The following is a 144,179-nucleotide window of genomic DNA, read 5'->3' as shown; positions in this document are numbered from 1 at the left end:
TAACACTTTTAACTGATATACTCCAGAATCAAATGTCCCCTGTTGAGTGCTTGTATTTAGTCAGCTATGTTTTGTATTAAAGGTTTTTTGAAATGTTTATATATGCCACTGGGGCATTACCTTCTGCTAACTTTTGGTCACAAGTACTGTATAGATAAACACCTAAATGGGTATTTGGGATGTGTGTATTCCCTCTAGCCTAAAAGCAAAGAATGCCTATTATCTAAAAATGTACCAGCAGATGAAAAAAGCTGTCTGCCAAAACACAATTTTTAGTAACACGTGTCTCTTTACATGGATGAGAGTAAGGTGTAAAACACAAGAAATTAGACATTTTACATAAAACACAGACATTGAAACGTATTTTAAGATGTATGAATAAATCAAAAATAATGATTAAATGAAAATTAAGAAATAGTCAAATCCAGTTCCGTTTTTATAGAACTAGATGAGTCTCAGTTTGTTGGTTGATTGGTTCGTAACCTGTGATTTTCGTTAAACCATCTCAGTGTTTTCTGCAAACTGGAGAATTTTGGGCAGGAGTTGCAACCGTTTCAATATTAATCAGCCTATATTTACCAACTGACAAATGTATTTTCTTTGAAAATATTTAGAACATTTCCAAAAATCCAACTGATATAATTATTTCAATGCAATGTAAAACAATGTAAAACATTAGATTTACAACGTTGACACAAGCTCATCATTAAAGACATTTGAAAAGGTTTTGGGAAGAAATATTAACTTATTGGTAAAGCATGTGGTCATATGTTGTTGTTTTTGAAAACAGCACAGGAAAGCGATGATTTTTCTTATTTCCAGGAAGGAAGCCCCCTATTAGTTCTGAGAACTGTAGTGTTTTATTAAGTGCAACACATTCCTCCTTAAGGTATCAAAAGTCAATATGTGTTCTACCAAACGGTTAAAAAACACCATCAAATGGTATCCAGAGTCATCTGTCAAACTAAAAATACCAGATCCAGCTTTCCTAAATCTGTTTGTTGTCACTTTGAAATGGGAAATCTTCGGATTATGAAACAAATTGGCATTTGACATGCCAAGAAGGAGAAACACAGGTGTAACTAATGCAGTGAGTGATGATGGATAAGCTCCATTATATTCTAGGACACTTAGAACAGAGGCAATGCAAATGTTATAGATAAAACCTGACATTTTAATACACTCAACAATTAATAGCAAAAATACATAAAATATATGATGTTAAAGCCCTATTCTCAAAGTCAAATGTTGCTGTTGCAAGATAATCACGATAACACAAACACTGGTTTTACAGACCTTTCACCAAACGAGCCTTGCAGATTTGTGCTTATTGTTAGTGAGAAAATCAAAGTCTGAATTTAAAAAGGACTTCTCAGCCTGTACAGCCTGTTCAGGCCGACTGGCAGCATCGTCATGCAGGGTGTATCAGCTCGATCTGTTTCAAGTGTCTTTTACTCACAGTTTTATCAGGTTATCAGGATTACAGTACACTCTTCCCTCTCTTCCCTGTCTAGCCTTCATTAAAAAGACCTGCTCTATAAGTAAACCTGTTTTATTTTAGAGCTGTGGACTGACAATGTAATTTTTATTTCAGTGACAGAGGCTGCCAGTGCCTCCAGCAGTAGGTAATGAAGTGGGACGTAACAGTATTCTTTCTGGTGTCAAGATATTGTAAAATACTGACTCAGCATATTCAGCCCTGTCACAAAAGAAAAGGAGAGAGAGAAATTAAAGTGTGATTGAACATGAGGAAGATATCTACGGAAGACTAATAGGGCCACAATTAAAAATATTTGCAAATTCTCATCTTGTTTTTTTTGTTCTGTCTTTGTACTAATACTGTAATTTCGACCTCATTCCAAACTTGTTCTCTACATTTTCAATTTATTTTGACATATAAACTTATTTTGAAGTGCAAAACATTTTTTTTCTGTCTAATTTTCTTCCTGTTTGCATGCCCAAAATCCTCCTCCAAATATCTCTGTCTGTCAGAAGGAAAAACATTCATACATAATTTTACTCAGAACACATAATGTAATTTAACATAACAACATCATGTTTCATTATGATTTCCTGGGGTCATTAATAAAATAAATGTTTGTGCGGCTAACTTTATTTACCTCCCTAGAGATCTTAATCTCACGTCTTTGCAGCAGAGAGTCTCCCTGTCAAACAGCATGTCCATCTCTGAATTGTGTGAAGATGAATCAGCCTTCTGTATCAATCACTCATTCAATCTGTCTGTCTCTCTTTGCCCCCCCAGCACACAGATAACAGTGATACAAGCTCACGAGCAGAACATCATTCCACCATTTGACATTGTTGTTCTCCAATCTCACTCAGATGCATCGCAGCTAATTACACTTTGCACACTTAAGTACACAAATGCGTGTGTGCGTTCATTTGTAAACGAGTTATTGTTTAATTATAACTTCACATGAACTTTGCTGATCAGCGGGGCGAATCGTGTCTCCTCTTCAGCGCGTAATTATTCAGGCTTTAATTGCTCGGCCTGTTTGTGAAACATGCTCGTCTCTCAGCAAGGCCATCACACATACATAGCTTCTGTGCTACATCCTTTTTGACAACAACCATGAGCAGCTCGATGGCTCTGTCTAAGAACAGGAAGCTAGGTGTAGAGCACACAAGGTATTAAGTACGTACAGGTATTTTTGTAAAAACAGTTTTAGCCTTTATTGTTCATAATAAAAATCTAGTCCATACAAGGCCGGTTAAAAAAATAATAATCTCTGTCCAGATGAAAACAAATTTGAACCCCTGTCAAAACCACACACAAAAACAAAAACACCATTGTTGTAGGCGTGTTGTATAATGTAGCAGTGACCACGGAGCACATTCTTAATATAACTGTGCTTTTATGGGAAAACAAGTTAAAGTCCTGACTTTTACAGCGCCATAAATGAATCAGGGATGTATTTATGGCGCTGTTACATGACTTGTCGCCTCAAATTATTGGAGTCTCGCAAAGGAGATATCGGCGCCTTCCCTGATGACACAAAACTGTCCATCCTGGCCGGTGTTTAACTAAAGTTTTCAGCAACATAAAAAGCCTTTTTGGTGTCAACAAAGGTCACAGTAAAAGCTATGTTTACAAAAAACAGTGTACGTGTGGCCAAGGCCTTAGGCTACAACCGCACAAGTATGTTTTTCATTTAAAAATGATCACTAATTGTATGTGTAGCGTCGACACCACTCCTCCCATGATGTTTGAAAACTGACAGGTTACTTTTTAGTCTGCAACATCTTTGACCTTTGAAACGATACACCCACGAGCACGTCTTGATTGGGTCATGAGTTATTTTCTGACTCGTTACCCCCCTATCAGTTGACTATTCTTTCTGAAAGCAAACAAAGCTATTTCATTTAAAATGGACAAAAGATTACAAGTGTTGCAAATGTTGTTGTTTCTGCAAGCATCTTTTGTGTAGTTAAATGATGTAGTGCTTACAGTATGTAGTTACTGCTGAAATGCGCAGGAGGCAAGCTAAGTTTGAGCAGTTTGTGAGTGGCGAGTCCACTCCAGCCAGGTACCCAAAGTTGGCAACCCTGGGTAAAATATGTTCATTTTGTTGTAGTTGCCAGCGATTCTCTCACTAGTTTAGCATACTCAGCCCGGTTGTTGGCCCGGAAAGAACCTCGATTTTGGAGAGCCAGAAAAACTGTGAAAAAGTACCCGCTAGCCGGAACTACGCCTAGTGGAAACGCAACCAAAAACGGGCCGGGCGCGGCACGGCACGCTTAAACCGCGCTGTAGTGGAAATGCGCCATAAGTGTCCTTGAGGAGGGCTATGGACATTAAATGGAGTACTTTCTCTTTGTCTTTACTTGTATATAGTTCTGCACAACTATTGTGAAGTACATACAGTAAAAACTGAAAAACTGAAACAAAGCCTAAATGCTGCTTTCCAACAGACAACAACGAAACAGGGAGAAACGACTGAGACGCTGGTGACCACATTTCTTGAGCAACAATGTAAATACATTTCTTTGATAAATGTTCTCTTTTTCAGACAAAATTCGCCTCTGTTTCACTGAGAGTGTGTGTGTGGGAACGGTGGATGTTGATCATTAGTATAAAAACAGACTTTTTATTATAAAGTATTATTTTACTTCTGCAACTAAGCAATGAAATGTAGACAATCTGCCTCCCGTTTAACATGCACACACATGTTCAGTGTATGTGAATGGTCATGATTTCAGGCCTTTTAGTAGAGTTTAATTCTTTAAAACTGCATCTTATGTTCTTCATGATCAAATATTATTTTTATTATTTCTGTTCTTTTGGCTGATGAAAACAGTGTGAGGAGGAGGTAGACCTTCAGTCAAGATTACAATTCTGATATATAATGCTGCGTTCACACCGGACGCGATGCGACTATTCGCTTCGCTCTAATCGCTCCTATCGCATCGCTCTAAACGCTGGAGGTTCACCGCGGCTGCCAGCTGTGTTTACTCGCATCATTCAAACAAGACGCGCTGGCTCGGGAGCTACAACTACAACAAATGAACATATTTTACCGTGATTAAATTGTAATACACGTTTCTAAATGATGCCGAAGTAACAACATACTGATACCGGTTAGTAACAACCATGAATTAATGCTTTGACAAGTCTGCAGACAAGACGGCTGGCAAAACACCTTTTAAAATGCTTGTTTTCTGAATGAAGATCGGGTCAACCAGGCTAAGCTAACGTTGTATATGCTCATTCCACACTCATAACAACGGCCTACAGACATAAATAAGCAGCGACTGTATTCACCATAAGCCTTTATAACAGGGGTGTTATTCAAACAATTCAAAAAGTATAATGGAATATGAAACAAATGAAACTTGTGCTTGTCTTATATTTCTTAAATATAAAGGTAAAAATACATGACACAGTAGTATTCATGAGTTAAAGGTGGGGTAGGTAAGTTTGAGAAACCGGCTCGAGATACACTTTTTGTTATATTCCATGGAATGCTCTTAACATCCCGATAGCAATGAATATCTTAAGTGCTTTGACAAAAAATCCATAAAAAAATGTCATCTGTGGAAGCCGTAGCGCTGTAAAAAGCACGACCAATCATTTTAGCCGGCCCGGCTAAAATAACTGGATGGCCTACCTGCCTGTCAGCCTTCCATCTGTGCACAAACTTATCTCGTGCCCTCATTGGTCATGTGCGCGTTCGTGTGTGTTGGAGGAGGGGCTCTGTAAGGAAGTGGCAGATTTTTTCCGGCTGTGTATTTTCAAATTCTAGCACACTCGAGCTGGTTTCTCCAAAATTACCTACCCCACCTTTAATAAGAACACTTTTCAAATAAATTCAGTCAATTAAAGTTGGAAACATTTTCTAACATATCTTAGTTGATAAGAAAAAAGCCCAATGACTTATTTACATAACAAGCTTGTAATACACCCTTCCTATTTCTCCTTATTATAATCAATCGGAGGCTTCTGTTTTAAGGGATGAGCTGCCAACACTCACAAGCATAATTTACCTACATTTGATTGATTTTGCTAACTTATAACTGAACTTATGAGGCAGTATACCTCTAGTGAGTGGCCCAGCCCTTCGTATATTTTCTGTACTGTATGTGGCCCTCGGTGAAAAAAGTTTGGACACCCCTGCTTTATAACAATAATATGACACTTATCTTGTATCTAAGTGGGTCTGTTACACTGAGGTAGAGCTTTTGAAAGATTGCATTATGGAACAAAACAAGAAAAGGATGTTGTTCTGTTCCAGTGGTTACAAACCTGCGGGTTGAGACCCCTAAAGGGGCCCTATAGGATAAAGCTTGTGGGGACACAGGATGATTATTTCTTGTGTATCATGGGAAACTTTCTCCTTCCTCTCTTTTGACTTAAAAAAACCACAGCATAGCTTTGAGCAAAAAGGACGAGCAAAGACTTGCTGAAACTCGCTGAGTTTTATGAGACATCCAATCTTAATTTATAGAAACACGAGCACCACTAGCATTAGATCGTGGTTACGTATTGTCTGTGGTGTCGCTTATTTACAGTTATTACACTCAGGTATCACAAAGTTTACAAATGAAAAACCGTCATGGATTGCAACTATGCTAAAAGAACATCGTCCATCTCTGCGGCAACTTAAAGTTTAAGGGACTCAACGCTGACAAAAAATAAATAATAAGCTTTACAGACACCCAGCAGTGCGACGACTGACAGGGATGTCTTCATTATTGGAGTCGAAGTGGAGAAACTGGAGAAGTACACCAAGCCACATAATGATGGGTATCAGATTGAGGCCTCCCTCAGGCAGGTCTGAGGCCTGTCGAGTCCCAGTCTGAGGACGGCTCACAGGAGGCAGACCACAGCACGGGTCTCTCTGCACAGGACACTTTAAATGCACTGGTTGCCATATTTGTCAAGGTATGTCCTTGTGGCACTTGTGGTTTTTAGATAGAGAGGGAAAGAACGAAAAATATAGCAACCTTGTGCCGAATCCCTTAACCCTTCCCATGTTAACATGTTTTATTCTTCAGATATATTTCCATCCATATATTCCCCCCACAGATTCATCAGTAATCTCTTGAAAGACAAATAAAAAGCTGAACTAATTGCTGTGGATCCCCCCCCCGGATATATCAGAGTGTGACAGCGAGGAATCAAGCAGTTGTGCAGAGCGGAAAGCCTCCATGAATCACGTTTGTATCCACACTCACACGCACACAGCAGTGGCGTTGTTGGTGAGGAATAATCATTGGGGAAGCAGTCCAAATTAATACTTCAGCCGAGGCCGCCTCGTTCTCCGTCATTAGGGCACATTACAGGGCCACAATATACATCATTAAACTAGGCATAAACAATTCATTAAAAGGCCGTTAAGAAGACAAGCTAATGTCACTTCTCTCTGTGGTATTAATAGACTGTAAAATGGCAGAGGGTTAAGGCAAAAAAGGATCATTCCGCCACGACTATCCAGTCACTCATCCTGAGTAATGGCTTCTCTGGTTGGTGTGGATTTAACAGACGACTCTACTTTTCCCCCAATCACAATGACACGATTCCACTTATGAAGCCTCAGCGTGGCACAGTGGCACATTTTCTTTTGTTTTGTCAGTGATGGTCTACTGTTCACTGAAAGGGAAAAGGGAATAAGTTATTAGCATGTTAATTCCAGATATGTAGACACTTTGTTGTACTGTCACATTTCTCATTACAGGGCTCCTACACATTTCCATTTCCAAATTCTATACTTTTCCAGAATCTAATTTCCAGACATCTGGTTGGTTGTGTTTGCTTTTTGCTTTTATTTCATTTCATTCTCGTTGTGGTTTAAATGTGTAATTTGTAAAGCACTTTATAACTGTATTTTGAAATCTGTTATATACATACAAGTTATTATAACTAGTATAATAGAAATGAAATTAATAATACAAAGGAAAATAAATAAATAAAATATCTGATAAAACGAAATAAGTCGAAAATACTATATTATGTTGATTTATAAGTCAAAATATAGTACTTCTAAAATATCTTTAAAAACAACATACTGTAGTATAGTATGTCAAAAAAAACAAAAAAAACGACATAGTATGTCTAAAATATCCGAATAAAGGACTTATAGTATAGTATGTCGAAAATATAATACAAATCAACATAGTATGTTGAAGATTTAGAAAGAAAAACAACATAGTATGGTCTGTCGAAATTATCAGAAAATACGACATTCTATAGAATGCCGTAGATATGAGTAACAATACATTCTATAGTTTTTCAAAAATATGCCAAAAAAAAGGACATAGTATAGAATGTCGAAAATTGCAAAGAACTAAAAAGTATAGTATGTTGAAAAAAGGAACAAAAAAAAGACAGTTTAGTATGTGGACAAATATGCGCTTTTTTCATATTTTGGATATACTGTAGTGTCTTTTTTTCTGCTATTTTCAGGACACTAAACTTGACGTATTTGTCATTTTTCTGATATTTGAGAGTAAGATTATTAAGATGAACCTTTATTGATCCCCCAAGGGGGAAATTCAGTTTTCTACTATGTTCATATATTTTAAACACACACATGCATTGGAATAGAGATAGGTGCACACATGCACGTGCATTATGAGGTGCCAGAGCCAAGAGGATTACAATCTATGACTATACTATGTCGTCTTTTTCCATGTTTTTGATTTACTATTCTATGTCGTTATTTTCATATGTTCGACATATACTCTGTCAATTTTTTGCATATTTTCGACATACTTAACTATGTTGTTTTTTTGCATGTGGGAATTAAAAAGAGCCACACTTTATCAGTCATCATTCTTTTAGTTTATTTAAAATCTGGTGAAAGTCAAGCACCCAGTTTCATCATGACAGAGGCACAATCTTTTCACACAACAGTGTCTTCCACAATGCAGCACATTGAGCTTCGCTGTCCGTCAAACCAATGGCACAAAGGAACATCACACTACCAGTGGGAGAAGAGAGATGCATATTCATCACAGAAAATCAGGGCCATCCCACTACTAAGAAGGGAGTATTAGAACCATAGTTCTTCATTGGTCAAACAGTGGCCATCTGAGAGTGAAAAAAGAGTCTGTATGCACTAATAAATGCTGCTGCTGAAAGTGGCTGTACACTAAACACTGTCAGGACTCCTAATGCTATAGGTGAAGGAAAGATCATTAAATATTGTTGAGATTGAATATAATTGCAATGGATTTTGTAAGGACAGGCAAATGTGTAATGTTCGGCTTTCCACTCAACCAGCCATAATATGAAACATGCTTCCATCTTCATCTTCGTGATTTCTTCTTACCGAAACGATATAAGCATGAATAGAATGGGAGGGCTGGTGTGTCGTCATTATCATCCCCATTTTGTTCATACACAACTCAGACTGAAAAATATATACATTTCAACATAAATGCAAGCGACATTTCGGCATGTTTGGGTTGCACAGCTAAGCCATAATTAAAGTAGGTAAATTGATATTAATACGAATGATCAATCTGGAGGATGGTTAGCCTAGCTTAGCGAAAAAACGTCTCTCTACTGGTTAGAAACAATACATTTATTGATGCCTCTTTGACCTAATTTGTGCGGCTGGATACAGACATCCAAAGTTATTAACTTAAAAAATATCTTAATTAGCCTTTAAAACCCTGTTTTATGTAAAATGCTTAAAGTTCAGGTTTATCAAATTCCCTGCCACCCCCCCAAAATAAGATGCATTTGGTACAGCCCTCGTCACTAACATATCTTTGTGTTTTGATTACTGTAGAATTCTGTGTTCTCGGGCCCAATATTAAGAAAAATAGTTCTGTGATGCCGTCACTTCCACAGTACTTTGAGAAATAATGCTCTTAGGCTAACCATTCATAACTTTTAGCATTTCTCTGTAAACAGGATAAAAGACCACTTTGGTCTTGTTGAAAAGCCTTTTTTGACGGTGCTAGGCTAACAATTTGGTTGCCTCCGCTTCCAATGTTTGAGTGTTCATGCTAAGCTAGGCTAATGGGGTACAACTGATTTTTGTAAGCTTGACTATAGGAAAAACGAAAAAAAGCACTGTATTTTTGTATACAGGGATAACATGTTTAAATTACCTTTTATAATACAGGAAAGTATAAATAAACATTATTTTGCATATTAATAACCATGACAGTATATGGCATTCAAACTGGTCATATATACAGTAGTGGGATTAAAGACCAGCTTTCTGCGCATTACTTTGGTTGAAGGGCATAAGAGCAAAGCGTTTCATTACAATGTAACCATAGGGACACCACACCACATTCAAACAGGAGCATAAGGCACACATATTGACTAGAAGCATGTGCTTAAAAGAAAACTCCAACTTAAAAAGTAAATAATAAATTGCTTTTCAAGCACGCCTGCCACATTGCAACTGTGGCTTCATATATTACAAAAATGAAATACTCAGGGACAGCAGTATATCTCACAATCATACAATTACTGTGACATTCCAAACCCAAAATAAGATATCATGTTACTCAGTTACATCATGTGTGTTTGTTGTTTAAGAGAAACACTGATGACTAACTCTGGCGTTACGGTCTGTTAAGATGTCTGTTGTGCTGGTTTTCAGAGAAAAATGTGTGTAAAACAAATTAAAACCAAATAAAATATTATAACCCCTGAGTTTCAGGAAAAATACTGGAGTGCTTTCACTGTTTAACATAAAATCCTCAACTTAGTCTACAGTGCTCCTTCCATCCTGGAGCTTCATTTTGGTTGGTCGATACATCAGCAGTCAGACAGCAGTGAGTGTGAGAGACGACAGGAAGCTAGCGGCATCATGACAGCATTGGGAATCCAGTGAATTAGTGAAATATCAGAAGATAAAACTAACTCTTTATTCCCCTAAAAATGGCAAAATGATGACCTAACACAAAGCATGATCTGTTCGACCTAAGCATAAACAATTATTAATCCAATAACTTTGGCCTGGTCGGATCTTTGTTCTTACTCAGCTAGTTTTATTTCGTTTATTTTATATTTGATATCCTTGTAAGCATATATCTTTTGGTTTTGGACTGTGAATTTGTGTTCAATGCTTTTGTCACTCTGTCTTTTCCTGCAAAGGGTGTTTTCTTTTTCTTCTGCGTGTGTTTAAAATAAAATAAATATTTAGCTGACTGCTTTTTTTCAAGTTCTCATGCATGTTTTTGATTAATCATGTTGTCGGTGACGGTGTGTTACTTTTCAACATGAGATATTTGTGATTCTGCAGCAACAAAAATAACTTGTGATACTTGCATTAAGGTTTCCACCATTCAAACGATGTGAAATAAGGCTGCGTTTCACCTGTAAAGCTCCTGATACCTTAGAACCAACAGCATCACGTCTAATAGAATTAAATCAAAGTGGCTTGACAGATGCCTGCAGAATGATGCATTAAAGCAAACAGCATGATTACTGCACATTATAAAGCCCTGATCTTAAAGTAGGTTACCATCTAACACTAAGACTGCTAAATCTTACTGCAGCCTTTCCAACTGTTTCCAATAAGGGTTTGTTTCACACTTTTTGTTTATTGTCCCTTGTTGTTGTCTTAACAACATGTTCAAGGGACGACACATGTTTTGAATCCGGTAGCAAGGCATATTTCCTTGCCTTCTGTTGCTTGGCAAGTGGTGATTCAGATTCTGGGAAGAAGAAGCAGCTTTACTGCAACAACCCTGATTTCAAGTGTCCAAAAAAAATAACAACTAAAAAGCCTCACGTTGGGTGAGAAGTCGTTTCCGTACAGCCAGTTAATCTGAAGGACCTCCTCACCCGGTACAACTGCTCTGTTTACCGAGCGCTAACAGAAGATCTTGTCAGACGCAGAGAGGTCAGTCATCTCTGACAGCATCTGACCTGCCTCTTATTCACTTTGGGGCAGTGTTTGCTTCAGAGAACGCTCCTCCTTTACTTCCTCTGGATTGTGGAGAATGAGGCGCGGCGTGGGTCACTGAGTGAAGCTCTTCTTGATGGCCACGTTGGGGAAGAGGCCGGAGAGCTCCTGGACCACCCGCATGTCTATCTGCGAACAGAAGGAGACGTCCAGCAGGAGGAGCCGAGGACAAGCCTGGAGGAGCTTCTTCAGCGAGGCGGGACTCACCAACCGCGTGCCTGTATTTGAAACCAGTCATATTAGAAGAACATAACAAAAACATGTATTGAGCAGAGAATTACATTCAAGAGATAAAGCAAGTAAATACTAAATAAATGCTCAATATGTACAGAATCTCTGACAAGCACGTGAGAAATCTGGTGATCCATCTTCTAAATCAGATTTTTAAGTCTGTTTTCTCTCCTGTGCTTTTATGAAGGTGAATCGTTTTTTGTTTTTTTCCAGGTGTACACACCTTTGTTTAGAGTGTGTGTATATTTGTTAACTAATCTGGAGGAAAACATGAACGCAAACAAACACATTCACCTGGGAAATGTTTTTTTCCCCACCTGTTTTCACAGATGAAAATAAGAAGTCTTTATGTTCTTGGTATGATCTTTCTTCCAGCTGTTCTTAAGTCATAAACACAGAAGAGAAAACAATAAAGATCAGACTTTAGAATAAAAAACTGAGTTTTTGTTTTTTTTATTCTCACTCAGCCGTAACATTAGCATAGCTAGCCTAACTGTGCTGCCGAGCCCATCCCTTTATGAAACTGGAATGTGAGCAGTATTTCATTAGTATTAATAATAAGCAGATTATTTTGGGGGACTCCGTTTGCAATTAACACTTTTTCAAAGATTCTCAAGTACAAAATATACCACAGACATGTCCAACGTAAAGTGATGCTTTTATTATGACCGTGCAAAAAACTAATGAATGCGGTCAACAACAACTCAAGGCAAGGGGGAAACAAATCCAGTAACATTTACGTATGAAGTGCTATTGCAAAAATAGTTCTGTGCCCCTTTGACACGTTCAAAGTCATGATGAAGTCCACGTGTTAAAAAATAGCAACAATGTTAACATGAGGTCATTACACCACATCCCACACTTAATATTCCTCTGCTTCAAATTAAGTTTACAAGAAAAAATTAGCTTAAATTAAAGTGGACCTATCATGCTATATTTAAATGATATATTGTAGGGCCATACCTATATAAGGTATATTTATACATTTCTGTTTTCAAAATACCAAACAGATCATGCATTTTAGCCATGCCTCATTTCGCTCTATTTGCTTTTTGCTGTCTACGGGGCTGATTCTGTGAGCTGCAGCTGACCACGCCCCCCTGCAGGAGAGGGGAGACGTGCTCTGATCAGCTGCTGGGCTGTCAGAAGAGGGGGAGAAAAAAAGATCTCCGTCCTCCGTGTTTTATTATATAGAGTCGATATTCATTTGTTTTAAAGCTCAATAAATAACAAAGAAGACCTTTGACCGGCACTTTTCTAATTTTGTCCGGAAGATTTAAACTTTAACGGACATCTTGACCGGCGAAAGAAACTGAAACTGAAACTCTGCCGCACGGTCCCCTCGTTCCTTGGAAGAGGCGGAGAGGTGGGTGTTTGTCATCTGCTGGTGGACTAACCGGAGAGAATTACAGTGCTTGCCTCGACGGGGAGGGATTGCATTGAATTAAAGCAGCGGGAGCAAACGCTTGCCTCGGGGAGGGAGAAAAAAAGCCACAGCGGAGAATAAACAGAAGGGTAACCATGGTAACTATGGGCGGGAAGTCTTCTTCGCTGCTTTTGTGGCAGACTACAGCGCCACTTACAGGCCTGGCATATGTACTACAGCGTCTCCAGCGCTTTCGAGCGGCAATGGCCAGCCATGGCCCAACCCCACATTCCCCTGATAGGTGGAGAGTTGCCCCAATAGCCGTAGCGCCACCGTCCTGACGTCAGGACAGTGTTCAAATCTGGATCAGTTTTTATCAGATCCGTTGCAGCCCCGTTTTTAGAGATTTGGGTATGGAGGAAAATAGAGAGGGTTGTGTTTTCTGACACTTGGTGAGTTCCCTGGAACACCGGGGACACATATTCATGTATAAAAGACAAAAGTGCATTTTGCATGATAGGTCCCCTTTAAATGAAAAGATATGTGAGTCAAGAGCTTACCCAGTATGTCAAGGTGCTGCAGGGAGGGGCAGCTGGCCGCCAGCTCCTCTACGTCTGAGTCGCAGACGGTGCGGTTGGCGGTGAGGAAGAGTTTGCGCAGGCGGGGCAAGTTGCGGGCGAGGTGCTGGAAACATCCGGTGCTGCTCTGCAGGGTGGGACACCAGCCCAGGTCCAGCTCCTCCAGCATCCTGAGGGAGCAGGACAGCACTGGGGTGACTCGGCACACACATTCAGACGTTCACTGAATACAGGTCCTAATTTCTTTCTTTTTGCTCAGTTTGGACAAGAAGACATTCGTTGTTTACAGCACTGAAACAGTGTGTAATGCTTACCTGCAGCCGGTCACGAGCTCGGCCAGGCCTCGGTCCGTCAGGTTCCTGCAGCGCCACAGGTCCAGAGAGCGGAGTGAATAGCAGCGGGCAGCCAGCATGCTCGCCACAACGTCATAGTCATCGATCTGCAGGAGCAACAGGCAGCCGTTAACAACTATAAACGCTCTCTACAGCGTGCAATATTTGAATTAGAACCGGAGGATGAAACCCTCTTTATTTGTGTCACATGCACACAGCACAGCACACACAGTGATATTTGACCTCTGCATTTACCAAACCTATTACTATGAGCAGCCCAGGAGGGGAACTGGGACCTCTCCAAGTAGTCCACACTCCATATTTTAGGTCTGGTCGGGGACCCTACGATTCCCAGTTCAAGCCCCTACTGACTGCCGTTTGCAGGGCAACTCTCTGATGCGTAAAAACGGACCCTCAAAATATGGAACTCTGCAGCAACCTCCTCAAATGTTGTAATTGATTCAGAGGATATGATTCGTGAACTAGGGCCGTAACAGTTTATGCATTTGTGTAGATTGATACACCCAATGCTGAACCAAAGTTACGAAAAAATTAGTTCCACCTGGAAACCTTCAGTCATATGCCGTTAGCAAGTATTCCTGAAGTTAGCATTCCAAAATGATTGGCATGAGAGACAGTCACACAATGACAAGCGCGAATGAAACAGCTAAGACACGCCTGCTGGATCCCTGTCAGCTACAACAGAGAGAGAGTTGGGTACAGGACAAGAACATTGTGTCACTAAGGATGTTGGACAGAAGTGAGAAATGGGATGGAGTTATGATTGAGTCAGTATCTTCCAGTTGTCTTTTACATTTTGAGCAAACGTTGAAAACCATTAAAAAAAAAACGGATTAGCTGCATATGCTGTTTTAAAGAAAACAATCAGATGTTCTCAAGAGAGAACAAAGGACTAACAGAGAACACCTTGCCCAGAAAGAAGAACTGATTTGTGTTGGCAAAGCTATTATTGTTATCTTTGTTGTCAGTTAATGTTGGTCATATTTCATCCTTTCATCACAAGATGAAAGCAAAGATATGCAATTGAACTGCCAGTGCAGGAACTTTACCCATAGTCATGACAGCCTGCAAGTGGAGAGAGATTTCAACTTTTGGCTAAAAGAGTTGCTTTCATTTTGTATTTTCATTGCCAAAAGTTGCAAAGCTTATTCACTAATGATGACACGTTAGCGTTAAGGTATATCACAAGTAGAAACTGTACTCAAAATGTGACATTCCGTTCACCTTTTCTCATTTGCTTTATCATAATTGTTCTTTAGTATGCAGAACTTGGATGACAAATCAGCTGTTTACAAAGTAGATGCGTGAGTCAGTCAAATGTCAGGTGAGTTGGTAAATAAGTCTGTCAGTAAATACGGAAAATATGTTTTATAAGCATGATAAACGGAACATTTACTAAAATGTCTTACCCATTAATCTTATGAATATATGAAACAAAAAAAATGCAGTATATTAGTGTCAACATACACATATGTATGAATACCGCATCGTGTGTGCCGGTGGACGTCTTCATAACATAATTTAAGAAATAGTTTTGCAATATTAGCTTTCTGGCAAAGAATAAGATGAGAAGACTACTCTCATACAGTACTCGTCTTGGAAAACATAAGGCCACAGCCACCAGCCTATAAACTTAGCTTAGCATATAGGCTGTAATCAGCTAGCCTGTCTATGTCCCAGAAGAACAAAATATTACCAACAAAACACCTACCAGCGCCCCTAAAATTCTAACAATCCAGTTTGTTTAATTTTACAACCATAGAAGAGTAAACACTGCAAATTGATGTTTGTCTTACACTTCAGTTTTTTTGGAGCTTATACATATATTTTGCTTAGTGAGCTTCAGAGGAGCTGGTAGGCAGATGTTGTCATCTTTGGAGAGGTTCAGGCTAATTTATTCCCAGATTGCAGTCTTTAGGCTAAGCTAACCAATTGATGGTTGTCGCCTTCGACAAATTGCTATTGATTTAGCTACATTATTTCTGTACATTTCTGTAAATAATAACTGGTATTGTTTTCCAGTATGTGGGTACATTTAACTAATGTTTGAATTTAATTAGTTAAGCAATTACTTTAATAAGTTATGTTTAATTAGTAAACATTTAAGGGAGGTCTAAGTAAAATTTCCAGTCAAGGATGGACTGAAGGCTGCACTTAAATAGTGTTAATTGCCATTGCTTTGTCTATTTTGCACCCAACCAAAATTGTTAGCATCTCAATTATTGCTCAGTACTGATGTGTCTGCCATCTTTTGGACAAGCTGCTATCCAACGAGGCCACATGGTGTGTTGTGTAATTAACAGACTGCTTTATTTGGACTTCTCCCTGTGGGTTTCTGAGTGTGTGTACATTCTTACCCTCACACAGCTCCCTAGGTTGAGGTGTCTCAGCTCTATGCAGAAAGTCAGGACGCTCAGAATAGCCGTTTGCTGCAAAGAGAAAGATGTTACTGATGTAGAGTTGTTATTTTATTAGCAATATTACGTACATAACAAAATTAATCCATTCCAGTTTGGTACACATCTCAGAACCTATAGCTTGCAATCAGGAATTCACAACACATCAGGAAGCAATAGAACAACACAGAACAAACTGGCAACACATTCTCCATTACAACTTCTCATACAAGGATACTTGGTCAGAACACTTTTACACCCTTTGTTCCTCTTAAATCAAAAATGTTTCACTGCAGGTATGTCGTCCAAGACTCATGGCTAACGTTACACAACTTAAAGGGGCCCTATTATGCACAGTTTCAGGTTCATATTTGTATTTAGTGCCTCGACTGTGACATGTCTCCATGCTTTAATGTTCAAAAAGCTCTTTATTGTTCTCATACTGCCTGTGCTGCAGCACCTCTTTTCACCCTCTGTCTGAAACCAGAGCCCAGTCTGCTCTGATTGGTTAGCTGACCAGCTCTGTGTTGATTGGTTAACTGCTTAGAGATGTCCCACCCCTTAGCAAATCACGTACGTAATATGTTTGATTGCTAGCCAATAGAAGCGGTAGTGAAACATAGTGATGCCACTATGTTACGGAAGTAAACATAAGAGTCGAATGGAGGCCTTTCAGGCGATTTTACACAAAAACCTATATAACACACTACAGGAAAGGGAAACCCACAAAAAGCACAATAGGGCCCCTTTAAGTAACATATTTTAAGTAGATTACAAATGCTATGCAGGTTAAGTGTGATTTTTTTGGGTTAGTTTCAGGGAACAAATCACTTGTTTAAGTGTTGGAAAAGATAATTGTTAAGTTTGTTACGTAACTTAAGTTAAGAAGTTAGTTAGTAACTAAGCTAGTTAAGAGGGCTACGTTATGTACAGTATGTGACATATTCAAGCACGTAAATACGTTAAGCAAAGTTAAAATAAGTCAACGTTGAGTTTTACTTTCACTCCGGACAGTAACAGCGGCCTCCTGTAAGAAGGTGCTGTGTTTGATTGACCCATCCATCATAATCCATCTTGGAAAAAAGTCATTAGTTATTAAAAAGGCCCACAAGTCAAAGCCTTAAAATAAAAAAAACAGATGCGAGAGAGGTATGTGGAGCGTCATAGTTTGACGCACAAGGCCACTGAGCGAGCTGCTGTATTTGACGAGCTGGGAGTGATAACGGAACAGTATTGGAGTCACATGTTCATCATCAAACTAAACCCCAAACTTACCCCAGTCTAAATCTACAAGGTATACATTAAAAATAACAATATACCTTTAATTTACACTACCATGTCTAGTCATGTCACCAAAAGTTCCTCCTAAGTGATTTCCTGTCTGCTGCCGCGGGCACTCAGGCAACGCTTATTGTATCTAAGGGAATTTAATAGGACGCAACAGCTAGTTTTCACCTCACAAAGTCAAGCACAGTGAGGACACAGACCTCTCCAGTGGCGCTGCAGCTTGGATAGAGATATGGGAATTCAACACTGCAACTGCCAACACTGTGTACCTCAGGGCAGGAGAAGGTGTCAGACATGGAAGTGAAAGCCTTTTGTGTGTGTGTGTGTTTGGTGCGTGTGCTGCAGCCTGTCGCTGGCTTCTTTATAAACGCCTCTCTCCGCCGAGCTAGCCATTTAATTAGAGCAGTGACAGGGTAATGACAGCTGAGATGTCAGGCCCTCAAACAGACACACAGCCTGCTCTGTCTGCCCGCTGGGTGAAAACAACCTGCAGCACGCTGCCTGGCTCCACCGCAGGAACTCTACACTGCCTACTGCCCACAATCTGAAACATGACAAACACTGGAGAAAACGCTGAGGGGGAACACAATACAGCCGTTTTACACGTCAGACAGGCCTGAACCTGACATGCAGTACGTGTCTGCAACACCCCCTGAGCTCAGACTTTACTTAGTTCATCTCAAAAGATAATAATACAAAATGAGCTACGCAAAATGTAAAGCATGTGCCACCAAATAAACAGCTTGTCCAACATTAGGACATTGTGAAAGTCTTCTAAAAGTCTTGTGAAAGTCTAACATTTACTTAAACTTAAGGATGGAATAATATAGGATTTTATTGAAAAAAAGTTAGAAACACTGACAATAAGTTGATATTAGTGAATTTCTAATATCATGATAAACAAGAATATTCTAACTTCAGAAAGCTGTCTAGCTCGCTGTTATTGTAGAGAAGTGAATACTAGAGCCTGGTTTAAAGAATGAGCTTTTAAAATTAAATCTTGGTTTGTTTTTTAAATCTTCAGGCCCTTCAGAAATGATCAAAACGAGACAATCTGAAAAAGGGAATTATCATAATTTAGGTTAAACAGTTCAGAGCTCATAGACCAACAGTATACAACCTGTGAGTAGCTAGGTCTTGGCTGTAAATGGCTACAAGCTTAAAAGGTTAGAGACTAGTCAGTTAAGACTAGTTAATACTTCTGTTTTGTACTGTGGTCATACAACACTTTTCTCATACATTGGAAATACGGCAAGATACCCAACAGAAACGGCTAAACTTATATACTGATTTGTTTCCAACAGTCACAGATGAAGACACAATCATCTTTTCAAGCAATTCTAGAAAGATTTGCTTTGTAGATGTCTGCAGAAAAGGACGATGATGATTAATACTGCAGCAAACCCTTTTTGTTGACAATAAAAAAGCTAAGATGCTCATGTTACTGTCAAGCAGACATGTTGACGTCCAAGCATGTCAGTGTTTTCGCTGTTGGTAATGTGAGTATTCAACTTGTTCTGCCTTATAATTAGCATACCAATGTGATGTTTCTATCTGTATGCTAATTTGCCTAGCATCCAATCTTTAATACTGACTTTTGTTGCTTTTGGCTCCTTGTGATCTTGCCACTTAAATAGTGGTGACAGAACACCTGGAAACGTACTGTATGAACATAAATTGCTACATTAGAAAAAGAGATTGTAAAATACAACATTAAAAACTTTCAATCTAGTGCTTTCAACCAAACGGCATCCGCAAAGGAGGTCTGCCTATTTTCATAAAACAACGTATGTCAGTTACTCTTTCCATGCTCAAGAATAAACGGTGAACTGCTTCATTTTAAGACAATGCGGATGAGATATTATGTTATAATGTTCGCAAAATTCCGAAAATTCTACAAGTTTCCCAGAACATTCAACGATTTTCTTGACCTCTCATTAATCTTCCTAGCGTGATATCTTCTCTATATTAGGCAATACTGGAAAATGACTAACAAAATAAGAAACGGTAACCAAGCAACCTGCATATTACAAACAGGGAAACCATTTAGAATACAAACATATCATTAACTATCCTACAGTCTACCTGCTGTATTTGGATAATGATGTTAAAATGTCACTTTGATAGAGGTTTCCCAGATACATTGTTGACCGTGCCTACCTCTATCTTGGTCCGGTAGAGCACCAGCCTGCGGAGGCGTGTCAGTTTGGAGATGTGTGTGAAGGCCTGCGGGTGGAGGCGGTCGCAGGAGGACAGGTTGAGCTCCTGCAGCCCAGGACACGTCTGAGAGATGACCTCCAGGCAGGGCTCGTTCAGGAAGTGGCAGCACGACAGCTCCAGGGAGCCCAGGCTCTGACCACAGGCCTTCATGAAGCTGAGGGGGGGAATAGATGTACAGGGGAAATCAGGAGATGAATACATTCATTAGCAACATACTAGTCCACATGTCCCTACTTTAGACAATATGACTTTTACATAATATCTTATTTTCTTTTTGTCATTATTGCTTGGTAAAACTTTCTATGATGCACATGTCTATAAGTCATTGTAAGAATACTAATAATGTGCTATAATCTGTATAATTATAGTTATAACACATTAGAAAGCAATTTATATTTACGCATAAGGTCAAGCATTATAATACTCTATATATGCTGGTGACTCACATATCTTTTTGTTGCCAGGATGTAGTATAACCCTTTTTTCACTTTTCAGTCACTTTTGATTAATGTTCACATAAAAGTGAAATGTATAACTACAGTTAAGTTTAAATAGTTTCAGGTTTCATCAAATGTTGAGTCAATGGAGTATTTTTTGAGTGAGTATTTTTTGGGAAACATTACATTAGTGAAATGTAAATGTGCGTGCATCATTCAGTTGTTCATCATTAAAAGGTTGTGTACATTTGAAGTACTACATTTCTGTTATGACTTGTAGATATTAAACTAGTTTGACTTTGTGTGCTGCTCTTGCAAAGATTGAATACAATGTATTTCTTTATTTATTAAAAGCAAAAAAAGGACCAAATAAACAAGCGAGACTTCAACCCGCTTGTAATGTATTATTTCCGCCTATATCTCAATAATTGTAGTACTTCTCTCACTTTATAATGCATTGTAATGTGATTATAAGTAGTAGTATTATAACAGTAATCAAAGTGCATATGAAACAATGATTATGTATTACAATCTATGGGAACTATAGCACAATTTGATCCGTGTAATTAAATTAGGCCTAAAAGTCATTCAATGTTTGATAATGTTTTATGATCATTGTCACAAAACATTATTGTATCATTAGACAGTTTTATAAGCAGATAACCCATTAGAAGGATGTGTATACCCCATCATTTATAGACATAGAAACTAACTTTCAATCCATTGTCTTTGTCTCAGCATGTCCCTCCCTCAGAAAAAAAACACTTGAGTATTTGTTAGTTTCCCAAGGTCATCTGCCTGTTTTTTAACATGTGCGGTGTGCTGACAGTCTGACCTGCTGAAGCCGGTCAGGGTGAGAGCTCCGCGGTTGCCGATCCAGGACAGGTTGAGCCTCTGGAGGAGAGTGCAGCGGCTCTGCAGGTGTCCCAGGGAGGCGTCACTCAGCCGGCCCCAGTAGGGCTGCAGGCTCAGCTGGGTGTACTGCAGTGGGTCGCAGCAGTGCTGGTGCAGCAGCTTACAGCTCTGGGCCAGACGGCAGAGGTCCGGCAGGGTCAGGTGGCTCAGAATCAGCTGGATGAGCTGTGGATGGAAGATGGGGAGAAAGAGGATAAGGTTATGGAAAGAAAAGGCAAAAAAAAAGAGACAGGAGAGACAAAACATAAGACTGTTATGTCTGTTAGGAGAACACAGCACAAACCAAAGAGTGGTAGAACCTAGTAGAGAATAACAGAGAAGTCTAGAGAATGTCAAATAGTGTTTATCTGGGTCACAAAGCACTGATAGCAGGATCAGTGGAGAGGTGAGCCGGTTTGTTTTGCACCGTGTTCGTGTTCCCTCTCAAAGAGAAAGAAGGATTGTGCGAGTGTGTGTTGCAGTGATTTAACAATACACGGTGTTCAAGCGAGTATCAGCTGACAGATAATAGCTATATTGTGTTTCTGAAACAAACACACGGCGGTTGTGAAGACTGCTGTTAATGGCAGCGGTTTGGAGAGGAGATAAGAGAAGGAATATCAAGAGAGCTGCCGGTGTTTTGAAGCTCGTTTGAGACAACATGATATGTGTGCCTGGCATGGAAATGACTGAGTCCATGATTGCTTACGATATCAAGTTTCAACAGGTCCGAGCTACAAAATCCACGTGTTCTCTTGGAATACTGGTTATTATGGTGTACATGTGCACTCCGGCGCAGGTATAATGATTGTAGGGCTTGCTGTTGCTAATGATCTTGGGTTTTATGGCTGAAACTAACGCCGTGCAGGTAATGTTATACAGTACCCTGCCATCGTTTGACACTATTCCTTTGATCCATAGGTGGCAGTAACATGCAAAGAAATGCTGCAAGGCACCAACAAAGGATGTAAAGAAGAAGATTGCAATCTGGTCAACATGGATGTATACAATGCAGAGCCAAAAGCTGCTTTGCAAACGATTTATGAGGAAGGATAAGCATTGAACACGTTCGTTCCAGCTCAAGGAAACTGATGTTTGACACAACACTCCAAAGGGCACTTTTAATGACAACCACTATTATTAATGTGGGTGACAGTAGAATGGTTTGACATCAATTAAAGCAAAATTATCTATGGAGGCACATCATAACCGAATATTTATTGGTAAAAAAAACCTAAATAAGCCTTTTGTGAAGAAAAAAAACCCATTACTAATCCCTTACACGAGCTTGAGAATCTATTCGGAACTGCAACTTCAAAAAATGATATACTTCTGATGTTAATATAATTTTTTTTATTCAATTTTATTTCATGTTTAATTGGACATTTTACTTTATTTTATAATGTGTATATACATATTTTTATTTCACTTTATGTTATCTTTTGATTGCACATTCTTACCTTTACTTCCTATGTTTATATTAATATTTAGTATTTTATTTTTCATTTTACTCATTCTAAATGGAATGGCACAAAACCTAATTTCCAAAGGGAAAAGTAAAGTATTGTCTGAGTCTGATACTATATCTGTAAAGTCTGGGATCACCTCATAAGGCAGTTTGTCAAAGTAGCCGTTGCCTGTCCTATTGGCCTCCCCTCCTTGTCTGAATGGACCTCCCAGCTCCTCCTCGCTGTCACTCAGGTCGTTAATATCGATGATGGGCATCTTATAGCGGGCCAGCATGGGCCTCTCTTTCACCCCCCGCAGGATGACAGCGTCCAGCTCCGTGTAGTAGTCCAGCAGAGAGCTGTTGACCTCTATTCGCAGCAGGTTGGTGGGGAAGTTGATGTGCTTGATGCTGGGGGAAAACTGGCGGGCCTGGGGGGTCAGCACCTTGGTGGGCTCCCCTGACCACAGCACCTCCCATCTGGAAAAAGAGAGTTGTACTGTAAAGCCAAGTGGATTAAATGTTTCCCCCCCTGAAAATTAGCATGTCACTCTAGTCTGAGATTTTGCCAATCTGCTTCCTAGTATCCAGTCTTCTCTTGGTCCCTTAAGAATGAATATTGAAACAAATGTCAGGAACCTGGAAGTGCTTTTAGACACCAACCTCACCTTTTAAGAGAGCCACTCACAGGTTTATCCAGTCATGAATACCATCTCATAAATCAGCTGTGTTTTAATGACGATCAAACCATCATTCATGCTTCTATTTCCTCACAGTTGGAGTATTGTAATGGTCTTTTAACGAGTACAACAATCAGAAACCAATTAATAGACTTAAAAGACAATGTGTGCAAAATGCGGCAGCAAGCCTCCTCACATTACTCCAATTGTAATGACCGTACACTGGCTGTCTATTTGTTTTAGTATTGATTTTAAGATTTAACTTAATTATTTAAAGCCCTTTCTGGCTTAGCCCTAAAATATAAATCAGTGATTGCTGTTGGGTACCTGGCTGTCGATGTACTCCTGCTGCTACAGCTCGATCTTCCTTTAAATAACTCCATTCTTTCCAGATTGTTTTACTAATTGTTTTTTTTTTTGTGTTATTTTATCTCCCATTGTAAAGCGTCCTTGGGTTTCTCGAAAGGCGCTATAAAAATCGAAATTATTATTATTATTATTATACTCTATGTTGATGATAAAGAACAATTCAAAAAAATAAATTCATTGCTTTCTTTCTTTTTCCAGTATTATTGTGTCTTTGATTGTGTTTTTTGTGTTAGTTGTAAGACTGGTTTTGATAGGTGTAATACAAATAAAAAGTATTATCATAATTACTATTATTCATAAAAGCTTCACGGATTGCCGGTTTCCGACTGGTAAAGGGAAATCAATGGTCAGTGTTGAACTACTGTAGCTCTCTAAAAAAACGTCTATGTCGGAGAATGACCTTGTAATTCTACTCAGTGCTCCAAATGCTGTCATGGTGCTACAATCAGGAGCAATGTTTCAAAAATACATTTATCAAAAATGATTATCGTATGCTGAATGCTAAAAAGAGAGAAGAGTTTAGAGACAATTCATTTAATACATGTTCAAAAAACATATTAAAATATAAATAAATCTTTCTCTACCTTGACAAAATTTGCTTGGAAAAAATATAGCTAAAATGTATATAACTTAGTCACTTAAACCCATTATTAGATGTGGATTGTGGAATACAGAGATGTGGTATAATTCAACAAATAACAAATAAAGAAATGGGAATGAATTTATCATTCAACTGCTGTGCCAGAATACACACCTCAAGGCAGTGCGTCTCTGCCAATGTAATAAAAGTTGGCTTCTAAATGTCGCTGCTGGTTTGTAGCCAATACTGATTTGATGAGGTTGGTTGCACAAAAGTTACTACTTTCTTTACCTGGTAATTTTTCCACAGAACCTCAGAGGGTCACCAAAAACCAAATTCATATGCATCTAATTATTGATTTAATAATTGAAAAGAAACCCCGGTCAAATAATACAGTTTTTACTGAAACTTCAGGCTTACAATTGTGCCTCTTGGTTTCACTGTCAGATAGACACTGCTAGAGGTGAACCAAATTCCTAAGGTAGCCATAAACATTATTTAAAGAGCACTTTCCATAACAACACAATGTCCTATAACAAACAAAGGAAAATAATGAAGTAAAGCTAATTTGATAAAGAATACAAATGTCAGGTATCAATGTGTACGAGCATAACAATGCAAGTAATAAATAATTATTATTATTCAAATAAGGCTAGAAATGTCTCCATTGTAAATTCATGAAACGAGAAGACTAGCTCTCACTTCAAAGTTGTGCTTACCTGCTGGAATGTCTTTTTTAGAAGTGTTAATCAACTACAGACTACTTCATTTCATTGTGCAACTGTGTGTTGTAGAATAGCAATACATGAACTTTGATTTAACATGTTATTGCAGCACTGATACTGATGGTTTCCTCTTTACCTGACATCAGTAGGTGGATTCTGGGAGAAGGGGTTGTGAGAGCAGGCCATAATTTGGACGATGGCTCCAGGGTAATAAGTCTCAAGCACATCCACTGCTGTAGGGTAGACAGGCTCCTCGAAGCCCAGTTCAATATAATCCTGGCTGTGGAAACCTTTGGGTGTGCGGCGAAAAGGTGGTGGAGCACTGGCACATTGTTCCCACCACTTCCCATAGGCTCTGAATACAGCCGTCTGAGTGAAGTCCCCTGAGCTGGGGTAGACGTTGGGGACCCCGGCCAGGTTCCACATGGTGTACGACATGCTATTCTCACTGCCATAGTGGGAGCTGAAGTCCAGAACCTCCTTGGCATACTGATCCACCTCAACACTGACCGGCAACACCGCCCGCTGGCCCGACTCCACGGCCCGCCGACTGGTCAGAGCCTCCCCTCGAGTCCCACTCCTGGAGCGGCGCCGCAGACAAATATAGTAAAACATGCTCATGAGGGTTAACATAGGGAACTCTGGGGTTGAAGGGGGCCGTGAGTAGAAACGGAGCCTAGGGGAGGAAGAGCCTCCACCTACTGGAAGGACACTGGCTCAAGGGGGTGTACAAAGCGCAGGCTAGGGGTCCGGCTGCATGCATGACCTGTGGGTTAGGCAGAAACAAACACAAGTTAGAAGAACACAAAGACAACAGGTCCTAGGTACCACAGAGCACAATGCTTATTGATTCTGAATGCTTATTCCTAACTTTTTTTACAAAATAGAAGAATAGAACAATGGAAGAATGTTTGCCACACCTAAGGCTAAAACCCCTAAATAGCTAACCATTAATGGAAGCATTACAAAACATAGAACAACCTCAAACTAATGTAAACCAACAGACCCATTTTGGGCTTTGGGCACTTACAGATAACAATTTCAGAGGATAAAAGCTCATGGAGAGTGAAAGTAAAGCTTATTCATCGACAGGCACATTGCGTCCTACTGTCATGTCAAACGCCTGGCAATAGTGCAATAAATGGTGACACTCCCTCTCTACAGCTGCCACAGCAACCATGTCATCAAAAGTAAGCTCCAGCTAAAATAATGCCTATTTTATTTATCAATGACCTGTCCTCATGATAGGCAGGGATGTCTGCTTAAAAGGACATGAGAGCACATTTATCAGGTCAAACTGGAAACTCGAGGTATTGAGTCGGACACCCATGCTATAAATGTGTTTAGTATCGCTTCAGTTACATTTGGAAAGCAGTTATCCCTACTTCAAAAGGAATCAGAACTGAACAAAAGTGGATAGACTGTTCTTAAAAATACTGAGCCAACACTTTCTACATAATAAATGTTTGCAAATAAGTTATATCTTTAGCATGAATGCTTTTATGAGCATTGAAATTAAAACAGTTCTAATGTTACACCAAGTATTTTGGGTTGGTCGATATTAAGTTTGCTTAATCAATACTACTGAGAAATGGCTTTGTTGTTCACCATTTACCGTCAGGTACGGCTTAAAAATGTAATTTATTCTTCTTGTGAACCACTTAACTAGCTAAAACTACCTACCGCCAACTGTGCACATTTAGAAATGTTTATCCAAATTGTCCTTAAGCCTTGGTAACTCTAAAGACATTTCCTATTTGAGGTACAATACAGTATGAGGAACTATCGTTACCACGTATAAACTGTTGCTTTCTGAAGCACATCATTCAGAAAAAACACTGAAATGAATATCCCTAAGGTAACATTAGAAGGAGAGATGAGCTGCTTCCCACAGTTTGAGTTGTTATTTTTAAACTGCTGGTATTAGTTAGCTAGCTAGCTAGGAAACGTTAGCTAGCTAGCTAGCCTACAGACAAGCTGAGCTGTCAAAACACAAACATTAGATTACGTAGCTAGCTTAGCCAAACCGTGCAGTCAAGAGCACGGGAAAACACAATTAAATTACGGTAAACGTAGGTCGATATATCCATTCATGAGGAAGGTTTAATCCTCTTCTTTCTTTAACAGGACATTTCAACAACACAACAACATTCCTGCCGTTTACCTTGTGATGCCTTCCAGGACAGTCGGACAATGCATTTACTTACTGAGCGCACGTCATAATAAACCATATAACTGGAATATAATGGTGGATTTATCGAAGTATGTATGGTATCTAGTTTTTGACAGCTTATGTTTACTGAATAAGGAGCATGTCGGCAACGGCTGTGTCGTCAGCTGAGGTTAAAACGGATTATTAATGCGGAACTGCCATTGTATCAACTAAATTACATCCTGTCGCGTTAAATAGCTGAATGTCAAACAGATTGTAACATGTCTATTTTGGCAATTTTGTTCAAATTGAGCGACTACATTCATGGATTTTATATTAAGGCAATACATTACTTGGAGCTACGTAGAACAGTAAAAGCCGCATCACTTCCGTATAACATACATACACTATCAACATCCGGTCAAAGGCAAGGCAAGGCAAGTTTATTTATAGGCTATAGCACCTTTCAACACAATTCAAAGTGCTTCAAAGTGCTTTACAAAAATGAAAACATTAAGAGCATTAAGAAATCATTTGCTTTCACACATTCATGCAGCTTGCTACTCTTGGACCCCATCTGTAGTCACTTGAGTCAACAACAAAAGGTATTTTAGTATTTCTACCATCACTTATACAAAGATAGTCATACGTATGATTGATAGATAGATATCAATACTACTCACGTCAAATGTCTTAATCTCGATATAAGCACTAGCATTCATACAGTAGTCATTCAACTCAAATTGTAAAATATATGATTTATACAAAAACAAAAGGTCATTTCTGTAGGCTAACTAGTATTCCAAATGAACCTAACAGGTTAAAAATAAGGAATGTGTAAGTTAATAATGTTACTTGAGAAGTTAAAATGAATTTAAGTTTAATTTGAATGGTTTAACAAAAATCCAAAAAAGGCCAAGTCACTGCCTCCTCTCCCTCTTTGCGAGTTGTACTTTTTTAAAGATTAAGAGTTATATCTTAAAATGTTCTATGCTAAATCAGGTCCATACTTATTCCACATGAAGTACATAACGTGTTCTTTAAAGAATACATATTTATAGCCTAGGCATACATTCTTTATGTACAGATATATGTTTCCCGTGTTTTACCCAGAACTCTTATTTGACAGTTGATACTTTCATTTTAATACTAGGCCTACTTGTTTTCAACCCTGAAGAATAAAGTTGACATGGAAGACAAAGCCAAATTTGAATTCCTTATTAAGCTCTGCAGAGCAAACCACAGGGTGAGAGAAAATGCCAGACTCAGACAGAGCCTGTGTCATTTTGAAGCTGACAAGTTGTCAGGAATTCATATTAAACAAACATCCAAATGTCACTGTTGGTTTACTGAAGGTTGTTAAAACAACAACAAAATTCCATATTACCACAACTTGGTGTAAAAGGGCTCTCTAGGAACATGTTGTGCCGGTTATATTAAAGCATGTGAGTTACTCTGCTTTCTTGAGGAGTTTGAGTAAAGCAAGTGATGTTCTTTTGCTAATAATTCCTACACACACACAACTTAAAGAGTTTGAAACACTATCGACTGTACAAAGTCGATTTGGATAAAAGCATCAGTGGCATGACATGTAATGTAATGTTGTATATATGTACATGGAAATTAATTAATTTTCTTTTTTGTTCAATAAATCTATTTATTATTAAACGTATTACCCAATTTAATAAATACATACATGTTCTCTTACCTGGATTGCTTTACTGTATATCAATCTAGGTGTTTTGAGATAAAGACTGTAGAGGTGTGGCCTTCTTCCTGATATAATGGAACTAATTGGTGCACAAAGTGGCAACAAAATAAATTTGAAAACTCAACAGCAATGTGTCTTTCCAGAAATAATGCCCTTGTTACTCAAGATAGTCCACAAACATTGTTCTAAGCATTTTCATGTAGGACATCTTTTCTTTCACCTAAACTTCATCTGCTTAGCTAGCTAGCATTACTGCTAAGCCAAGCAGGAAGTCCTTCATGTTTACATCTTACAGTGTCATGAGCAAAACCCTATCGTCCATGAGTAGATGCATGTGTTCCTGATTTTAGGGTGAACTGTCCATTTCATAATTTTGACTGGAGGGCAAAGGGATGTATTCAAATAAAAACATTTTGACCTGACCAACAGGAAAAATACCCAAAGGTACACAGTTAAAGTATGAAGAGTATGAAAGCAATAAATAATACATTTCACATTTGGAAATCTCTAGCAGCCTTATTTGCCAAAACTTGATTTATTTCTAAAGGATAGAAAAACATTTCTTACTTGCCAAATAATCCATTAAATATTTCTGCCAATGTTCACAGCACTCTGCATTCGTCATGATGCCACTTTAATTATAACAGATAGCTTAAAATGCAGATACAGGCTAATTAAATCAATAAATAATGCTAATTTGATCTGAATATGCATGCTGTCGTGTTGTTTCTAGTGGTGCATTAACTTTAATGGTTGTAACATTAACATTTTCCAGATATTTTGGAAAGTATTTTTGTTTTGTTGCTAGCAGTCTAATTGAAAGTTTTCTGTGTTAAAAGCCTCTTCTCTGCAGCCTCTGACCTCCCCTGTGACTTCATCCTACCCAAACCCTCCACCCACAGACCAGGACGACACCATGTGATACAAGATTGTGAACGTCAGCTCTACACTGTAGATTCAAGCAGAAATACCAATCTGTGCTTGCAAAATGTCTCTAAATGCAGGTATTTGAGGTTACTGTAGTTGGGAACCATGGCTTGTTTGTACAGTTCAGTTGGAGCTAATCAAATATTTGATCATTAAGAAAAACTCATCTCTCGAGAAAAAAACCTATAGAAGATAGAGCTAGAGATGATGGAGGCTCTCTCCAATGCCAATAAATACAAAGAGCCAAAGTTATTGGTGATTTTAGAAGTAACTTGTTCTCCTGGGATACTACTGTAACACAAGGGCAGCAATCCCATGTCATCGGTTTAACAAAGCACACACAGATCTTAGCTTTCATTGAATCCAGCCAGCTGTTGTACCTATGAAGTATTGCAACAGATTCTTTTCTGGAGACACAAAGAGAACTACCTCTTCCACAACTTCTGTCACCGATTAAATCGGGATAAGCAAAAGTGAAATAAACGTGGACAAATATGGCTGTTCCTAAGTCCACCATTGAACTCTACTTCGTTAAATACAGTAGACAGTTAAATCATTGCTTTTGTCCAAAATAAATCAAGAACAAAATTATATTGGGTTTCATTTTAGGCCTCAAGGCAGTAACAACAGGCAAAGTAAAAAAAAAGGTGTCTTTGTAGAGTTCTACTTGAGTTAGCTTAATGTCAAAGCTGCTAATAGGATACAACTTTGAAAATCATACTCATTATTTTTCTTTCTTTCTTTCTACTATTACCTCTATTGAAAGTATTTGAAAATAAATGCATACAAGAGACATATATACACAATCTCAATCAAACACATACACACACACACACACACACACACACACACACACACACGCACACACACACACACACACACACACCATATCGGTGATGGTCCCATTTTGGCTGACATTTGCATAGATTGAGGCTCTGCTGTCAAAACCAAAAGAGCCGAGCGTCTCCGCAGACCTGCGGGCAACCAATCACGTGTCCAGATCTCATTAGCAGGCATCCATTGTGGGTGACAGGAGGAGATAATTACCTTTGACTACAAGAGCTCTTGGTCTCTTCATCCCAATGGCAAAAATGCCTGTCATAGAGACTGTGGTACGCTTTGAAGATAAAAAATACACCCAAGGAAATGTGTCTTTTTTTGATTGGAGATATGTCTATGACTTGCAAGATGTGATAGCTGAAGTAAGAAATATTTAGATTCTTCAATTTGTTAAAGGTAGTTAACACACTGGGACGCATTGCAAGTCAAGATTCTACACTTAAGTAAAATATGTGTAAAAAAGTAAAATGTTATAAAAAAATTAATTCTCATCATGCAGAGAAAGATTCTGTGTTTTAATTTTATGTATGATATTTTTGTATTAATATAACTGCTGCAGATGTTAATGGCTGAGCTAATTAAACTAATTTAAATAGTATATATTATATATTATACTATATTTTTTAAGTTTCTGAAAAAAAGCTTTAATGTTCAACCAGTGCTTTTATTTTTAGTCAATCCAAGATCATTTTTAACAATATTATAATATAATAATAACATGTTAATTTAGCTAAGAAGGAGAATTTTCGCAATTCATAAGGAAAGATTTTAATCTTTTATTTTTATCATAAACATTAAAAATCAACACATCTGGAGATACATGGATTTCAAAATAAATTGAGCTGTTGAGTTTTACCAAAAAATAATATTCATAGGCCTAAAAAGTTGCATACAAAAGAAATACTTGAGTAAAGTACAACTATGTGAAATTTGAATTTAGGTACAGTATTTGAGTAAATGTTCAATACATTATTTGTATAATACTTTATAGTTCTTAAATATTCTGAATAACCAGTTATACCCTTTGACAACAATGTACTTAATCAATTCATTGGACTTGTGTCTACTAAAAAAGGACTAACTCACAGAATGGCACGTTTCATAGCAATCCCTGTAGCAGTTTTTCATCACTTTTTCTTGATTGATCACTGTCTGAAACAGACCCATGCAGCTAAGACCATAACACAGAAACACATCAGAGAAAAGGATGCAACGAACCAAACACACACACACACACACACACACACACACACACACACACACACACACACACACACACACACACACACACACACACACACACACACACACACACACACACACACACACACACACACACACACACACACACACACACACACACACACACACACATATACACACACACACAGACATGAAGTGCATAAACAGTGCCCAGCCAGATTTAGAGTTAACAAGATAGGATGATGTGGATAGAGAGCTAGTGGGCACGTCTGTGATTGACAGGCCGGGCCGCTGTCAGCTCCTCCAGGCAGGCATCAGCGAGCAGCAGTGCTGCTACTGTCAGAGCTCTGTTCTGGTCCACTGTGCCACACATACATATGCACATGGCCGAGCACACACAAATGCAAATGAGGATGGACACATATATTAAAGCACACGCACACTTACATGTGTACGCACACACACAGAAAAAGACACACCCTCTTTCTTTTTTCTTTTGTGTCACACACACATTCGGGCACACACTTTCTGTCCCTTTGCTTTGCCCCAGCTGTCAAAAGCCAGTAAAATAACGAGGCTGCCGCTCTCTTTCCTTTTTGCATAGAGGCTGAGGAGCTGGTTATTGCTTCTATAGAACAGTACGGTACGTGTGCTTCTCTCCCAGCTGCAGCACACTCAGCCCACATGGGAAAAACGTCTCATCTGGCTCTGAGAATATCCAGGAATGCCTGCCCATTTCAGTTTAGATTGAGGCAGTGATAGGCAGCCTTGCACTGTAGCTAACCTCCCTACTTTAATGCACTTCCCCAGAGAAACAAAAAGGTTAGATGTGGCAGTGCATCATATTGTCCCAGTTTATGAGAAGGGTCTAGCTGCAGACCTCCTGGCTGGGACTCACCTACTGCCAGAAGGTATGGCCATCGGAAGATGTGTACACCAGAGATGATCATTAGGATAAATGAGCATGCGTTCATTATTTTTAAAAAGCCACATAACTTTGAACAATGATGAGAAGGTAAATAATAAAACGTAAGTATTTCGATATAAAGTGGTGGAGTTACAACATACTTTTGTAGGTCAAATCTAGTTAGCATCGCAAAGGCACCCTCGACTAAAAGCAATGGGATTTTCCCATTGGATTTTGAATTATTGCAGAAATAAGGGTTTTGCAGAAGCAAAAAAAATGTAATATAAAGATAATGTTTGTTAATCCCTGAGGGGAAATATAGTTTTTCACTATATGATAGTAACAACTTTTGTAAGTATAACAAACTATAGAACAGTCGCAAAACTCTTAAGTCACCACCGCTTAGCTAAAAGCCAACTCTTGTTCCGCGTTAAGTAATTTAGAAGTCTCATTTAGCCACTTGATAGCAACTGAAAGCCTTACAAGCACGTAAAAGCTTCAGACGTTCACCAGTGGGGTGTTTACTGATGTATTTCTGTTGTAGAAGAAAACTTGCAAATCTTGTAACCTTGTTTCAGAATCTAACCCAAAACGAAAATGCTAATATGCTAACTCCTTTCCGGGATGAGGACACATTCCTGCACAACTCTAAAGCTGTTATATAAGCAGCATTTAATTACTTATACAAAGATTATCGGTTCATGGTGTTAGCGTTTCTAATGTTGATAGCTTTTTTTACTTCATTTCCTGTTATTGTTCTGCTTACATTACGTTTGCGAACAACACTGGCACAGCTAGTTTTAGCAAACTCCCAAGGTATGAAAATAACAGTGGCATGTAAAAGTTATTTATCGATAGGTAGTGCGATAAACACATGACATCACACATCACTAGCGACGGAGATGGATCCCAGCGGTAATGCACTGTGGGACTTTGGAGTAGTTGTAGAAGCTTGTGATTCATAAGTGGATCGTCCAAAGTTATAGCACTGCATAATTCACCTCAGACAGGTCTGTGGTCAGTGCCATTATAAACATGACTTCCAGGTGGCAGGACATTTATTATTCACATACATTTAAATATATCTGAGAGTCCAACATGTTTTATGCATTTGGAAATGTCAGCAGTGCTAACTGTGAGGGCAGTGAAAGTGTGAAGTATCTGGGGCTGAGAGGGTTGCATGTGATTGACAACAGAAAGTGGAGCTGGCCGTTGTTCTCAGGTAAAGATGGGTCAAGGAAGAAACCACTAAATCTGAATACTGGGGCAGATAACAAGATTGTTGTACCTTTGTTACGTCTGCGCTCTTCAATTGCCTTTCTAGTTGTGTCTATGAAAATATGACTACCTATAGAAAATGTAAATGTCTTCTAATACTATATTTTCACCCCTCCTATATAGCATCTATGTCAGGCATCTGTAACTTGTAACAGTTGTTGTTGACACAGTTACAGTATAATCACTTTAAATATTAAGTCGTCGTAAAGTTATACATAATTGTTGCATTTATTGATAAAGTATTGATCTATTAAACAATACTTTTCTCTCTCCGTGACAATAGAGCTTATTAAGTTCAAAGGTTATAAAATGTGACCTGAAGTACTAAAAATATTCATCTGCAATAAATAAAAATACAATTATATTAACATTTTGACCATAATAATAAATCGTTTTAAAACCAAATGATGTGTATATGTTGGCCTGTGAACAATAAATATATGCTTTATAACAGGCGGTAGGGATTTTTACATTTGATCGAGGACGATGACCCTACAGCAGGGGTGTCAAACTCAAGGCCCGGGGGCCAAATCCGGCCCGTGACTTCATTTTCTGTGGCCCCACAAGAGCTTGCAAAGAATATTATATGTTTATGATACGGTTACATGATGATTTACAGAAGCACGTTGCCCATAAACTACATGTCCCACAATGCATCTCAAATTAGACTTTTTTTCTCAGAATTTGACTTTTTTTCTTAGAATGTTACTTTTTTTTCAAAATGTTACTTTTTTTTTAAATGTCACTTCTTTTTTTTGATTTAGACTTCTTTTCCAGAATGTGGCTTTTCTTTTGAAATCATTTTGTGACATTCTCACTGAAGAGACTTGCAATTATTTGCCCCAGACTTCTGCTTTCAGACGTAGTTAATTATAAAGTTATTACCCTATCTGATAATAATCCAATGCAGAGGCAATAATAGTCTAAAAGTTACAACCGGCCCTTTGAGTGCAGCCCTAATGCTGATGTGGCCCGCGATTAAATTGAGTTTGACACCCCTGCCCTACAGCATGTTGCGCTGTGTTTATAGATGCTTCATGTTTCCTTAAAAACATTTGCGTTTCATAAAGCCCACTTCGTTGATTCACCATTGCAGATCACATCTCTTCATCATTTGAGTCTTCACTCAGGTCGTTTCAAATTCATCTGACTGATTGCAAAACTTCTCCGGCTTTTTAGTCTTAATGACAGAATCTGCAAATATAATTACTGCTGCAAGAAAAGCAGCCAGAGATAGCGGAGAGAAGCTGTCATCTGCTATTGTTTTCCACTCGGTGTCCTCCAACTGAACTTCACCGACCGACAGTTTAATTGGTTTCAGGGAATCGGGTGTGAAGAGGAGTCATGACCTTGATCTTTCTCCCTGATAAATGTTATTTTTTAACCAGTTATACATGCAAATATGCAAAGTGTGTGTGTATGTGTGTGAGAGAGTTGAGAGGGAGGTAAACAGATACAGATTGTCTCATTTTATTGTATGTTTAGTGGCTGATTAGAGGCCTAATTAAATACAGTGTTAGTGAGTTCAGAGGCAAACAGAGGAGACGCTGACCCTGCGACTTCTAATGCACCCCGGGGATCATCTGAACAAAGTGAGTAGATGCAAACAGGCTGATAGAGTACATGCATTCAGAGACTTTGAACAAACAAGCATCATCCGACCTTTATCACCACAACCTGTCCTTAATTCACTCTTCCCGTTGCATGATACATATTAATAGGAGGACAGGGGGGAAATTAAGCAAAACTAAACATCAACTTATGATGAAGTTGGCTTCAGATCAGGCCTAAAGGGGAAAAAAGCAAAGCATCGCAAAAAAAACCCCAGATATATTAACACAAGTGGAAAAAGTCAGTTTAGCCAAATGTCCAAGACTAACTATGATTGATGTTGAAACTACAATCTAAAAGCCATAAGCCATTTGTTCTTGCAAAACGTCTGCAAATATACTGTATGTTTCTCATGATTTGTCCATCTAAAATATGCTATTTTAGATTCAAAATGTTCACAAGACATGTAGCTTGCAAATAAAATGGGTCCAATATTTACTTTAGTGACCATGGTTTATCATAATCGGTGCTTACAGAGGCTTTGATTGACCACAAAAGGGAAGGAATCCTTCCAATGAAAAGGTCACTTTGTTAAGCAACTTAAATAGCGACTAAAATAGTCTGCTTTTTAGTTATTCTGTAAACAGTTAGATTGTGGCAATCCTACATGCAATCACTGATATGTCCAAATGTCCTCTTTGATAATCTTTTAATGGTTATGAAAATCCCAGTCCCAGGTGTTGTTACCCATTTCACAGTTACCTGAGGGTGCCTTTGCAGAGTTAAATCGAGAAGAGGATACAGCAAACAAATATGGCAGAATATATTAACATTATGATATATAGTTTTATATCAGTGTAAAGAGGTTTAATTAGAAATATGGAGATGCAACTTTGAGAAAAGGGGTGTTTTAGGGTTATTAAAAAAGTAATTTAGGAATTAAGAAGCACAGTGTTTATTACATTGACTTATATCAAATATATGTTTGATCTTAAAACAAATTGTAATCAATGACACAGGATGTGAAAACAACATATTGCAACAAGTATATGGTATGACAAAAGCAGAAAACATACTTGCCTATGTCAGTGTCATTATGAGCAATCTAAACCAAAGGAAGAAAATTGTTAAAAATGAAAATTCACTGTAGTGTCCAAGCCTTTGATTTCCATTTAGCTCTTGTTCCTCCTCGGGCTTGAGAAGGCTATTTTACATGCAAACCCCCTCTGCTACCCCCCACAACCCCACCTTTTTATTCCCCCAACCCTCTCATCCCCTCTCCACCCCATTTGCGCCAACAATACCCCTCTCACCGCACCGCCCCACTCTCAACAGGCTTCTGTGGAATTTATTCAAATATTTTGACATTTCGCCTCCCCTCACTTCCCGAGCAGAAATGATTTGTGACAGCTGGAGATGGGCTCGGTCGGAGGAGCATCCTCCAACAGCCTGCCTTCTTTTTTCTCCTGTCCTAAAGGCTGATTTTTATCTTTCGACTCTTTTCCCCCTCCTCTTTTATTCACCGCTGCTCCTCCTGTCAGTTGGCGTAGGCCTTGATAGCTCTTCTCCTCGTTTGTATTTTTTTCATGTGACTCCACAGTGTGATAGACAAACTGGGTGATATTTCTCTATTTGTTGACATTTTGTTTTGGCTGCCTTTTTTTTGTGTATTTTTGCTCAGTGCCCACCTACTGTCTGATCCCGCGCTGACATCATGTATCGGCAGCACGGAGGGTAATCCTCTTATGAAACAGCTTTCATCCGAATCCTCTGGCGATACGGAGCAACAAAATATCTCCTTTGGTCGTTGATACAATATGAGAATGGTAATATCATACAGTATGATCACCTGCAGTACAATAAGGGAAATCTGCACAAACCAACTGTTTCAGGGTGTCTTATTTCCACACGTGCATTTCAAAAGGAGATAGAACATCAAATTGAGGAAGCGGTGCATGAGGCGACAGCAGTGTGCGGACTACAGCGCAGTGCACTGACAACAAAGACTCCATTTGAATAATGCTGCTCATTAGTTGGAGGACAGGGCCTTTTTCTGTTGGCGCCTGTCCCTGGTCACTTTGCACCGCTGCGATAGACAAACACACACACTCAACGCCAAGGTTGTCATCCATCACCGCACTGAGAGAAAGGTACGAGCTGGCCAAGACAAATGCGTCGTTCTGTTTTTTATTTCCTTCCGCAATGATTAGACATTTCCTCTGGTGGAGGATCACAGCATCCACACAAAGAGAATAAAGTGACGCCAGCTCTCTCTCTGATACTGTACGTGGTGCCATCTGAAAAGAGCTATTGAAGAAAGATCTGAAAATCCAGCTGCTGGAAATCCTTCATCAACTCTGGTATCAGCACACTGAACAATAATGAACCTCCTGGCTCAGCAGACACAAAAGCCTCAGTACAATCCAAACAACATTGTTCTAATATTCCTTTGAGTTAGTCAGATAATCTGTTTAGATCTATCTATTCTGCCATAAGAATGGTTTCGACATTTTTGGGAAATCCACTTATTGGGTTTCTTGCCGAAAGTTACATACAGTAAGAAGATTGATAGCACTGTGTAATCTACCGTGATCTCGACCCTACTGTTCATATTTCTACTTGGGCCGAATATCCTGGTCTTTATGTGTCATACATTTTTTTGCGGAAGGTTTGTATAGAGTTAATGTTGTTGAACGATGGTTAACATTGTGAAAAGGTTGTGGTAAAGTTTAGTGAGCAAAACTACTTTTTAGGGTTTGAATAAGATCATAGTTTGGCTGAAAATAAGTAGTTTCGTTAAGCTACGGACGTTATTTCACGTGGCGCAATGTTACTCAGTCAGATGGAGTTTACTGACTTATTGCCTCTGAGGGAAAAGTCCTGTGTTTGTTTGACCAATTCACCTTCACCACCAGTGGACTTTCATGCTCTTAATACTTTTTATTTAGCTCTGAATCCAATTATTGGTTTATGTTGAAGTTACTACATTTCATACAGATGCTCAGGGTGCCTTGTACATTTTAATCACAAATCGACAGCCACTACGCAAGCATTATTATTTGAGACCAGCTTGTAAACCTGTGTTATTTTCAAAACTGAACATTAACAAATACAGGCTTAGCTGTTTAATTCAACAGACCTACTAGGTACTAAAGTAAGCACAAGCGCAAGCTAGACAATAACAAAACGTAGCAGCACCAAATGTCCAGCAAAAGAGAGAGGGAGAGCGATTCTGCATCGGGGCTTTTAACCCCGGGTGCACATCGACCAGGTGCTCGCAATCAGTGTTACCTTCAATGACATAAGGAAGCATTGTTAAAGGTAACTACAGGGAGGAGTAAAGCAGGGGTCGTCACACTATTTGTTTAATACACAAAAGAAATGTGTTTTGTCGTTACCCGTTAGACTATCTGAGACTGGGATTTGCAAATAAATACTCGTCATCCAAACTATTTAAAATCATTTTTAAACTTTGTCTTTTGTGAGGATTAAACAAAAAACATATTACCTGTTCATTAGGTCAGATAGCTGGTCAGGAAATGTGTTTCTTTTGGACAGAACCAGGTTAGCCAATTCGCTGTTTCCAGTCCTTGTGCTAAGCTAAGCTAACACCTGCTGGTGGTATTTTTATACCAATATGGTTTATTTACTTCAAGCAGCAAAGCAAGTGAGCAAATGTCCCAATATTTTTGAACTGCTGTTTTAAACGTTGTACCAGTGGGGATATAAAGGTTTAAAACCCATATAAGCAACAACTGTCAGTATCAGGAAAATCCTTCTGCAAGAACGTGCATAAGCTAGCACATCTCTAAAATAATGTAATTAAACCACAGCTAATCCTTTATGCAAATGAAAATCCTGAAAACGAGATCATTTGATTTTAAAAAAGAATACAGGGACATTGTGACTGTTTGAACAGACCTGAGGAAAATCCAACTGTAGCTCTATAAAAGGAAAGGATCAGTCATCTGCCAAGGACAGCCGGAGCTAATAAGTGTGTAACATGATAGAAAAGAAAATTAGTTCATAGCTGTCATCTTCTTGATGAAGAGGCAATCAGAATCAAAGTGAATCATTCCGTGAGGAGGATTGTGTTTTGGAATTCAAACGGGCAATGCTTCAATATGACAAATCAGCCAGTGTGGTGCATGTTGATTGATTCCATCCATGAAAACCTAATAGATTTAGCCCTCTGTGAGTTTGGCTCTCATTAACCTCGCAGCGTTTTCATATGAGAATGTATTGGAGCCATTTTATCCACCACTCAAAGGCAATTCACTGGGTGATAAATCCTTTGGCTTATCTGGCTGCAGGTGACAGCACAGCAGAGTACGGAGGCTGACTGGGGCACAAACACACCAAAACACACACAACAATGCATGCACACACATATTCACAGCCCACATAAACACGTTCTGCAGCTCACGTTTTCTTGAAGGGGTCGCCATGGTGACCTGTGAGCTGGAAAACCTTGTGATCGGACCGGAACCGAAGACTTGCTCCTCGACCTGAGCGACCAGCCGCAACAGAAAACTCTTCCTCTTGGCTCCCCGACAAAGAAAAGGAAGAAGATGAGGGGGAAAAAAACTGAATTCAATTACACAGTCGAAACCCACTCCTTGCCCTCCGGGAGTGATATCAGCACCATTTAAAAGTCTGATTACTCACAAAACCAATAACATTTTGACTCCCTGGTAATGGACCAGTAGATTAGAAAATTTAGATTACATTTAACTGCCTGTAGATTCTCATTAAAACGCCACCAACTAGTTAGAAACAATAGGTAATTAAGAGTGTAATGAAGCGCAGTAGCGTTAGCGCGCGTCGGTTGCCTGCTACTCTTGTGGGACCCAGCCTTACTTTGCACTTATCCTGCAGCAAAGCCATACGCCGTCTCATTTGGGCAATACGACATATTTAATTAGATTAATGAATTTCGGTGGCGTCTCCGCAGGGTTGGCTGTGCTCCTCGTGGTGACAGTGTAACAACAGATTATATATTAGGGGAGGCCGCGAGCTGCAGGCAAGCCGGCTGCAGGTTGGTCCCTCGACAGAGGCGCGACCACGTGTGACAGTTTGGGTGGAACCTGTCTCAAGTTCACTCCTGCTAAATTGTCAAATGCAAATAATCGTGAGCAAATGTGCTGCACGGATAAACATAAACTCGTATCCAAAACTCCAGATTTGATTTAGCAAAGTGAGGCCTATTGAATTAAACATGATTGATTGTAACACGGGGAGAGCACAAACAGAGGCAAGAAAAGCTCAGGGTGATAAATGGGTTAGCGTCAGTGTTTGGCTTTAAGCTAATCTCTGTGGCTCTGGCCGGACACAAGTAAATGCTTCCACACAAAGTAAAGACTAAAGGAAACGGTGAATGAGTCCCTCAGGTGGAAACAAAATGGTTTGAAATACTTAAATGTTGTGAAATATGGATGGGAAGACATTTTCTAAGCACTTGATTCACTTCATCTAGTGGGTAATTTCCGTACTGGCGCTAATGTCGTATCTATTGTGCTCTTAAGTGTTGGATTTTATCTTTTGTTACCTACTTCTTGTGCTTGTAGGTGTTTTTAATAGGTATTCATATGCATTGTTTTATACTTACTGATATACTGTTTTATATGTATTAAATTATTACATTTATAAGTAAGCGTTTTTACTATTTTTGTCCTCAAAAAAGTTAACGCGATCAACCATGTGGATATGGCAATAAAGATGTGAAATGGATTGATGTAAACGCTGGCCATCAGGGTTGTGTAATAGGTCACCATTGTCAGTAAGTGTGTCTTTGGATATGTAATGTGTTAATATGTTAATGTTTTTATTGTGTACTATGTAGTAGGTATAACTTTTATCTTCTGCGGCGTGCAGGACGGAGTACCTAACAAATTTCCAAACGGGGACCATAAAGGATATTATTTAAAAAATATATAATAGTAAAAAATAAATAAAATGTTGAATCTTTAAATCAGATTAGATGACACAGAATAATATAAAATATTCTTCAAACGACATGAATGATGATTTGATGGTGTTGTTATGTCTGTTACATTGCAACCAGCTAGATAACAGTTTCTATACAGTGAGTGAGACTACTTAGATAGCTTTCTCTAATAATTAATATTAGGAAACCTTTTGTAGAAAGTCTGCTGCGTATCGGAGAAGGAAAGATATTACGCTTTCATTTTATTTTTTGTTTAAGCAGTTTTGTGTTTGTGATTTAATATTATATTAAGATGTTTATAACAGTACGATTTGACATGAAGTTTACATAATAGTTATGTTTGAGCTTTAGAGTTAGCTTTTACTTGAATTTTTGAGTAGTGCAGCTAGAATTCAGCTTTTGCATTGTTTAACGTTAAAGGTAGGGTAGGTAACTTTGAGAAACCGGCTCGAGATACACTTTTTGTTATATTCCATGGAATGCTCTTAACATCCCGATAGCAATGAATATCTTAAGTGCTTTGACAAAAAATCCATAAAAAAATGTCATCTGTGGAAGCCATAATACTGTAAAAAGTACGACCAATCATTTTAGCCGGCCCGGCTAAAATAACTGGATGGCCTACCTGCCTGTCAGCCTTCCATCTCGTGCACAAACGTATCTCGTGCCCTCATTGGTCATGTGCGCGTTCGTGTGTGTTGGAGGAGGGGCTCTATAAGGAAGTGGCAGATTTTCTCCGGTTGTGTATTTTCAAATTCTAGCGATCTCGAGCCGGTTTCTCAAACTTACCTACCCTACCTTTAAGCTATGTAATCACATCTACATTTCATATGAAATCTACATTACACTTGTGGTTTATCTATTTCTGTTCTTGTTTAGCTTGATTTAGAATTGAAACATAATTTGGCTATTGCACCTATGGCTAAACATTGAAACCACACTTGACATCTGACGAGCAACATTACTTGAATGTGTAGCCTCCTCAACCTAACATGAACCAACTTTCTTTAACTGCCTGCTACTATCTAAAGCTGACGTCAAGAGCAACTAGAAAAGGTTTCTGTAGTTCCAGTGCTCCATGTTCTCTTTAAAAACATGATGTATGGACATGGTGTCTTTTGTAGTATCACACTGCCCCCTATAGGGATGGATCCTAACTGCGCTTCATTGATCCTTAACACAGAGATGTGTATTTCAGTGATATACCCTGCTCAGCTATTTTCACACGCTCTACATTTTAAACACAGCTACAGTATAAGCTAGAAATGTTTCCTCTTTCCACTGTAAACATTGTGTTTTAATATAACTTTTGCACACATTTTTTGTGGCAGATGTTGCACTGCTAATATGTATACACAGCCTGAATCACAAGAGGAATATGTCTAGAAAACACACTCTGGCTGAGTGATTTAGCTTGTAAACACTTCAAGATTCAAAGAGCTGGATTCAAACACACCTTCTCTCCAAAAGGAGTCATAGAGGAGGAGGAAGAGGAAGAGGAGGAAGAGGGAGAAACAGAGCAGATGGCCCAGTGCAGATATTCTAGGAGACTGGGAGCAAGGAGTGTTCTCTGAAGGACGAGGTCTTGTATTGTTTTGGCTGCGAGGGCCGCTCTGTTATAGGCGTACCAGGGGTCCCTGAAGAGCCAGGGTCTTATGGTGTCAGTGTCCCCCCAGCCCTCATCCCCAGCCCCGGCCTATTGTCATTCCTGTTTTTTAATTTCTCAAACGCAATGAAGTGTGACACAAACTGTTTACCTAGCGTGTCTGCCACAACCAGGAAGAGAAAGGATCGGAGGGGGAAAAAACAGACACACAAGCCAGGATCTCAGCACAAAATAATCCTCCATAATACCAGAGAGTTTAAAGAGGCTTTGCCAATACCTTCCCTAACCCCCCCCCGACCTGCCCCTCCACGTCTCTTTGCTCTTATGAAAAAGGGAAGGGGAGATAAAGAGGAAAAAAGAGGGTGGGGGGGTAACACATCAGAAGAAAGCTGTTAAATTCGCCCCTCAGTCTCGTTTGGGATTGCTAATTATTGTTTTTACAGTACAACAATTGGGGTATTAGGGCATACGCGGCTGGAGATAACATCCAAAGGAAGGCAAGGGGAGAAAGGGGAAGAGGAGCATGGGGGAGAAAGATAATGGGTTGACAGAAGGGGAGCTATGATAGGGTCTGGTACAGGGCGGTGTCTGTCTCTCTGCTACAACACACCACAGTATCAGGAGACTCGCTGTCTCACTCTGTCTCTAAGGGTCTAAAAGTGGAGAGGGAAAGTTTGGAATCTTCAACAATTTATGGATCGACAAATATCTGGGAAAGTGAAAGAGAACTGAAGTTTTGGGAGAATTCAACTTCTCTTCACACTTTACTAGATTACAAAGAATACATAGATCCTTCACAGCTTAAAGATCTCACATGAACACATACAGGCAGAATCCCAAACATACAGGTCAAAAGGTGAATATACCAACAAAATGTAAGTCAAGTTAAGAACTACAAGTTAACAAAATAAGCTAATATAAAAAATATTCAGAGGTGGAAGAATTACTCAGATCTTGTTGAAGTACAAGGACAAGAGTGTAGGAATACTCTGTTACTGTAAGTTAAACTCCTGCAATCAAAATGTTACTCAAGTCAAATTACAAAAGTATTGGCAAAAAATATACTTCAAACACCGAAAGTAAAAATACTTATTATGCAGATTGGCCCATTTCAGTTAGGTATATATTATATGTTTTGATTATCATTATTGATACATTTAAGTGATCTCAAAGCTGGTAAAGGTGCAGCTAATATTAATTACTTTGTATACTGCAGGGTAGCTTGTGAATGAGGTATTAAACAAATGTAGTAACAGTAAAAGTACAATATTTACCTCTGAATTGTAGTGGGGTAAAAGTACAAAGTAAAAAAAAATGAAATACTCAAGTAAATTACAAGTCCCTCAAAAATGTACTTTTACAGTATTTGAGTAAATGTACTTAGGTACTTTACACCATTGTCATTATTTGTATATCTACATTATCACATGACTCTTGTGAACCCATAAAGATATTTCTCACATAGCTATGTAATGTTCCTCAGTCGAATATTTAACTAATTGAATTGTTTTCTGGGTTTGGCTTTTCAGTATTTTTATGCTAGCTTTTAAGCTTAGAACCTAAAACAGATACAATTAGCAAATAGCTACAGACGACAGGAAGCCCAGCTCCAAATGAATGCTAATGTTCTGTATCTGCTGGGTTTAAATGGGCAACTGTTTGCTCATGTTAAAGTGGACCTATCATGCTATATTATAATAATATAGTGTAGAACCATACCTATATAAGGCATATTTATACTTTTTTTTTTTCAAAATACCAAACAGATCATGCATTTTAGCCATGCCTCATTTCGCTCAGTTTGCACTTTTTTAGCCCTGTTTTTGCAAGGGCTGATTCTGTGAGAACAGCACCACCTACAGGCCTGGCATATGTACTACAGCGTCTCCAGCGCTTTCGAACGGCAATGGCCGTGGCTGTCTCCTCCTGATTGGTGGAGTTGGCCCAATAGCCGTAGCGGCCACCGTCCTGACGTCAGGACAGTGTTCAAATCTGGATCAGTTTTTATCAGATCCGTTGCAGCCCCTTTTTTAGAGATTTGGGTATGGAGGAAAATAGAAAGGGTTGTGTTTTCTGACACTTGGTGAGTTCCCTTGAACTCCGGGGGCACATATTCATGTATAAAAGACGTACAAAAGTGCATTTTGCATGATAGGTCCCCTTTAAGTTAGAGCTGGTTACTTCTTAGTGTTAACAATAAACATGTGTTAACTGAATTAAAACTACTTTTGGGACGTAAAAATAGCATAGCACGAGGTCAGTGCCATCAGGATAACTTGAGTCTACTTTATTGTACTTCTCCACAGTGGGACATCTGAACACTGACAACACACGTGACAACATTATCATATCACTCCGCCAACCTCAAATATTACTAAAATGATAGCCTAGGTCAGGGATGGGCAATTTGGATGGTGGTGGGGGCCACATAATGTATGTACTGGCCACCAGGGGGCCACAGATTCACTTGGAACACACACACACACACACAAATTCCATGTATTGTATGTAATCATTAACAAATATACTAAGTCTGACATCTTCATTGACATTTTACAATCTTTCAGGGAACATCCTCTAATAAGCTCACTAAACAAATATCAGTTCACAGACATTTTATTACATTTTTACAAGTGGCATGTTTGTATTGAACAGGTTATTTAACAGTGGAATAAAACTATTTTTAAACTATTGGAAAGCACGGAAAATGTGTGTGCATTGAGATTAACCATTAAGATGACATAACATGAAGATGAACACTAACCCAGACATTAGTTGTCTAACTTGAACCTAAGACACTTGTAGCCTGTCTCTGCATTCCCCTTATTCCACAATGAGGGGAATGTCGACACCTGTCAACCCGCACTCTGCTGTTCCTCAGCGCCGTTCCCCCTCACTCCCGCTGAAATTATGAATGAAAAGCGTATAGTAATCATAGATAACACGGCAGGGTCCGTGACAGTTTGTTTTCATCTGATTTCAAATAAACAAAGTCTTGGTTTTTAGAATATTAAACTTGTTTCGCCAAATTCAGATGATAAATACAACTTTGAAGCTTGTAAAGGCATAATTACTACAAGCGGTGGGAAACAAACACAATACACACAAACGCGTCACAGATTATTTCGCAGTATTTGGCTGCGGAACGAAATCATGTACGCAGCTCGCGACGTAACAATGAGTCTAGTGGACGGTATCAGTACTACAAGTAAAAATAAATAAAAGAGGAGGTGTTTGCCATTCCTGGCCTAGCTAGGTGCAACATGTTTCATAGTTGCTATAAGGAACACAATTAATACAAATCAAAATTATTTCAATTGACATGAGACAATAGTACACTTAATTACAAGTCGTGTTTATCAACTTAGAATTTGAAAAGCTGTGTCTCTAGGTTCCCATCCAAATCAGTGTCAGCCAAATATTCAGAAAATTGTCAAAAGACAATGCTTTGCTGGACGTTTAGGTGACATTCTTCAGGTAAATCATGATTCATTCGCTAAGCCTGTTTCCATTGCACTTTGTTGAATTTTGTTCGTATCCTTAAAGTTCCCAAAGTTTTTCACCTCAACCATGGTAAAGATTGTTTTGCAATATTTGCAAAACTCAGATTTATTTGGCACAGATGGGGTATTAGATGGGTATCATTTCATTTGCAGGACTTTATTCCTCTATTATTGAGTCAGAGTGAAGATTTTGAAAGTCAGCTCTGGTTTGAATTGATTGCCAAAGCAAAAACACCAGGTGAGGTCTTCACCATTAAATTATGTAAGGACTATGCTACGGCAACTGCATTTTGGACCAAATAAAGTTGCTGTTGCTGTCGAAGGTAAGCCAGAAGAAAACTGCAAATCATATCATAATCAGAGTATGAGATGCTCAGGGAGACTACCCAATAGTGCACTGTTACATCCTCAAAGCTCCAAAGATTGAGACTGCTAGTATGTTGGCATTATTAAACACATACAGTATAGGCTAACATTATAACATTATTACTTTTGTTCCAGTACAATAAAACGCTCACAGGAACACGTACTGCAAGGTTTATTGTGAGTACTAAAAGGCAGGTGATGCTGTGCTCCATGGGAGAAAATAAAGCCTCATGGAGCCCACACACATACACATTGGCTTTTATCCTATGAATGAGTAGGCCAGCCAAAGTCATTTGGAAGCTTCCACATGCCAATGAATAAATAAAGCTATAATTAGTAAAGAAAACAGCGCCACCTGTTGGTGTTCCACCTCTGTGAACCCAGACCATTATAGAGTGCTGTGGGAAACACCTGAGCTTGCAAAGGCTGTATGTTAAAGTGTTGGCACGGTGTGTGTGTGTGTGTGTGTGTGTGTGTGTGTGTGTGTGTGTGTGTGTGTGTGTGTGTGTGTGTGTCTGTGTGTGTGTGTGAGGACGTTTTTTCCTGTGGGCCACCCGTGTAACCATGTGTGTTGTATGGCTTCCATTTGTAAAGAGGCTTACCGAGCATATGTGTTGGTATTGTGAGAGTGTGTGTGCTCCTCTGTGTACATGTGTGTGTACTTGAAGAGGTCCAACTGCATGTCCTGGGGCCCACCTGGCAGCCCTGTGCAGATTCTGGGGCCTGAGCAGCTGGCCTGGGGGCTGGTGAGGGTGTTCGGCGGGGGGAGGTCTGACAGGGGTGCGGGGGGTCTTCCATGGCCCCTGTCCCACCAGACCCAGACAGTAGGAGGCAGATGGACAGGCCAAAGCTACTGCCAGAGGGGCCACAGGGCCGAGGGAGAGGGCCAGCCAACACCAACTGAGCTCACTCACACACAGACATTGAATTTATAATGTTTTTTAGATACTAACTATATACTTCAGATTTTCTTAATTTCTAAATGTTACACTGAGAGATACTTCGAGAATAGAGAACAGCACAAGAGAAGAACTAGTCCCGGTACTGGAATATGTCGTTGTGTTCTTCCACTAACCGTTAATATTAGTTTTTTTATTTCAAGTTGGATTGCAAGTAGCAGGTAATTGCTGGGATCTGGAAACACAGCATCATTGCTAAAAAGGAGTTTAACCAGGAAAGAAACACAAACCACCAGCTTAGCCAAACTTTTTTTGGTAGAGAAAATCAAAGCTTAGAACAAATGATAACCCATATCTGACTTCCTGGTTCAGCTTCGATCTATGGTAGCTGCGGTTGTGTGTGCAGAGAGTTCTTATGCAGTAAGGCGTTGGAGACATTTTTGTAATACTCACACTTCCGTTTTCACTTCCAAACAAAGTAGCTCATTGGTTGATTGATTGATTGGTTCTCGGGTCGCCCTTGGTTGTCTTTTTTGTCTTTATTGTCCATTCTTTTAACCCTCCTGTCATGTTGGGGTCAAATCTGACCAATTTACCACCAATCATAAATAATGTGTTTAACATTTGATTGCTTCAATGCTTTATGATATCCTCCGCAGAAGGCATTTGAACAAATAACATTGCTGATCACCTCTTTCACTGAATTTTGAGTAGTCAACTAGTCAACTTTCACTGCAGTTCTTCATGTAAACCGTTAGTCTGAGACATTGTGTACAGCTTAAAAGGGTGTTCAAAATAATCTGGTGATGATTAGTGGTTTTTGTGTTAATGTAAGAGCAGTTAAAACAGACAGGTCAAATTTGACCAGGAACACCAAAGTAACGGGGAGACATAAACACAACAGGAGGGTTAAGCATGCTTCTGTGATCCCAGATCTAAGCAATGATTTTTGATGTGTACAATGTTATTATAAATTAAAGAAATGATGGCCCAACCTATACAAATACATCCAAGCATCAAATTAGAATAATCTTTTAACACAACTCAAGCCAAGTCTCACAAGTCCTAAATCATAAACATTGAGTTTTGAGTCCTAAACAAATCATAAGTTACTCTTCGCACAAAAACGACCGCCATTTTAAACCCACATGTTGCTCATAAACATAACCATTAAGCCTCTTATAACCTTCAAACACTGATTTTAAACATGCAATAGAAAACTTGACCCAGAACAACACCATATGGAGGACGAATGTGATAAGACAGTCACAGTGATTTGACAAGAATACACTAAAAGTGTTTAGGATTGACACAGAGTTTATTATGAACATGTATCTAGGTGGTGGTGGTGGTGGTGGTGGTGGTGGTGGTGTGGGAGGTAGCCACCGGCTCCAGCAGTCCAGAGAGCCACAGATGCTCCACTGTTTGTGTGTTGACTCTGTAATTTGTTTGCTCTAATTTGTTTTGCAGTGCCAGGGGAGTTCCGATTTTAATTTCGCTCTGTGTGTGTTTACCCCTCTTTGTGGATCGCTGATCTGTTAAGCATAGAGAGAGGCAGAGAGACAGTCAGAGTGGAGGGTGGGCTGTTCACAGAGCCAAATTAAAAAAGGAGCAGTGCAGATTGTTTTAAGCTCTGGCAGCCCCTTCAGGCCCAAAGGCCTCGCTCGCAGCCTGCACCTGCTCCGTCCCCCGGGAGCATGGTTCCTGATCCGTGGCCCTCGCTTCTCCTCCCCGGGCCCCCTATCCGAACCGCCTCCTCCTCTCCTCTCCTCTAACTCCTATTTTCCTTGTTTGCTTCATCTCCTCCCCATTGACATCTCTCCTTCCCTTCTGCTGCCTCCTTTCTCCTCACGTCTCCCCTCCAAAAACTCATGGTGCTCCTTCTCTCCTCCCTGATGACTTCCCTCACTCCTCAGCTCTGGCCTCTTCACCCCTTCTCTCCTCTCCACCAGCTGCTCCTCCTCTGTATCCCTCCTTCTCCTCTTGCCCTGGCTCAACTTCCTCCTATCCTCCCCTCATTTATTCTCCTGTAACTTTTCTTCATGCTGCTCCTCTCTCCTCCTCTTGTCTCGCCTCCAGCAGCTGGCAGAGTCTTAATCAGCAACCCTCCGCATCTCGATGATTGCAACGTGTTAGCCTGATTGAGAACACACAACCACACACACATAAGATACAGTCAGATATGACAATATAACACGATCTGTGGGCTATCACGATTATTAAACTACAGTGCAGAGCTCAATAAAGCGGCGTCAAAGCTGACATCAACACATTTTATTAACCCGAGACACATAATAAGAATGCAAATTAAACTCTTGTTTAAAATTGTCACAGCTATTCTTTATTGAAATCACCCAGTCGCTCTGTCCTTTATGACTGCACAGCCAGTTTGATCAGTCAGTCAGCTCTACACACAGTATGGTACACTTTGTCACACATACAATATGTACATTAACCCAGCAGTAATGCTATGACATGTTCCAATAACAAGACAGTTACTTTTAATATGGCTTGATTAAAGTGGTCAAACTGTATATGATGACCCAACTAGATGAGGCGAGTGCAAATCGCACAGTCCGGAGGGGGTGGGTCGACCCAATGGAAGAAGGTTGTCTCAGGAATCTAAGTATCAAGCTCTGGCCTTCTGTCACTAACTCACCTATCAGGCTTTTCATTTGCAGTTCACCCAAACTGCTAAAAGCTATCCCAAGTGGTATAGCCATGCAGACAGTCTTATTTTGAAATTCACATGAAGAACTTGTTAGCAAACAGTTACATCTAGCAGACACAGAGCAACATTAGCATTCATTCGAATGCGTGTTTCTTGCCACCTGATGATATTGTATTATCTATATACTTCTATTTTTTTGCTATTGCTTTTTGCCCTCCACCGGCTCCTGAGGAGTCTCCCTTTTTTGCAGATAAATGATCCATTATGGTCACTAACTAGTCATCAGTAATGTAGGAAGTATTCAGATTTGATTAGTTTAAGTACAAAAACCACACAGAAGTCCTCCATTGAAACTGTTACGTAAGAGGGCCCTATTATTGTCATTTTCAGGTTCATATTTTGACGTGTTTCCATGCTTTAATGTTCAAAAAGGTATTTTCATCCTCGGTCTGAAACCAGAGCCCACTCTGCTCTGATTGGTTAGCTGGCCGACTCAGTTGTGATTGGTCAACCGCTAAGAGATGTCCCGCCCCTAGGCAAATCACATGAAAAAAGCGCGAGAGGGGGGCTTGTGTGGGGGAGATACTCCCTCTGAACTTTGAGAGTTTAGCCTTTGCAGACTATTTACTTGCACACAAACCTATATACCACACACCAGGAAGGGAAGCCCCCCCAAAAGCATAATAGGGCCTCTTTAATGTTATGAAATTGAGAATGAAATCCTCAAATTAGAAGGGCTGCAAGACTAACACAATAAATACAATAGTTATTAATCAACTAAATTGTACAGGCTGCACTTGTAAAAACTGTTGAGGCAGCAATCCTATAGACACATACAGTACATCTTAAAACATGTACAAATAAAAACAAAACTATCTGCATGGCATGGATGCTTAAAGTAAGGACGTTTTTCTTTATTTGGGTGAACTGACTCTTTTAAACATTAGTTGCATCTACTCTAAACGCACCACATTCTTTTTACAGCAATCATATTGCCATTACGAGCACTTTACAGACAAAAGTAAATGCTTCCCGAGACATTTTGGTCCATTAAATACCCAGTTTTGCTCGTTTTTAGACTAGCAATGTTCAGTTGATTTGGTATTCTGACTTTATCACCTGACATTCACACACAGTAAATCTCACATACACAATCATGATCCAGACACCCAGCGTCCTGTACTGCTGATATACACATTTCCCATTCAATTGTCTTACACTGTCCTCTGCCTTCCTCCAGATTGCTCCCATTAACATAAGGTGAAAATACATTTCCACTAGTGCAAAATAAAGTCTCTCTTTGAGAGCAATAAGAAAACAAAGTTTAACAAAAAATATATACATTTGACACATTGGATCATATAGAAATAATAAAGTGGCACTGATAATAAATTATATCACAAGAAAAAACTGCTGCAGACTATATTCCCCCATTTCTTTAGTCTGAAAGAACTAAGGCTGATTTGTAAGTATGCATACATATTTAACTTGCAGGCTGACAAGTTTTTATGAATGAAACATTAAAGTTTTGGACTGTAGGAGGAATTCCTGCTGTGTTATTGGCAGGTTGGAATGACCTTGTTGTTCCAGAATAAACACAGGCTGACTACTGACTCCATCTAGTGGTGAAATATACCAACTACAGCGTTTTGCTGAAATCAAGAAGATTTTAAAATCAATAATCGGATTTCCTCCAACAACAAAGTGCAAGCAAATAATAACTAAATCGGGAGAAATAAGGATAATACCCATTAAATCACAGGCACAAAACTGCTTCTTTTTCATTCTTGTTTCTATTCCATTGGACTACTACTAAGGTTGTGGTTTGATGGAGGTCATGTTTTCTTCCCACATACAGTAGCACAAAGGGAATGACACGAGGATCAATCTACAGCACAGACTCATCTGTGTTTCCTCTCTCGCACACAGATGGTTAACGGCAGCTGTTCCTGTCAGTCACATGATCGATCTCCACCTGTTTCAGTGGGTTTGTGCGTTAGGACACGTGGCGGAGTGGTGATTAGTTGCATCGTTTCATAGCAAGTGAGGTGCCGCCTGTCATGAATACACCGCTCCTTGGTCGACATCACATTTTTCACTCGATGAGACATTTCTTCCGTGTTAACCTTTCGCACCAGCTTCTGCGTCTTAGGATGAGACAAATAAGGCAAAGAGGAACTGCCGCGGGGACAGTTCTGATGTTACAGGAAGGGGCAAAGCATACAGTATTAGTGTTATGGGGTTCAGTTTGTATGCACTGCATATTAATACCCAGGGGGTCCATCAGGAAGGTTAATTATTTTGGGTATCAGAGGTTGAGGAGTCATTTCTTCAGCCGTGAGAGTCTGGCAACCTGTCCAGATTTTTAAAACTAACTATGCATCGTCTCCTGTCAGCCAATCACGACCATCCTCAGGTCAAACCTCAAGGTCGGGAATTAACTCCTCCTTAAGCTGAATGTCATTTTCGGATCCCGTGCCCACGTCCGAGTCAAAGAGTGAGTGGTCAGATTTGGGCGAGTGCGTGTGTGAGTGTCCGCCTGAGTGGCTGCTGGCGTCGCTGTCGTCAAGAGTGTTAGTCCTGGAGAAGAGGCCAAAGTCCAGCAGGCCTGTAGGGGAGCCACTGCTCTCACTCTCTCCTTCAAAATAAAAATCTTCCACCTCCACAAACCACTCGGGCCAGAACCTCCTCCGCATCCGCTCGCAGAACATGGCCAGGTTGATCAACTCTCCTGTAAAGACAAAAGACACAGCAGGTTTATAAGAACAAGCTTTTACAGATACAGCTAAACCATCAGGAGGTATCACTGCATGGTGCTTACTGACATTTTGAGTCTGATAAAGAGGAAGACAATACATCTGGGATACTTTCAGAGACATAATTATGTGCTATCTTTTTATGATAAGTGCTTTCAGAAAGTATGTATCAAAGCAACAGCGAGGAACCCTCATTTGTGACATTACAAGCTCTGATTTTGCTCTCGGAAAAGATAAGAGACCCAAGTGTTCCCTACTCAGTGCAACAATCAAAGCCTATCAGCATCACTGCATTACAGTATAATATCACTGCCATCTACTGGCTGAACATACAAATACATCTATGACAAACCACTTAGGAAATATGCAAGTGACATGTTTATCTTGAAGTCAAGCTTATATACTGCAAAACAGGGTAATAGTGAAGCTCAAACTAAAGCAACAGTATTTACAGTTAATATGCAGAGCACTCCACAGATCCACTGACCTTTGATGAGTTGTTCTGGTCGTGTCCCAGGAAGAGTCCACATAGCCTGGGCTAGATGCCCAAACACTGTAGCATCTAATGTGGACATCTTAGAGCCCATGAAGTATTTTTTATCTCCTGTGGGACAGAGACATTTGAAATGATGGAGCATAATAATTAGTAGTGTTTGAAATAAAAGAAACATTGCTTTAAACTTTTTGGATTCAAAATAAAAAAATATATAGAAAAGCTAAAGGTGTTTGATTGGCACCAGCCGGTTAAGTAACAAAAAAAACATTGTTGATTTTCTAACAATTTAATTTCTTACTACTAGCTCTTGGAGTAGCAGAAGCTAGATCTTTCAACCTTTTATCCATGACTTTTAGCTAACTCAACTGTTTTTACTTTTAGCTTGCTATTTCTGTTTATCCATTTCTTTTTGGTATTTATATCAATGGTATGCATTACTGTTTAGCTTATAATTTCAAAAGTTTATCCATTACTTTTTCGCTAGCCGTTTCTGTTCTTTAGCTAACTAGCAACTGTTGCTCAAGCATTATTTTTAGCTAGCTAACCAGCTTGTTCATCCATTTATTTTAGGTACATATTTCAGTAGGTTACATTATACATTTTTGCTAATTATTTAAAAAGATCATTCTCCCTTAGCTAACTATTAATCCTATCCATTACTTTTAGCTAGCTATTTTAACCTTTCTTCTAGCTAGCTAACTTAAATTAGCTAGGGTGTTACAACACAGTAGGTTAGTGGTAAGCATAAACATTTAAGAAGGTTTTATCTTCATAGTAGTTCCTTCCTAAACACCAATGCGGATTGTTCATTCAAATATAGCCTACTGTATATTTCTTTATATTAGTTGAGCTGCTTAACAATAGTTCTAAGTATACAAATGTAAAAAGAGAGATATTAGGCTAACCCTGGTTGGGCATCACCTTCCAAGACATTACCCCTCCACCCCCCCAACACTGAAATATATCATACATTTTGTTAAAATAAACGTGTAAAGAATGTTAACAAGACAGAGACAGAACAGTATGGCCAGTTATACATATTTGATATTAAGTTTGTGTGGCCTTAGATACGGTTTATGCTAAATCTATTAGCTTCTCCTTCCCTGTTCGGGAGAATACACACTTTAAAATAAACTAATTTCATCATGAAACTGGAAGAGCTACACTTTTGGCAGCAGCAAAACATTTTATACTCACACTCATGAGTCAGGAAAGCAAAACAGAAGCTAAGTGTACTGATGATTTCACAGAATAACTTTCCGTTTTACAACAAATGGTCTTCTGTTGAAATGGTACAAACAGATCGATGTAAATCACTTTTCTTTCAAGCATCTGGCTCTTTGTTTCCATCTGAGCACTGATATCTTATCCCTGTGGCTGACATCCAGAACTTTCCTGTTTTCATTTATCTCTGCTATACCTCACTAAGTAGCCTACAAACACAGAGATGTTCTGTTTAGATAAAGTGAAAATGATATTGGTATTTTGTCTACAAGGAAAGTAAATGCATTATTTCCAGGACATACAGCTCTGTAAAAAATTAAGAGACCACTCCAAATGTTTCTTAAATCTCAATCTCTACATGTATGGCAGCCATTCCCTTACAGTATCTGTTTAATTCCAACACAGAGAAAAGTAGTCAGTAGTTTACCCAAACACATACCTATAAAAAGTAAAACCAGAGAAACTGATCATTTTGCAGTGGTCTCTCTTCTTCCATAGCTGTATATGTTTATGTTTATGTTATATGTTATTTAGTTATTCACATTATAAAATGTGCCTTTTCATTGTATAATATTTCATTGTGCATATATATTTGAAATAACTTGTGAGGGTCCATGAATCATCAAGACTAATTCTGCATTAGGCCCCATTAGACTTCGATAATGATCCGACAATTTTCATTTGGTCATTATGACTTGGCAATGCAGTAATACATTAGCTCGACATAGATGTCTACTTTACATACAACTTCCTGTGACTAAATTAGCTTTCCGCTGTCACTTTTATTTAATTCTGATTACCTGAATGTAACATAACAATCACATAACTGTTCTGGAAAGGTTGACACATTTCACAACAACTATCCAATGGACTGAGTTTCTGAATACATATGACCATCCAGTCCTATTATAAAGAGAACTGTACCAACGGCTACAGATGTGTACTGTACTATAATTCTGTTATCCCAGATTTTAAAAAACAGCCGCTCTTTTATCAAATTACATAACAGAGTTGGGGTAATCCCTTCTCATACAGTTGATGACTTAAGGGGTAAAAGCCATAGAGAATGCTAATCAAAACACACGGTCCTCTTCCTACCTAACAGTGTGGCCAGCGTCCTCATGTCCTTCTCCATCAGTGTGTAGACCTCCTCCTTAGAGAAGCGTCCGATGCCATGGCCGTACATCTCCCTGCGCACCATGCTGCCGTTCATGTGGCTCAGCAGCCACTTCAGGGTGTCGCTCAGGGGGCCGGTCATCGACAGAAGCTTCTGCGTTTCATCTACGTTGTCCACCCACTGACAGTAGGCTATCGTCCTGACAGAACACAAAGCACACAACATGGTGTTTACATCACATTGCGAAACGGTGTCAGAAAATGGATGAGTCTAGCATCAAACTTCTTTATATCACAGATCATATATATACCATTTTTTTTATGGAGATGTGATATGGATGTAGAGAGCAATCCATCCAACATTATTTGTAATAAAGTGGATGAGTTGCTATGTGATTCCTTTCCTCAATTATGCAAAAGAGGAAATTCCATTCTTTACGCCAAACACGTCCTAATAAATTGTGGTTCGGAAAAAAAGGAAGTGACGTATTTAGAGGTTTATCCCATGCCCTACTACCAACAAAGCTTTATGTCTATTGACAATAACCTCGTCCTAATCAATAAAGTACACTACCACTTCCCGTTTATCAGCATCATATCCAGCCCTTTAAACTGTCAGGCTGCATGTAAGAGAGGAAACGGTGACTGTGAAAGCATCCCAGGAACTCCATTACAGATTTGAACTGGAAAAACTCAAGCTGCATTGCTTTGTGGAGTCAGTCAGAGTCAGTTTTGCTTGTGTTCAAATCTAAAAATAGGAAACAGAAGGAAGAGATTTGTCTCGCAGCAGCCGACAGACAGATCCAGTCTCTGTGTGCAAACAAGCCCAACTCAAATCCTTAAAATCCCTCTTTAGCTCTGCTTTTCATTAACCACTTTGTCTCATTTGTGACCATTGAAAATGTAAAAAAGGAAACCTAGGAGACAGTTGTTTTATCTTAATTATACACATAAGCCTGTGAAGTGTATTCACCTACTTAAGTAAGGAAAATATATGTTTACAGTTTCTGCATTTCTTTTGCACCATTCTCTTGCACTATTTGTATGTTTTTAAGTAGATTGTATGATGTATTTATTGTTGGAGGAGCCTGAGACTTAATTACTACCTTTCCTGTAGTGTGTTATAAAGGGTTTTTTTTGCATGTAAATGGTCTGCAAAGGCTAAAATCCCTCCAGGGGGAGTTTCTCTCCCACACACTCCCCCCCCTGCCTGAAACGCCTCCATTGGACTCCTTTGTTTACTTCTGTAACACAGTGACATCACTATGTAACACTTGCGCTTCTATTGGCAAGCACTCCAACACATTGGGTGTTTCTCAATGTCGAGGACGCTTGCTTGGTAGCACATGTCTTCCGAGTCACTTGCTTCAGAAGCGCGAGGCAAGAATCCTTCCTAGCCTCGGAAAACGAAGAATTGTGGAACAGGCTAACAGGTGTGCAGGTGTGCGTCATATGAGAGGCCCCGCCTAAAATTGAGCGCGATTTCTGCCAAAGATTTGGAAATTGGTTCGTGCGCAAAGCATTGTGGGGATTTTAAGACCGCAGAGTCTACACATGTGCAGCCTCGAAATTTCTCGCTACGAAGTACGCCGGCCTCGGTAGAATTCCAAGTATGCTGGAGATTGGACAGTCCTTCGGCGGGACTCGATGACGTAGTATGCTTGAAATAGTGGCTCTGGAGCAGCCTTCCTCGACATTGAGAAACACCCATTGTATGTGAAAGGCTCAGAGGCGGGACATCTCTAACAGAGCCTGCCAGCTAACCAATCAGAGCAGACTGGGCTCTGGTTTCAGACAGAGGGTGAAAAGAGCTGCTGCAGCAGCAAATAAAGACCTTTTTGAACATTAAAGCATGGAAACATGTCAAAGTAAAGGAACAAAATACAAATATGAAACCTGGAAATAAGCATAATAGGGCCCCTTTAAGATTTTCATTGCCAAAACTACGCTGTAACAAATCATTTGAATGTTGAATCTACTGATAGTGCAAGTGTCTCTGATGTGTGGTACACATGTGTTGTTTTTCCAGCCGAGCTGCCTGTGCGTGTAAACACTAATAAGATTAAGATGCTATATCCTTACACACTCTCTCCCATTACTTCGTAGGAAATGCAGACTGATCTTCTCTCACAGATCGTCTGTACGCCTGGAAGCTTTATGTTGTAATTCTGCCGGCAGTGGCTGACCCCTGCGCCATGATGCGACTGCAGAGCAGCGTCTGCCTCTGGCCTGCACTCTTCTCCATCAGTCTGGTAGACAAGGCGCTCAATGCAAATTGAATTTAAGCATCTGACCTACATTACATCTGGGAGTGGTGACCGTCCATGGGCCATACATTACTTCCTGTTACATTATCTGATCTGTTGTCCCAAGAGGATATACAGTCCTTTGTTTCAAGATTAGAAAAAAAGCCCTTCTTAGCAGATTCAAATATCTAATTAAGATGAGGTCAGTCAGTTTTGAGGGGGTAGACAATGGAAGCATGAAATCATTGTTTTGGCCTTTCTGCACTTTTCATTTCCAGTCAGTATGTGTTTCCCACTTAAGGTTGTGACTCACAAGTTGATGATAAAGAGCATTAGTAGTATTCTTACTGTTATAACAATTTGTTCTAAAAGTCATAAGCTGATTTTAAAGACAAGATGAATCATTTCACTGACTCATCAGAAGTGCATTGCAGTCTTGCATTTTTTAGTGTTCAAATAATAAAAGGCTTGAAAAAAGCTAATTGATTGTGTTTTTATTGAATTATTGGGGATAAAAATTGTTCTATTTAGTCCTCTGTTGAATTGCATGACCATTTTGGCCACTGTGATAGTGGAAGCTGTAAAACTAGTACCTCATAATGTTGTAGATGAACATGTTAGCAAACATTTGCATGTTTATTTAAACATCCGGCAGAAACAACATGAAAATAAGCTGTATATTTGAAATATTTCTACCAATTTAAAGCCCCACCAGAATTCATTGACAAAAAACAGTGATTTTACCTTGCAGAGCCCAGAAGCTGCTGGTCTTACGCTGCCTCAAACAGAACATTTGTTTGTGTTATTGTGTGACTTCTGTATTTTGAACTTACCATTATAAATACCAACATCACACAATAACACAAACAAACAAACTGATCGAGACAGGGGTAGACCAGCAGCTCCTTTGTTTTGTGAAGTAAAATTACTGTTTTTGTCAATGGAGTCTGGTGCCGTTGAAAAGAGCATAGATAATATCTCGAAAAGGGCTGTCTGACGGGGGTTAAGTGGTGAAAATATTCTAAAAATAGCATACATTTAAACTGATATTGACTTTTTTTAGGAAGACTTTTTGCTGCTGCACCGATACCTCATATAACCCCACTTCAAAAAATCCATACCACCCTTTAGACAGCAAAGCTGAACAGAGTATAAAGCACAGAGGCTGCTTGTTCTTCAGTTTCCTGTTATCTTGTTTTTATAGCAGCATCGATCAGAAGTGCTGGAGGAAAACAGAGTGTGTACTGTATGACGTAACACTCGGTTAGTGCCGCTGGCCAGAAGCTAGCCCTTCAGAGAGCAACCAAGCTGCCAGATTGCCCTTTCCTGACATAAATAATTCAATCAATAGGTCTATAAGTGGGTCTAAACATGGGCACACAGGGTGGGTGGAGGAGCAGAGAAAAGAGCGAGGAGGTGACACAAAGAGGGAGGATGTATGCATGACCTCTAAAGCTTGGGAGAAAGAAATAATTGTTTACATCACGCAAAAGTTGCAATTTCACATCTATAGGCTATTTTACACATTAAATAGCGAGGTTTCACATGTCACAATGTGTGTGTGTGTGTGTGTGTGTGTGTGTGTGTGTGTGTGTGTGTGTGTGTGTGTGTGTGTGTGTGTGTGTGTGTGTGTGTGTGTGTGTGTGTGTGTGTGTGTGTGTGTGGGGCAAAGATGGATGGAGCTTTTAGGTAATGGAAAACAGAGCCTGTGTGGGGAAGGAGGGGTGGTGAATGATTTCCTAGCAGCAGCTTCTCACCCAGAGGCTCAGGAGTGACTCACCACGGCAGGCATGGCTGACAACACACTGCTGATGTTGAGGGTAGAGACAGCTTGAGCTGAGGCTGCATGAATAATGTTTAAAAAGTAAATAACACTGAATCTAAGCTTTAAATCTCCTTATATGCAATCTGAAGAGCTACAGTCATTAGATTTGGTCACACCATGTCGATCAGTATTTTCATATTGAAAACTAAAGTTATTTTTAAACATACTTTTCCTTATTTTTTTATATATTAATTTAGTTGTGTGTTCTTTATTTTTTTTAATCCTATTCATTATTATTTATTTTTGCTCTTTTGTTTGTCAAACATAACATAGTTTTATTAGGGTTTGCCTCTGTCAAATTGAACACCAATAATTAAAATAATTATTCAAATGAATATATAAAAATAAATATTTTATATTTATTTAAAAAATAATTGTAATTAAATTAAAAGCCAAACAATTATTTAAATCAATATTCCATTGTTCTTTTTCAGTGAGATCTGTGTGGGTGGTTCCTGATACTGTTTAACATTGGGCTTAGGTGTTAAAATATGCATTCGATAACTAATATGTAAATATAAATATATAGGTTCAATTCAGCCAATGCATTATTTGTGCCTTCAAGTAAAACTGTTGCATCAAATTACCGAAATGTCCCCGTATTCCGAATTAGATGTCCCCTTTGAATCATATTTTATTAAACGTTTCCAAACACCCAGTTTTAACTTGTCCATAATGACATAGGGTGCGTCTCACTTCTCTTATTTTTCATTTCCTCGCTCCTCGGGCTCGGTATCACCGGAAGTTGATTTGTCTGCGCCATCTTGAGTACCGTCCCAGTGGCCTTATTTTTGCTGGAGGACCGAGGATCGAGGATCGAGGAGTGATAACGGAGGAGCGATAATCGAGGAACTACCAGACCATCCTCCGGTGAAATCCTCAGACACTCGCCCCGCCCCCTTACTGTGTATCGCTCACTGATTGGACGATGCAGCGCATGCACTGATCTGGCTGCTGTCAGACGATCAGCTGTGCGGCGTCATCACAAACGGACTTCGCTTCACGTGACGCTCCGGAGGAAACAACGTCCCATTGCTCTTAAAACTCATTTCCCTGCTTCTCATGGTTTCCTTGCGTCTCTCCATGCTTCCCTGGTGGGAGGGACTAGTCGCAGAGAAACGACGCAAGTGAGGGACGCAAGGAATCCATTTAACCAAAGTGAGATGCACCTATAGTCCCCTACCAGTACAGGTGATCCTCCACCATGGTGGTGATAGCTCGGGACACGGCTCTCTCCTCAGGGGTGAGGTTTACGTTGAGGTTAACTCCCAGCATCTCCTCCAGGAAGTCCACGATGAACTCTGAACCTGACGCCTGCTGGTGGTTGTACTCGATCCACGGCATCTTACCCTGCGGCGACAGCTTCCCATCAAAGTAGTTCTGCAGAGAGACACAGATTCAGATTAGAATATCAAAGATTTGACAATCTGGACAAAATTAGCTTATTATTTATGGAAGCCATGAGAGACCAAAGAAAACTTGAAAACGCCCAAAAGAGTATTACAATAACAAATGATTATCGTGGGGGAAAGGGTCACGGAGAAAAGTTGTTTGATTAGTTGGCGATCTCTGGGAAATGTCTCCCCCTTTTATAATGTATTCTGCTGAGCCTCACCTGGTAGGGCAGGTCCACCATGCGCAGGTACGTCTCCAGTTTGAGGCAGAAGGGTGAGAGGCTGGGCACGCCGTTCTTTGGCCTGGAGAACTGATGGAGGATGATGGCGTCTTTAGAGTCCAACTCCTGCTCTTTCCTACAGAAGAAGAAAACAATACATTTAATATGTAAACAGTCTATTTAAGATGATGTTCTCAGTTCAGATTGCAATGCCCACTGTATAAGAAGACTTCATATAATTTGTTCTTGTAACCCCTGACATGAAGGTCATTTATCCAGGTCTGTCGAAAGCATGATTGCTGAAAAAATACTGGCCCGATTTACATGAAACTAAATCGAAGGGTGAAGCACGGGCAAAAGAACAACCTATAATATTTTGGAGAGAATCCAAATCATGAGGAGGAAACATGAACTTGGAAGTGAACATTGTGAGATAGGACCTTTGTACTGCACTCGTGAGGTGTTGGAATAGTTGTGAAAATGTGTTTCCAAGTGGGAAATCAAGTAGGCCAAACTTTTGCTACACATTTCATGGCTCCTTGTTGTCCCAAAAATACTGGACAAACGTAATAAAATAGCCCTACGACGCATCGTCTTTGAAGTGTCCATGCTGTTCTCACTTTCAACCCAAAGCTCTTGACCACAACACGACAGAAGAACGGCTTCCCAACTCAGGAAATGGGACCATCCAAAGACCATGTGAATGCCTCAGTCTATTCAATTTAACATCAACTGAAAAACCATGTTGTCAAACCAATGAGGCAATAATATTTGCTGTTGAGGAATGATTTGATTGACAGCAAGTATAATTCAAAAGCACTTCCCTCAGAAAGCTGTGTTTGATGCTCTGATGGATTTCCCCCTCTGGTTCTGTTGTGTTTCCTGCTTTCATTGATTGTTTTTAGCAGGAAAAGGCTGATGCTCCAGGGAGGAATACACTATCTGTTTGATATTGTAAACCCTACTGACTATGTGTAAACACCCAGAGGAACATGAGGAGTGATACAAACTTAAAAGCCAGTGAAAGTATCCTTTGATTCAAATGCTAACTTCTCAGAGCTGTCACTTTTAGATTAGATTACACTGAAATGAACTGTAGTGTATTTGTTCTGAGTACAGGTACAGTGCGTGTAGGGAGGAGAGGAGGAGAGGGTCACCTCTGTAGTTTATTATAGCGTGATGACACAGCAGTAAGTCCCAGAGTCCCTGAGCAACCGCCCGGCAACACCTTTCTTTATTTTCAGAGACTGCAGAGGCTTAACTTCATTCACTTTCAAACAGTAGCTTTGAGCAGCAGACCTACATTGTGTTGTCCTGGAGGAACATATATAAAATAAATCCAAAATGCTAATCCGAAATGCTCAGCCATTAGGATTTCAGCCAATGCTGCACATGTATCCCTCATATTGTCATCTAAAATCTAAATGGTTACATGCTTATATTAATGTAACCAGAAATGAAAGATATTATATTAACAAAAGTTGAGCTCCAAAGATTCACCAGTTAGTTGTTGAATTGAATGATGAATGTTGGAGATTCATTAAATTAATCTCCTACTATATTGATAACCTATTGATCGTGTGAGTTATTATTTAAGAAAATAAAGTCAACATTCTCTTAATCCAGCTCCTTAAATGCGAATATTTTCAGATTTCTGTACTCCTTTATGACAATAAGCTAAATATAATTGAGTTGTTGACAAAATATGACATTTTTGTCAACAACTCAACCCACTTGTTGGGTTTTGGGAAACATTTGAACAATTTTCTGACATTTTATAGATCCCTCATGCCTGCTGTTTGAACACAAACCATAATAAACTCTTCTACTGATGTTCTTTGTTTCTCTCTGGCTGTGTTCCCTGTGGTCCCTGGAGCAACTGTGCCAACATGCACGTGGTTGTCACTGTATCCCTGTACTATTATCACCCAGCCAAAAATACATTTGGTAGGTGATGTTTGATCAAAAGGAAATTGTTTGTTTGATATGAAAAAAAGATGATTTGATCAAAGATGAACAACTACACTGATCACGAACACGTTTTCCGTTTTCCTGTTTGTTGCATTTCATGTTTGTGTGTTGGAATTACCATCAAGAGACATAAAAAGGGCCTGAGCACAACATGGACACTTTATTTATGTGTCTATTACCAACACTTAAATATGACCCGCCAAAGCTTTGTAAGCATTTGAACATCATGAGGGGGAAAAAAGATTATATATATATAATAACAAGGAGGCTGTGGCTCAGTGGATAGTATAATGGACTTCGAATCAGGGGATAGCAAGTTCGAGTCCCACTGCAGTCAGCATGTCGTTGTGTCCCTGGGCAAGACACTTCACCCCAAATTGCTCCTGTGGGGATTGTCCACAGTACTGAATGTATGTAAGTCGCTTTGGATAAAAGCGTCTAACAAATGACATGTAATGTAATAATTTCCACCCTATGGCTTCCTGTTCCTCTCCAGATGTTATGTATGCAGCACAGAGGAAAGGGTAAAAGGAGACTTTACATCCTGGCATTAGCATCATTGTGCAGGCAGACAAAGCATGTCCGGTCTGTTTAGCATATCTTTTATCACTGGCCAAAGCTCTTCTTTGTGGGAATTTTTTTCTTATAACTGTATAAAATAACTCCAATCTTTTATGGGATTTTATTGTATGAAAAATGCAGTCAGTTGCCAGCTTAAGTAAAAATCAAATAAACAATAAAACGTGCTTTTCTGATAATTCAGAGGGTTAAACATATTTCTAATATTTAGACTACCATCAGTGAAACGGATTGGTAAAAACACTATGCGACTCAGTATAGCAACACTCTAAACGACAGCCTCTAAAATGACCACAAAGTTCAATCCATGCCTCTCTGAACTCTAACATGATAAGCTAACATCCAACTCAATGCTCCAAAGGCTTTTAAAAGATGAAAGAAAATCCATGGAAACACCAACTAACTACCCCTTTACTGCTGTGCCCTATTTAACCGATCAAACATAATTACACTCATTGATGCTTTGAATAAAAAACGTATCCTGCAATGCTTACAATTTGTATGCATTAACATAACAATATAAAACATGTTTTGTGCCCCTTGATGCTGTTTTTATGGAGCAGATACCTTGACAACGTTATTTCTGACACACGATATATTTTCTCTTTGGTGTTATAAAATTGCTTTATGGGCATTTCCATATTTGAGGGAAGGGTTACCAATAATTCTAGAGTTCATTTTGGTAGATGTAGCTTTACTTGTGATGCTGTGCAATTCTAAAGTGTTATACTTGCAGGTGTCCACAACTTATATAAAACCGTTTTTAACTCAATCTGAACATTATAACATGTACTGCATTTGCTTGAGTTACTTAATAAACTGGTAACTGAACACATTATTAATACATGTTGCACAAGCTTTACACACTGTGTTGAGGTGCTGAAACTGATCCAAGTATTCAAAGTCGCTGTCCACTGACACATGGTGCTGAAACCATTCCAATCCACTCTATCACGACTCATTTTAATCGTTTATTTGAACAGGGACAATGCACATTAATGAACACTTGAGACACATAATGCTTCAAGTGTAAATATGCCGGATTTGAGCTTTGAGCTCATTTCCATCCGTAGTCCCTGACATACAACATATAAGAACATGACATTTATAAACATAGCAAAAAATAAATACATGATGTGCAAAAAGAGCATGAGCAGCATATACAAGTATTTATGACATGGCAGTACACTATAGCAGCAACGACATATTAAGTGCAAGAGAAGATACAAGAGATGCATAAAGTGCAAGAGGAGATACCCCTGTATTAAAGTGCATTTAGCAGTGATTGCACGTCTGTTTGTTTCTCAACCATTCTTTGAGTTGACCTTTAAAACTATTGAGAGTGGGACAATCCCGTAACTCAGTTGGGAGGCTATTCCAGAGTGAGCTGCCTTTAATGGAGAGGACATTTTGACCAAAAGTGGCCCGTCTACATCTGTCCTACTTGTATGTTCTGTCAATATAAATATGGTGCTGAAAGCTCCTTGAAGGGCCACTTAAAGAACATAAAGTCTCTCTCGTGGGGGGGACATTCGATGTGTCTGTGCCTGTGCCAACAGCACATCACATGTTAGGAGCAGATGATGCTGCCAGGCTGTACACGAAATACAAGGTTACACAGGTTATCACGGGGGGGAGTGAAAGCAGAGACACAACCAGGCCACTGTGACAGGATGTACTTACTCCCAAAGTAATCCCCCCATTGACAGGCAAGCATTCCCTGAAAGGAGATAATCACTTTCTCCATCCCTCATATCATTAGTATAAGGATGTGGATGTAGGTGTTTAAAAAAAATGTTTATGTAAATCTCACGCAGAGTTCACGCTCAGGTGCTCGTGGCACATGAGCCGACGCGTGACTAATTTTTTATTTATTTGATTTGGTCTCTCTCCATCTAGTGTCGTGTCCTTGGGAGGAGGAAACAGGTCTGAAACCTCAGCAACCACCGCGAGATCTGCAGACTTAGCATCCTATGGAAGGATTCACATAATATCCACTCAGAGTATATATCTAAACCCATTCCAATGACACCGATAAGTCACTGTGAGCAGGTTAAATAAAAGGAAGTGATGGCGGTGCTTACCTGATGGCGAGCAGCTCATGCAGTAGGTAGGCTGCAGCAGCCAGCAGGGCCCCCCCGGTGATGTACAGGGTCTTCTTCCACCAGGAGTCCGACCCCAGAACCGACATAATGCCCCCGTAGTCCTGTAAGGGGAAGGCGATGATACAGCCATATAAAGACTGCTGCTGCTCGAAGCCGCACAGCCCGAGCGGCAGGCTGTGATTCCGCCCGAGTTCAACCACACACGGCCGGGAAGAGGCGAAGCCAGCAGCCCAGTACATCCTCCCCTCCCTCGGTTAGAGCCACCCCGCTTCCTCCCCGCTGTGGTCCCCGTTAGGCTTCATCCAAACGCCCGGCGGGTTTTCTACGGCATGGCGGCTGTGTGGTTAATATTTATCCGGAATATTAGGAGTAAACATGTCGGTTCGCCCTCCCCTAGGATGATGATCCGCACCCAGTCCGCTTTCCCTTGCAGGTTTGGGAGAACATTGTCAAGCTATGAAGTAATACAACACCTTGACTTCCGGTTACATCTTTCAAAATTAAACGTCTCTGTTGGGGCTGTGTTGCAATGTTATTTTGATGACTTGTGTTCTGTAGCCTTTTTGCAGATGAAGTTATAAAAGTATTAACACTAATAGTTGGTTATTATGTTTTTAATATATTAGGTAATAATGTATTATAGTTATAGTTTTATTTTATTTTCTTATTTATAAATGTGTTATATCAAGGTCTCGTTTGACATAATGAACAGGGAGCATCATGGAAAGTCATGTTCAGTGACCCTTTAGCACCGTTTAAATTACATTTTCTGCAAATAGTACATTATTTTAAACCATCCACTGCTGAACTACTGAAACTTCCCCCTTCTTCACTTTCAGAGATATTCTCTGATGCAAGGACTGCAACTTATTATTGTTTTCAATTGATTTGCAATTGACTTGAATATTGAAGAAGTTGTTGAATAAACTTAAGCTAAGTGACTTGTTTTTTTATCATTTAAGTGTTAATATGTTAAAAACTGGTGTTCAACCAGTAAATGCTGTATATTTATCCTAAGTACATCATCCTTTTTCAACAGCGTACATGTTTATATCATTATAAATGTTATATAAACTTGACATGCTCGAACATTCTGCAGGACTCTCAAACAGCTTTGTTTTTATTTCAGCATTAAAGCTCATCCTTGACCATAGTAGTATTTTGACGTAAATTAAAGAGATCTGATGAAAGTCCTAGAAAGAGCTAATATGTGTAAGTGAAGCTAGAATCATTTTTAAGATAATATCAACGTACATCACAACTAGCAAATGTCAACAAATTAGGATTAAACAGGCCAGGGGCTTGTGGTCTGAGAAAAATAATTGCTGTGTAATATCCTTTTATTGTTTAGGTGAACTCTGGCAACATCCGGTGTTAGCATACTAAACTCTGGCAGCTCGACGCAGCCGGCCTATTGTCTGCTCCGGAGGGGAGACACCGCGCCCTGACGAGCCCTGCGTCCCAGTGAAACCAGTGGCTACCCGGAGGAACACAGCGCTTATTGGCCAGCACTTATGACAAGTAAATTATATTTGTATAATAAATGAAACTGTGTATGCGACAACCTACTCAATTGACAATTAGTTTCTTCACCACCAAAATATCTGCTGTTGATAGTTTGTTTGTTTACCTTTGAGGATAAAAACCGCCACAAAAAAAAACACTATACATGCACAAATAGCGTATAGGTGAAACAATATCCATTCGTTACGTTTTTTTATGTTAATGTAGTCTATTAAACAGCATTCGCATTTTCAAAAAGCATACACAACTGTAAAAGCCTTTTAATCGGAATTATATCAAAATAAAAGTATACTCACTCTTGAACAACTTCGGAAGTGTAGGAAGATATTCATCTTGACGGAGAAATCCACCTGACGTTCTTTGAATCTGTTTGTGGAGCATTCCGAGAGGTGTTGGGGAAAAACTTCCAGAAAAGACGATTTAGTAAAATATCCTGTAGGAGCTTACAACAGCTTCGGTGCCAAATGAAATCCCGTCTGCTCCCAGTCAGCAGGTGACAGTGTGTCTTGGTCAATAGCGATAGGTGTTTACACCGAACGGAATGAACTACCGGTGTGTATTAATGAATGGTGGTGCACTTTAAAACCCTCACTGCAGCCATGGCTACTGCAAGTTAGGTGCGCACTCCCGCGGATTCAGGGGGCGCGCATTAGAGCAGGAGAGTGTGTTATTGTAAACAGATGAATAGTGTGGGAACAAGAGTACACTGCAGGCACTAGCAGGGATGGAGGTACTCAGTTTACTTAGTTAAAGTACTAATGCAACGTAATGTAAATGTAAAAGGCGTTCATTAAAAATAAATAAATAAAATGATCTAAGGTAATCAGGATAATGTACAATGTGACTGTGGTAGCATTATATGTCATACGATTATAATTGCTTCTGCATTAATGTACAAGCAGGATTATACTGTTGTACTTGGTGGAGGTGTGTCTAAATAAGTATTATCTTCATTATGTATTCATCTGATTATTTCTCATATAATTCTCTAATCCTTTACAATTATGTTTTTTTTCTTCTTCCATCAACAATCCAAACCTCCAAATTCTTTAAAAATACAATAAAATTATTCAAATAATTTGAAGAAACACCGGCAAAAAAAAAGATTATTGTTGTCTTTCTTTCAAACTCTTCAAGCTTTTCGTAATTTGCATGTTAATCATATACAAATCAATGCAGTAGCTATTCGTGACACATTTAATATCTCCTACACAGTCAAATAACACAAGTAACCATTCTTGAAAAAGACAACATCAACCTCACAGTCCGTTGTGTTTAGAAATCTCATCTTTGCACGCACTTTAAGAACATCATGCTAGCATGACTTACTCTCTGCTTCAGGCTTGATTTGACTTATGTAATACTTCCACACGAGACCCTTTATAATCCCACAGGATGCGATTGTCCTATCCTCGTGTGTGGACACATGCTTTAGCATTGAAAAAATGATTTCCAGTGTGCAGCAAAAACCAACAGGAAATCATATTTATTGTTAGCGGACAGAAACGTAATAATTTGAATTAATACATTTCCCCTGCTGTACAGTATATACTCAAATAATGCATGTGAAAGTATAAACTCTGTTGAAAGCCACAATCAAAGGATGCACAATTGCCTTGAACAGCACATAAAACACTGTTTAAAGCAAAGGCTGATGTTGCCATGTTATTTTGAGTGCAGCTACATCTCTAATTCAACCTCAAGGCTGTTTGTCCCTTTCCTTTAATAACCGCTGTCTCATTTGCTGCTTCACAGCTGGCCACAGGGTAGTTAGGACATCACACAAACGTGAGTCTATTTTCTGATTGTTGTGCGGCAGTGTGTCTCAGCTGTGTGTGTCTGCGGTGCTCTCCTCCGCCTGCTCTGTGTGGGGGTCTTCTCTGGCTTTGACAGCGTGGAGGGCGTAGTTGATGGCTGTGCTGTTGGTCCAGCTCCAGGCTCCTGATACGGGGTTGTACAGCATCCCCTGGATAGACTGCACTGAGAAACCATCTGAGAGAGGATGGAAGGATGGGGGGGGGGATGTTAGAGAGGGACTGACAGCAGCACAAAGACATACGTTGCTTTTCTTTTTCCGCCCATTATATAACTCTGGCCTGGCAACCACATGTGATGTATCTGATATTAGTGGCTGGTTATGACTAGGGTTGCAAAGGGGCGGAAAGTTTCCATGGAAAGTTAAGCTGGGGAATTTTGGAAATATTCGATGCAAAATTAAACAAAAAAACATGACATTTCAACTGATTTTTTTTTTAAATCTTTTTTTTTTTCAAGTAGAACAGAACAAGTTTTAATTATTTTATTGAACAATTATTTGTTTCATTGAAGAACAAAAACAGGAATGTTGAGTTAAATGTTACTCATCCCCCCCAACCCCACTCATTAAAAAATGAACAAAAATGCACCCCCCATCCAAAAATCCCCACAAAGTCCCATTCAAAATGTTAAATGAAAAGAGCCCTTCTCCCTCCAAGTCCCATTAAACATGCAAATCTTCCTTCAAGCAATCCTCTGCATTTTTTGCTAAACCCTTTCAGTCAACGGGCTCTTCCTGGGCCTCATCAACATCCAACTCTGAGTCTTCCTCTTCACATTAGTGAGCCTGTTGCAAACCTTTGTGTGGTCTCAATAGCCATGCAGTAAGCAGTGTGCTATGGCATGGATATTCAAGTATACTTGAATGGCATCTGTTTGTTTTAGTCAAGATTATGCTAAAATATACTTTCCCCAACTATATTTAAGTTCCCTATGAAGAGCCAACCTTCAATTTGGAAAATTCCCAGTTTATTTCCATAAATTCCCGTTTATTCCCGTGGAAAGTTTCCATCTTTGAAAATTCCCGGAATTTTGCAACCCTGGTTATGACATAAGCCTACAAACTGAGGGAAACAACTTTCTGATTGGGTCGTTTACAGGATGAATTTTATTCTTACTGGTTATTAGCACTTCCCAATCTTTAGTTTATGGTTTAAAGAGGACTGTTAGAGCCAGTATTTCGTTTTTGATAAGAAAGGCCACCTAATTTTGACGTCTGTAGTCAACAGACTATAAAAGACTACAATTCCCACGGCGCCTCCTCTAAAGTGACAGTGATGGGCAACCTGCTAGAAAGACGCCGTTGAGGAACAGTTTTTAAACGTTAAACTACCCTTTAAGTTATTAAGTTATATAAGCCTTATCAAGAAGAAAGAATACCCAAGTTGTTTGTTATTTTATTTGAGTTATGCTTATTTGTTTTGAATATTGTAAAGGCCTCTTTTCTTTGTTGCACATGTAAAAGTTTGTTATCTTATTTTTGAGCAAACACATCGCTTTATACCATCCAAACAATCAGAGGCCAAGCAACTCTTCTAACTGTAAGTAACACAAATATAAAGGAAGAAAACCGAGTTAAAACATGTCTGTTTAAGGCGTCTAGTGGCTTGATAGATAAACAAGGAAGGAAGCCACGACAAGGACACTACTTTATACTGCGTGTGCTCTTATTTATGGAAATATATGCAAACGGAGGGTCTTACTGGACTCCAGGAGGCGCTCCAGATCCACGGGGCTGATGAACTTCTCCCAGTCGTGCGTGCCGCTGGGAACGATGCGCAGCAGCTGCTCGGCGGCGACAATAGCCAGCGCGTAGGACAGGTTGGTTTTATTCAGAGTGGTGATGAAGAGGGAGCCGCCTGGCTGCACACACAGAGAGGAACAGTCTTAGTTTATAAAGTATAAAAGATTTACAGCTCTTATTGATGAAACTGCTTAAGAAAACATGTTTTACAATGACGTCACATCCTTACAGGTACTATGTACACAAGTTAGGTCCTACTTTGGTCCTTAAGGGTATTTATAGAATGGATTAGATACACAGAGTCCAGAAAGCAGCAGTGCCCAACCTCAAGGCTCAACTACGTCAAGATTAACTATTTCAACAGAAGGGGGGGTGGTGGGAGGAGAGTGGAAGAGGTTGAAAATACAAGTTGTATGTGAACGTTTTTTTAAATAACACAGAAGTAAAAGAGAGAAAGAGAAAAGAGAGTTTTGGATTGCATAATTATGGAAATATTCAAGGAGGATGGTAATTAACGGGAATTCTATGGGAAGTCAAATAGAAATATGGTGGATATTTGTTCAGACTGTATGTACCGTATGATAAGCAGACATTCTCTTGTATATTTTTGCAAGATACATTTATTACTTTCTCAAATACATTCAATGTGAAATGTGCAATGTGGGGAGTTATCTGCTGATTGATTAGCTAATGGGGGAAATAACTGATTAGCTGATCATCTGGGCTTCATGCAAATCAAGAGTTTAAAGAGGATTATATTATAAAAAAATGAAACAGTGAGCAGTAAAGAGTGTATAAAATGCATGAATTCAAACCAAAAGCAACCCCAGGGAGCTGAAAAATATAACCAAGGCAGAAGTTTAAAAAACATCCCCAAACAGCCACTTCAACCTTTTACAGAAAACTGTCTTTGTCTACAAACTATAGGCTGCTATCTGCTGCTTCACTGAATATGAATATACATACAACCTAGACATTTGGCTCAGAAAGTGCAGTAGTCTGAGCTGCACATGGGATGGAGAATGCACTGTGCCTGCAGAGGGTTGTCATTTTCCTCAATTTCAATTTAATAGGATGCCATCCATCAATCTATCTATCATGTGACGTTGTGAGTGCTCTGCTGAATGCAATACATGATTACAGTTGAATTCCATTTGATCAAAACTGTATTAAACTCAAAATAAGTTCACTATTGTTTGTCATTATTTTTATTGCAAACTTCCTTGAAAATTAACCCAAAATTAACTGACCCAACCCTAGTCCATTCACGTCTCAACTGAATACAGATGCATCTAGTGAACATTAGGCTGTCTTTTTTCCTCTGCACTCGACAGTCCACTGATGACAATCATCTGCTCTCTCAGTAATATATTTTTTTTCTCTGTATTGATGTTGAGTTTTCACTCTCGTCAGGGTTCAGTGCAGCACAAACTCATAAAAACACATGCTCACCTATTCCCAGAGAAACACAACAGATGCAAACACAACAAACAGATCACCATATGCACGTTAGCACATGCTCAGGTGAACACACAGACACACACTGTAGTGGTGCAGAAATATCTGACATGAGCCAACAGCTGGGGGGTAACACACACACACACCCGGGCTGGGACACACCTTCAGCACGTGTCCGCAGCAGAAGGCGAATGTTTCCAGGTCGGCCAGATGTTCCACCACCTCGGAGGCCACCACAGCGTCGTAGCGCCCCCCCCCCATGCTCCTCCTCCTCTGAGAGGTCCTCCAGGGTGCAGGCACGGTAGCTGACCCGCTGACGGAGGTCCGGGTCGAAGGCCGTGTGCACCTGGGCCGTACCAATGCTGTCCCCCACCGGGTCGATACCCAGCACGTCGGCTCCCAGTCGGCCCAGAGGCTGGTGGGGGAGGGAGGAGAGAGTCAGACAGGGTCCACTGTAGGTCAGTGTTTTTAGGACTGCCATCGGCAATATGATTTCTTAGTTAACCAGTAGTGTTCAGTTAATTTAGTCTTTATGATATATTATGATGGTTTTTCTTTGGCTTCACAAAATACTTTGTTACAGGGAGAGAGAATATTATGAGTAACATCATTCTGCTACATATAAAATATAGTATAAAACTGTAAGAATGAGCCTTTGAAATATACATTTTACATGTGCAAAGCGCATATATGTCACAGCGCAGGGACAAAGCCATACGCCCGCTTCTTCAACTCCAACATCGATACGATACGAAATACTTTATTGTCCCCGTAAGGACATTTGTTCTGGACTCCGTCCTGCAGTTCCGCATACATGTACATATACAAACATAGTAAACATTAAAATACATACACATATCATCAGTCATATACCGTGTGAACAAACACAATACACAGACGCACATACTGACAATGGCGACCTATTGCACAACCCTCATGGCCAACATTTAAAAAGTACATTTCATTTCATGTGAATGTTAAGAAGCTTAATGGACATAGGTAGGAATGAGTGCTTATAGCGGTTCAGCCTGCTCTTGGGAACCTGAATCTTCTACCAGAAGGTAGGAGCTGGAATTCTGGGTGGAGTATGTGGGTGGGATCAGACACCATTCTTTTTGCCTGTCTGATAATGGACTGCTCGTATATGTTTTGGAGAGATGGGTGTTTTTTAACCCCCATAATTGTCATAGCAGTCTGTACCAGGCGAGCGATCTGTGACTTTGACTGCACTGTCAAGTTACCGTACCAGGCAGTGATACCATACCTCATGATGCTCTCCAACACTGCATGATAGAACAGTAACATGAACTTCTGGTCGACTCTGTAAGCCTACGCAGAAAATACAATCGCTGTTGAAGTCTAGAGCACTAGAGAACATCACTTAAGAGCAGGTAATTAAACAACTACAGTGGTGTAATATTAACTACAGCGCCGTCTGGTGGCCTGTGAGGTGAGCTGCAGGCCCAGGGGCCGATCTCCATCCTCCCTCAGCTGATCCCTTCTGATGGGAAGAGCTGCAGTGACAAGACTCCTGGAGACACAGCTGCCATCCTCACAGACACTTTCAGGGCTTCTCAGCGCGTGTTTCTGCGTCTGAATATGACAGCATGTGTGACAAAGCCACAGAAGAACAGGACCTGATTTTGTCATCTCAAATCACACCACACAGCTGGTATGTCCTCCGTTATAATAGAGACAGAAGCTGCCGCAGCTAGCAGCTCTAACAAACAGATAAACAACAATAAATGACTGCCTGTCCGCTCCACCACACTGAGACCAGCCACATCACCAGAGGAGGAGGATCAGGCTGACGTTTAGAGGTTTCTTAGGCACTGGTATGTGAAAGGACTGGAAGTATAAAGCAACGAAAGCAGAATATTTTTCAAGAATTTAAGGTGACGTGAAGGCAGCAATTGAAACTATTGGGAATAGACACAGAGAAAGCTAAAATAGTTTGTCCACATGTCCTAATTTGCACTCGCTCTGCGTCTTTCTCACAGTGACACCCTTACCTCGGTGAGCAGGCCCCCTCCACAGCCCACATCCAGAATCCTGAGTCCTGCCAGTGGTTTCCCAGGATGCCCCAGTCTGTGCTCATTCAGCAGATTATCCCTGAAAAAGGTAAATGAAAGGTGGGTTGAATTTCAAATAAAACTACAACCGCCTTACTCCCGTTACTTTTCAACATACACCCGCCACGTTACGATCAGATGTTAGAGTTTGTAATGTAAAACCGAGGGAAGATGAATGCGTACTGAGGGGAGACACTAACGATGAATAAGGTACAAATATGAACTGATAGATATCACTTCCCCAGTTGATTACTCACATTAATATAGTTATTTTTAGTATCAAAAGTGCTATGAAGGTTACATTTAAATGTAAGTTAGGCATTATCTTATTTAATGCATGCCAATTGCATACATATTAAGCACATGTATTGTATCCAAAAAATAAATAGCAGCATTGGATGAAGCAAGGTTAAAAATTGTTGTTTCTATTTGTTGCCATATTAGATTTAAAACGTCTATTTTTGGCAACCCTTGTATCACACAATGCACAATTTTTTTTAAATTATCAGTATTTATTTCTTTAGAAGTCAATTTATTAAATTTTTCCCTTGACCTTGTTGGAGCAGCCTGGGACTAGCTATTGTTAAACATTCAGCAGTGCATACAAATATAGTTTATGCCTGATGTGTCTCTCCCTTGAACATTTTTAGCCATAAGTAGGTATTTGAGAATGACACATTTTGGATTACACCATCCACCGTCACAACCATCTGAATGTCAGTGTCTGCCAGCTAACATCAACAATTATCCTGTGGCTACAGATTCCCCCTACTTTTCTCCCTCACTCTTGTGTCCCTTCCTCCCTTCCCTCCCTGCTCCCTCACACTGTCTGACTGCTGCGGCCCCGGGCAGCAGACATGCAGAACAGGCTGAGACGTGGGTATGCATTGTGCTCGTTAAAGCTCTGCTGGGGTGCAGGAGCAGTCGTGCAAACAGTGAAGGAAGGAGGATTATCTGTTGGCTGACATCCACCTAAAACAGCTCCTTCTGTAACCCCCACCTAAAACAGCTCCTTCTGTAACCCCCACCTAAAACAACTCCTTCTGTAACCCCCACCTAAAGCAGCTCCTTCTGTAACCCCCACCTAAAACAGCTCCTTCTGTAACCCCCCACCTAAAACAACTCCTTCTGTAACCCCCACCTAAAGCAGCTCCTTCTGTAACCCCCACCTAAAACAGCTCCTTCTGTAACCCCCACCTAAAGCAGCTCCTTCTGTAACCCCCACCTAAAACAGCTCCTTCTGTAACCCCCACCTAAAACAGCTCCTTCTGTAACCCCCACCTAAAACAACTCCTTCTGTAACCCCCACCTAAAACAACTCCTTCTGTAACCCCCACCTAAAGCAGCTCCTTCTGTAACCCCCACCTAAAACAGCTCCTTCTGTAACCCCCACCTAAAACAGCTCCTTCTGTAACCCCCACCTAAAACAGCTCCTTCTGTAACCCCCGACAGCAAAGCAAGATGGAGGCAGAAGCTACTTAACCCCAGAGTGAGGGCAATGCCAAACCAGCTCCACATGATGAGCTATTACTTGCATACAAACTATAATGCTAGAGATTTAAAAAAAGCTTTTTAGAATATTTATAGGTATATTATATAAAAGCATTGCCACAATTCAATATATCATTTTTTGACAGAATTAAGATGACTAAGTGGTGACTATGTAAGGGATAATAATATGACTGCCTTGCTGCACATTATCCCACTTATTACACAGCCACATACTAAATAAACTAACGTCTTGACATTAATTAAATTGAATTGACATATTCATTGAAATGATTGTATTGACTTAATCGTATTGCTTCCACTAAGAAAATAAAACCCAGTTCCATGGCGTACCAACAGCTGGAATTCCAAGTGAATTTAAAATGAAGGAAGCTCTGAATGATGTTTTCTGTGACTGTCCAAGTCCCAACAAGTCCTTAAAAACTACAGAGCTCATACCGTGTTCCCGTTAATGTTTACTTCCTGTCTGTCTGCTTCTGTTGATTTATCTGACGTCCAGCGATCCGTCATTAAACCTCTTTTCCTTTCTCTCTCTTGATCATCCTTAGCAACGGTCATTATAGTCCTTGACAGCGGACTGTACTACAGTAATATAAAACTCTGAAATGTCCGAATTAACCAATCAGAATCAAGTATTCAACTAAGCCATGTCATATTAGGGTTGAGGTGTTAAGTGTGGTGAATAAAAACACTGGTTGATTCTGAAAAAAAACTAAAAACAGGGAGGTTTATTGCAATTGTGTCTTTTATTAATGTGGTATTACTGTATGGACTCCAGACTATTATCTATGTTCAAGTTTACTAATCATATTCAAGAAAATGAACATTTCAAATCAAATCAAGTTTTATTTATATAGCACATTTATAAACGATTTTTGGTCGAGCCAAAGTCCTGTACAATTAATAAAAATACCCTACAGTAAAGACATTTTACAGCTAATACAACAGCACAGTTTGTTCAGAATATCAGTAATAATTTGTTTGTATCTATAGTACCACAGTAAGAGAGTCAGAGTGTAAAAGATGCAGCAGCAACAGTAGCAGCGGTCTCATTTAGACACACCCTGAGGGCGGACTCGTATCAGGCAAATCAGCCTCACTCAGACACACAGTGGCACTGGATCTGTCACACTGTCACCACACACACACATCACCGTCATCTCCTCCACCAACAGGACCACAGAAAAGGGGGGATGGGTAAAATACTGATTATCTTGTGGGGGCCCCTACAGCAGATCTTATCAATCAAAACAGACGCAGCAGCACCAAAACAACCCTGATGTAGAGTTGGGGGAGCTGAAACGCTATTTGTTGAAAATGTGCTGATGTGTGCAGGAATCCTGTCACTTCCAATTCATGTTACTTCAATGTATGTGTTTTTGCTCTTAAATACCACAAGGCTGAATCTGCCCCAGGTTATGTTTTGTCACAGTTGCTTGACGCCTCTCAATCCTGTGTTGACAGTGACTTAGGTGAGACATCTTGAAAATATGACTATTGGCATGCATATAATGTAGAAACACTCACCGTATAAAAGGCACCCTCAGGTCATTCATGGCGTGAAGAGCAGCAAACTCCCCTCGCTCATCCCACCACTTGCTGGCCAGTGACTGGAACTTCCTCACCTCGTCGGGGTCCACCGTGCTGTGGGAGGCCGAGCGGGCGCTGTGCAGGGGGAGATAGAGAAATTACATTAAGACTGCAAATAACTAAACATGAGCGTTCATACAGGGGACACAATACTGAAAATGAGGCGTTGGGACCTTGGATTTGGACATAAAAAATCAATATATATTATTTTGTTTCATTAGCACTCGGTTAAATATTTTTACCAACTTTAGTTCTGATCAAAATGAATACAAATATATTTTCTTCAGAATTTTAACCCCTACAAATGTCAATTTACAAACAGATGATGTTATTATTTTTTGTATGCTAAATTCTATGTTATTTTGGGAACTGTCAATGATTACCAACAATGATATTTATACATTTTTGATATAAGTTTCTAATTTTTAAGAAAAAGTCAAACTTGTTTTTTTTCTATTGGACAACACAAATGTCCCAGTCCCACAAGGCTTTAAAAATACTAAATATCAATATAATTTTTCAACTTAAACGACAAAACCTAAATTCATTTTCAAACTATGAACATGTGAGCTGTAAACTAAATGCTTAGGGGGTCAATGATAGCAACATAATTAATAATACAGCAGCAAAAAAATAGCATGTATTTGTCCCAAACCTTAGTAAACACATGATATCATGTTGAATGGATTCAAACACTGTGGTTTTAATTTAGCCTTTTTAGTTTTTGTATCCTCTGAATATTTTGGAAACAAAGTTTTTGATGGTCTTATTACAATGGAGCTGAGATTGCACTTCCAAATCTTGGACTAAAACATCCTTGCTAAAATGTGTGGCATATCATGCATATTGGAATTATTTGTGAAATTACAAGTCGATTAGTCAACTTGAAGAATAATGTGGAAATTGCTGGTTTAAGCTTCTCAGATGTAAGCAGTCTCACTTTTATATGACTGAATATAACTTGTGCTTTGGTCTGTTGGTTGGATAACACAAACCCTCTGAGGTCAGCTTGTGGTCCAAGCTAAATAAATGGGGATTCTGTAGAATGTTCTGGCATGTAACATAAGAAACGATTAATCGAAAATGTAAATCCCCCAGTTAATGGTTAATAAAAGCAACTGTTGGTTAACACCATTGTTCTTGTTCCCCAGTAAATATCCAAGCCTTTAAACACATTTAGTTGAGTTATAGCAACTCTTTGAGTAAATAAAATAACTGCACTTTTTGACCTTTATTTCCTTTGGGAGCTTTAACCAATTTACCCTTGCTACAGTTTAACACATATCCCCTGGCTGCAACTGTGACATGTTAAGGTACGCTAACAATAACCAAGTGGCTCTTGTACTGTGATTAATGTGATGTTGGTGCTGCAGCCTACCTCATGTGACAGGGCACGGTGTGGTGCTGGTTCTCCAGAGAGGCGCTCCTCCTCAGCCACAGTGTCCGCTGTCTACACACCGCCGTCCAGCTGAACCCGCTCCGTCCTCCCGCTCTCTGGGCCTGGACCACCCCACACACAGCGGCGGTCTTCCGGCTGTACAGCCCGAACATGAGGCGACCGAACTTATTCACGTACATGCTGTCATAACACACGTTAACAGCTAGCTTCTGAACATTTGTTGACTGCACTTGAGTTGACCGACTGTGCGCATGTATTTTCTCCCCGGGCAGAAACAACACACACTTTAGTTCCTACTGGTCAGACAATGAAATATTACCGACTGGAAACAAATAGACTAACACTTGTGTTTGTAATTTATTTCAGTAATTCATTATTGCTGACTATTTTAATGTAAGGGTTCTTTCATAACCAACGAATTTCATAAAAGTCACCGCCATTTTATCATTGCTGCTTCTCTAGCTTTATGTTTAATGTTAGCTTAGCCTTTAAGCATACTCTCAGTTTGAGGCACTGTCCTAGGACTTGGAATTGCAGCTTTATGGCAGCACAATTTGAGAAGAGACCCGTTCAACGGTACTGACGTGTTTGGTGATATGTGATCCCTACTGACATTCACAAGAGTGGTTCAGAACCATGTACTGCGCCAACTCGAGTAATAACCATATTGAACTCAAAGGAAGTCCTACTAGGTGACTGACTTATGTGTTTTTGTGTTCAATTACATATTAAACACTTCAACATGGGATAGTAGTTGCAAGTGGATCATTTCTGGTGGTCTCTATTTTAGTTTGAAAGAAATAGAAATATTTTGCAAATGGAAGTGGTTTTTATATTGTGTATCTTTACCATTAATATAAGCAGATGCTTTAATTTTAACAAATAAAATAAACCACTTGCCAGCATATAGTGGACCTACCCTGGCCTGTATGTGGAGACAGTTTGAGCAATTTATGGGTTTTCAAAGGGTGGGGGATGTGTGGGAGGGTATTATAAGTAGCACAAAGAAAAGACAGCAAGGCGAGACAAGGAACAAACAGTTTTATTGGACATATTACAATAATGTTTTGAGGAAAAAAAGTTAATCCTGTTACTGTTTTTAAAATTATACAACCCTAGCTTTTTAGTGTCCAAAGTCTTATTAAGCTTTGCATAATGATACAAGTGAAAACTCCTACCATTCAAAAAGTTTGAAGTTGTTCTTCAGTCACACTTTTTAAAAATAACAACATATTTACAAAGATGAAAGACGTGTGTATGAGAGGGGGGGGTTCACCTACACAATTGCCTCTATAATGAGACAAGCCTGTTCAACTCATGGAATTTAAAATGGTAAAGTGCACAGATCAGGAGGGTTAACCGTGCTCCTCAGCGTCTGCTACGACGGGAGGGGGAAGTTGACCTGAAAGAGAGCGTGGACACAACATTAATACTGCACCAATCACACGTACCCACGCAGACTACAACATATAAACATGCACAGATACCCCCACCCACCAGACATTCTGTACCCTCCATAAAAACTAATGTTCTGCAGACTTTAGAGAAGCAAATATACCCTGCAGTGCACAGTGTAAGGCAACGAATGGTTTCATATCTTAACAAGTTGCTACAAAAAGATAAAACTGGCTTTAGGATGTTGACATCATGTGACTTGTTAGAAATTCAGAAATAACACATTTGATGATAGATAACACATAGATGAAGCATTAAAAACTTTATTGCAGACTTTACAATGTTAAGCAGATTTGACTGCAGTTGACAGTACATTTTCATAACATCAGTCAACAATTTTCCTTTTTAAAGTTATTGCAAAAATACTAATTAAAAATGACTCTGTAGAATTCACAATGAGACATACAATGAAAAACATACAGTAAGAAAGAAAGGGAATAAAAAGAATACTACCTTGATCGCGACTTAGACTTGTGTTTGCGGCTTGCCTTCTTACCAGACTTGTGAGACTTTTCCGTCGACCTTGAGCGACTACGTTTAGATTTTTTAGATTTCTTTTCCTTGCTAACTTCAGGGGTGGGGGACCTACTTGAGTCGGAGTCTGAGCGTTTCTTGCTAGCTTTAACGGAGCCCTTCTTGCTGGATTTGCTCTCCTGCCGGGAGTGCTTTTCACTCTGAGAGTCCGTGCACGAGTCGCTCTCCTTCTTTTTCTTAGATTTGCCATTCTCCTCTGTAACTGAAGAGCTTTCTTTCTCCTTTTCCTTCTCCTTCTCTTTGGCCTTAGGCTTTTCTTTCTTTTTGTCTGACTCCTTCTCCTTTTTTTTCTTGTCCTTCTCGTGGCTATGACTCCTTTCCCTCTTTCTCTCCCTGTCTTTGCTGGAGGCTTTCTGCTTGTGTTTGCTGCTACGGCTATGACTGCTGTCTCTGCCATCCCGACTCCTTTTCCTCTCCTTCTCCCTCTCCTTCTCCCTCTCCTTCTCCCTGCTGCGACTGCGGCTGTCTCTGGCCCTGGCTCTGGCCCTGTCCCGCTCTCTGGATCTGGATCTACTCCTGCGGCTCTTGCGCTCCCTGGACTCGCTGCGATCTTTCTTGTGTCGGCCTGATCTCTCTGCGCTGCTCCTCCTCCTCTCCCTGGCCTTCTCGCTGCGATGCCTGTGGGAGCTGCGGCTGCGGCTACGCCTGCGAGCCTTGTGGGAGGATGAGCGGCTACGCCTCCTCTTCCTGCGCGGGGAGGAGGATCGCGATGAACTACGGGAGGATGCCGAGGAAGAATAAGACGAGGAGGAGGAAGAGTGGCGGCTGCTGTGGCTGGAGGTGGAGCGGGAGCTGCTGCTGTGACCGTTGGCCGGTGAACTGCTGCCACCTCGCCCTGACCGCTCCTTCCCTCTGCCCGGGGGCTTGCTCTCGCTACCCTCCTTCTCACTACGGGACCTACGCCTTTCTACCAAGGGCTCCGCCTTTGTCTCTTTAATTTCCTGTTTGTGCGTATTCTCTGGCTGGCCCTCATCATATTCCCCCTTTTCTCTGCTCAATCTCTCCTTCGCCATCTCTTCTGTGAAAACAAACAAAAACTCAGGTTAAAAATAAACAAAGAAACATCATGTCATGTAAAAAAAGAAAACTAGAAACAAACTACACAGTTTTACAATAATTATGATTGCATTCTTCAAGATGAGATTAATAGAGCACTAACTTTTATGACCTGGTCAAACTCATTTTTTGCAAAGAATACATTTTTGCAACTTCAAATAATCAATTAGTTCCTTTGTCTTTAGATTACTATTTAGTGAAAATGAATGAATCCAATTATATTTATATAGCACATTTGTCTCCGGGGGCTTTGCAGTGTGCACAGTATACGACTCTGTACTTAGACCCTCGCAGCGTACAAGGAAAAACTACCAAGAAAGGTTTTCTTTCCTGTAGTCGACATATAGGTTTTGTGCATGTAAATGGTCTGCAAAGGCTAACATCCCAAAGTTCCCCCCAGAGGGAGTTTCTCCTCAACACACTTCCCCCCCCCCCCCCCCCCCCCCCTTCCTGAAATGCCTCCATTGGACTCCTTTATTTACTTCCGTAACATAATGACTTTGTTACACTGATGCTTTGACTTGCTAGCGCTCTAACACATTGTACGTGATAGGCTAATGGGCTGCACATCTCTGAGCAGTTGACCAATCACATCAGAGCCAGACAGCTAACCAATCAGAGCAGACTGGGCTCTGGTTTCAGACAGAGGGTGAAAAGAGGTGCTGCAGCACAGGCAGTATGAGAAGAATGAAGACCTTTTTAAACATTAAAGCATTGAAACACAGTAGAAGCACAAAATACCATTATGAATTCTAACAATTATCATAATAGGGCCCCTTCAAACCTGCAAAGACACAAACATGTCTTACCCCGTGCAAGCAGAGCGTCCTGCGCCTGTTTGTCCTGCAGCTGCTGCACCTCCCGCTCCTTGCGGCGGAAGGCGTCCTGCTTCTCTCGGATGCGGTGGCGCAGCTCTTCGTCATCTGTGTCGGAGGATTCGGACCCTCGAACGCTGCGCTCGTCCTCATCCTCGCTCTCGTCTGAACCGTAGTCACCGAGCCCACCTGCCACAACAGAGCCCCCGGGTGGTTGAGTGTTGGTATGGACGAAGATTTATTCTCAAAAGTAGGTTTCACTGTAAAGCCCTTAATCCCAACCCAAGGTCCCCAATGGAAGGCACTTAATCCTTAAGAACAGTATATTACACACTGATTAGCCCCTTAAAAACAAATGTAAACATATATCCCTTAAAGAAAAGCTGCATAAGAATACTTTGTGATAAAGAGCATGCTTCTCATCACAACGTTTTCACTTCGATCAATCTTTATAAGTGTATTTTGGGTGTTATGGTCTAAGTCTCTCCTGTTTTCCTTCTAAAACCCCGCCATTTATTTAATATATATTCTCCATCCCGCCCCCCGGTGACAGAAAAAGGGATACTCACTGAGACCAGTCAGAGAAGCCAATGCACTTGACTGTGCCAGCTGTTTTGCAGGAGCTTTGATTCACATCAACAACAGGAACAACATGTTAAAACACATAGAGCCATTTTCTCAAGAGAGTCGCTAGAGAAGAGGGGGGGTCACAGATAACTATTCACAAGAGCTGCCATTGGTGAAAAAGAGAGAACAGAAATGACAAAAAAATAAATAAAAAAAATAAAACAAATGGAGAAAAGAGAGAGGGTTAACAAACAAAATTCTGTCACACAATCCAAGTCAAACAGTCGCACAAGCGGGAAGAACCAATCTGTACTAATGCAGTCACTTCAGTGGAGGAAGTGTCTTGTATCTAAAACGTGGATGCTGGTCAGATTCAATGCTCAGACATTATTCACTCGTATCATAGAGTCTTTCAGCAGGACCTTTAATACCGTGAACCAGAAATACTGTTTGTGAAAAGCTCTGTGCTCTGCTTCTGATGCATTAGCAGAGAATGGTTGAATTTCAGACATACTCCAAAGTTTGCCGCTCAATCGCCCTACTTTACAGGGCCTTACTGAGTCCATTTTAAAAGAGATTATTATGCACATATTGGATTCTCTTCAGATTTGAACAACAAATGTCTTGGTGACAAGTATAGATTAAGTAAAAGTGGAAAAAACAAGAGCAGACCTCGAGTGGCTTTGCGGTGCGTCTCTCTGGCCACATGCTGGATCTCCTCGTTGGTGACCTCGAGAAGGATCTCTGTCAGAAGGGTTTTTGTGATAAACATCTAAGAAGAAAAAAAATAATCCATTATTTGTATATCAATCTCTTTGAAAACTACTACAACTGTTGAGATGCAGAGTAAGATCAAACTGACCAGCTGGAACTCCTTTTCCTCCTCCGTCATTTCAGGTTCGCTGTCCTCTGCAGGAGGTGACGGGCTTCGACCAGAAAATTCTTTTTTGATGGAGGGCTTTTCTTCATCGTCATTGTTATAATTCCCCTCATCGTCGCTGTCCTGATGGACACAGGAGCAAGGAATTATGTTTAACAACGTGCATAAGTTGTGATGCAAATTATGAAACTTTTGCCAGAAAAACAAAGTGTTAAGTGATTTTCAAAAGGAAATAATTTTGATGTCAATGGCAGAAACGTGTTGCTTACAAATTTGCTCTTGCGGGGCACTCGTGGCCCATCGCCTCCTTCCTCGACCTCGCGCTCTTTGGCGTCGTCTTTTGTAATTTTAGCGCGCTCCTTCTCCATCTGTTCTCGCTCGATCTTCTTCTGCTTCTCCCTGTCCATCTTCTCAAGGCCCTCTCGGATCCAGGCAGGTAGTGTGCGCCTCTTTACCGCATCTGAAGGTGACATGAAGGTCAAAATGAGTCCTCCACATACTGCAATGTTAAGATTCAGAAACCAACACATCTTTGCAACATCATACAGTTTCCTGATCTGAACTGTGATTTGTGATATATTAACACTACAGTTACAGGCATTTGTTCTAACAACATTTAATCAAGTAGTTTTCACTTGTAATTAAACATTTGTAGAATGTGGGATTGCTACTCAAGTGTTTTGACTTACTACTACTTGACTACTGTCAGTTATGTAGTTCACATTCATTAGTGCAAAGAGGTATGGGATGGCCATTAAGACAAAATATCTAAACTATAGTTCATTTTTAGCCGTGCATAATAAAATGTTAAAAAAGTACTTCATGTCTATTCTGGTATGCCTAACTAAGTGCGAGTACAATGAACTACTGGTAATTAAATTAAGAGCATTCATACAAAAAAAACAAAGAAGACGTGAGGTTTACACACAAACTGCACCTCAGGCAGTCTTCGAGCTGATCATCTTAATGTGATGGCTGGCTATTCTTAAAGTGAAAACACACTCACCTAATGTTGCTGCGACCTCCTGTTTGACAGGAAGCTGGATGGGGGATCTGGGGCGCTCCCTGAAGCCGGGGGGTCTGACATCTCGTCTGTTCTGAGGAGGACCCTGCCAGTATGGGGAGTGGAAGTTGGTGGGTGCGGGGGCGAAGGATGAGGCGGCGCCATGCTGTGGAGAGACCGCACAAACAGAAAATTAAAAAGGAAGTTCAAAGTACAATAGGTCCTCTCTTATCTACTGAGTGTGGGGTTGTTGTTTTTTTATTCCCCAGATAAGGTTAGCTGACATTCATCCATCACTACTGACTGGGCTAAAATGTCTGTTTAGTTCAAAATGTAAAATAAAAAGCAGCTTATAAACAATACCAAACCATGCTGGATCCTCAACAAGCCAACACTTTCCTCTGCACCGCATCAAGAAAGCAATGACTGATACACCTAGATGCTGGGACCCGGCTCTGTTTCTATGGATTTGCTCCTTCTTGTGTTACTTGGTTGTCACACTAAAACCCAAACGCTTCAACAGTTCCTACTGTAGCATCTGCATACCTGATAATCAAACTGGTTCATGGCCATGGGGGCCATGGCGTAGCTGTCGGGCTGTGCCCCATACCCATGGCTGTTCTGGGGGTAAACCCCGTGGTGGGCCTCAGAGTTGAACTCCACGCTGTCCTGGCTGTTGCTGTCCTCGCTGGGGTTCACCACATCCATCGGCCCTGAGCCAGGGGGGATCCAGGCCTGTTCAGGGGGCGGAGGAGGAGGGGGCTGGCCATGCATTGCCCATTCTGGTAATGACAACAGAAGTAATAAACAAAAGCCAAAGCAACACGGACATATAAGTGTAACAATAAAAACACAACTATGGAGATTTTCCTCAACGTCTGAACAAGAGGGACTTGGTATCCAGCTGTTGATCTAAAGTCATATACATGAGGGATCACGAATATTGTCACAAATCACCTTATTTTCGTTCGCCTGATAAATAACAGTAAGCTGTTCCTGACCATCACAGAAAATATGTAAAAATAGAAACTTGCTATGAGGCATTGGACAATGTTAAAGTTTCATCACAATTATCCTGGATAGAATAATTCAATATTAGTCAGAGTATCATAAAAAACCAAGCTTAAAACAGCACTGACAAACTGAAATGAATGTATCTTCCATTGTGGAAGATCCATTGTGTTGACTCAATATTTTTGTATGTGTATTTTCTAGGCAACACACATTTTCGGGGAACAAAAAAGTATTCTTGCATAAACCAATCATACACCACAAGGTTCCCCGGCATTAATGCAACATTTTGCATCTGTTCTTTCTTGCATGATAAATGTTGTATTTCTTCTTAGTTAAACAAGGCTGGCTCGACCATGATGGGAATGTAAAGACATACACAACAACCCCAATAATGGGAATACAACAAAGTGTTTTGATCATAATCAACCAAAAAGTCCTATATCTTTCTGTATCATCCCTACTTGATACCATTCATGGGGTTACAATTGTACCTGGCTGCCACATTCTGCCAAATGCCGGGTCGCCAGGGAAGGCCCCATGGTTGCCCGGTCCACCTGGTTCAAGGCCTGGGATGTCCTGGCCATTGGGCTGCATGTTGGGCTGCTCTGGTCCTGTCGTCTCCTTCTGTGCTATCCATGCTTGTGCCAGGGCAGCCCAGTCCACTTGACCTGCACACAAACAAGGTATTACAGGTCTATTGTGCAAAGAAGCCCTGCAGAGGCTCAGATCTTCTGCAGAAAAATATTCTCATGGTGCATTTGCATCGCTCACTCACCTGGATCTTGTGTGTGCTGGAAAGACTGCATCCACTGCTGCTGGCTCAGGGGCCACTGCGGCCAGGGTTGTCCTCCCTGGTCCCACATCACTCGCTTCTGGATTTACACCTGAAATGCACAGGCCAGCTAGTTACATTTTAATTTGCACCATCGCCATCACTTCTGCTGACATGACTAGAGCTGCTGCAGTTTGTGCGCAGTAACATTACACTGCGTTTACTGGCCAGAAAGAGCGAGTGTTAGCTATAAGATGAAAGCTACCGTTACATGTAGCTAAGCAGCTAGCTGTATTTAGCAACATGGGTTAGCTGCAAGTCATTTGTGCTGTTTAGAGTTGGAAACCCTCGCTATGCAGCATGGGATAACTCATTGTCAACACTGACGCATGATACTGAAATAAACTTGGGCCACTGAAATCCTAACCTCTGAAGCTGCCTGTGGAGCTAAATGCAAGCTTACGTGAGCTAAGCTAATCACGAAAGCTAAATGATACTAGCACCATTATTATACCGTGTGAACAAATGTGCTTTAAAATATAAATAGATAACACACTGGAGGGAAAGTACGAAGTAAACATATATGAGCGCTTTGCTTAGAGTAACATAATCCCCACCTTTTCCAGACAGTTTCTTTCCAGCGCTACGGTTCAGAGTCAAAATGGCTGCACCAGTGAACTGCTCAGCTCGGAGGAAGGAAGTGTGGAACGAGAGGCTCCGCTGCTGCCTTCACAGGCGGTCAGTAATATGACAATATAAAACCTATTTACATAGATCGCCCCCAATAACACAGCGCATCTAATGGATGTATTGCCTTCACCCATTCTTAGTCGGTCTTGGTTTATTTTATGGGGCAGTTTTTTTCTTGACCAACGAGTTAAATTACATTTGTGGTTGTGATTCGTGGTGTGTTTTTTTAGTAAGAATTAGAATGTACGAGCAGCCCTTAAAGGCATCTAGAGGCCGCGAGACATTCAGATGCTGATTAGGTGATGACGACAGTTACTAAGGTCACAGACCACAGACACGCGCACAAAATAGTGAATGTAGACCATGATGTAGACAGATGCAATTTTAAATGAACCAGATTTTCTTTGGACAAAGACTTAAATTCAACGTACACTAACAACTGTATTTTATTTATTTCCATTTTAACATTTAATATAGTTCACACCTTTAACAATGATGTAAAGCAACATACCCTCAGCATGTCTCTGCATGACCCAGTTGGCCTTAATTATTTACAGACATAATGCTGAAAATTCAGGGAAGATCTTGGCGAGAGAAAAACTGGCAAGTATAATCACAGGGGGTCCTTAACCTTGCAGCTCAATAATAATATTTATTATTAGGTATAATGTTTTCCCACTGGTTCTTAGTAACATACCGTTAGTTATATAATGTTTCCTTAAAGGATTTAGGAAATGAAAGATTGTTGTATTTTGGTTTGGTCCGTTTGTCATTTTCATTTAACTTGGTTAAAGTCTATGCTACCGAGCTTACTTTTAAGTACAATATCAGTGTAAAGTACTGATACTCCATGTTTTTTACAAGTTGTACTGGTTATTTAATCACAAAACTACAGTAGCCTATATTTCAACCAGTGATGGAATGTAACTAATGTATTCAAGTACGGTACTTAATTACACAAACACATTTGACTCACTTGTACTTTATCTGAATATTTCAAGTTAATGCATCTTTATACTTCAACTCCATTTAACCCTTGTATGGTGTTCGGGTCTGTGGGACCCGTTTTCATCATTTAGCTAAAGAAAAATGATATGATAAATTATTTTTTCAAACTCACACTTAATGGCCTTGGCTCATTTTCTGTGAAGAACATATATCAGAACACATTTTCAATGACAACCGATCAAGATGGCCAAAAGGTTCTCTGCTCAGAGGGCCTTGCAAATGATTTTGGAAGAGAGAGAACCATTTGATGATGATGTAGAGGAAGAGGAAGAGGTTTCAGAATGTGAGGATCACATTTCTGAGAATTCTGAGTCTGACAGTGACTTTGAAGAAGAGGATGAGATTGAGCATCAGCTAGTTACAAAAGAAAAACGAGCCACAGGACCAGCCGGTCAGTGGGCAAAAAAACAAGTAGCACTTTAATTAATTAATGTGATCTAACAAATGTAAAAGGGCAAATATTAACCATAAATGCAGTTTATATTGCTTGTAATTGTGATGAAGTAAACATCTGTTGAGTATTTTTAACATAAAATAGTTTGATTGTGTTGAATTGAAGCCCAAAAAGGCAGCGGGTCCACCAGACCCACGAACACTGGCTGAGTAACACAAATATGAACACCACACAAGGGTTAATCTCAGAGGTAGATGTACTTGTACAGCTTTAGTCACTTTACAGATTAGTTTTCCATCCCATTGCTGTCTAGTGAAAACCAAAAATCTCTATTTTGATTTGAATGTTTGTGATAAACTGAAGGATGAATGATTCTTTAATGTGTTGAGAAGTTCTCCTGTTCTGAAGCTATATAAATTAAAAACGCTCTTGGATCAGCTGTAAACACACACAAAGATGAAAAGCTGGCCTGTTTTTCTGAGAAACTCATAAAGAATTGAATTTTCAGAGAAACATGATTTTAACAGGACAGAAACAAAGTTACACACATGATGATTTTGTAGAGTGATGAATTGCTGCAGACGTAACTATACAACATTACATAAAGGAGTTACAATTAGCACAACCTTGGACAGTAAAATGCAGTATACGCTAATCCAGTAGTAATAATAATCCAAAAACATCATATTTACTAGGATATATACACCGACAGGGAACATTATACTGCACAATAAAAAATGTACATTTGCTGATTGATAATACATACTTTCACCTAAGTAAGGCTTTGAATGCAGTTCTTGCAGTGTTGTGTTTTTATAGTATTTATACTTTAACTTCAGGAAATGATTTACATACTTCCTCCACCATTGGATTTTAGCACTGGGCCTCCAAAAACCGTTTAAAAAACAGAGACCACCTTGACACCCTTATTTATTTGTATATTCTCTTTAATTCATATGGTGAATAATACTCATCAAAAGGAATTTCTCTGCAGCTAACTAAGGGTCAACTTCTAGTTAATCTAGCCATTTGCTGCAATTCTAAAAGCCAAACATATGTCTTAATCAGTAGAGGGCAGCATTTACTAAGCATGTGTTGGGTAAATTCTAAAGTATTGCAGCAAAATACAGCCAAAAATTAAACCCGGTTAGCTGAAGTGCTTGAAGTGCTTGATGTCCGGTTGCTCAGCAGCTCTGAATGGTTGCCACCACTTTCCTAAAAACCTGAAATTATTTAACACATCTTCGGTTGTAGGAGAGGGCTATGTGCAGGTGTTGGTCAGTGCTCTGTCTTGTGCCGTGTTGGTGTTAATATGGCGCTGATGTGTGTGCACTGTGAGGAGCAGAGCCTCAGGCTGGTGAGGCTGTTTGCATGAGGGAAATGTGTTGATGTACGGTATGTGTGTGTGTGTGTGTGTGAGACATGGTGTCAACCGAGGTGAGACTGACAGTGACGATGGTGTGCATGGTGAGATAAGCACAATGTAACCCTGCTGCTGGTAGATAGGTGCAGTAATGAGCAATCCAGCATTGCTTTGTACACAGGGGGAGGGTGCCTTTCATTAAGTGAGATTAAATCACATCGAATGCATCAGCAGCATGTCCCCGAGCCAAAAGCCATCTCACCCCCCCTTCCTCCCTTGTGCTATAAAAATAGACAAATGCATTTCAGAAAAGATTTGCTCTTTTTGTTGGTGGTGGCTTGACAACCTGTTTTAACGCAGCGCCTCAGATGTCACAGCGTGTGGGAACAACAGGACGTGGAGGGCGATGCTTTTGGACGTTGCCCTTTTTCCTGATTCCACACCCACCTCCTCTTCACCAGCTCGCGACATGTTCTGAAGCAGTGCTGCTTTGCACCCGTCATGCCCGATCACCAGCGAGGAAGGGTTGAATATGGCACCGCTGGATCCAGGGCGACAGCCCACAGCGGTGGTGGTGGACAACATCTCGCTTCGAGTAACAAAAAAATGACATCAAGTCCAAAACAGAAACAGCAAAAACCGTCCCCCCTTCTCAACACAGATAGAAACATGAGAATATCCAGTTCATAAATTAGATTTATTTTGATACAGTATGTCGTTATACTCATTCCAAATGTCTCATAATTCAAATTGAATGGAAACAAAACTTTGCCTCGAGGAAAAACCCTGCACGCCTAAAGCACCATGATTCTGTATTGTTCTGAGTATGAACAACTACATATACCTCCTTATTGTTTTTGCTTACAGTTATACTGTACATAAATATCCCTCTTTGCGTTTCACGATGCATATGTTCGTCTTCTCACCATGCATGAGTTTCTTTAACCTGAAGCACAGGCACTGAGTTCTAGTTTTTCAAAATAAAAGAATGGGAAACTGATGAACAACCCTTTCCATTTCCTATAATTCCATAGAAAAAGATAAGCAGCTCATTTGACAGACATTTCAAGAATACATTCATTTAGAACATTTACCCATGCACATTACGGCAACGATGTTTTTTTTTATAGATAAGTCTTGTGTGTTTTTTTTATGGTTATTTTTGTTAAAGTATTAAGGATAGTCACTGCTTCTTTGTTGATCCTAATAGGTTTGTGAGTGCGCCTACACAGTAGAAGTACCGTACAATGAAGGCACACAAGTTGCTCGGTTGGTCTGACAAACATTGAGTATGTTTTCTTTTTGTGCAACACTCAAGGACCACACCGGCGGCCTTGGATTAACTGACGTTAAAGAAAGCGTATGAAGTCCTCGTGTGTTCGGTTCTTCTGCTCCAACTCCGTCGCAAAACTTGTCTTTGGCAAATGTAATCTACTGATAGTCTTACATTTTTACATTCTGATGTAAAAAAAATAACAATCCTTTAAAATGAGGCTGTAAAATAACTTGTGCTGTTCTTAAAAAGGTGCTATGTGTAACATTTTAAACCACTATGTTGATGTAAACTTGTATAATCTTGTTATCATTATCAGCTAATATGATAAGTAGCCGTTTTGGTGCTGTATTATTAGGTTTAAGTTTCTTATATGTTCCCATTTATTTCACATTAACTCTGTCACAAATGATATAGCTTCCTGTCCTCATACTTCAGTCTCTGTAATATAAGGAAAAAAATGTCTGAATAAATGTTTTCTCTTGACATTTCTTACATTTCTGCCAGAAACAATCAAGAACACATCTGAACAATTCTGTACAATGACAGAGTAGGGCCATGGTCATTTTTTTTATAGAATTACCAGAATAAAATCACAAATGTATGATAAAAAAGGAGATCGTCTGGGTTTAAATTCAGAAATCCACACCGCCAAAAAAAAAGCATGAAATTGTGTTTTTTGTCAAGAATTGACATCACTTAAATTGCTAGGTTGGACCAACCTCATCACACCACAGACGCAGCTTGCCGTGTATTATGCCTGCAGAAGATGACTTAATCAAATAATAGGATTTAGTCATAAGTTTTACATTTGAATCTAAAGAAATATTCAGGTTATTTTTTTATAGTGCTGGGCCATATAAGGTTTCATACCGAATACTGTGAACTTTATACCATATGATATTTTCATATACCGCAATACCATTGAAAAAGTGGCGAAGAGCGCTCGAGCGGTACGGCAGTGAAACAAGTCCCCGTTATTCTGAACCTAAGTTTGAAGGTCAATCATAAGATAAGGATTTCAAATGTGCACTCACGCAGTTTCAGAGAAGGGGGGATATGTTTACATTTTCAAACAGTGCTTTTGTTGTTAGTTGTTATGTGGTACGCATAGTTTGCACAATAAAATGGTTTACATTTTGCAGCTGTTTCCTGCATTCTGGTTCCTTCACAACGTAAGACTCATGATCAATTGGTTTTTTTTGGGGGGGCCAAAACGTATAATTGTAAATACATTTCCAATCATTCAATATATAAATAAATACTGTGAAACCGGTATAATTTGGAAGAAAACTGTGAATTTTTGTCATACCGCCCAGCCCTACTTTTACCACTCAGAGAATATTCATGTATTTTTGTTGTAATTTCACTCCATGAATCTCAGAGAATATCGAAGTTATTTTAACATAAATTCAGGATAAATCTGAGCAATGCAATAAAATATATTTGTTTCTGTATGATGATTCTTTGAAACATGCCAATCTTCTTCTTGATGGTTGTTTGGCAATTACACCAGTTATAATGCTAATTCTCATTTACCATAGTAATGGTTAATGAAATGATACACATAGCACCTTAAACCTACATTCTCCTGTCTCTTACTCAATCATTCACTCATCACACACACTTACCATCCATCACTCAGAGCTGATGCAGTTTGGCATTCGATAATTCTGCTTATTTCCTGTTTGTGACATGTAAAAAAACCTCCTTTTTGCAGTGAGTATCTCCGGCACGAGATTGTGACAGAAATAGACGATAAACTTAGAACAGCTCAGGCTCAGTCATACTCTTTTTCTCTGACCTTTCTTTAAAGGGTAAGAAACATGAATGAAAATAAGAAAATAATCACTTTAACATATGATGTTTATCTTTTATATATGTAAGATATTAAGAGGTGTGATTTCAATTGAGACAGTCATTCCTCAACCAAGACGAGTAAGTGTAAAGTCCCTTTTTCTTTCGTCCAGCTTCTCACAGAAACAGTATGAGGAGTTTTACAGGCGTGTACCAAAAACAAAACGAGATCTAGGGAAAAATACTTTTGAGGGAGTTACATTACAGGAGTTCCTCGTAGAAGAGCAGGTATGCCTGAGAGTTGAGTACCCTTGACTCTGGTACCGTCTGAACGGTGGTATCGCTGATGTACACCCACTGGCCCTGGAAGCTGCTGCCGGCATCCCTCGCACCTGAAACACACACACACACACACACAGTGTCAAAACACAGGGCACTCCTTTGAGACATTTGTTTGCTATGTGGGGCTGATTTAAAAAGGGCCCTATGCTGCTTTTTTGGGGTTACCCTTTCCTGTAGTATGTTATAAAGGTTGTTGTGCATGCAAATGGTCTGCAAAGGCTAAAATCCCAAAGTTCTGCGACATAGTGACATCAGTTGGTAACACTCACGCTTCTATGAAAAAAAAAACATGCGTATGAGAAAAATGAAGAGCTTTTTGAACATTAAATCATGTAAACATGTCTCAGTAGAGACACTAAATAAATATATGAACCTGAAAATGAGCTTAACAGGGCCCCTTTAAACTATCCATATCTCAGGTCGTCTACTTCATGTTTCTATTGTTTTTATTTGTATTTTATTTAATTAAATAAAATAACTATTCATATCTTACATACATGCACTGCAACTATAGTTCTTGTATTTTATACCTGTCTGATTCTACGTTATCTTTATTTGTATTCTCTGGGCTGAGCTTTTAATGGCAGTTTTTTAAAATGTATTTCAATTTTGAATCGGGATGAAGAGCGGATGAAATGCATAAATGGTACGAGGACATGTGCCACCAGGCTCTACCAGGTGAGCTATTAGACAGAAATGCTTTTGGTAAAGCACTTAGAATTCCAAAGTGTTGAAATGTTCTATACAAAAAAAGAACATTTCAAAACTAAATAATAGTCCAAGTCTAAACCTTTTTTTCTGATGAGCTGTCAGAGGATGGCAGCAAAGCTTAAATAATACTATCCAACAAAAAAAGAAAGACATCCATACTAGCATGAAAAATGTTAGGCTTCTCAATGACGCAACCGTCACAGCTAAATGGTGAAACTGTTGTAGAATTCAATTACTTACACTGACTGCTGTTTGCTGGCACAAACCTGAATTGAGTCAGATGGGTGCTGTGTACTGTCTGCATGGGTGTGCATCTTTATTTTTGCTTTGTTCGAAATGTGTTTTCTGCCGAGTCGTCTTGCAAAACCATTCACTTAATCAGCTCAACTCCTCGTGTGTCACCCCAGCTTTAGTGACTCGAACATACAGTAAAACACTTCAGATTTAATCTGCTAGAGATGCTCTGTAGCCCAGAAATTGTTAGGAAAAATAAACGTTTCTTTCATGTACCTATTTCTCTGTCTGCAGATAATCTCACATACTACCAGACCCTTCAGCCAAATACTGTTTGTGCTCATTGATGACAGTATGCTCAGGGACCCTGTTGCGTTTACCGCAATTGTTTTGTACCGTTGACTGTACCGTAGATCATCCTTTCTTTTAGGGTATCTCTGTCTTTCAGTCAGGCATAATGATGTACATTTGTTGTTAGGAATTGCATCTTTAAGGGGCGGGGTGGCGCAGTTCCACAGTTGGGGAACTCCAGTTCGAAACCCGCCTCCACCACCACTGCGTCAGGCCGTTGTGTCCTTGGGCAAGACACTTCACCTGAATCTGCTCCTGTGGGTATTGTCCACAGTACATGTATGATATCAATGTGTACTTGCAAAGCGCCTTGATGACTTTGAGGTGTGAAGATGGGCGGTGTGGTGCTGTGGGCTGTGCATTGATCATCAGATCAAGAGCTGCGTCTGTAAAGCCGTTGTGTCCTTGGGTAAGACACTTCACCTGAATTTGCTCCTGTGGGTATTGTCCACAGTACATGAGCATTACATGTATGTATGATCTGTATGTGTAATGTGTATTTGTAAGGAGCGCTTTGAGAGTCATTGAAAAAGCGCTATAATAAATATAAGGATACAGCAGTGCAAGGATTACATGATATGGTGAAGGATTTGTAAAACTATAAACATATTTTCACTGGTGGAATGTAATGAAGGTGGACAAAAAAATATGCTACATTATGATGCAATTAAAATGAAAGACGTCTTGGTTCCTTTAACTACATTTTTTACTACACTACAGTTTGGAAACCAGTATTATCTGTTATACCCCACTACATTTATCTTATCTTTAGTTACAGATTATTAGCTGATAATAACCAAAATAAACCAATACAAAAACATTAACACAAACTAACAGCTGAGAATATCCAACAATAGTCCAAGTCATTCAAAATAGCTCCATCTTTACCAGCTGTGATGAACCCATTAAAGCTGCATTTGTGCGTCAAAGGTTCAGCATTAAATGAAGTCAAAGTTGAAAGGATTTTAACTTTGAGCGCAGTGCTCGGTGCATGACGCCTAGTTGGGCGGCACCACTCTCTCCATAGAAACGGCAACATCAGCCAGAGCAGCTTAATGTGTCACTGATCATAAATCAGTTATTTCATATACATGATTCTGAAACGGGCTTAACAAACACTTGTACTTTTGATACTTAAAGTATATTTTGATGCCAAAACCGACCTTAAACTGATATCATTATAAAACTGAGATGACTCGATCTTTATTTCTACATATTTTTTCATAAAAAAAACGCACTAGGAGAAGTTTATTCTAGCCAGTTGTTGTTTATCAGTTGAGAAAGTTGCATTAGTTAACTCAATATATGTGTGTATCATCACCAACTAATGGGTGCAATCACAGTCTAGCTTTACATGAACTTGTTCGCAGCAAAGACTTCTGTGAGTTTGTGAACTTCCTTTCAGCACTAAACTGTGAATCATGACACAAACAACATGAATGTATAGAACACAAAAGCCTCTATTCATCCTGGACTTTGTACATCTTTGGTCGCATGGAGTGAGACCTTTGCTGCACACTACAACAGAGCGTAAACACACACAGACACAGAACATAGATCAAAAATCTTGAAGGAGCTCAAATGAGATAATCCCTGACCTGACAGGTTCCTGTAGTGCGCTTCCATTTTCCTCTGGGGAGCGCGCACCTTTACATAAGCAGTGTAGTGGCCCCCCCGCATTGATCCACTATGTTCCACAATCCCGTACAAACTGTAGAGGACACGCTCACCGGCTGCCAGGCTCTAGGGAAAACGAAAAAGGCAGGTTAGCAAAAAATGGGAAAGAGAGCTAAAAAAAAAAAAGGGAATACACAGAGGGCTCCAGGGACAGTACCAACCAAGGACATTCAAAACAAACTGAACTAAATCAATTTCTAGTACACAGAATATTTCTTACTTTGCAGGAGGCCGAGCAGAATGGAGCCAGGTCCAGGATCAGGGGAAAATCGACATGGCGGTTCACTTTTCGTAAGTTCATTCCTGCCTTCAAGTAAAAAAGGAGAACCACACACACCGTCACAAAGATCTGCATACAATACAACATGTGGCTACCTGCTCCATTAAATGGAAGGCAAGAAAAGGCAGTGTGTGTCTCACCTGATGGAAGCGTTTCAGATGTAATGTGATGACAGGAGGCAGCGAGGATATGAGTATTTGCTTCCTAGCACTGGTGTAAATCTTCTCCATCTTCTTGTCTAAAGGCAACAAAAGAATACATTGAAATGAAAACAAGAAATTACGATTCATTCATAATAACGCATGAATCTTTGGAAAAAAAGGATTGAGTCAGTGATAAAGAGAGAGAGTGAAATATAGAAAGTGTCAATTACCAAAAAAAGTAAGATTCTTAAGTGTTCCTCATTTTGAAAATAGGAAGACTGATGTTTGCAAACACCAATATGGAACTGATTTCAGGAAAAGGGGCCTCAGGTTTAACTGCTAATCTGCTCCACACTCTGTCTGTTAGCTTTGAGGATTTGTATTGTTATGTTTTGTTTTGTTTCAGAAGAACCCAATTTAACATAATTTGTCAATATTGCAGTCTAATTAAATAAAAAGACAGTAATACAAAAAAGGAATTAAACCGCACAACATGATTTATTCGCAGGTAGGCTACTTGGTTGCTCAAAGCTCTTTGTGGTAGTAGTTTGATCGTTGGTCTTACCGACGGAGGTGCTCTTGCGCAGCTGTTTGTGTCTGCGCTCGGTGCAGTTCTCACACAGCAGCTTGTTGTTGCCCATCAGCAGCTCCACGGAGGTGAACTGGTGGAGGCAGGACTGGATGGAGCACTCCTTGGAGCTGGGTGTGTAACTTTGGGAAAGCGCCTGGAACGCCCCTTGGTGGTGCTGATGGTGGAGGTTAGAGGCCTCCTCTGGAGAGCAGTGTGTGGGGGGGGAGCAGTCCCCGGAGGTGAAGCCGAGGTTGACTTTGGACACGGCGGTAACTAGCTGCTCCACAGCGCTGCCATGCTTCGTGGCGGATGAAGGCGAGGGGGAGGTGGAGGAGGCGGGCGTAGGGGATGGAGTGAGGGTGGAGGTGGACGACGGGGTGGTCATGTGTCCGTGGCTGTGGCTGGAGGAGATGCGCGGGGCCCACTCACTCTCTGAGGCCTCGCTGTCAGCGTCATTGCTGCTGTCCTGAGGACCAGAGTCTCTCTCACTGCCGTCTGATAGGCTGCCGGCGGCGGCCATCTTGCAAACAGAGATCCCGCGGGCGGATCCAGCAGCTATGCCCTCCTCCTCCGGCCGATCCAAACTGCAGCTTGCTCCCTTCTCTTCCACAGAACTTGAAGACCTCCTGCTCTGCTGCTTCTAGAGAAAAGAAGAAGGACAAATACATTAGTCCACTTCAGAGCTGCAGTATAAATTGTACATGTTAGTGTCGAGGGTAAAAGGATCTTGTTTCATATCCAATAAGAGTTGCTCCCCCTACCTGTGCACCCAGCTTCTTGGTGTTTCTGTTGACAGAGTGCGCTGCAGACTGAATCTGGTCACTGTGCGTCACCTGGGCTTCCTGCTCCCGGACAACCTTTCCTAGTCTACTAGGGTTGGATGGTTTTGACATCTGATGGCGAAAAATTATCGATCATCAGTTTTAAGGGGACCATAAACAATATTGCATAGCCTTTTCTGATAAACAAAACCATGCATTTTGCATGCAAGAGAACATGCAATACGCAAAATTAATCTCATCATCTGTCAAAAAACTGTATTTTCTTACTCATTAAATGGATAGTTTAGATTGTTTGGCTTGAAGTCAAATAAGGTACTTATCTAAAGACCTACAATAGATGGCAATTGGAAATACCCAATTTTTGAAAAGCCAGCAGCAAAACCACCTTTAAAAATTCAGTTTAAGTGTACACTATATTTAGAATATTTTCACCAGTTTATCCCTTTCAGAAAGCTTTCCAATCGTGGTAGTAAAACAAGAATTCCTGTGATCTGTGAGGTAAAATAAGTGGAGTCTGGTGGCTTAAAAGAGAAAATAGATGACGGCTTTAGGTCCTTGTCTTGAGGGCTTTTTTTTCGCAAGGTAAAGTGATTAAAATATTTGAATTATAGCACACACTTAGACTGAAATGTTTTGGTGGCTTACATCTTTTGATCCTTCCCTCCTCTAAAGCTGTACATTTCTTTACTCCTTTATCTATAACTTCTAAAAACTGGGCACGTGCTGCCCATTATCAATGGCATTGACTATGGATAAGTACCTCATTCCACCCCACTTCAAAAAATCCGAACTATCCCTTTAAGTTAAGTCCTTTAATGTCAATTGCACAGAATTTCTCATGAACAATTGTAGCGGCTCACCCTCTCCTCTATGATGGGTAGAGATATGTCTATGAAAGCCTCCTTCACCGTGGAGATCTGAAACAGAAATCTCATGTTAGTCCCTGCCAGGATTTATATATAGCACCATTTTGGAACAAGTCTAAATGATAGTCGGGTTTTTAACAGTAAACAGTTTTTGGTTGCTTTTTCCTCTCCAGCTCCACACCTGGTGCTCTGTTCCTTCAAGGATGTTCGTTAGTTTTTCAACGTGGTGTTTGCTTTGTTTAAAACTCGGAGCTCCCAAATATGATTCGAAACACCAAGCAGTTGGTGTTCAAGCTGGTCCTTGAGGGGGTTTTCTTGTTTTGTTTTTCCTGTTGATTGTATGTTTTCTCTCACTTATTTTTCGGTACATCCTGTGTGGGAATCAGAATCAAACCTTAACCCTGAAAGTAACTAGTAAGCTAGAAAAGAAATAGAAACTTGATGTTGGTTAGCTTCACCTCGGGTCAGTGACAAATATCTGTCAATGTATTATTGACAGAAGTATTGCTGGAAATTGTATGGCAGGCAATCTTGCCTATTGTGAGTCCTGCAGCGATATGAAATGGAAAAAGATGGTTTTCCTTACAACGTTTAACTGGGTAACACAATGAGTGTATATAAACCTACTCTACCACCCTGTGCATTATATGTGTTTCATTTAGGGCATCGCATTGAGCTGCGCCTAATTGGTTCCCACAGACTACTCTATGGATCAGAAACATACACTTACATGCTCGCACTCTTCACACATGATCGTGTTTGTCAGCTCCCCTACAAAGATGCGGTCAACGAAGTTCATCTTCACGCCTTCCTTTCCGTACGCTAGTGGGAGAGAGAAACATCGTTTTCAATATAATTATTTAAGGAATCATTTTCTTGCAGTAAAAAATATTGGTCATTATTAGAAGAAACATTTTATTAGCTTCTCTGCAAAAAAAACAAACAGATGTAGATATGGATGGGTATAGTTAAGATTTTAACGGTACTTCTACTCTTACTGATACTGCTTATCGATCAAGTACTTTAACAGTATTCTCTTCGGTTGTTTTTGTTATTTTTTAAGGGAAAAACTAAACAAATGTATTATTGAAAAATCAATTCAATTCAAAAAGTCAATTTCTTACAGCAAAAGAAACAGCAGTGTTTTTAACAAATCATTATAGACTAATGTTGTGATGAAGGGAATGTAAAACAAATTAAATAAACACTAATTTACTGCAAAAGAATAACACAAATTACCTTTAATCATCAACCCATGTTTTTAGAATTTAGTTTACTCTGTGATTGCTAGTAAGGGTTTACATAGAACATTTATTTCACTTATGACAATGAGCCTTGAAAAGTGTAACCATATTTTTGAACACGTCATTCTCCCCGCCATCATTACTAGCGGATCTCTGTTTTAGTGTGCTGCACTGGGCTGATTTCTCTTATGGACTTGAAAGAGCCCAAATGCATCAAAGGCACATTTTGTCATCTTGCAAATTAGAATTATTGTCTGTTTAGGTTTATTCAACAAAGACTACACTCTGCAGCCTTTGCCTTGTGAAAACTGAGCTGTACTTCCATCACCTGCCACAAGATGGGGATATTGATCTTGGCCATTGTCACTGCAGTCTGTAAACTGTTAGTACCTTTAACTTGGCGTTTAGTGTCCTCATCTGCTGTCTTCTCTGTGGGATTGTTGAAGGCTTTCAGAATTGCGGCTTTCACCCTCTGTACACAATAAAAACAAACACACAAAAAGTAAAAGAACAATTCAGACTAAAAATCATATTTCTAGATGCGAAATGATTAAATTAAAAATCTAAATTCACTCCGGGGTGTTTTTCTTGCTCTCCATTACATCCATTAGTGAAATATCAAAATGTAGCCCGCAGCTCAGTGTGACAGGTATACATATTATAAGCATCATTAGTGTAAAATAATTATTGTGCCTGTCGAGAAACGTTAAATGTCTTAATTATCAGTGCGTGTTTGTGTGTGTCTATGAGCTGTTGGCTCTCATCGAAGGTGACGTGGTCAGTGAGTGTGTTGGTGACAGAGCTGTGAAGAGCCGCACAGCCGCAGTAAAGCAGCAATCAATAGATAATTGGCCACGGTCTGTGTCTGTGGTCGAGACCAGTCGGGCCCCCATTGTCCCGGGACCCACGCACTGGACTGGCTATTTAGGTCAAAAGTCCTGTTAATCCTAGCCGGGGCCAGCGTGCACCCCTCGCAGTCGGCAGTCAAACCGGGCTGAGGCTCCCCTACTAATTAATTACCAGTAACCCCCCTCACCCCCCTCCCATAAAGTAACAGCGTGCACTGTCCCACACAGAATGGGCCAAGGGGAGGGGGGAGTTGGAGAGGGTTTGCTGGTAGAAGGGTGCAGGGGTGGAAACTAAAACGAAGACAGGGCGAAGAAGGACAGTCCATGCCCTGAGAGAGAAATACCTACCGTCTCAGCTAATTGGTGATAATTGACTGGGGCCAAATTAGCATATTTAGATCTCTGATACTAATGGCCAATCAACACAAACACTTAGGGCCTCTAAATGTTGGTGACACCCTCTGCAAATACTACCAGTCTCCCTATCTTGCACACTCACGCAAGACGGTGTGTAAATATTTGACTGTACTCAAAAATGTAAAATGTGCCTTTTCAAATGCTCGCCAAGTTTAGATCCATTGCTGTTAGTTAAATTAAAAAAAATTGTTTCATGTTGTCCAGTGTTTAAATATGAACAACATTGATGCAATTAATTTGATCTTAATTTAAAAAGTGTGTTATCGTTTAATATTTGCGGTAAAATTATTTTCAATAATCTCGGCTAAAATGCCACTGTATCTGTAAATGTGCTTGGCTGTATAGATGAGTTTCTGAGTGAATGAATAGGAGGCCGTACCCCCCCTCCCTCTTTACTGCCTTGATTGGATTGGGAGACTGGCTGATGAGTGTGTGTGGTGTGTGTGTGTGTGTGTGTGTGTGTGTGTGTGTGTGTGTGTGTGTGTGTGTGTGTGTGTGTGTGTGTGTGTGTGTGTGTGTGTGTGTGTGTGTGTGTGTGTGTGTGTGTGTGTGTGTGTGTGTGTGTGTGTAGGTGGGGGTTGTGGGTAACCCTCAAGCACAATGGGACGACCCTGGAGCTCATTCAGCAGCTGTGGGTTTCCCAAGATCACACAATGATGCCGGTCGTGCCACTTGCAAGTCCCCTAAGTGGCACAACTGTCGGCGTTCACAAGTTTGAATGGGAAGCAAGGGAGCCCGGCCCGCGGCCCCTCCTGGGTCTGGGGGCTGACCACTAAAACACACCCGCCAACTTCTCCTCCTTGGTTCACACAGCCACTGGTGGGGCCACAGGGGCCTGCTCAGCCCTGCACAAGGGCTACTGTGGGGTCTTCTAATTGCCCTGTGAAGGGTTTTCGGGGGGAGGGTGGTTCACTGTACTTGCCAAAAACATGGCACCATAAGGTTAAAACACAAAAACTGGCGAGCCATGCAAAAACAAGATTCCGGGTTATGTGAAAGCTTCACAAACACACAGCTGCACGTCTTACACACTAGACTACAATGGCTTTCAAAACAAACAGAGAGTGGTTAGATTGTTTTTGAAGGGGCCCCATTATGCTAATTTTGAGGTTCAGATTTGTATTTTGTGCCTTTACTGAGACATGTTTCCATACTTTAATGTTCAAAAAGGTCTGTATTTTACTGCCTGTGCTGCAGCACCTCTTTTCACCCACTCTGATTTGTTGGCCGGCTCTTTTGTGATTGGTCAACCGCTTACAGATTTCCTGTCCCTTAGCCTACATTTAAATGTGTAAATACCTTGAGCTTTGTTATAACCTGATTTAGAAAGTACATAAGGTGTCCTCACTTAGCACATTTCCTTCTTTCAAAATGCATTGGTTAAGATACCTCAAATACCTTGAGTACTGTGAGTAATTTGATTTGAAGCACCTTTCTGGAACAAAAAGTGAAACTTTAACATTACAAAAGATCCCAGCCTAACACATTATGCACTTGAAAAACCCTGTGAGCTAGGCTTTTTACAGTTATTACACGTGGATGTGATAATATATGTAAGCTCACTTTAGTTTCCTCTACTCGTATGGAGTCCAGGAGGTAGTGCAGAAGCTCCTGGCTGTCCTGTTGTTGGTAGCCCTTGAAGCGCGGAGCCCTAGAAAAAACACACAAAAAAAACATGGATGTAAATCAAGAACAATAGGACATAGAAAATTGAGAGTAGAACCGCAAAAGGAAGCAGCATATAGTGGAAAAAAGGCTGTGTAAAGTCTTCCTTTCAGAACCCTAAACACATTTTTCTTCCAGAGATTCAAACCTGCTCCTTCTGCTTAGCATCCTGGGATTTCTAACAGGTTTATACCAGGGGGAATGAGGTCTCTTCACCAGCATGAAGAGGGCATAATTAAGCACACCAAGGATAAAATAAACATGAAATATTGATATAATTTCAATTATATACTTAGGATAATATCATGTAAATAATCTAGTGCCTTTTAAAGATAATTGTAAATAATTGTATAATGAATAGCCAATTCAGACAACCTTTTTTACATTGGGTTATCCCTGAGGAATACAAAGAGCCATTACAAGGTCAAAGTACTCCAGAGAGAACAAAGACAATATTTATAACTATAATACAAAATAAATGACACCTTCACCCTGCTGGCAGTCAATGCATCGCCTTGGCTTTTTGATTAGAATGGTATTGCCATTTTGTTAATTGGCTAAGCATCCTGGACATTAATGCACAGCGGTTAGTGGGGAGGCTCTCCTTGGCTCCGTCCCCTGGCCGTCCGCACTGAAGCAGATGTGCGGACAGATGTCAGGGGCAGATGGGCAGCCGGGGCTGCAGCCACGGCAACCTGTTGGGGCCGAGCCCGCCACATAACCACAGGACAGGTTGGTCCGACAGGCACAAGACAGCAAGAGGTTTAAGTCAAATGTTAAAGATGTTTGGGTGGTGGGTTAACCCCTTTACTGTGGAGGTATTTTACTGGTACTTAATGGACTACACCAGAGGCCCTTAGGACTTTATGGTGTAGTATTAATGCTTCTCCTGACGTTTTAAAGAGTTAAAACATATCTTTTTTTGTATTTTGGTTTAACAATGCATATTTTATAGTAATGATTTACAATCGAAGAAAGTGGTAATATTCTAAGGCTGCATAATTAATAGAAATGGTATCACATTTGTAATTTGACTAGTGCATTATTAAAATTGTGGGAAGCGCAACATCTGTTAAAGGCTAGATATGTGTTGAATTACCATTTTGAATGAAGTATTGTGGAGCTGCAGAGATACCCCTGTATACAAACGGTATTATAGAAATTCAACTAAACAAGCTGGTTTGGTACAGATCCTCTTATTTAAAAAATGTAAATGTAGAATTATGATTAATAAAAGATATCAATAACTCATAACTCAATTCGTTATTTTTTCCAATTTGTGCAGCCCTATAACATTCTGATAAAAATGTATTAAAATAACACACTGAAATCATTACAGCAATGTGTGTTCTTTTCATCATCATAGCAGCATTGTGTTTTACAGCCATTCATTAATGCCATTCACAGTTCTACTTAGAAGAAGAATTCACTTTAAATGAATAATCCCTCTAAAACATGCTGACATGTGGCCCTAGAACGGATGTCCGTGGTTGGGGGAGTGATGTCCAACCACCTGCCCTCAACACAGGTCATAACCAGGAGGTCTAGAGGAGCCTAAAGCCACCCCCTCCTCTACATACAGTCACGCTATCTGTCTCTTATGCCCTTTTCCGTGCAGACACATGGGCAAGGGTGGTTGGAGGGTATTGAGGTTGGTACAAAGCACATGTCATTTATTCGCCGGCTTTAAAACTGAACAGCATGTGAAGGAATGTTTCCCTCTGGTTCCGCTGACTAGTCTCCCAAGAGAGAGACACACTGAGAGGCAATTAAAGCAAAACAGGGAAGGAAATGAGTGAGACAGAAAAAGAGTCTGAGACAGAAATGTAGAAGAAGAAAAAAATGAAAAGGTTGGTTGGGATCAGTGGGAATGATGAGGTCTGCAAGCTCATCCCAGTGGAGAGAAGCAGAAGGGCCCTGTAGCGCTGCTCTCAATCTGGCCAATGCAAACAGCTGCGGTGCTAACACAATTAATAGCCGGATGAGTTAGTACCAGACACAAGGCCACACAAGCTCCCCCCAACACACACACACACACACACACACACACACACACACACACACACACACACACACACACACACACACACACACACACACACACACACACACACACACACACACACACACACACACACACACACACACACACACACACACACACACACACACACACACACACACACACACACACACACACACACACACACACACACACACACACACACACACACACACACACACACACACACACACACACACACACACACACACACACACACAGTATATGAGCAACACAATGCACCCTCACACACACACACATTAAAATGATCAAATATTTACTCACACACAGCCATAAAAAAAAAACTCTGACTCATTGATGTCCATACCAATTCCTATAGAGACTATAACAACAATGCCATGTGCAATATACTCCTTAGCTATTTAATATTGTTATGACTTTACTAATTGTTGAGTCACTAACCTTTTATAACGCTGGTGTTTATTTTTTTTACAATGGATTTTTCATTTTTCTATTTTATTTCATTAACATGTGCTAGCCTCTTTATTTAATTCATGTCAGCTAAACCATTTTATTTTTGCTACTTATCTGCACTGTCCCTTTTACTATAACACGGTCAATTTACTGATTCTAATGTAGATGTTTGTAAAAAATGTGTGACATCAAAACATATAGAAGCGCACAAAACAAAATCTTTACACATTTCTTCCAATATTTGGACAGATTTTATCTTTACGAACAATACAAGTTTTTGGGTAAGAATCAAGCTTATATTATATGTTTGCTTGATGCCTTTGTAGCTAGGTGAAAATCTATAAAAAGCTATTTCTTCTATGTGTGAGAAGTGGATGCTGTTTGGATTTTTACATCACTTTATAATTAAGTAAACACCTTATCAAACCACTTTATCATATAATCTATCTCAGATATTAAGCTACACTGTGCAACAAATATCTTATGATATTGTATTTTATATTTGAGGGGATTTATGTGATAAGCCTCTTGGTTCTGCCTGCATATTTTTACTGTACTGCTGTAAATATGATTCTTCTCCTCAAACTTATGGACAAATATGTGCCACCTTTGCCTCTGTCTCTCTCTGATAACAATTTAAGGTTTCGAAAATTCAGAAAAATCATTGCCAGCCTTGGAGATGATTCACTGTCAGCTTCTTTGTAAACAATGTATTTCTCAACTTGTGCTCACATGCACCGACTTTTTCTGTTTTGTATATAAAGGCAATCAACATCCTCCTATTTTCAGATTCTGTAACAGTCACCGGTACACCAGAGTGGAGGGATTCTCATCATCCGATTGTAAAGTTAGAATCCCAGGAATGTGCTTCTCGGCTCGTACACAAACAAATATTTGTATTACTTTTTGGACCATCTGTGAATATCTTCCTCTTTTTTTCCATCCTGAAAGGGGTGTACCTCCTGATCAGACCAGTATGCCAGCCCTGCCTCTTTGTTTGTGTCCTGCAAGAATGTAGATGTGTGTGTGTGTCCTGGATGCCAGAGCAATAGATGGAATCTATTGTGCTATTTCTATCAGGGATTCATCAGGACTTCTTATAAAGGATTATGAACAACATTGTGGGCTGGAATACTTTTATTTTCTACAAGAAAGTATCCAGTGGCCGTGCTGAAAATGGAATCAGTCCTTGAAAGATGCAGGTGTAGATGAATGCCTGTGTGTGGACTTTTTGTCCAGCTTATACATTAGATATGCATAGAGCTAGCATCTTGATAAATAGCAGCAGTAGTCAGGCTGTATGAAAACCGCTGTCCCTGACCTCAGACTCCAGGTGCCCAGGAGGAAGTAGATAAATATTGAATCAAATGTTACTTCTCCCAGTTTTTCACCACTGATAAGCCTAGTCGTAGCCTGCCCTGGGTACAAGCTGGGACCCTCTCTGGCACCAGATACAGTGTGTGGTGCTGACCGTCAAACCCATGGAGCTTGGCACTGCTCCGAGCCCAGACCAGAGCCCTTTCCCTTGGCAGGAGGAACAGGCAGGCTGTTGGGTACTCAGCTGGTTGAGGTCAAATGTGAACACAAGCGTAGAATCCATTCACTGTATATATGAGGTGGAAACACATAAACACGAACCCGGGCTCAATAGGGCTCCAGCGTTGCACATAAACACTCAAACTCGCCCTCTTTTCGGAGCCGAAAATCCTTATTAACTTGCCTGTCAACACTGAGAAAGACAGAGAAAGAGAAATGTGAAAGCGCTCTCTGCCCCCACAGGGCCATGGGCAGACCCAAACCTCTCAGAATGACAAGAGCTTGCGGTGAAGACGATGATGGCTATATTCACAGAGTGTAGCCGTTACAGAGGTCAGAAGTGGAGAAATGTGATCCTTGTCAACAGGAGTCGTTCTTGACTCTTTCCTTTTCAGCTCAAAGCTTTAGTAGGGGCTGAATGTAGAGGAGTCGCTGTGTGGGAATCCATTAGAGAAGCGTTGCAGAGATCAAGCACGCTTTGTGGATGTTTAACAAAATAGCATATAAGTGAATTAGGCCTTGAAAGTGCAATATTTCTTCCAAGTAAATCAGAAACAGCAGCTGAAATCTTGATGGACATCATTCGATTAAATATTGAATATAACTTTCCCTTAAAACTGTTAAAAGAGGCAAGATTACAAAGTATCGCAAGTGATAATAACTGTTTGAGGATCCTTTAGTCTTAAACAATGTGCTTTCGCATCGCTGCTACAGTAACACTGCTTCACAGGCTGATGGAAACAAAACAAAAAAATGAAACTTTTGACCTAAAAGTCATAGTTTAGATAGTCACTCTTTTAAGACATTAACCATGTCCCTCAGAACAAAGCCAGCACTTTTAAATTATTGGTAAAGATGTCAAGAGAATTTGCATACCCAATATAACTAGACACTAGGTATTAAGATTAAGGTAAATAAATTAGGTTAAGGTGCGTGTGATTCTCTTTTAAAGATTAGGGCTGCATATTAGCATTTACTCATGCAGGCCTTTATTAAAGCTCACTTGTGGTATAAGTGTACCATATGGGTATTGGGTGCTGAAGCTTAAGGTCATATCTCTCTATTCAAATGCATGTCAGTGGAATGGATTAGCCCTACTTGAAATTAGACGCGTATGAATGCATAAAGGTGTGTGCAGCGCTTGCTGTATGAATGCACAATTGCCTGCATGTGTGTTGCAGGCTGAGATGGTACCAGGTGAGGTGGCAGCACAACCACACACACACATAGAGGCCTATCTGATGAAAGCTAGGTACCAGAATAACTGTCAAAGCCGCACCAGAGATGCACCCAGTCATCCAATGTCAAATGTCCTGGTCACCCACCTGCACTACTAAACAGTGCAACCCCCCCCCTCTACTCATACACACACACATACATGCAAAGGGTGGACCCAACCAGCAGTGTACCATGCTCACACAGGAACCCAGCCAACCAGACATCCACACTGTTCATAAAAGAGAACAAACCCAGTGTTCAGTTGACAAATGTGGGGCTTCCTCCGCCCGCCACACCGCCTGTTCGACCTTGCTCTGGATCAAACATGACACAGGTGGCACAGCAGTGTGGCAAGTAGCAGAAAGAGCCACAAATAGGAAGCTGCTGCTACACATTTAACAAGGTACTGGGCCTGCAGTGTATTCTGTGTGTTGAGCACTGAAAGGCATTCAGCAGGGACCAGGTGCTACCTGGGTCTGGCTGGTTAAAGTGGTCAGTGAGGGGATGAAAGCAGGTGAAAGCTGCGGCTCCGCTGTTGTACTGCTGTGATGAAGGAGAACTGCAGTACTAACAATCATGGCTAAGTTTGCATACCTTACTGACCCTGAGGTGGAATATTTGCATACAGAGTGTAGAGATAGCATTTCGTAGTGGGGGAATTTATGGTGGTTGATAGGAAGGGAAGCGGCTTACTTCTGGCAGAGCTGGTTGAAGAGGATCTTGGGATTGACCGGGCCTTTCCCTGGGTCCTTCATGCTCTGGAGGAAGAGAAACATGGCCGCCGTCAGGGGCTCTGGGCTGGGCAGCATTACTGTCAAAGGACCCTGGAAAGCAACAGACAGAATACAATTTAGAAATTAATTTCCACATTTAATTTAATTTAATGTGCAAATAAAAGCTAAAATATGTCAGTTTTATTTTAAGCATGTGCTGAACTTTTTTTTACATTTAAAGGTTATATGTATGTACGTCTATAGGACATTTTCATGACGTCGTCACATTAAAATAATTAAGAAGAAAATGTGTTATGGAGGTTATGAAAATGTATTTATGGCGCTGTTAGATTGCTTCTAGACTGCCTCGTTAAAAAGGTGTGTTCCTCCCTATGTGTGTAGCAAGCAGAAGAGCCAACATGTTTTTAACCACTGGGAAAATGTTAGTTTAGCAAGGCTAAATATAAAAGGTTGCTAAATGTTGTCGATTCTGGAATAATAATAATACATTTTAATTTGTGACATTTGGTCTTTACTATGCTCTGGGATAATTACATTTGTTTGGATCACACAAGCCCGAAGCAATCCTATGCAACCACCCCTTTAATCTAATTCTACAAATATTATAATACTACTGGAATTTCAATATAAGTGAATGTTGATTGAGAATTTGTTGATAATCAACATTATAAATAAAGCATTGAACAATTTGGTACAGACTTAGTTTATATACTTAAGAAATATGCCCTGTATAAAATAAGGTACAAAATGAAATCTAAATATGTTTGTGTTTGTAAGTTACATGACTTACATTTAAAACTTAGTAATTAAAATGATACATTTTCAGTTTATGTTACTAATGAATGCTATTAATACTACAGGGAACATTGAGTTACACAGAAGCTTCATTAGAATGATAATTTCAAAAGTAATTTGCATGTGCTCAATCTATAGATAGTTTCTATGGCTTAGAAAATAGAAAAGACAGCAAAGCAGAATGTACCACATTGGTTTCACCAGTGGGGCTGATCCTCAGTTTGAAGCCTTTCTCCTTCACTTCCTGGATGAGGTCGATTAGCATGTGTGTCTGAGACAGGTTCTGCGAGGAAAACACATTTTATTACTAACATTTTATAAACAATTAAAAAAATCCATCCCGTTATAAATGCCATTAGGTATAGGTAAGATCAACAGATTTCAAGGGGCTGAATACTGCTCATACAATCAGCAACAAATTGGTCATATGCACTATTCCCTAAATGAAAACCAGAATTTTACTGAAAAGAAAAAAAAGACTATAAAATGATGAATCCTTCAAATATATTAAACTGTATACACACAGCTTGTGGCAATTCAATGTGGTCATTTGAAATGAACCTTGTGAAATGTTATCTCCATTGTGGTAGGGTTTAGGAAACTTGTGGTAAGTTCATTATTCTGAAAGAGCCTTTCAAATGAATCCATGATCTCTGAGTTTGAAATTAACAGAATATCCTTGGTGAGGAGAGGAGCCTGAAGCAGCCATTGTCCCTTCATGTTAGAAAACATATTTTCCTCTCCCCTTTTCAAAAGATAGTTTTTGTCACATCCTGGCAATGAAGACAGTTGCTATGGAAAACGCACAATGGGGCCCGGCATTGTGAATACACACACAGCTCATCCTCAGACAATTATGTGTTTTCACCCAAAAAAGATTGCAATTTTCAAGGAGACAATACAAACAGACAGAGAGAGGGAGGGAGAGAAAAGGCATGTAAAGCGCGCTCACTCCTATGTCAATCAACAACGAAGGCCCCGAGGGTGATTAACAAAATGGTGGAAAAAACAGCTTCATTGTTAGGCGGCATGTTGGTTTGCAGTCACCATGACACGACCAGAGAAAGACTGGGGCGCTCTATAGCTGTGTTGTATGGTGAACATGCTCTGCACCAACTGAGTACCACTCGTGTTCCGGAGGTAAACACCACACTGCATTTACGGCTGCATTGGATATACTTCAGAATGACCTCAAGGCCTGTTTACACTCATGGTCAGTAAGACTGTAATTTAGTTTACTAAAGGTCTGTCTTCTTGGCAGCAGCACTTGAGGATTGTTTTCGCATTATAAAAAGGCATACATATTCATTTTGTCATGTTAAAATGGAAATCCCTGAGACTCATTAAGCTATCAAAGGGTCTCTTGAGATAAAGCACGGATTTGCAAGCAGGTTGTGTGCATTTAGAAATCCATCTTAAGACCATGCTTCAGATTTAAAATGATACTTTGATCACACCTACTTCTGTTATTTTGTCTGACTAAATAGTGTAATATAACTGCAATGAATTTCAAAAAGGCATGATGCTTTGTTTCTGCTCTAACCGTTTATAGACACATATAAGGCTGAGACAGATATAAGAGTATATAGACAGATGTATGAGTATATAGACACTTATAGGTACATAACATAGTTATGTTTAAACTAACTCATGGTACAGCACTACAATTAATTCAATAAATGAAAATCGTAATATGGACAAGTGCAATGTTCAAACTGCAGGAAGCACAATATTTGTTAAAGGCTAAATATGTGTTATGTGCCAAAGATATTCTGGCCTACAAATCATCTCTCCCTCATTTTCTACATACTTGTCAAAACATATTAGTATGGTAAAGATCATATTAAAATCTCTGAAAAATCTTAATTTAAAAAAGGTTAGTGATAATGAGAATAACGATTGAGAAAATGATTATTCTCTTTAATAGTGTGAATCATATTGCAATTAAAATATCAGTTAAAGTCATGGCAACAAGTTATTCTTTCGAAATGGTGCAGCCCTAAATCAGAGTCATACTAACCTGCATGACAGCGTTGAAGAAGCAGGTGTTCCCGAGGTTGTTTATGCCTTTGACGGGGACCAAGGTGCTGTTGGTGGCAGGACTCTTGCCTTTGGCCGAGTCGGCATAATCTGATGGATCCTCTTGCAGCTTGATGATTTTGGGTGATGCTCCTGACAAAAGTATAAAACATTAAGTGATACAGAGTAGCAGCAACTCAAAAACGATTGGGGAAATTGTTCAAGAGATTATCAGTGCCAGCTTTTTTGTTTCTTTTCAAACTTTCATTGATTTTTCTTTTCGTGTGAAGCATTTATGTCTTCATAAAAAAAAAGTTTGTTAGGTTATTGTGATCACATAAATCAAATCAAATTATACAGGCGTGTGCCGGTTTTGCCCGCAGTGAAATGTTGTACCTGAAATCCTACAATAATGGATTCAATCAGAATATTTGGTCCATTCAAAAAACATGTTGGAAATGTTTGGACCACAGGGGCCAAATCCGCAGCCATCACTGAAATCTAATTCTACAAATAAGATAATAATAATAATATAAGTGTAACCTAATCTTTATTTTTTACTGTGCAGAACTCGATTGTTGATTTAGAATTTGAATGTGAACATTATGAATGAAGTTTCAAACCATCCTGTACAGCCGTAATGGGCAGTCTTTGAAATTGACCAAATCATCTGCTTCTATACCCTGATTTAGCTTTCACTTTGAGGTTATTTAGGCTAAATAAGTCTTGGCAGCGAAGCTTTAAGATAGAGCTGAGGTGGTGGCAGAGATGGCAAGTTGTTTGAGATTGAGGGTAAAAGTCGGCATCCTTTAAATTGAGATGTTGTCAGGATACAGGAAAACTATTGGGCTTAGCCTTGAAGCGAGACTGGGCTGGGAGCAGGGTGCTGCGCCGGCAGCTGGAAGGAAAGCTGGGTCATTTGGGAAAGCAGATGACAGCTGTAGAAGTTTCCGCTGGTTAGTGTGGAAAGGGTGGGGGCTGGGGTTAGAGAGATGGCTCTCCAGAGCCAGCTGTTACTCCTGATCACCAATGAAAACCTAACCTTAAACACAAACTAAGACACAGATGGTCCGAATCTGACAGTGACGTGCAGAGTAGGTAGTGGAGCTGTGCAAGCTGAGGCGTGCCAGCAGATAATAAAAAAAGCCAACACCATGATGACTCAATATCAATAATACTGTTTCTGATACATCTTCGTAGCAATGGATTTCAACTAGTAAGGAATCCTGGAAAATTGAGATTTGAAGCCCTCATGCACAACATTGTGTTGATCTAAAAGATGTGGCCAAAAGAATAACTTGTCAGCATGTTTAAAAGAAGGTTTAAAGCCACAGTTTGGGGGCTAACAGCAACACTTTGCTTTAACAATCTGTTCCACACTTCAACGGATAATGAATATTTCCTATTTTCTTAAATCTTTAAATGAGTAACGCAGTGTATGTCTAGGGCTAAAATTGTGAAATGTAAAAAGAGAAGTGTATGTACGCTGTCTTTGTCAGGTTTGAAAGGAGTAATACAATGTGATGTCTAGGTTTGAACGACAGATACTTATTTGTTTTATAAACCTCAGCTACACTTGCACATTGTATCTTTGAATATGTTACTTTCTTCCATACAAAGTGATTCATTGATGCATTTGTTCACGGTTATTCACTTTTTGTCGTGTAATATTCGCCTAAAAACAAAAATAATAGTTTGGAAAAGTCTATTGACCTTACCAGATTCAGTCATAAAGTAACACTTTTGTACTATTCTACTTCCTTATTTCCTTTTACGTCTTAAGTATATTGTATTTTGCATTGTTGGAGGAGCCATTGCCAACAACTAAACTGTAGCTATTGTGCATATGACAATAAAGCCTTTGAATCCTTTGAACAGAGTTGAAACAATGTCTCTTTTTTAAAGCAGGCTTTTCAAAACATGCATTTAAAGAGTTTAGGTATGGTTACATTAATTTAAAGACTATTGTGCTTTTTGAAATCTTCAATAAATCATAACTAGACTTCTAGACTCCCTGCTTTCTATGTCAAATTGGTAGTTGCGGTTTGAAGAGGGGGGGAATGTCTGTGTGAGAACACTATAACACTATGTTGAGAAAGAATGAAGAAAAGGAGGCGGTGCTAATGGGTTTAAAGTAAAGGGAGGAATATGAGTGAAGCAATGAATGGAAGACACCTTAGGAGGTGCTAATTGAGACGGAGATGTGTTCACTCAATGTGATATTGGAGAAGTTTGGCCCTTCCAAAAAGAAAATCCCAGGCGCCTAGCTTCATGCAAATTATCATTGGCTTCAGGATGAATAAATGACAAGATCAGTATAACATGGTCCTTCTGGTCTGTATGGTAAAACATAAAGTAACTTGTATATATGTATAAAGTCAAAAAGTGACAAAATGTTGAAATGTGTGACTAGCCAACTAAAATACCTGCATTGTTTCTAACATGTATGTGTAAAATCAAGAATTAACTCCCAGAGATGATCACTTTTCATTGTGGAAAAGGTGGGGAAGAAGGTTGTTCTATCCCATTATGCAATAAAGAGAAACTGAGTTAGAATTCCTGAACCTTTCCTGCAGAATTTCCACAATTTTACACAATCTCTGCAGCCTTCATGATTTAAAAAGATAGAAACTGCTGTATACTACAATCACAAGTATATACTATATAATCAGAGACACATGGATGGCTTAGAAATGTACCTAGAATTATTGTGAGCAGTTAAATATATCTTTGTCATTTACTGGTTGTGAAAATAAATAATGACGTTTTAGCCCTTTAAATGCAAATCTTGTGTTTCTTTACACATTTTCGAACACTTCCAAAGCGCATTATACAGTTAAAAGATTTTTTTTCTACCTTTCCTGAGCTGAAAATCAACTAACTATCAAACTGCATACGTTGGAGCATCTTTGAATACACCAACATGAGGAGAATGCACAAGCTGCTCCATCGCAAATGGAGCCACATGACATGATAAACGAATATTCAAATGCTTCTTAACTATGTTACAGGACATTACAAGTAAAAAACAAAACAAATATTTGGTGTTGTTCAGAATATTGATAAGGTTCTATCATTTTCTTACAATTTCCTTTACTGCAAGGAGATGATAAGACATGTTAACTCAAAATGAAACGTTCTTGCAGGGACTGATGGCAGTATCTTATGGCCTTACAAGCTGTAGAGGAATCAACTAAATGCTGGTAAACACAAAAAAGAGTTCGGTCCATGAGCACTTCACCCATGTAAGCTAGTCAAGAGAGCAGGCCGGCAGTGAGGTCAGTGGCCTGAACCTGCTTCTGTCTAAACTAAGGAAATTCAATTGAACCGTCAACCATCATAATCATCCTAATAACCTGCACCTTTACTCCTGCCGTTATTCTCCTCAACATTCAATGGCCTTGCCCTTGAACATTTTCAATTCATAGAGGCACTCCTTGTGTAACAGATTTTTTTGAAAAAAAGCTATTCAACCTGCAAGCGGTGGTAACTCCACTGCTGGCCGCTACCCCGCGAAGCATTTTCCCTCTTCAAGGCCAAGGACATTAGCGGAATGTGAACTGGGGGCTTTTCACTCGTGGCCTGGCAATTTGCATTTTATTCTCTATCAAATTCAACTCAAAAGGAACGAGGGGAAAAGGGCAGCTTTTCTTGTTAAACAGCTTTGAGACGAAACACACACACACACACACACACACACACACACACACACACACACACACACACACACACACACACACACACACACACACACACACACACACACACACACACACACACACACACACACACACACACACACACACACACACACACACCACACACACACACACACACACACACACACACACACACCACACACACACACACACACACACACACACACACACACACACACACACACACACACACACACACACACACACACACACACACACACACACACACACACACACACACACAATAAGTCTTGTTTTGTGATTACGAAGGGCGAGGTTCAGCTTGTAGGGACAACATCTTTTTGTGGTGCTTCACCCAGAGGTGCTAAAAGCATCTGGCCCTCTTTCCTGACAACATCTGGAGGCCTATTTCTATCTTCAATATGCAGCCATAAGGGAGCCCCCATATGTCATATCACACAATGCATGGAACACAAGTGGAGATGGGGGCAAAGAGTGCAGCGCTGATCAGGAAAACATTCTGGAATGGTGTAAGACAGAGAAGGTGTGAAGAGATGTGTTTACAGCTGAACAGCTGAGCAAAAAATAAGTAATGGAGAGAATGAACAAGTCTGTAAATGTGTGTTTACTTGTGGTGAGATGATCGGCACAATCAACAGATTTAATTCAACCTGAGTGTAAGAGCTGTTACTTGTGAGGAAGCAGAGGAATGAGGAAACTAACTGGGCGGAATGAGGATGCCGATGGACACACTCTGCATCTGGGACCGTCACCCAAGGTAAACAATGTTCAGGGAGCCATCTGGTTAAGACTGGGGAGAGGGAAGGGGGGGCAGAATGAGGCAGTGGGTGGAGGGAAGGGTTGCAACGAGCACAAGCATATGGAAAAGCAGATTTTTCCTCTCCCTGCAGCAGTCAGCGAAGGCAAATGTCAGCATGCGCTGCGTCCACGCTTGACTGTGCTGCGCTCGGCACCACCACCTGGCCCTCCTTGCTCAGCCACCGAGTGTAGGCAGCAGTGACACTGTGGACCCTCTCCCCAGGGTGGGGGAAAGCATCACGGTGCTCAGGATTGTCCACATGCACGCATATACACCAACACCTCCTGCACTCCCTGCTCTTTTTCACACAAGAGATACAAAAAAAAGTGGGCCTTGTTTTATTTTACAGGGAACAGCAGGAGAGTACTTGCAGAAGAAACAAGAATAAGTTGGAACCTGGTACATGGTTGGACCAAATGTAGTCAATGTGCTGCGTTGTTTCTCGAATAGTAAGTCAAAGTGCCTCTTGTCAACGCCTTGATATTAAAGGTTCCTCAGCATTTTCCTGTAGTGGTTCCAGTAATATGTCTTATTTTGAGAGTACTGAAGTAGCATATATGATATGACTAAGCTATATTTAATTTAAAATGTTTAAAATGTTTAAAGTATTAATGTTACGAATGCAACAATAAAATCATATTTTTCCAATAATGTGTTAATGTGTGATTACTTATCAAAACTGTTATAGACCTTTTTCCAAAACTGTGGGTTTTCAAGAGGTATTATCATTATGAAATGGTACTGCTGATATTTCTACCAGCAGTAATGGCTTAAATGCCAGGTAGTCAAAATAAAGTTCTGTCTGTCGTGACATTTAGTACTTTAATTACAATGGTGACCATCGATCAAGCCATGTGAAGTAGCCGGTATCTGTTCCATCTGCAGTCTGTATCTAGAGAGATGATGCCAACCTCAGACTACAATCACGCACAGCAGATCCGCTGCTTGTAAGATTTTTCAGGTTTATAGCTTAAATAGTTTCTGTCCTAAGTCCCAGACAACAATAAGCTCCCCTCTAAGCAAGGAAAACTCTGAACAGGATACCCAATCTGTAATTTGTCACGACGGGTTTAGCCCTGTGATTAAAGAGGCAGTCAAAGCCTATATACCCCCCACCTATAATAATGTGTTCTTTCTGATCCCACCTTGTGCCAAAGTTCGCCAAAGGTGTGCCAAGGGAGTCTGGCTTTGAAATTCCAAAACATGCGTTTAAAAGGCTTTGGACGCACTTGGCAGCTGACTTCAATCTGTCTGTGCCGCTGGGATCACGAAAATAGAGCCTGTTGTGACATCTTGTGCACACGGATCAGCAATTAACATATGATTTGTGTAGGTAAAGGATAAAAACAAACACAAACACAAAGACTGACAGCTGCTGATTCTGAGGACAGGCTGTGTGAACATCTGGAACATGTGGCATCATTGATAACCTGATAACTCACAGTAAACTGCCTTCACATAATACGTTATACACTCTTTGCTCACCGCCTGGCGACTTTTCGAGTGGTATTCGACGTCAAGGATAGCGTTTCTGCCTAGTCAGTTGGCACCACAACGGCAAAGTCGGCGCAAATTCAGACATTCTAACATTTCAGAAGTAACTAGAGGAAACACTGTTACGCCTAATTTATATGAAATAGCGATTGGGGAAAAAAAACACTCTGACAACCAATGGTGTGTTTTCAGTGAAACACAAATCTTTCAAAAAGCACAATTTTCTTTTTGGATTGTTTGGATATTTTGTCAAGCTGAAGCAAGGCCAGCACCAGGCTTCATGCAAGAGAATCCAAGCTCATTGAACAAAGCTTTAACAAAAGCATATCTTTTCAGGTTTCTTTTACAGCAATATGTGCTGCTCTACTAAAATTACTCAATGCCATTTTTTAAGTTTCGCAGCCACTTTGCCAAAAACAAAGAGCCTGTAAAAATATATTTTTTATATTTTGAGAGGCCTTTTCACAGCCTTTCTAATCTGGTGCGCAGTTGGACGTAAGGCCGTCATATAGTATGGCCAGTGGGCTTCATGCCTCCATGTTCACTCACAGTGCACTAGTGTGGAGGTTTAAGGCCAGCTCCCTTCATGCAGAGCAGGCAGTCAAGAGGAAGGCCAGGCAACACCAAATGTCTTATTAATTCGCTAATTTGTTGTGACTGCAGGGCATAAAAAAGCCTGTTTCTTTGCCATCTGAGGCCAAGAGAACCCAGTGCCGTGTTACTTACAGACACACAAACACACAGCTTTTGCTACCCACTATCTGGCCTACTTTCATGTGCGGTGGTGGGAATAAAGACAGGATCACCCTTGATTACCTCCATGAAAGCACCACCAGGGGACAAGCATCTTGCTGGCTACTGACTCGGCAGAGCTTAACTGACAGTGAGCTGAGAAGATCAACAACCAGAGGCAACGGACCAGGTGAATAAAGGTATAGGAATCAAAGAACATGAGAACAGAATATGTCATTAACTCCAGGCAAGGTATCCAAGAGGACAAGTCAATAGAGATATTAATCTTGTAAAAAAGGTATATGTAGTATCTCTGATCAAAAAGACCTCATGTAAAAAAACTAATGTTTGGTTTATATTCAAAAACACATCAAAAGATGCAACACTTATTTATCATTTTTACTTTGATGCATAGGTGTACTGCGGAGAATAAGACATTTAAACTATTAATATATTTGTCTCCAGAGTACATTTCTGAAGTAAATATGGCCACCATCCGCATTACTAAAAACGAGTGGGCTGAAAAATGGTCAAATAAGCAAATGCATATAAATCTTGATATCATTTTTTCCCCCCAATAATGTGTAACATCAACTAGGTGATGCATTATTTATCTGTAGTTGTGATACTTATTATTATAAGTATCATAACTACATGCTATAGTTATTTTTATTAAACAATCATAAATCAGGTAACTATTATTAATAATAAGGCATCCTTTATGGAGCTATATCAGGGTCATAAGTTTTGATCATTCAAAAAAATACAATTGATTTGAAAGTTCAAGTTTTTATCCTGAACTTTGAAAAATACAATGATGTATTCAAAATAAAAATAAGTATTTGAAATAATTTTCTACCAAAGAGTAGTTTGGCATCCTGAGTGACAGCCCTCCCTCTGTCATGTTGCCTTCATGGATGTAAGGTAGCGCGAGAAATATAACTCAACACTTTCTATACACAATACTCCCGTAATTGGTGGTAAACAAAACTGATACCAGCGCCAAAGTTCCGTTAAGCGAGCTGTTGAGCATCGTAGTTGGCAACAATCGCGGTATAAGAGCAATAAACTGTGCTAGAATGTGAAACTAGAAAATGCATTTCCTGCAGAAAATACGTGCGAATGCTGTAAACTGTGAACATTTGTGGCTGAATTTAGCTGAAAATGCAGAAAAAGCTGAATATGTTATTAGCTGAATGATAGAGTTAAATATCAGATGTAAGTAGTAGTGAATTAATTTGTATTAAGATGAGAAAAGAAAGTAAAAAGGCTTGGGAAAGCAGCAGAATATTTGAACTGCAAACTTTTGAACTAACTTGATGGTGAATTATCTGTCGCCATGGCAACGGCATTTGATGACACCCCATAATACGCTTAGATGTGTTGATGGCTGCATCGTTACCAAACCTGTGAAGTTTTGGGCCATTTCGAGCATTTTCACTGAAGTTATGAGAAAACCGTGTTTCATGGTGAGCAGTGTTGCCATGGCAACGGCATTTGAAGAAATCTCAAAACTGTCCCGTAGATGTCTTCACGGCTGGACTGTTAGCACACATGTGAAGTTTGAGCACTTTTTGAACATTTTCATAGGAGTTATACATTACATTAGGAGGTTACATTACTCTCTTCTCTTGATCGCCCTCTCTCTTCTCTTGATCACCCTCTCAATCTTCTATCGCCCTCTCTCTCTTCTCTTGATCACCCTCTCAATCTTCTATCGCCCTCTCTCTCTTCTCTTGATCACCCTCTCACTCTTCTATCACCCTCTCTCTCTTCTCTTGATTGCCCTCTCTCTCTTCTCTTGATCGCCCTCTCTCTCTCCTCTTGATCACCCTCTCTCTCTTCTCTTGATCGCCCTCTCACTTTTCTATCACCCCCTCTCTCTTCTCTTGATCGCCCTCTCACTCTTCTATCACCCTCTCTCTCTTCTCTTGATCGCCCTCTCACTCTTCTATCACCCTCTCTCTCTTCTCTTGATCATTCATCATCATCGGTGTATGTGAGAGAGAGAGAGAGAGAGAGAGAGAGAGAGTGTGTGTGTGTGTGTGTGTGTGTGAGACAACTGATGTCATAATTGTTTTCCTCCACTAAATATAAGAGATAGCTAAGATAAGATAACTTTAACAAGATGCCTGTGTGCTTTGTACCAGGTTGTAATCATACCAGCCAGGGCCGTTTCTAGCTTTTTGGGGGCCCTATGCAAGATGCTGTTTGGGGGCCCTATTTTTTTTCAAACTACAATGGGGGGATTCCGAAGCCTTTAAGATGATCTGTGGAGATGCATCAATCTGTTACACTTTAATAGGAAAACAGGCTAATTTCACGAAAACCAAGCAATTGAAAATTACAAAAAATGATATTAAAAAGGTAAACAATATGGCTCCTCTATGTTAATAAATGCAAGAGATGCAGCATTTTCTCAACAATGTTTAATTTACATTTTTCATCTTCCTCAGACGTCACTCATTGGCTGACAGCCCAACGATGATTTGGACTTTCTTACCCCTAAAACACAAGCCACAGCTTTGCTATCATTGCAGTTTAGTCGTGTTTATATCCTACATTGGATTTTTAAGCATATAATGCTTCACCGAACACAGGAGGGGGCTTGGCTGTCTACAAATAAAGACGGCTCCCATCATAATCTTGGTGATCTTGTTAAAATTGTGAATGCAGAATTAGAAATACTATGTAACTGGTTTGCAGTTAATAAATTATCCCTTAATGTGGCCAAAACAAATGACATGTTATTCAATACAAAGTCTGAGAGTAGAAATGACTGCATTATACGGATTTGCAATACCGAGATAGAAAAAGTTGGTGCATGTACATTTTTAAGACTGCTTGTTGACGAAAAACTCAATTGGAAGCACCATATAAATTATGTACAGACTAAACTGTCAAAAACAATAGGTATTTTGTATCATACTAAGAACATTCGTGAAGAAAAAATACTCTTTATAACAGTCTATTTCTCCCTTACCTTTAATACTGCTCCGAAAATATGGGGAAACACGTACTCAACAAATCTACAAAAAATAATAACATCCCAAAAAAAAGTATTACGAATAGTCTGTGGTGTTGGTAAATATGAACACACAACTCCCATATTTAAAAAAACTCAATCTATTAAAATGTGTTGGCATAGTACAGCTTAAAACAGTACCGATTATGCACAACATTTTCCAAATGCCTAATAACATTCAAAAGCAGTTCCAAACCACAGCGTGAACATATGAATGTAAAAAAAGTCACTTGAAAATAAGTGTTCACAATGTTTATATGCAATTATGCATATATTATTATTATTATTCATTTGCCAAGTACATGTATATATATATATTTATATATAGTATTTTCATTTCCAAAAAAAGATAGTTGAAACTGCTATTGACATGTGCAGAAAATGACCCGATATCTAGTTTTCGTATATATATGCATTTATTGTTTTCCTGCCCTAACTTTTATTTAATTTTTTCTCCTGTTTTCTTTATTTCTTTGTACTCCTTCATTTCTATACGTTTTTGACGCAATAATGCCCGCTTCTACTAATTTTGTTCATCTTTGTGTGTATGAATTATACTTTTTTTGTTTTTTGGATGAATACAACATTTTAAAAAAAAAATTACTTTCAGCTTGGGGGCCCCCTAGTGGCCGCGGGGGCCCTATGCATCTGCATAGTCCGCCTATAGGAAGAAATGGCCCTGATACCAGCAATGGGTCTTGCTCGTGCTTTCGCTTCCCGTCTGATGAAAGGACTAGGAGTCAGGGGCGGACTGGCCATTGGGAATACCGGGAGTTTTCCCGGTGGGCCGGTACCGAAGTGGGCCGGTCGGACAATCCACTAACGGCCATCTTGATGTTGGTGACGTGTGTTGTGCGAGACCAGAGATGTAGTTCATTGAGCGGTTTCACACAAAAAAAAAGTGTTACTTCACAGTTTTACGGCATTTTTTTTTTCTTTTTACTTGCAAAATTATCTTTTAAATTGACAAACATCATATGTGTAATTTGTGGCACAATTCAAACGGGATCGAAAGATAATCTTTCTCTCGCCATTGACTTCAATACATAATTTTTCCGAAATAAGGTCCCATGGAGTTCCACCGGAAAAGGAGGGACTTCGCCTCTCTATTCTGATTCTGATCGCAAAAGCCAAGCCAAAACTATGCTGCGTTCACGGAGCTATGTGGAAGTGGGGAAGGACAACGCTTAATTGCGGATATGTAATTTCACATCCCAGCAGTTTATTGCTCTTATACCGCGATTGTTGCCAACTACGATGCTCAACAGCTCGCTTAAAGGACACCTATCATGCTATATTTAAATGATATATTGTAGGGCCATACCTATATAAGGTATATTTATAGGTTTCTGTTTTCAAAATACCAAACAGATCATGCATTTTAGCCATGCCTCATTTCGCTCTATTTGCTGTTCTCCAGCCATGTTTTTGCAGGGGGCTACAGCTGACCACGCCCCCCTGCAGGAGAGGGGAGCGTGCTCTGATCAAGTCAGAAGAGGGGGAGAAAGATAGATCTCCGTCCTCCGTGTTTTATTATATTATTATATAGAGTCGTTATTCATTTGTTTTAAAGCTCAATAAATAACAAAGAAGACCTTTGACCGGCACTTTTCTAATTTTGTCCGGAAGATTTAAACTTTAACGGACATCTTGACCGGCGAAAGAAAACCTAACTGAAACTCTGCCGCACGGTCCCCTCGTTCCTTGGAAGAGGCGGAGAGGTGGGTGTTTGTCATCTGCTGGTGGACTAACCGGAGAGAATTACAGTGCTTGCCTCGACGGGGAGGGATTGCATTGAATTACAGCAGCGGGAGCAAACGCTTGCCTCGGGGATGGAGAAAAAAAGCCACAGCGGAGAATAAACAGAAGGGAAACCATGGCAACCATGCGCGGGAAGTCTTCTTCGCTGCTTTTGTGGCAGACTACAGCGCCACTTACAGGCCTGGCATATGTACTACATATGCCATATACAGCGCTTTCGAGCGGCAATGGCCGGCCATGGCCCAACCCCACATTCCCCTGATAGGTGGAGAGTTGGCCCAATAGCCGTAGCGCCACCGTCCTGACGTCAGTAACGTGTTCAAATCTGGATCAGTTTTTATCAGATCCGTTGCAGTCCCGTTTTTAGAGATTTGGGTATGGAGGAAAATAGAGAGGGTTGTGTTTTCTGACACTTGGTGAGTTCCCTGGAACACCGGGGACACATATTCATGTATAAAAGACGTACAAAAGTGCATTTTGCATGATAGGTCCCCTTTAACGGAACTTTGACGCTGGTATCAGTTTTGTTTACCACCAATCACGGGAGTATTGTGTATAGAAAGTGTTGAGTTATATTTATTGCGCTACCTTCCATCCATGAAGGCAACATGACAGAGGGAGGGCTGTCACTCAGGATGCCAAACTACTCTTTGGTAGAAAATTATTTCAAATACTTATTTTTATTTTGAATACATCATTGTATTTTTCAAAGTTCAGGTTAAAAACTTGAACTTTCAAATAAATTGTATTTTTTTGAATGATCAAAACTTATGACCCTGATATAGCTCCATAATCCTTGCGTTAATAAATAATACAAAGAATGTGCAAGTCTGTCAGCATTTTTCAAATCTCAAGGAAAGGGCACAAAAGCTAGAACATCCAGACAATATTAGGTGATAGACACTGGTTAATACTTCACTTTTAAAATAGACATACAATACTGCCTAACAGTCAAGATTTACGTAACAGAATGTTTTAGCTGTGAAATTAAATTCAAAATTAAGATACACAGTTTTGTTATATAATGATACAGTACCAATAACAATCGCTACCATAAAACAACACCGAATTGACAGAGTTCAATGACAAAAAGTCTTTGGTGCCTATTCAGAACCAACATTTTAATTTGCTCCACAAAGCCTCCCCAGCTGTCTGTGTAACAAGCTGGATCCTAGCTCCCTGAGGTCAACTCGCTTTTTACTGGGACTCTGGCACTTGAGCTGAAAGCCTTGATGGTGAGAGAGCACAGTTAATCGACTTTCTTTCTACCCTGAGCTGTTGTTGTACAAAATTATTATAGATTCTTAAAAAAAAAAGATCCTTGCCGGGGCTCTTTTGTGCGTTGGGTCTATGGGAGAAACCATACAACAGCGGCAGCTACCGAAAAGATGGCCTTCATACTGAAATGCAATTTCACAAGCTCCTCGACAGACAACGACCACCTTTTTTGCCGCAACAATGGCTGCCCGCTTCCATACCAATTTGGCCGACCGGTGTGGAACAATTGGGTGGCAGCAGAGGTGACAGGTAATTTAAAGGGGCAAAGGGGAAGCTGTAGGAAGCGACTGTCCAGCTCGATTCCCACCAACGTGGATCACAGGTAGCAGCACAGATATACTAACATAGAAAACCCTTCTTTGTAGGTTAGGCTTTAAAATACAACATATTGTAATAAAGAAAAAGCATAATTCAGAGCAGAATTATTAGTAATGGGTGAATTTAACTTGAATGAATATGTTTGATATTCAATTTATTGTACTTTGAGGTCCTGTCCCTAAAACGCTGCTCTGTGCTTTGGTGTGGCCTCGAAAAACACAACTTACTCAAAGAATGTGCAAATTCCTCAGGTTTGCAATGTACTGCACAAATAAAAGACTCTGTTTCAGGAACAGCGTATGCTCTCTGTTGCGAAGAACACATTATTTCATTAAAATTCACCTTGTTCTGACTCTTTCTGAAACATAAAACCGTTTGTAGAAGCTACAAAAAAAAGGTGTAAAACAGATCGAAAGAAAAAAGTGTATTTGCTTGAGTTGAATTATGTTTTCCACAGTCTGTGTGTGTCCGCTGAGAGTTAGTGCGCTCCAGCTGTTAGGATCCAGTCGCACTGACTTGTTGAGGACCCTGGCTCCCACTAGTGCAGCACACAGGCCCAGAGGTGGTGAGACACAGAGCGGCACGGCGGAGGAGGCGAGGGACGGAAACAGATAGCGATGGAAAGACAAAAGAACGTCAGAGCAGTGGCTGCTGAACCCCACGCAGCTGCTCTTGTTCTTCAGGGAACCCAGCCGGGAAGCATCGCTCAGGCGCCTTAATTCCGCTAATGTGTGCAGTGATGCAGTGTGCAGGGTGAGGGTGGGGGGTGGATTGCTGTGGCATTAATCCCACAAACTCTAAATATGTGGCTGAGAGACTGATTGGGGACCAGCTTCACTGGCCTCTGGCCACTGGGCTGAGGCGGTCAGTGGGACTGAGAGTGGCGATGCCCACCACCCTGATCAGCTACAGCTACAGCCTGTTAGGAGGCCTCTCAACATGCCAGCACAACGTAAGGGAGGAGCAGGGAGGCAGGAACAGAAGGTGTGGGAGTGTGTAAGTATGGAAAGGGGTCGAGGGGCGGGGGTAGAATATCTATATGGTTGACTGACCTGGCAAGGATAGCTCAGGTGGCCTGAGTGAAGTGAGAGGACATAATCTAATAGTAGGCAGACAGGCTGTCAAATATTAATATGAATGCAACCTGCTGCAACACAACTCAAATACTTTTTAAAGTGAATTACTTCACTTGATCTCACTGTGTACAGAATATGAAATGTATTTCTTTTTACTTTTTTTATGACAGTTACTCAGTTCCCTTATGGCCAAGATGCTAACATGGTGGACAAAACTACAACTAGGAACTCACAATTATATTTGACATATTTGATCATATTCCTATTGCAATTTTCTTCCATTCATCTTTCATTTTATTTCACATATATTGTACATATTTAGTATATTTTTCCTACTTTTATTTGCACATTTCTTCTAGTCTATATTTAGTTTCTTGTTTTTCGTAGTTATTATAATTGAATTCCCTATAACTAGGTTTATGTTATGCATCAATGCAAATTTCATTTAGGTGAAAGCCGAAGCAATAAACCGCGTTCTGTTGCTCATTTTATACCCATAAGAAGGCATTAAAGAAAAACTGCAAGCCCTCAGCATAAAGAGAAGTATCCATTCATAAGAAATAACACCCCTATTACCGGGGGGTTCACACTGCAATATTCCCTCATAACGCACATGTTAGCTGCCTCTATACTGAGAATGACAGGTAAGATCCAAGGATTCAGATGACCACTACCACCAGGGGGAGCATGTGTACTGCAGTCAGATGGGTGGATCACTGACAGTAAAACATTTGAAACTATATGACCAGTTATTACCATTCCTTCCATTCCTTTCATTCATATTCCATTCATAGTCAGCTAGACAATGATTGTGCTCTGGTGTATAGGCAGTGCAGACACATATTATACAAAATGATGTACCATTATCTCAATAATCTCAACATGAGTACCGTTACAGGTTGTCCGTGTCAGAGGCCACTCGTTTTCTACTTTGACTGACAAGGTTGTTTAAATTAAAAACACTTTAGTTTACATCCCTGAAGTGAAGATGCATTGTCTGTAACCAAAGCTTTCATCAGTAAAGGGCTAGACCTCCAGGATTTTGCCGTGTTGAGGAACACATTACCTGATGTAGCCTTGACGGAGTGCTTTTGTAAAAAGTCCAGCGTCTGAGCCAAAGCCTTCTTGTTGCAGTGAGTGGAGAGCTCCTCATTACATTCATAACACCTGACACAATGAGACAAACAGGAATTTAAGTTTCTGTGGGAAATAAAAACCTTCAAGAAACTATTGAACTATTATTTGAGTACAGAATGTGGCTCAAGTGGAGAACAATTCACAAGCACAATAAAATATAATATGGTAAATGATATATAGGTCTGGAAATATGTATAGAAAACACAATGCCATTTTTTTTTATGTAAAGCCACCCACTGGAGGCATCTTGACGTGTGTCATAGCCAGGTTACACACATTGGCAGTGTGTATAGGCTTGTTTTTTTATAAAGTTGACAATAAATGCAGTTTGAGGTTTCTCACCAGGCCTTCCACGTGCTCAGGCTGATGGTGATGCAGTGAGACTCCGGATTGAAAGCTTGGTGGTGCTTTTCAGAGTGCTGGACCCCAGACTGGTTACAGCCCTGTAAGAAAGAACATTTTATTTTGTTTAAAGATAAAAATCTTTGTTAACAAGTTTATCATAATATTCTCAGACAAAATAAGAAAACTACTTCCATTAAGGTTAATGTACAGCATGCCATTTTTTTATAACATTTTTTTTAAAAGGCAGCACTAGGGACATTTGGCAAATTTCACACGTTGCAAAACTATTTAATCTTTGTCCACAGGGATAATTTAAAAATGTGCATTGAGCTGTCAACAACGGAGCAGACATACTTGTGTTTGCACGCACTTCTGCAACAGTCTGGTTCAACAAGCACATTTTGTCATCCTGTCATAGTGGACTTAATATTTATTACTTTAAAGCCTTAATCTGGAGATACCAATGACACACCAACGTCATTGTGCAGCCCTAGTTTGCACTGATTACTATTGAAAAATACAATTACAAATATTTGTTACCTGGAAGCCACACTTTAAGCACACAAGGATGTCATGGGATGCTGCTGGCTCTTCATCGATCATGGTCCTCTCCTTTAGGCACTCAGAGCACACCACCCACACGTTGGAGAGCACCGACTTCTTCACTGAGCTCAGGTCCACTGCTTTACTCACATGCTGGCATGTCAACCCTGGTTTAAAAAAAAATATGCTGTAATGACACATTTACACTTTCAAATGTAGCTTTAAAAAAAACTTTTAGGAATATTTGTACAATTCTCAGTGATTATGTTTTGAAAGGGGGACGATGTGCACAGCACCTACAATGAATAACATGAGATGGGACATCCCCACAAAATCAGAAAGACAAGTACCTTAATAAAATCCATTGTAAGGTACACATGCCATTATGGGTATTCATACAGATTGTTGTCCTGCTCAAGTAGGACAAATGTATCATTATTATATTATCTAGACAATAAACTGATTTTTTTTTTTTTTTAAACGATTGCAGTTTAGTTGAAACCAATGCTGTGTTTAAATACTTTAATTAGTAAAGGGCAGGGGATTAATATACTTAGTAAATGTTTTAATAAACTTGGTGAACATTTTTACAAAAGTAAATATACAGCCCCAATGTCAACAGTCTGGTGCCCTGTGCTGTTTCAGTGACTTACCGCTGACTTCATCTGATGACTCCTCATCTCGAGGTTTCCTCGGTTTATTAGTCCGCTTAGTCATATCGGCGGCTTTCAAAGAGAAGGGGTCCTTTAGCCGCATCTGAATAAAAAAATGAAGGGCAAACATAGATGTTACTTTAAGTAAACAAACTATCTTAACATGTGTTTCAACAAGTACTTGAATGTAGCAACACTTGCACAAGGCTACACCTGCCATGATAATTGTACTTATTGGAGCACACAATATATTGAAAGCTAGCTAGAGGGCAATCAAAAAGATATGTACATTAACATGTTTATGGTTGCCTTTTGCACTTGGCACAGTAGATCTAAAAAGAATCAGTGGTTGCAAGCCAACCTAATGTGTTGTTTTGAGGGTATTTACTTGGCACCTGATTAAATCTGATCTCTTTTAATGCATAGTCCTGACTTTTAAGAAACTGAATTTCAAATAAAATGTATAAAATGTCAATGTAACCAATGACTTTCTTAGCTCTACCTCCTAATGACATCAACAGATATTTCTATTTTCCTTGTTGATTAACTGCTGACATTTTAATTCATGCTGGTTTCAGGGGTTTTACAACCTCAGTTTGGTATTTAACTGGTTAAACACTTCTTAGGTGGACTGGATGACTTTGCCTGATAAGAATATTCCACTGTTTGGACCTTATAATTATATAGTAGGTAATACGTCGAAGATAGATATCCAAAAAAATCGTCCTCAAATGTTGGAGGACGAGTCTGTTTAAAACTGTTTATACACTGTCATCCCTAAATACATTGTAGCACCCCAAAGCACCCTTAAAGCTCAAAAATCACTTATCCCTAGCCACATTACTATTTCAAAACCATTGTTTACTAAAGCCAAAACAACTAAATATGCAACTGTCCAAATAGTTCATAGTACGTCACTAAGAATAAATATAGCTAGCCAAATAAAATATGATACCATGTTAAGAGATAACAAACGTTACATAGTAGTGTCTGGTTATGAAGCCCCAAGCAGTCTCGATAGTCCAATGTAGATGAGCATGAGAGGACCTACATTGAAACAATAAATAACTAACTTCCCCACAGTTGTATTTGGCAAAGCTGTATGAACTCACCTCTTAATATTAGCTCCTATGTTGACTGTGTTAGCTAACCTGAAGCCAACAGTGAGATGTCAACTCTTCCTGGCTAGCAAACAGGCTAGCTACATTAGCTTGTCAGAATAAATACAACATTAACACGTGTGTTTTATCCAACAATAAACGGAGATGTTAAGACATTTCAGTGCAAACTACAGAGTACCGATAATAACAGCATCATTTTCTTAATAATTGTTCGTTTTGGCCTTTGACTCTCTAAAACTGTTTAAGCTTTCGGTTGCATCAACTGGCAGTCCTAGTCAACATGTGACGCACTACGGCAACTCAGCTTGGCCTAATGCTGCATTCACGTTCAATGGGAAATGTCTTAGCAAAAGGCAAAGCGTACCAGTTTCTGATGCATTCAGGAGCCTTTCCAACGTTTTAAAACCATGGAACTATGGGGATTGGTTTGTTCGTATGTTCTATTTAAAGACACCGGTCTTGGTGTCCTTATGTGTCGTACTATAAGTGCAAACTGAATTATTATGTCAAGTATTTCTGTTTATTTGATGTGAAATTAGTGGTATCTTCAAAACTCATTGTTAAATTAGTGTTCAGAAAAAAAGCCATGCATGCACCTAAGAGCGGCATATGCAATGATGGAAGTATTATGATAACTCTTGATATTAAATAAATGGACCTATGTGGAGTGAGCTCTGCCGGATTTCCTACGACCATGTGCATTATTTAATATATCTTATATTATCTCTTCGATCAAACTTTGGTGCAAAAGTTATTGCCCCTTAGAGAACATAGCACTGACGTGTGTTGGTAATAGTTTGACCTTTGATATATTAGGTACAATAACTTTGATAAGAGCAGGTTAGGAGAGGGCAGAGCCGTTTACTCTGGGAGAGGGTATTTTAGACCTTGAAGTGATCCGTATCCGTACTTCTGCGCATGCGCATGCGCATGTCCTTGTTGGCAGGGTGAGCAGTTAGAATTTTAGTAGCTGTAGCTCGCTGTATAATTGCGTAATTAGGGTTTTATGTTGACGAAGTGTTAATATAAAGTGTAAGCCAGGGTGTAACTGTTCACTCATGGCTCTCAGAAGGTGTTGGAGGTTTGCAGCAGTTGTTCCGAAGCTGTTATGGAACAGTACCGTCCTGCCTGGAGGACGAAGCTCTGTGTCCAGCCTTGTCAACACCCACCACGATTGCAAACGTGAGCTTTACATTATATTATTATTATTATTACTACATTAACGGTGTACTATTTCCTAACAAGTTCTCCCATGTCTAGGCTCCTGTCCATTTAAATGTCAGCTGGTTGGCTCGTGACTCACTATAATGTTATGAAAATGTTCATGTGTATGGTATGCGTATGCTGTCTGTTTTGCTCAATGGTGCAATGTTATGAAGTACATTTACTCATACTATTCTAAAGTTCATTTTGGAGGTACTTGCATTTAACTGAGCCTTTTCATTTAATACTACTTTAAACGTATTACTCAACTACGTTTTGGAAGTTAGTTACTTAACAGATGCAGTCATTATTTACAAAACATAAATCAATTAATAAACATTGCAATATAATGTAAGGTTAAGATACTAGGTACTTTTAGTTTTGGTAATTTAAGTACATATTTTGATATCAACACTTTTGTACTTGTAGGACTTTGAAGCAGGACTTTTACTTGTAAGAGTATTTTCAAAAGTTGATATTGCCTCTTTCACTATAGTGCTTCTTCCACCTCTGGTTTTGCTTTCAGACACAGAGTTGCTGCTCCGCGGGTTCAGTTCAGCGCCACCGAGCACAGATGTGAGTTATGAGCAGCTGAAGCAGCTCCTGTCTGGCAGGAAGGCTGTGGTAATAGATGTGAGGGAGCCATGGGAGCTCAGGGAGTATGGCTCCATCCCCGGGTCAATTAACGTCCCCCGTGAGTGTTACACTTCCTAAAATAATCAGAAAATGTGTGTTAGGTTGGCATGAATATAACGTCAGATCCCTACTCCTCCAGGTGGCGTCCCCACACTTCAAAACGCAGTGATAGCTCATAATCTGTGTGCATAAATAGATGCACTTTATGCTGGCAAGTGGTTAAATTAGTTGGTATATGATTATTCTAAGACCCACATCCAAGCACAAATTATAACAATAACTTCAAGTCTCAGAACGGACCAAGTATTATGGAGTGTGCACTGTTACTTTGCGAGTTCACCTCGTCGTTGAGCAAGGCACCACACCCTGTCACTACTCTGTGGACGCTGTAGCTTTCCACTCCTCCTAATACATGGATGGGTTAAATACAGACTCTACATTTCAGTGTGCAGTGCTGTGTACTCCCCCTTGGGAGTCCCATCCCCTAGGTTGAGAACCACTGTGTTACTAGTATGTTATCAGGGGTCATTAAAAATGTCCTAAATCATCACACAAAACATTTATACATCAGCACCCACACCCAGGGCTCTGTTGTAGCTGCTTGGTTTCCTCAGTCTCAGTTTATAATAGCAGGCCCTTAATTAAGGAAACATAATATGGAAAGACAATACTACATTCCCAGTTTAGAAGTCTACTTAAAAACGTTCCTAATGGTTGACATTCTGATTTTACTCACAATTGTTCCCAGACCCATTCAAGTTTGGTTTTACCTAATAACATATATTTAAAATACTACTTCTAATACTACATTTGTTTGTGCTGGTTTGATTTTGCAGTGGCACAGGTGGGGAATGCCCTCCAGCTGGATGCAGAAGAGTTCAATGAAAAGTACGGAGGTGAAATGCCCCAGCAGACAGATAACATCGTGTTCACCTGTCTGGCAGGGATCAGGAGCAAAAACGCCCTGGACACAGCCGCCTCCCTGGGATACAAAGAGTGAGACATGTTTCCCTGCCATAAATCTGTCAAAAATAATTACTTCTCACCTCATCGTTAAATCAATAAATGACCAAAGTATTCTAGCCATGTACAATAAATAAGGTTTGTTGTTTCTTGTTAAAACAATTTTTTTATCACAGGCAAAGGCTAGTGTACCAGTAAAATGTTATGAAGTTCATATCTGACATTTCATAGTGAGCCAGTGATAAGTCTCACCAACTTGAGGTTACTGATCTGTGCATGAGGTCATGCAATGCTCTTTTCATAGTTTCGGCACAGCCGGTGTCTGACTGTAAAGAAGTGAAAAAAGGGTAATTAGCTCAAAATGCTAACAATATATTCCTTTAAATGCAGCATAATACAATGTTGATCCAGGAAAAGTAAAACTAGTGCAGTTTTCTTTTTGAGTCACCTGTGTTTATGCAACATTTCATTCACTTTCTTCCCTTTTCTCTCCCTTTCAGTGTTCATAATTACCTGGGTGGATGGCAAGACTGGTCAAAAAATGAGCAGCAGGACTGATCTGAGGATAAAGAAAAATAAATATATTTAAAGCCTTCACTCAAGATCAAGTGAGAGTGCGTAACAAGGAGGGGTTTTAAAAGGTTCCTTATTTTTTCTGTTGTTTTAAGAGCCAGTTCTAAAAAGAAAATCTTGTCTGTGAATCCCAAAGACTGAAATAGGAGGGCCCAGAACACTTCTCTGCTGCTGATTGTATTAAAAAATACTGCAATGTCACTTGAAGTTACTTGTACATTAATTTCTTTATCTTTTAAAACTGATAACAACTTTTAAATAGACACATATATCACCAGTGATTGTTGTAAACCATACTACAATCATGAATATACGATGAATAGAGATTCTGTTTCCAGACTATGCAAATGACTACTCCACTGTGTATGATTGTAAAATACAATGAAGCCATCCATCTCATAATACAGATAGTTCAGCATTTCGGATCATGTGTTGTAATTATTAAATATTTTGTTTGTCATAGATGCATCTGCAGTTGTTGCCAAACTCATTCAATAAATACTATTATCATTTTTGATTAACACTGATATTCAGAGTGTGTTTTGTATTTAATTTTTTACAATTTATAAATGGAGGAAGGGGGGCTTTTCCCTTTTCTGTAGTGTGTTAAATGGATTTTTGTGCATGTAAATGGTCTGCCAAGGCTAACATCACAAAGTTCTCTCCTGAGGGAGTTTCTCTCCCACAAACTCCCCCCATGCCTGAAACGCCTCCATTGTAGTCCTTTGTTTACTCCACCAACATAGTGACATCACTACGCAACACTGGCGCTCCTATTGGCTAGCGCTCCAACACATTGTACGTGATATGCTAAGGGGCCGGACATTTCACACACATTGAGCTGCTGACCAATCGCAACAGAGCCGACCAGCTAACCAATCAGAGCAGACTGGGCTCTGGTTTCAGACAGAGGGTGAAAAGAGGTGCTGCAGCACAGGCAGTATGAGAGAAATTAAGAGCTTCTTGAACATTAAAGCATGTAAACATGTCACAGTAGAGACAAAAAATACAAATATGAACCTAAAAATGTGCATAATAGGGCCCCTTTAAGTACAAGTAGCAATACGACTGTGTAAAAGTCTTGCATTCAATATCTAACTTCATTCCATTTTTATAGTACAGAAATAGTACTGAAAACATACTTCAAGGGCAAAAAGTATAGTACTCATTCTACATAGTAGCCCATTCCAGAATCATATACATTATATATTCCTGGATTACAGTTATGGTTCCTTGAATGTGTTTATCATTTCATTATTGCAGCTGGTAAAAGTGTATGTAATTTGTATTATTTATTGTATGAATTGATTGATGGGTAGCTCAATCAATAATAAACACTTTGTATAATAAGTTATTAGAATGTGTTAATAATCAAAAAATTCAAAGTAACTTAAGTTGCCAAATAAATATAATAGAGTAAAAGGTATCATATTTACCTTTAACATGTAGTGGAGTAGAAGTATAATGTGGAAGAAATTGCCCAAGTAAAGTAGCTCAAAGTGTTATTTTAATACAATACTTGAGTCATTTCCCTTAGCTGCATCCCACCATTGCAATTTATGGACAATGGCCGTCGGTTCTATTAAAAAGGACATGAGAAAACATTTGTCTGAATATATTTCTTCTATAAATAAGCATAGGGTGGCCGGCTGAGGTGACAGCCGTTGGGACTAAGATGATCTACGGTGTTGAAGGGCCATGTCTAATATCCACTGTGTCCCAGTATGAATTTGCCACCCACCCTCCAGGGACCATTAACAGGTTCCTCCGTCATCCATGATAATGAATGCGGTTGTTTTCAACTGAGAAGAATGCCTCTGTAAGTCGACCACGGCCATGGACTTTGTTCTCTTTTAACTTTCCCTTTTATGACTTGATCTGAAAGTCCATACAGACCACACAAATGACATTCCAGAGATGAGTTTAATCAGGATTTATAATTTATCCAAGTGCCTTACAAAACTTAGAACCTAGCTGTTGATTCTGAATCATGTCACATAGGAGACTGAAGTATTATTGACTTTTATGATGCATGAGTAAATATGTGTGAATGCCATTTCTGTTTATAGCAAACAGTATCCTCCAAGCAGCCAAGGAAACCCCCACATTATTGTTCATATTTATATTTAATTGTAAAGACTAAGTGAAATCAATAACTCTGAAACAAAGGATTTCCATCTCTATTTTAGGTTTTCCTTAGCTGTTTTTAGCTGAATACAATACAAAAAACACGTAGGAGGTCAAATTGTGTTAGCATTTTGAGTGAGGCTTCATACAGTTGGTAATAGAAAATACAATATTTTGGTGCTGTTATTTGATTTCAACATGAAAATAGCAGCTTAGTAGAGATGGATTGCTCAGGGGACTGATTCCACACTGCTGCAAGATCTAGGGTCAAAATGTAGAGAATAATTATGCTTATAACAGCAATAAAAAACATCTGTTTATACTCACAAAAATTGTGCAGTATAATACAAGTCTCTTTATCCTGTTCATCAGAAGAAAACCGCCTCATACTTGTGCAGGTCCACAACTTGTGTTTAAAATTAGGAGTTTCTGTTCAAATGAGACTTGCAGACATTGTATGAAAGTTTGATATTGAATAAACTGATATTGTGATTCAATACATCAAAAACCGTCTCTGTATTTTATTTTATTTAGATTCTTTGTCTTCAATGTAAGAGGGTTAGTTATTAATATCAGAGGTGGGAAGTAGTGGAGTACAAATACTTTGTTACTGTACTTAAGTACATTTTTCTGGTATCAGTACTTTACTCCACTACTTATTTTTCTGACGACTTTTTACTTTGACTTCTTACATTTTTAACACAAATACCTGTACTTTCTCTACTTCTTACATTTTCCAAACAGGCTGGTTACTTTAGTTTGAATGTGTGTTTGGTGGCGTGATTATTATTATTTAGAGTCATTGCGCGCCTATTGATTTGAACACGATCCGTGTATCCATCATTTCCTGGTCTTCTCTAAAGAAAAGGGACCAATGAAAACGTTGCCGTTGTTCAGCATGGAAACATTCATTAGCTAACAATGACATTATTGTTCTATTAATATAAAGGGAGGTCAGGTACTCTTAAAAACAGCTGCTAGCTATGGGTACTTTTTACTTACGTATTTCAAAGCCCATACTTCTTTACTTTTACTTGAGTAAATAAGTCAGTACTTCTACTTTTACCAGAGTATTTTTAAACACAAGTATCTGTACTTGAGTAAAGGATGTGTGTACTTTTGCCATCTCTGATTAATATACAAATAATCATTTTGGGGTGTTGGGAAAGAACCCCCTGAACAGTGACTGTTTCTCCCCTCATATCACCGTGCCATGTCAATCGTAAACTCCAGACTTCAACCCCGCCCCCCTGCCTTTTCTTCTTCCTCCTTATTTTCCCTCAGAAGTAGCCTATAAGTTAATTTCATTTTCTTTTTTTTCTGATTACTTTGGTTTTAATATGTTGGAAACAGATCAGAGGAATAAGTACTAATTTATGTCAAATGTAGCTGGGGCTCTTTGTTCCTCTGCAGCCGCGGCCTCATCAGGTCACCCTCCAGCTTCGGCTCAGCGTTCAATTAAAGTCCCTCGTCCCATCAGAGCACATCACATCACTGCTCTACCTACTGGCTGCTGCCGGACCCTGCCTGCCTGCTGCCCAGGTCTGGGGTAGACACTGAGGTGGTGGATGTACCATAATCCTGGCAAAATCTATCTGATAAAAGGGAGGCTGATACGTGTTCAGACTCTGTGTTTTACAGAAAGACTAATGGGTGATGAGGTCAGCCACTAAGCTCTGCTCCTCACAAGCTGCTGGCAGATATCTGAGCAGCAGGTCAAGCCTGAGTTGGTGCGGAGGTTCGAGATTCCACAGGTGACGACATGAATTGGGCTGTCCATTACAAAGCCAGGGTTTGGCTAGAAATGGGAGGTATAAAACCAGAGCCTGGGTTGACAATCGGAGAGTGCAAACAAGGTTGAAAAGCAGTACTGCAGAGTACCACAGACAGGCCTTGCTTGAGTATTTTGAGGATTTCCTCCATCCCCCTTCAGAGAACCACAGGAAAAACCCAACCATGAGCCGCAGCCAGGACAGGATCTCGTCCTACCGCCGTCACTTTGAGGACAGCAGCAGCTCGTCCTACCAGGTCAGGGTGTCCAGCCCATCCCCCACCAGGAGAGACTCCCGTCATGCCTCCGCCGGCTACTCCTGCAGATCAGGGGCCGGGAGCATGCGTGTGGAGTCAGCGGGACGGAGGAACGTCTCGGCCGCACGCAGGACTCGCATTGGTGGGGCAGGGTAAGCACTGTCAACTGCAGTGACTACAGATGGAGTGATGTAGGGGTAATGAGTAACATAGTAGGATTATTATTTGCCGTTATAAACATTTTTTACCTTTTGCTCTGTTTCAAGACATTCTCTCATGATATTACTCTTTCAGTAAATGTGATGTATTTTGCTCATGGGTGACTTCAGTGTGAGTGCAGGAGCCATGGTGTGTGTTGGGCCTACTGGAGAACCTGCTATTGATCTGGATGTTGCTGCAGCTGAGAACCAAGAGTTCCTCAGCACACGTACAACTGAAAAACAGGAGATGATTGTTCTCAATGACAGACTGGCTGTATACATTGACAAGGTAAAGCGGCCTTCAAACCAACCACATTTGACTTCTTCTATCAGTACCGATCAATACCTATGCAAATGATCAGGAAACATATCAGTGTCTGGTTAGATACACTTTAAATCACAAAAGATATGTTCCTGTACAGGTCCGATCACTTGAGCAGCAGAACAGGCTTTTGGAATCTGAGATCGAGGCGTACCAGAACCGCTTTGAGAATCCATCAGGTCTGCGCCTGCTATACGAGGAACAGCTGAGGGAGCTGAAAAAGATTGCTGACCAGATGAGAGTTCAGCGGGTGAGACAGAATTCTCCAAGCCGCGCATCGCCTCCATTCCTTTTTTTACATTTCACATGCTTAGTAGACCATAAGGACTGCATTTTTTGTTTCCGGCGAGGTTTTACACCTCACTGAGCTGTATTGGATCCATCCAAGCAACAACACAAGACGTCAACTTGGTGTTTTCAAGGTTGCTAACCTGGTAACAGGCTTATTTCTGGCAGGCAAATAGAGAGGTGCCTCCGCGTGTTAAGGTGTCCTGGAGCACAGCTGTCTTCAGCTATGATTTATACACAGATGAGATGGCTTGATTTTACATTTGAACACACACACGCAAACACACACACTCACACAGGAAATAAGTTCAAATAGAAAATGATAATGCAAAAGTGGCTGATCTACAATTTGCACAAACCTCCTAATCTGAAAGGCAACCAAATTACTTCTGGCCTCTTTGTTTTTAGGACTTTTCCTTGGCTGCGAAGGACTCCACAGCTGTTCAACTGGAGGCAATCAAAATCAAATATGAGGAGGCAGTGGAGCTGAGGAGGAAAGCCGAGTTAGACATTGAGACCTTCCGTCCAGTAGGTTGCATTTAATTAACCAATTTCTCCTTTGTCATCAAATTAGTTTGCAGTGCCAAGTTAATCGTGGTGTGTGTTCTTTAGGATGTTGACAAAGCCACATCCTCTCGCATCGCCTTGGAGAAGAAGCTGGAGCAGCTGGAGGTTGAAATTGAATTCCTAAAACGGGTCCATCAACAGGTGGATAACAACTTCACGTAAGAATGATTGAATCAGCTTGCCTTTCCTTTTCCTGATTACTTAATATGAAATGTTTTTCCCCAGGAAATTGAGGAGCTCATGAGCAAGATCTACTCAGCTCACGCGACAGCTCAGAGTGCATTCGAGCTACCTGACCTGGCAGCCGCTTTGAAACAAATCCAAACCCAGTATGACGACATAGCAGCCAAAAATCTCCAGGTAAAATAATCACACATCAGCTCGGTCAAGATCTCTGTTTTTTAGATTACATTCATATACATTTTTCATCCCTTTTATTAGGAGATGGATTCATGGTATAAAAACAAGTTTGAAAATCTGACCAGTAAGACGTCAAGGCATGTGGATAAGGTTCGAGGCATTAGAGATCAAATAGCAGGTGCCAAAAAGGATGTGAGTATTAAAAGTAAATAAGGAGTGATTTACAATTGATATTGAATGAGTTGAATCACAATTAAATGTCTCCAGATCCAAAACAAAGACCGTGAATTGGATTCCCTGAGGACGAAGAATGAAGCTCTTGAGGCCAAGATCAGAGAGACACAACAAAAGTACAAGAAGGAACTGGAAGACCTGCAGGTAAATATAAGCTTGTATAATCCCAGGGTGCATGTGATCACACCAGATTCAACTGTATATGCATGCAGATACAAAGCCACAGCGATTATCAATTCATACAGTAATTTGATGGTTTTGTTAACCTAATAGGCTCGGATTGAGGCCCTGCAATTTGAGCTGAAATCCTACAAGGAGAAAATTGCTCTGCACCTGCGCGAGTACCAGGACCTTCTGAACGTCAAGATGTCTCTGGAGATTGAAATTACAACATACAGGTGAAGGAAAACATGTGATACAATGGATTTAATGCCATTAAATATGTTTAAATAAATGATAACATTGGTTTGTTTTTGTTACAGGAAACTTGTTGAAGGAGAGGATCTGCGGCTCTCTGGCATGATGCAAACCCTCTCTCTTAAAAGTTGTAGCATGAGTGCCATTGGTGGTGGGATGAGCTTCAGTGGAGGAGGAGGAGGAGGAGGAGGAGGAGGAGGCATGGGTGGTGTTGGTGGAATGGGTGGCGGCACAATGATGGGAGGTGTTGGTGGCATGGGGAGTGGAGCAGGAATGAGTGGTGCTATGGGTGCAGGTGGCATGGGAACGGGTTTAGGTAGCGGCGCTGCAGGAATGGGTGGAAGAATGGGTGCTGGAGGTCCAGATGACAAGATGGGCCCTGCTGGTAGGGCAGGAGGGGCTGATATCGGTAATGGTCATGGATCAGGAGCTGGGGGTGTTGGTGTAGGAGCTGGGGCAGGAGGTGTGGGTAGTGGTGGACGAATGGGTGCTGGAGGAATGAATGGTGTTGGCACTGGTGCTGGCGGACTGGGTGCTGGAGGTTTGGGTGCTGGGGCTGGGGCTGGGGCTGGGGATGCAGGCACTGGTGCTGGAGGTTTGGGTGCTGGGGCTGGGGGTGCAGGCACTGGTGCTGGAGGTCTGGGCAATAGTGCTGGAGGTTTGGGTGCTGGGGCTGGTGGTATGGGGGGCACTGGCATGGGGTCCGGAGGAGGAAGTGGCGGTGTTGGTGGAGGGGCGGGTGATGGAAGTAGTGGAGCCATAGATGGAGATGGAGGTAACAAACAAGGAATGGGTTCTGTTGGAATGGGTGGCGGAATCGGAGGCAGCGGGGGAATTGATAGTGTGGGTAGAGGTGACGCACTATCCGCCGTTGGTGGAATTGGGAAAGTTGGTGGAGGAGTTGGTGACGGGATAGGATATGGATCGGATGGATATGATGTCCACGAGCCTTACGCAGAGCAGGCTGTGGAGCTGACGGAGAGGAGGACGGTACTCATTAGGTAAAGGTACTATCTATTTTTCCTATTTTTTTAAACATACCTATAGCACTAAAACTCAGAAAATAAACATCCTTGATAAAGAAGGAATTAGCTTACCAATAGTCTGACAGGGTGAGGTATAAGTCCATGTATACAGGCAGCAGGGATCAAGAAGTCACTATTTGTTCTTTCCTGATGTTTAGAACGGTTAAAAATGAGGATAACGTGCTGGAGATGGACCACCAGGAACAAACCTACATCATCAGTGGTGCAGCCGATGACTCTGACGAGGAATGAGCAGCATGAATTCCCAAGTGACCGCTTCTCGCCCTTAACCCTCCACGCCCCTCTGAGCTTTGCACTGACCAGCCCATGTCTGGGCTCTGACCTTTACCCTTTGCCCTGGACAAGAAGACCATGACCAGAGTGAAATCTTCAGCTCATAGGGTTTAAATGCCAACACCTCTAAACTTTAGTGTGCCTTACCCTCCCCCTTTTTTTCTACCAAAAATAAAGCTATCAGCATTCAATCACCCTTGTCTTTCTTGATGTCTTTTTCAGTGTTTGTGTTTGATGTGCCTTATAAGGACAAAGAATGTTATGAATACTATTTTCAAGAAAGGAATGAAGTGTTGCATATTTTGGTAGCTTTAGCTTGGATGGATGAGGAGTGAAAAAAGGGAAAGTAAGTAGCGAGGGAAGAGCAGAACAGAGAGAAAGACAGAGTCACCTGAGGGTTGAGGCGGTCATCCTGACACTTTCTCGAGGGCTAAGGAGTCAGTCATTCAAATTCTGTCCTGCAGCAGAGTGACGGCACACAGCCGTTTCCTGTCCTCATTCCATCCATATCCACACCTTTTCCTCCTGCTGCTGATCGGGAGCGATTGGATCTGGCCAACAGATGCCAAACACACTCAGTGTCCTGTTCAAGGGCATAGAGCAGAGACATGCAACACACTAAGGAATCTGCAACAAAAGATAGGAACAGGACCAGTGATGTTAGCAGCAATAACATGACTATGCCAGTATTATTACAAATGAACACATCTGAATAAGGTCAACTGTAGATTATGAATGTAATGTCATTTTACAGAGTGCTTTTACATTAGTAGAACCCTAAATTATTTTTCTTTTGAAGAAAGGAATGATCAAAATTGCTTAATATGTATTGCTTAATATGATTGGACAAGATTTTGGGCAGAACATAATGAAATACAAATTAAGAGTAACCAGCAATAAAGAAGTTCCTATTCAAATAAAATGCTGAATATCTGAATATCTGAGTAATTTGCATTGCCAAAGAAAATAATAATGATATATATTTTTACACACTGAGATTTGAGAAACAAAAACGTTAAAACGAAAAAAAGTAATTCAATAAAGACTAGAAATTACCATAATTATCGTTTAAGACAATGCGCCTCTCTTAAATCATCTAGTATATATCAATGCTTAATAAGTCATTTTTCTGATGATTATGCTCAGACCTAGAAAATAATCAATATTTGCCTCGGACATCATTTCCACAAGCTCATCCCACCCGAAACGCGGGAGACAATTAGTTTGAACCTAGAACTGTCAATCGGCGATATAATGAGGACCGCGAGACGCTCATATCATTAGATTACATTTTGTTACAGCGAGTTATTAATGTGCACCCGACCCGAACGATGTATATAAATCAGCCTATATATTTAGGCTGAGGTTCAGGGAGATAAATGCACTTCTCGTCAAAGTGATGGGACGGAATATATTATCAATACAATTAACAGACATGCAGGAGAGTGTGTGTTTGTCTATGTGCGTGTGTGTGCGTGTGCGTGGTATGTGGAGCTCTCCATGGTGCTTCGTCTTTACGGTGCAAAATATGATGCATTGGAAAGAACGAGGCTTGTTATTAAGTGAAATAAACAAACAAATAAACAAACAAACAAAAACAATATTTAATTAATCTGCCTTTACAAACACATTATTTTTTCCCAAAAAGCATTCCCCAAAACATTTTCAATCTGCAAATATATGACCTAGTTATTTATTGTTTCGAGATTCGTCAGACTTAGATATAACCTTTTCTTCTATTTATATATAGTAATATGCTCTTTTTTAATTAAATGTATTATAATAGTATACTTTGATTATAAATAGGCATGTATTATTATTTATATTTCTAGAATGTATTTAAT

General features: G+C 40.1%; 7 protein-coding genes across 10 annotated transcripts; 2 read left to right on the top strand and 5 right to left on the bottom strand.

The window, feature by feature from the left end:
* Nucleotides 1-8,279: 8,279 nt before the first annotated feature.
* On the bottom strand, nt 8,280-27,487 carry fbxl4 (F-box and leucine-rich repeat protein 4). 2 transcript variants are annotated; one of them, XM_034127646.1, is made up of 9 exons: nt 27,124-27,487; nt 25,096-25,725; nt 22,764-23,085; nt 21,100-21,344; nt 19,768-19,981; nt 16,282-16,353; nt 13,886-14,010; nt 13,554-13,741; nt 8,280-11,614 (listed from the first exon to the last, which is right to left on the bottom strand). In XM_034127646.1, the coding sequence occupies exons 2-9, from the start codon at nt 25,590-25,592 to the stop codon at nt 11,451-11,453; spliced, it is 1,827 nt and encodes a 608-aa protein (XP_033983537.1). In that variant the 5' UTR covers nt 25,593-25,725; nt 27,124-27,487; the 3' UTR covers nt 8,280-11,450. The 2 variants fall into 2 exon arrangements, with proteins under 2 accessions (XP_033983537.1, XP_033983538.1); XM_034127647.1 differs by lacking the exon at nt 27,124-27,487 and adding an exon at nt 27,025-27,112.
* A 22,680-nt stretch (nt 27,488-50,167) lies between these two features.
* On the bottom strand, nt 50,168-68,601 carry faxcb (failed axon connections homolog, metaxin like GST domain containing b). 2 transcript variants are annotated; one of them, XM_034127242.1, is made up of 7 exons: nt 68,274-68,601; nt 66,433-66,554; nt 61,799-61,934; nt 61,367-61,563; nt 56,095-56,312; nt 53,764-53,880; nt 50,168-53,251 (listed from the first exon to the last, which is right to left on the bottom strand). In XM_034127242.1, exons 1-7 carry the CDS (start codon nt 68,307-68,309, stop codon nt 52,938-52,940), a joined length of 1,140 nt encoding a protein of 379 aa, XP_033983133.1. In that variant the 5' UTR covers nt 68,310-68,601; the 3' UTR covers nt 50,168-52,937. The 2 variants fall into 2 exon arrangements, with proteins under 2 accessions (XP_033983133.1, XP_033983131.1); XM_034127240.1 differs by lacking the exon at nt 68,274-68,601 and having other exon boundaries at nt 66,433-66,873.
* Nucleotides 68,602-69,160: 559 nt separating this feature from the next.
* Nucleotides 69,161-79,858, bottom strand: coq3 (coenzyme Q3 methyltransferase). The gene is given in 7 exon segments (XM_034127892.1): nt 69,161-69,969; nt 71,496-71,655; nt 73,157-73,256; nt 73,258-73,409; nt 75,007-75,106; nt 78,103-78,240; nt 79,544-79,858. Coding segments are annotated over 7 exon segments (1,017 nt in total). The 5' UTR covers nt 79,744-79,858; the 3' UTR covers nt 69,161-69,802.
* A 732-nt stretch (nt 79,859-80,590) lies between these two features.
* pnisr (PNN-interacting serine/arginine-rich protein) lies at nt 80,591-88,374 on the bottom strand. Of its 2 annotated transcripts, XM_034127890.1 has the most exons (12): nt 88,278-88,374; nt 87,664-87,772; nt 87,380-87,556; nt 86,421-86,656; nt 85,878-86,040; nt 85,141-85,331; nt 84,854-84,994; nt 84,664-84,763; nt 83,994-84,047; nt 83,419-83,613; nt 81,473-82,571; nt 80,591-80,966 (listed from the first exon to the last, which is right to left on the bottom strand). In XM_034127890.1, exons 2-12 carry the CDS (start codon nt 87,749-87,751, stop codon nt 80,933-80,935), a joined length of 2,478 nt encoding a protein of 825 aa, XP_033983781.1. In that variant the 5' UTR covers nt 87,752-87,772; nt 88,278-88,374; the 3' UTR covers nt 80,591-80,932. The 2 variants fall into 2 exon arrangements, with proteins under 2 accessions (XP_033983781.1, XP_033983782.1); XM_034127891.1 differs by lacking the exons at nt 80,591-80,966; nt 81,473-82,571; nt 83,419-83,613; ... (1 more) ...; nt 84,664-84,763; nt 84,854-84,994 and having other exon boundaries at nt 86,485-86,656.
* A 3,419-nt stretch (nt 88,375-91,793) lies between these two features.
* On the bottom strand, nt 91,794-131,386 carry usp45 (ubiquitin specific peptidase 45). Its single transcript, XM_034127889.1, has 18 exons — nt 131,090-131,386; nt 129,978-130,080; nt 129,322-129,491; nt 128,779-128,879; nt 128,366-128,466; nt 113,117-113,268; nt 111,284-111,379; nt 110,261-110,391; nt 104,215-104,302; nt 101,777-101,858; nt 100,873-100,964; nt 100,137-100,193; nt 99,256-99,387; nt 98,489-99,134; nt 97,921-98,018; nt 97,721-97,807; nt 97,422-97,566; nt 91,794-94,577 (listed from the first exon to the last, which is right to left on the bottom strand). Exons 2-18 carry the CDS (start codon nt 130,078-130,080, stop codon nt 94,447-94,449), a joined length of 2,412 nt encoding a protein of 803 aa, XP_033983780.1. The 5' UTR covers nt 131,090-131,386; the 3' UTR covers nt 91,794-94,446.
* Nucleotides 131,387-131,998: 612 nt separating this feature from the next.
* Nucleotides 131,999-134,996, top strand: tstd3 (thiosulfate sulfurtransferase like domain containing 3). Its single transcript, XM_034128180.1, has 4 exons — nt 131,999-132,280; nt 132,828-132,995; nt 133,774-133,933; nt 134,401-134,996. Exons 1-4 carry the CDS (start codon nt 132,157-132,159, stop codon nt 134,456-134,458), a joined length of 510 nt encoding a protein of 169 aa, XP_033984071.1. The 5' UTR covers nt 131,999-132,156; the 3' UTR covers nt 134,459-134,996.
* Nucleotides 134,997-138,556: 3,560 nt separating this feature from the next.
* Nucleotides 138,557-142,329, top strand: zgc:172323 (uncharacterized protein LOC564165 homolog). The gene is made up of 11 exons (XM_034128178.1): nt 138,557-138,780; nt 138,958-139,117; nt 139,251-139,400; nt 139,847-139,966; nt 140,051-140,146; nt 140,231-140,365; nt 140,447-140,557; nt 140,633-140,743; nt 140,873-140,997; nt 141,082-142,017; nt 142,200-142,329. Exons 1-11 carry the CDS (start codon nt 138,557-138,559, stop codon nt 142,291-142,293), a joined length of 2,262 nt encoding a protein of 753 aa, XP_033984069.1. The 3' UTR covers nt 142,294-142,329.
* Nucleotides 142,330-144,179: the final 1,850 nt, after the last annotated feature.

Source organism: Trematomus bernacchii, unplaced genomic scaffold, assembly GCF_902827165.1.
Source record: "Trematomus bernacchii unplaced genomic scaffold, fTreBer1.1, whole genome shotgun sequence".
Taxonomy (NCBI): Eukaryota; Metazoa; Chordata; class Actinopteri; order Perciformes; family Nototheniidae; genus Trematomus; species Trematomus bernacchii.
This window is presented reverse-complemented; position numbering and strand designations above follow the sequence as displayed.

Excerpts from the sequence above, each read along its gene's own strand:
- fbxl4 (XM_034127646.1), bottom strand. The coding sequence starts at position 25,592 with ATGTTAACCCTCATGAGCATGTTTTACTATATTTGTCTGCGGCGCCGC. Across the intron at positions 21,345-22,763 it reads TTGACAAACTGCCTTATGAG|CTCATCCAGCTGATTCTGAG; the intron begins GTGATCCCAGAC and ends TTCCATCCACAG. Across the intron at positions 11,615-13,553 it reads GCAGCACCTTGACATACTGG|GCACGCGGTTGGTGAGTCCC; the intron begins GTAAGCTCTTGA and ends TTTCAAATACAG.
- faxcb (XM_034127240.1), bottom strand. The coding sequence starts at position 66,692 with ATGTACTGGGCTGCTGGCTTCGCCTCTTCCCGGCCGTGTGTGGTTGAA. Across the intron at positions 61,935-66,432 it reads CATGAGCTGCTCGCCATCAG|GAAAGAGCAGGAGTTGGACT; the intron begins GTAAGCACCGCC and ends CTTCTTCTGTAG. Across the intron at positions 56,313-61,366 it reads GTGGAGGATCACCTGTACTG|GACGATAGCCTACTGTCAGT; the intron begins GTAGGGGACTAT and ends GTGTTCTGTCAG.
- pnisr (XM_034127890.1), bottom strand. The coding sequence starts at position 87,751 with ATGTGGGACCAGGGAGGACAACCCTGGCCGCAGTGGCCCCTGAGCCAG. Across the intron at positions 87,557-87,663 it reads CCAGCACACACAAGATCCAG|GTCAAGTGGACTGGGCTGCC; the intron begins GTGAGTGAGCGA and ends GTTTGTGTGCAG. Across the intron at positions 86,041-86,420 it reads TGAACCAGTTTGATTATCAG|CATGGCGCCGCCTCATCCTT; the intron begins GTATGCAGATGC and ends GTCTCTCCACAG.
- usp45 (XM_034127889.1), bottom strand. The coding sequence starts at position 130,080 with ATGCGGCTAAAGGACCCCTTCTCTTTGAAAGCCGCCGATATGACTAAG. Across the intron at positions 100,194-100,872 it reads TGTGTGAAGAGTGCGAGCAT|ATCTCCACGGTGAAGGAGGC; the intron begins GTAAGTGTATGT and ends TTTCTGTTTCAG. Across the intron at positions 98,019-98,488 it reads GCGCAAGAGCACCTCCGTCG|ACAAGAAGATGGAGAAGATT; the intron begins GTAAGACCAACG and ends TGTTGCCTTTAG.
- tstd3 (XM_034128180.1), top strand. The coding sequence starts at position 132,157 with ATGGCTCTCAGAAGGTGTTGGAGGTTTGCAGCAGTTGTTCCGAAGCTG. Across the intron at positions 132,996-133,773 it reads CGGGTCAATTAACGTCCCCC|TGGCACAGGTGGGGAATGCC; the intron begins GTGAGTGTTACA and ends TTGATTTTGCAG. Across the intron at positions 133,934-134,400 it reads GCCTCCCTGGGATACAAAGA|TGTTCATAATTACCTGGGTG; the intron begins GTGAGACATGTT and ends TCTCCCTTTCAG.
- zgc:172323 (XM_034128178.1), top strand. The coding sequence starts at position 138,557 with ATGAGCCGCAGCCAGGACAGGATCTCGTCCTACCGCCGTCACTTTGAG. Across the intron at positions 139,967-140,050 it reads ACATTGAGACCTTCCGTCCA|GATGTTGACAAAGCCACATC; the intron begins GTAGGTTGCATT and ends TGTGTTCTTTAG. Across the intron at positions 140,558-140,632 it reads TAGCAGGTGCCAAAAAGGAT|ATCCAAAACAAAGACCGTGA; the intron begins GTGAGTATTAAA and ends AAATGTCTCCAG.